The following is a 144,179-nucleotide window of genomic DNA, read 5'->3' on the forward strand; positions in this document are numbered from 1 at the left end:
GGCGGTCCTCCTCGCCACTCCAGTTTGGGTTCCTGTCCGGACGGCGGGAGGCTGCAGGATGATCTTATCCAGGTCCGCCATGCCTCTGTGCGGTATCCATCGGGAACGGCAGAATCGGGGGCCCGGAAGCAGCGTCGGGGGTGTCCTGCGTGCAGACCCCCCCTCGTCTGGCCATACGGAGCACGTTCCAGGAGTCGGGCAGTGCCGTCCTGGTCCGCAGTGCAGGCGCAGGGTTCAGCGTTCTCACCGGCGCCGGTGAACCCGGAAGTAGTTGTTACACTTCCTGGGTAAGCCGGGGGAGGAGTGCGGCTGCTCATATGAAAGACCGGCGGCTATGGAATGTACCGTGCAGCAAGATGTCCTCAGCAGGGGACGCGGAGCACCCTCAGGGAGAGGGATCAGAGCAGTGCAGCAAGAGCGGTAGCGGCCGCTCAGGAAGCAGCAGCAGAGTGGTACGGGGGCAGCGGCATGCAGGTGCCCCGGCGTCACAGAAGGATTCGTCTCCTCCAAAATCGGTATTCACGGGATCAGCTTATGGTGAGTGTTAATAGTACACCTGATGCTGACATGGTCTACTATTCTGTGCTTTGTTTTAGGGGAAAAAGTCATCTAAATCAAAACATAAGCAATGTGCTTTATGCATGACTCCAATGCCTGACAGTTACACTAAGAGGTTTTGCCAGGCTTGCATCTCTCAGACCTTAGAAGAGGAAGCCCCTCTTTGTTCATCAGACCTCAGAGCTGTCATCAGGGAAGAGATAAGTTATTCCCTTAGAGGCAGCCACCATGAAAGGTCGGTCAGGGACATATCTCCTGGATCTAGCCCATCTGTGGAAGGTGAATGTTCCCGCTCCTCATCACCATCATCCTCAGATGAGGAGGGAAGGCCATGTTTTTCGGTAGAGAATATGGATATGTTAGTTAAAGGGGTCCGAGCAACCATGGGCATGGCGGAAAACAGGGAACCGAGGTCTGCGCAAGACATAATGTTTGCGGGCTTGTGCCAGAAGAGTCGTAAGTCATTCCCGGTGGTAGATACGGTTAAGACCCTTATTAAGCGGGAATGGGATAAACAGGAAAAGGGGTTCCTACCGTCGTCAGCAAAAAGAAGGTATCCCTTTGAGGATAATGACTTGACAGAATGGATGAAGGTCCCAAAGGTGGACGCAGCGGTGGCTTCTACATCTAAAGCTGGTACCCTGCCTCTGGAGGATGTAGGTCTGCTAAAAGATCTGTCAGATAGGAAAGCAGATACAGTTAGGTCCATATATATTTGGACACAGACAACATTTTTCTAATTTTGGTTATAAACATTACCACAATGAATTTTAAACAAAACAATTCAGATGCAGTTGAAGTTCAGACTTTCAGCTTTCATTTGAGGGTATCCACATTAAAATTGGATGAAGGGTTTAGGAGTTTCAGCTCCTTAATATGTGCCTCCCTGTTTTTAAAGGGACCAAAAGTAATTGGACAATTGACTCCAAGGCTATTTCATGGACAGGTGTGGGCAATCCCTTCGTTATGTCATTCTAAATTAAGCAGATAAAAGGCCTGCAGATAAAGCAGATAAAAGGTGTGGTGTATTTGGCGGATGCATCGATGGATTCCCTGAAGCTGGCAGCCAGGTCAGCAGGTCTTTCGAACGCCGCCCGCCGAGCCCTATGGCTTAAAACCTGGAAGGGGGATGCCCAGGCAAAAGCTAAACTTTGTACAATTCCGTGTAGGGGTGAGTACGTGTTTGGCCCGGTATTGGACGATATCCTAGCTAAAGCTGAGGATAGGAAAAAAGGTTTTCCTAAAATATTCAATCCTACCTTTAGGAATACCTTCAAGAGACGCTTCCCGTACCGGAGACCTTACCAGAACCGAGAGTGGGAGTCAACAGAGCCGAAAAAGAAAGGTCCGGACTTTAATGCCTCTTCATCCTCCTCAAGACGCAGAAGGAATTACCGTTAATATTCCAGTAGGGGGCAGATTGAAGCACTTCTATACTCAGTGGGCCAGAATAACTTCGAGCAATTGGGTTCTGGGTATAGTTAAGTCAGGGTTAAGATTAGAATTCCGGGAAAGACCTTCGAATTTTTATATTTTGACTGCCCCCGATTCCTTAGTCCAACAGAAGGCCCTGGAAAAAGAGGTTCAGGCGTTAATACTAAAGGAAGTGATAGTTGAGGTTCCGAAACATCAGCAGGGGAAAGGGTTCTATTCCCCTTTTTAATCTCCAAACCAGATGGATCCTTCCGAACCATCATAAATTTACGGAGATTGAACAAATATCTACAATACCATGCCTTTAAAATGGAGTAGATTAAAACGGCAACTAAACTTCTTTTTCCCAGATGCTATATGACAGTCCTGGATTTAAAGGATGCGTATTACCATCTGCCTATTCACAAGGATCATCAACAATTCCTCAGAATGGCGGTGCGCTTAAATGATCAGGTCAGACACTTTCAGTTTACTGCAATGCCATTTGGGTTATCAATGGCACCGAGAGTGTTTACTAAGGTCATTGCGGAAGTAATGGCCTATGTCCGAGAGCAAGATTCATTAATTATACCCTACTTGGATGATTTCCTGATAGTAGGAAATTCGTTTTTTCAGTGTAGGAGTCGACTAAAGCATGTAATGTCTTCCTTACAGGACTTGGGTTGGCTAGTCAATATGGAAAAGTCAAGATTGGAGCCATCAACAACTCAGACTTTCTTGGGTATTCTGCTAAATTCAGAAGACCAACTATGTTTCCTTCCGGAAAAGAAAAAGCAGACGATTGTGCACAAAGTCAGTACTGTGATAGAAACACCAGATCTGACTTTGAGAGACGCTATGTCCCTTCTGGGATCCCTAACATCTTGCATACCGGCCGTCCAGTGGGCTCAATTCCACACTCGAGTATTACAGGCCCAGGTCTTGGATGCAGAGAAGAGTCTTCAAGGTCAATTAGGCAGAAGACTCAGGCTATTCACCTCCACTCTACACAGTCTAAGATGGTGGCTAAATATGGAACATTTAGAGAAAGGGGTGCACTGGAGTATAGTACCAGACAACACGGTGACAACCGACGCCAGTCCGATAGGTTGGGGAGCTCACGTAGGAGATGTTTCGACTCAAGGGCAATGGTCTCTCTTAGAAGCTCAGGAGTCCTCAAATTGGAAAGAGCTTATGGCAGTAAAAAAAGCTCTACTCAGGTTGCTACCATCTCTGCGGGATTCACATGTAAGGATCCAGTCAGACAACACAACAGTAGTAGCATATCTCAACCACCAGGGAGGGACAAGGTCAAGTTCCCTAATGAACACCGCTACAGACATACTCCTCATAGCCGAAGCTCACTTTCGTTCTCTTTCAGCCGTGCACATTTGGGGGGAGCTCAACACAGAGGCAGATTACCTCAGTCGTCATTCTCTTCATCAGGGAGAATGGGTTCTAGATCGTCAGGTATTCAAACAGATAGTAGACCTGTGGGAGTTACCCGATATAGATTTGTTTGCAACAAGGGAGAACAGACAAACCAGGAAGTTTGCTTCGCTTCAGGTAGCAGACAAACCCTGTATAATAGACTCCCTTCAGATTCACTGGAATTTCCCACTGGCATATGCATTTCCCCCAATGTGTCTGATCCCTATAGTCCTCAGAAAGATCAGGGAGGAGGGGGCAAGAGTGATCATGATTGCCCCCTTCTGGCCCAGGAGGGCGTGGTTCTCGGTACTCAGGGCAATGTCGGTGACCGACTCCTGGGTATTGCCGGCCAGTCTGGAACTTCTTTCCCAGGGTCCATTCCGTTACCCCAATGTGGAATCCCTACATCTGACGGCGTGGAATTTGAGAGGGAGTTATTGAGGAGGAAAGGGTTTTCAGAGGCTCTGATATCCACCCTTTTAAATAGCCGGAAAGACGTTACCACTAAAATTTATTCGAAACCTTGGAAAAATTTCCTTGCCTTTTACCAACATCCCTTTTCTGGCAAAGTTCCAATTCCGGCTATTTTGGAATTTTTACAAAAAGGCCGAGAATTGGGCTTGGCGGTAAATACCCTTAGAGTCCAAATATCAGCTTTGGGAGCATTATATAACAGTGATGTGGCAGGGAATAGATGGGTATCCAGATTTATTAAAGCCACTGAATGTAGTAACCCAGTGTATGTTCCTAAATTACCACCATGGGATTTAAATTTGGTATTGGATGCTTTAACAGAGCCTCCCTTTGAGCCTTTAGACTCTGTCTCCTTAAAAAAATTAACTTTAAAAACAGCCTTCCTAGTGGCCCTGACTTCTGCTAGGAGAGTGAGTGATTTACAAGCTTTGTCAATAGACCCTCCTTATTTAATGGTTTTTCAGGATAAAATAGTTTTAAAACCAGATCCAGCGTATCTACCCAAAGTAGCCTCCAAATTTCATAGAAGTCAGGAGATAGTTTTGCCATCATTCTGTGACAATCCCGTTTTAGCCGAAGAGCAGAAATGTCATAGGCTAGATGTCAGAAGAACGCTATTAGAATACCTGCACAAAACAGAACCAGGGAGGCAGAGTAGGGCTCTGTTTGTTTCCTTTCAGAATCCAAGGAAAGGAGCGAGTGTAACAAAAGCATCTATTGCCAGATGGATAAGAGATACGATATTTCTTGCTTATACTGCTAAGGGTCAGATACCTCCAGAAGGCATCAAGGCCCACTCCACTCGAGCCATGGCCTCATCCTGGGCGGAAAGAGTGGACGTCTCCATAGATGTAATATGTAAGGTGGCAACGTGGTCATCTCCTTCCACCTTTTATAGACATTACCGTCTTGATTTATCTTCAGAGGCCAGTTTAGTTTTTGGCCGTACAGTACTTAGTGCTGTAGTCCCATCCAGGTGATGGATCTCTGAAAGTCTCTCGTTGGGGTGCTGTCGTGGCGATAGGAAAACCGGTTTTTACGTACCGGTAATAGGATTTTACAGAGTCCACGACAGCACCCGCACATTCCCCCCCGTAGTTAGTCACTGGATTCCTGCACTCTATTGGAAGGTGTGCCTTTAGTTATCACTCTTTAGAGGTGATGGTATTTAGTAATGTTTAAGTATATATGATTGTGTACTAACTCAATGGCGGTGTCCCTTGTACTCTGAAACACAAACTGGAGTGGCAAGGGGGACCGCCCCTTTAAAATCCTATTACCGGTACGTAAAAACCGGTTTCTAGACTATCCTTTGGCATCTCACCCATGGATAATACGATTTATTCGGGCCACTCAGAGAATACGTCCCACCATTAGACAGTTGTCTCCATCCTGGGACCTTAACCTTGTTCTTAGGGCACTATGTAAAGGTATTTACACTTCGGGGGATGATATGCCTATAGCTATTCGCACTCGGAAAACGGCTTTCTTAGTGGCAATCACCACAGCCAAGAGGGTTGGAGAGATTCAGGCTCTATGTATCAGGGATCCTTATCTACAAATTAGGGAAGATAGTCTAATATTGAAATTAGATCCAGCTTTTATACCAAAGGTAGCCTCTACTAAAAATAGGAATCAAGAAATAACACTTCCTTCCTTTTGTAATAACCCGTCTAATGAGAAAGAAAAGATCCTCCACTCTCTAGATGTTAGACAAGGAGTGTTGGACTATCTACGAGCCACAGACTCTTGGCGTATAGATTCAAACCTTTTTATTCTTTTTGGGGGAAAGAATATGGGTAAGAAGGCCTCTAAGGCCTCTATTGCTCGTTGGATCACTAACGTGATCTCAGATGCTTATCAGTCTGAAGGCTTGTCTCCTCCCTCAGGTTTAAAAGCCCATTCTACCTGTGGGATGTCTGCCTCCTGGGCAGAGCGGGCAGGAGCTTCTGTAGAACAGATTTGTAAGGCCGCAACATGGGCCAGATCTTTCTGCAAACATTATAAGCTTGATGTTATGTCCGGTCAGCACACGGCTTTCGGAAGGAAGGTCCTCCAAGCGGTAGTCCCACCCTAAGGAGATGCTTTAGTACTCTCCAGGGTGCTGTCAGGAGGGACGTCCTGGAAAATAGGTATTAGTCCTACCGGTAATTATGTTTCTAGGAGTCCATACTGACAGCACCGGAAGTTCCCCCCCATATTTGTCATAAAATTCAGATATATTCAGAGTTATGTTTATATACTATTTTTGTAATGTGATTCGAACATTAAATGTTTTTATTTGCATGATTCCATGAGTCGGTTCTTGTTACAACACTGAGGATTGGTGGGAGGTACCGGATGTTTGAACTCTCGTGTGTTTCCTGTCCCAGCAAGGAGGAGAAGGACGTCCTCCAGGGTGCTGTCAGTATGGACTCCTGGAAACATAATTACCGGTAGGACTAATACCTATTTTCTAACATATTAACATACAGATATTAAAACGTAGCCAATAGTGCTTGCAAATAGAGCCAAAAAGTTAGAGTGGCACCACCACAGGGCAAGCAAAACTGTAATAACATCTATATAACATTGATATTATAAATCAGCGCTAGACCAAATTACTGTAACAGATCTAACCATATACAGCAGGGACACTAATAGTACATCACGTTATATTAGAACATTGAAATCATGAAGTGTGCCCGTAGTTGTATCGCAATAATCCCAAGTAATGCACTGATAGTAACAACAAACTGATGTGTAAAACTGAAAACGAGTGTGGATGTAGCTTACCGATGCGCAGGTGGTGATACCACTGCCCCTACGCGCGTTTCGGCAGCGTGCCTTCGTCGGGGGGAGTGGCACGACTGCTGGAGCATCTCAGCAGTGTAGCATCCACATCTTGAGCAGAGCTGTGAGCGGTGGCTCTACTGTACTAGAGCAATGAATGCATCTGACTGTATTACAGCTAAGGGTCCAGACTGCGCTCTCTAGTTTCCTGCATGCCCGCACCATGCTCTCTGGTTTCCTCCCCGCATGGTCCGCACTCTCTGGTATTCTCCTCGCAAGGATGTGTTCTCTGGTATCCTGTCCACCCCGCCTGGTCAGTCTAGCATCCTCCCCACTGGACTGCACTTTCTAGTATCCTCCCCACGTGGAATGCGCTTTCTGGTATCCTACCCACGTGGACTGTGTTCTCTGATATGTTCTCCACCCCTACTGTGCTTTCTGATATCCTCCTGGCCAGACTGCACTCTCTGGTATCCTACCTGCATGGACTGCGCTTTCTGGTATTCTCCCCACCCCACTGAGCTCTATGGTATCCTTCCCGAGTGGACTGCGCACTTTGGTATCCTCCTCAAATGGAATGCGCTCTCTGGTATCCTCCGCTCATGGCCTGTGCTCTCTGGTATCCTCCCCACCCCTACATTGGCAGTGGTCCTTGCAGCCCTGTACACGTGGTTCTTGCTGGCCTCACTTTCTCGGCGGGTTCTCTCACAGGAGGTGGGTTGCTGAATCTGCAGAGTGAACGTTTGTGGATGGCTGTCACGGGTGTGTCAGAGACTGCAGACCTGTGCACTGCGTCTTGCTGCAGAAGATCTCAGTAGTTTGCTTTGCAGACTTCTTCCTGGTCCTTCTGACTCTCGCAGTGGCAACCTTCCCCCCAGCTCTAATGAACACACCTGGACCTGGGTGTTTGACTTCCAACTTGCTGCTGGGAGTTGGCGGCGATATTTCCATTTCCCCCCATTGAGGCTTGGAGCTATAGCAGTCGGCTATCTTCCGCTTCGGTGTTTGGAGGACGTCTTTGTTTTCTCTCTGAGTCTAATCAAGCTAAGGGTACCGTCTCACAAAACGATTTACCAACGATCACGACCAGCGATACGACCTGGCCATGATCGTTGGTAAGTCGTTGTGTGGTCGCTGGGGAGCTGTCACACAGACAGCTCTCCAGCGACCAACGATGCCGAGGTCCCCGGGTAAGCAGGGTAAACATCGGGTTACTAAGCGCAGGGCCGCGCTTAGTAACCCGATGTTTACCCTGGTTACCGTCGTAAATGTAAAAAAAAACAAACAATACATACTCACATTCCGGTGTCCATCAGGTCCCTTGCCGTCTGCTTCCCGCACTGACTGACTCCCGGCCGTAAAGTGAAAGCAGATCACAGCGGTGACGTCACCGCTGTGCTGTGCTTTCACTTTACGGCCGGGAGTCAGTCAGTGCGGGAAGCAGACGGCAAGGGACCTGACGGACACCGGAATGTGAGTATGTACTGTTTTGTTTTTTTTTACATTTACGACGGTAACCAGGGTAAACATCGGGTTACTAAGCGCGGCCCTGCGCTTAGTAACCCGATGTTTACCCTGGTTACAAGCGAACGCATCGTTGGATCGGTGTCACACACACCGATCCAACAATGACAGCGGGAGATCCAGCGACGAAAGAAAGTTCCAAACGATCTGCTACGACGTACGATTCTCAGCAGGGTCCCTGATCGCTGCTGCGTGTCAGACACAGCGATATCGTATGGATATCGCTGGAACGTCATGAATCGAACCGTCGTAGCGACAAAAGTGCCACTGTGAGACGGTACCCTAAGTGTTGTCCTTATTTGTCTATCCCATCTGTCTTTAGTGATAGTGGGGATCGACCAGCAGGGCTTACTGCTAGGGTCAGGCAGGGATTGGGTATCCTGCTCGGCGATAGGTGCTGAACCTATATTGGGATGCTTAGGGCAGACAGGGTGAGGTTAGATCTACCTAGGGGTCTCCACTCCCCGCTTCCCTAGTGTTTGTGCTCCCATCCCCTTATCCCTTTGTGTTGCACTTTGTCTTTCCTACACTATGCGTGACAATGGGCTTTGATTTGAATCTCTTTATAAGTTACAATAGCAGAAAACATTTCTATCATCAGAAGTAAAAAGGCCACAAACATGGAAAATCTAGAGTTCTGCTGGCACCTGGGGGCTCTGAAATGCTCCATCTGCAGCTGGAAGTCCTAGCAGTGAGTACACCATGATATAATGTGGGACCCCACAGCTCACACTGTGCACCAGTCCACACCTGACCAGCAGGTACACAAGCGACACCAATCTCCTGTCCATGGATCCAGTGCTACCATTCATATAAAGTGCGTGTGGTGGGGCGAGGGGGCAGGTGGGACCCGCTGACCCCATCATCCCAGGAGTTTCTTGTGGTCGCTGCTGAGGGGCTGCTCGGCTCGAGGGGAGGCTGGGGTAGCACTCGTACAGTCTGAGGAGTGGGATTGCTTCTTAGCAGAAGATTGCGACAAAGCACAATACCACAGGAGGATGAAGAGACCTGAGGAGAGGAAAAGGCAGAGCGGCCATTACTGAGAGCAAATATCACCTATGGGCATTCACCGTCCATACAGGCAGCTCGGGGGTTGGCACCACACAGTTGATAGGAGGTTATTGCTGCACAGGGGGCTTCACTACATGGGTGTTCAGGAGTTATCACTACACAGGAGCCATTACCACGTGGGGCTGATCACGCACGGAGACTCGGTGGTTACCACACAGGGGCCACCACCGCATGGGGGCTATCACTCCATGGGCTCAGGAGCCATCACCTCATGGGGGCTCGGGGGTTACCACCGCATGGGGGCTCGGGGGTTACCACCGCATGGGGGCTCGGAGGTTACCACCGCATGGGGGCTCGGGGGTTACCACCGCACGGGGGCTCAGGAGTTACCACCGCATGGTAGCCATCACCGCATGAGGGCTCAGGAGTTACCACCACATGTGAGCCATCACCGCATGGGGGCTCTGGGGTTACCACTGCATGGGGCTATCACCACACGGGGGCCATAACTGTACGAGGACTTGGGGGTTACCACACGGGGGCCATCACTGTACGAGGGCTCACAGGTTACACTTATTACTATAACAGATGGAAAGAAACAATTCATAGCTTGGAGTAGCACGGCCCGCACTCCTCCTGGTTATGGGTATTCGGTAATGTCTTTATTGTCTCTACAAGTCTCCTCTAAAATTGTAAAGTGCTGGCGAATATGTCAGCGATATAGAAATTAAAATAATTAATTCAACCGGAGAATTCACGTTTCTCATTAGTCGTCAAAAATTCTGTACACAGGGAAATTCTAAAAAAAAAAAGCCCTGCGGTGACTTATTATATTCAGGATTCACCTTCTGGGCTGACGGCACCAGAGACCATCAGTGATAACATCATCAGACACACAGATGCCTAATAACATTATACAATTGTTCACTAAAGTTTACAAACCCCGGCAGAATGTTTGCTTTCTTGGTAGTTGTGGATGAGGTTCTTTATTTTCTCAGATGGTAAAGCTGCCCACTCTTCTTGGTAAAAAGCCTCCAATTCCTGTAAATTCCTGGGCTGTCTAGCATTAACTGTGCGCTTGAGATCTCCCCAGAGTGGCTCAATGATATTGAGGTCAGGAGACTGAGATGGCCACTCCAGAACCTTCACTTTGTTCTGCTGTAGCCAATGACAGGTCGACTTGGCCTTGTGTTCTGGATCGTTGTCATGTTGGAACATCCAAGTATGTTCCATGCGCGGCTTCCAGGCTGATGATTGCAAATTTGCCTCCAGTATTTGCTGATAATGTGCTGTATTCATCTTTTTTTCATCTTTGACCAAGTTTCCTGTGCCTTTGTAGATCACACATCCCCAAAACATCAGCGATCCACCTCCATGCTTTACAGTAGGAATGGCGTTCCTTTCATCATAGATCTTGTTGACCTCTCTCCAAATGTAACGTTTATGGTTGTGGCCAAAAAGTTCAATTTTGGTCTCATCACTTCAAATTACCTTGTTCCAGAAGTTTTTGAGGCTTGTCTCTGTGCTGTTTTGCATATTGTAGGAGAGATACTTTGTGGCATTTGCGCAGTAATGGTTTTCTTCTGGCGACAAGACCATGCAGTCCATTTTTCTTCAAGTGCCTCCTTATTGTGCATCTTGAAACAGCCACACCACTAGTTTTAAGAGAGTCCTGTATTTTATCTGTTGTTATTTGTGGGTTTTTCTTTGCATCCCGAACAATTTTCCTGGCAGTTGTGGACGGCATTTTTGTTGGTCTACCTGACCGTGGTTTTGTTTTCACAAAGCCCCTGATTTTCCATTTTTTAATCACAGTTTGAACGCTGCTGACTGGCATTATCAATTCCTTGGATACCTTTTTGTATCCCTTTCCTGTTTTATACAGTTCAACTGCCTTTTCCCGTAGATCAGTTGACAATTCTATTCCTTTCCCAATACCTCACAATCCAGAAACTTCAGTGGCTGGATGAAAGATGCAAGAGTCTGTCTGGATCCCAGAAACTCACTCAGCTGTTATGCACACACACTGATTACAAGCAAACAGGTCACAGGTGAGGATGTTACCTGTAGTAGCCATTCACACCCATTTGTGTCAACGTCTGTGCATGTTATCAGGCCAAAATCACCAGGATATGGGAACTTTTGCTCAGGGTCATTTAGATGTTTTGGGTTGTCATTATGATTTAAAAAGAGAAAACACAGTAGTCTGACAACAAATGGCTTCACCCAACCACTAACCATGAGTGGAGAAAAAGTTTTGTTGTCATTCATATTCTCTGATAAAAAGGCCAAGAAAGCAAAAATTCTGCCGGGGTATGTAAACTTTTGAGCCCAACTGTATATACAGCAGACACAGACAGTCTATAATGCCACACAGTATTTAACCCCTTCACGCTGTGGCCCTTTTTCGTTTTTGCGCTTTCGTTTTTCACTCCCCTCCTTCCCAGAGCCATAACTTTATTTTTCGGTCAATATGGCCATGTGAGGGCTTATTTTTTGTGGGACAAGCTGTACTTTTGAACGACACCATTGGTTTTACCATGTCTTGCACTAAAAAACGGGAAACAAATTCCAAGTGCGGTGAAATTGCCAAAAGAAGTGCAATCCCACACTTGTTTTTTGTTTGGCTTTTTTGCTAGGTTCACTAAAAGCTAAAACTGAACTGCCGTTATGATTCTCCAGGTCATTATGAGTTCATAGACACCAAACATGTCTAGGTTCTTTTTTATCTAAGTGGTGAAAAAAAATTCAAAACTTTGCTAAAAAAAAAAAAAAAGCGCCATTTTCCTATACCCGTAGCGTCTCCATTTTTCATGATCTGGGGTCGGTTGAGGGCTTATTTTTTGAATACTATTTCGGTGCAGATACATTCTTTTGATTGCCCGTTATTGCATTTTAATGCAATGTCGCAGCGACCAAAAAAACGTAATTCTGGCATTTCTAATTTTTTTTTCTCGCTACGCCGTTTAGCGATCAGGTTAATGTTTTTTTTTATTGATCGGGCGATTCTGAACGCGGTTATACCAAATATGTGTAGGTTTGATTTTTTATTTTTTTTTTATTTTGGATGGGGCGAAAGGAGGGTGATTTAAACTTTTATATTTTTTTTTATTTTTTTCATATTTTTAAAAACTTTTTATTTTAACTTTTGCCGTGCTTCAATATCCTCCATTTGAGGCTAGAAGCAGGCACCTCTCGATCGGCTCAGCTACATAGCAGAGATCATTAGATCGCTGCTATGCAGCAGAAATGCAGGCTTGCTATGAGCGCCGACCACAGGGTGGCGCTCACAGCAGGCCGGCATCAGTAACCATAGAGGTCTCAAGAACCTCTATGGTTACCATCCTGACACATCGCCGACCCCTGATCATGTGACGGGGGTCGGCGATGCGCTCATTTCCAACCGTGCGGCCGGAAGCGGTAGTTAAATGCCGCTGTCAGCGTTTGACAGCGGCATTTAACTAGTTAATAGCGATGGGTGAATCGCGATTTCACCCGCCGCTATTGCGTGCACATGTCAGCTGTACAAAACAGCTGACATGTCGCGACTTTGATGTGGGCTCACCGCCGGAGCCCACATCAAAGGGGGAGACATGACATGCGCCGTAATAGTACGGTGAATGTTGTGAAGGGGATATACAGCAGAAACGCAGTCGGCCAATAACCCCACACAGTTTATATACAGCAGACACACAGACGGCCGATAGCCCCTCACAGTATATATAGGGCAGACACGTAGACGGACGATAACTCTGCACAGTATATACACAGCTAGGCCCAGAAATCTTTGTCCAGTAATGAATCCTGTGCATGAAAATGAAGGTATCCAGCTCAGGAAATAAAATCAAAAGTCTTTATGTGGACAAGTTAAAAAATAAGCTGCTTGACAAACTGGTGCATACTGAAGGAAGGGATGTCTTGAGTGACTGGACGCGTTTCAAACACGTTACTGAGGATTAAGAACACTATACGTGTTCGAAACGCGTCCAGTCACTCAAGACATCCCTTCCTTCGGTATGCACTAGTTTGTCAAGCAGCTTATTTTTTAACTTGTCCAAATAAAGACTTTTGATTTTATTTCCTGAGCTGGATACCTTCATTTTCATGCACAAGTACCTGGCGTCAAGCAGAGACGTTTCTGTTCTCGGATTAAAATTTTCATGGGCTGTGAGAATACCATCATAAGGGTGAGCTGAATTATTTCCTTTTTTCTGTTCAGTAATGAATCCTAGTGATTGCAGCTCTGCAGGTCAATTATTTTGCAATTGAAATGGAGACTTTCTGTTCAACCCCTCTAATTAACCCTGAAACCTCTTGTGAAACATTTAGGATTGGCAGCCATTTTTCTTCAAATCCTTCTCGTTTCATGGGCTCTGAAGTAATTGGACAAATTCACTTTCCCATTAATATAATGTCCATGTTTAACCCTTTTAGAGAATCTTTTGCACTATGACGGCCTGAAGTCTGGGAGCCATGGACGTCTCCAGCGCTGGTCTCCTCCGGTGTGAGGCTTTGCAGTAATGATGGCCTGAAGTCTGGAGGCCATGGACGTCACCATCGCTGGTCTCCTCCATTGTGAGGCTTTGCAGCAATAATGGGCTGGACTCCAGTTTTTCAATGTATTTTTTAAAATGTGGTGCCCAGAACTGGACACTGTATTCCAGATGAGGCCTGACCAAGGAGGAATAGAGGGAGATAATTTATTCTCATGATCTAGACTCTATGCTTCTCTTAATTCATCCTAGAGCGGTGTTTGCATTTTTTGCTGCTGCATCACACTGTTGACTCATGTGCTTTCTCTGATCTATTAGTATACTCAAGTCTTTTTGCGGTTACTTAGTTCTATTCCTCCCATTCTATAGATGTAATTTTTGTTTTTCTTGACCAGAAGTAGAATTTTGCATTTCTCCCTGATAAATACCATTCTATAACTCGCAGCACAATCATCAAAGAGGGAGATAAATTGAAGACATCATTCAATACCCACGATAGTTACTATGAATTTCTAGTGATGCCTTCTGGGTTATGCAATGAACTGGGCTGAGATCGTTTTGGACTTTGTCACCGATCTTCCCAATGCACAGGGTTTCACTACTGTTTGGGCTGTCTCATTTTGTGCTTCTACCAGGTATTCCATCCATGCCACAGCTGGCTCAAGCATTAGTCAGAGATTTTCCAGTTTCATGGCCCTCCAGCTCATATAGTCTCAGACTGTGGTATACAATTTGTTTCCAGGTTCTTGAGGATGCCCACAAGAACTTAAGTTTCCCTGGAATTCTCAGCCCGTCACCCTAAAGTAATGGACAAAATGAAAGAGTTAATCTGTCTATGGAACAATATTTGCGAATATTCTCCAACTCCCACCAAAATAATTTGTCTGATGTCATGATCCAGACCGGGTTTTGAGTCCTGTCTTCCCCTTTATCCGGTCTGTTCATGCCAGGGCTTAACTTTCTCAGCCTCAGTCTTGTCTCAGGTTTGCTATTTATCACCGCTGTGTCCTGCAGACTGTCAGTTATAGCTTCTGCCTACTGCGTGAGTAGCTGACCCCGTTTCCTTGATTTGTCCTGCTGCTCGCTTACTGAACCCATGTCTTTTTATCCCCTCTTCCCTTTCCGACTGTGTTTCCCTTTTGTGTATTGACCCTCTGGTTTTTTTACTCTACTTGGACCCTGACCTGTTGTTTTGTCTCTTGTTTTTGGCATATCGGCTCCTTAATGGTACTGACCCACTAGGCTTGTTATTGACCCTGTGTTTGCTTATTCCCTTTGTACTGCGCTACGGTCTTATATTGACCTGGCTTGTTTTGACTATTCTGCTGCCACCTGGTGGGGGCTTTGCCGCTGCATTGCAGGTGTGGTTCTGCTGTGTGCAGTTTCCCCTCCACTCTATTGCCACCTAATGGAGCTTGCAATTACCTGTATTGCAGCGACGTGACACCTGACCTGTTTCCCTAGGCCGAATTTGCCCATAATTCGATTTGTCTTCCAGAAGATTTCCATTTGTTACAGTGGTCGGCCGAGAACCTCGTCTCCCTCTACCTATTCCAGCTAAAGGTCCACTTCCAGCGGTGAACATCAGGACATCCATAACAACTGGGAGGTACAAGGTAATTTAGCTGCAGCAGCAAGCGCTAAGAAGAGATAGACACCTTCTAACTGTGCCCAACATCGCCCCTGGAGATAAAGGTATGGCTCTCCACAAAAAACATTCTACTGAAGGTTTCTTAAAAAAAATACAAAAAAAACCTGCCACCTAGGTTCATTGGTGCCATTTAGCATCTTAACCTGGTTACCTTCCATCTAAAACTACCTTCTACTCTGAGAATCTGTAATGCCTTCCATGGTTCTCTTCTATGCCCTCTGGTCTTCAATAGTTTCACTCCTATGATCAAGTCTGTCCCTGCTCCCGCTTATGATTCCAACGCGGAGTGTGAGATCAATCAGATCTTGACTGTAAGAAGGTTTGTCGTAAACTCCTTTACTTGCTTGACTGGAAGGTATCCAGCCCTGAAGAGAGATGTTGGGTACCAAAAATGGACATAAATGCTCCAATGTTGCTCAGCAAATTTCATGTCAAGCATCCGCCTTCTTCCATTATGGATTCATCTGAGAGGGGCCCTAAGAGGGGGGTACTGTTATGCATCTGTCCCAGAGCCATACCTTGCTTCCATCACCTTGGTCCGCTAGACTCTGTTGTACTCCATGTTGGGTTTTTCCACATGATCTCAAGTGAGTATTCACTCGGGCATATATTAAAGGGAACCTGTCACCCCCAAAATGGAAGTTGAGCTAAGCCCACCGGCATCAGGGGCTTATCTACAGCATTCTCTAATGCTGTAGATAGGCCCACAATGTAACCTAAAAGTTGAGAAAAAGAGGTTAGATTATACTCACCCAGGGGCGGTCCCACTGCGGTGGGCGTCGCGGTCCGGTCTGGGGCCTCCCATCTTCTTACAATCACGTCCTCTTCTTATCTTCACGCTGCAGCTCCGGGAAGGGTCAGAGAGGCCCGGCACCTGCACACTGCAGTACTTTGCTCTGCCCTCAACAGGACAGACAAAGTATGCCTGCGCCAGAGCCGCAGCGTGAAGACACGAAGAGGACGTCATCCTATGACGATGGGAGGGCCTGGACTGGACCACGACGCCTATCAGACCAGACCGCAGCGGGAACGCTCCTGGGTGAGTATAATCTAACCTCTTTTTCTCATCTTTCAGGATACATCGGGGGCTTATCTACAGCATTACAGAATGCTGTGGGCTTAGGTCAGCTTCCATTTTGGGGGTGACAGGTTCGCTTTAAGACTTCCGTGTTGCTAGACTCTGTCTTGCGCTGCACTCTTTGACCTGCTCAGCTGCTATCTGCAGTGTCCTGGATGTCTCCCTCCTGTTTGCTTGTGGTCTACTGGACATCTCCCCCCTGCTTGCCTGTGGTCTCTTGGACGTTTCCCACTTGCCAGTGGTTTCCAGTATTCCACCTGCTTGAATGTGGTCTCCTGGTTGTCTCCCACCTGCTAGCAGTTTCCAGCATCCTGCCTGCTTGGCTGTCATATCCTGGCAGTCACTTGTCTGCCTGCAGTTTGCTATTTTTTATATTCTTGGTTGATCACTTTTAAATTCGCTTTGTTTTCATGCATCTTGCTTACACTATGTGATTTGTAGATCCCAGATTTCTTATATATGGTGGTGCCCTCTTATATCTAGCTTTTATATTGTGTGCCTGCAGTTTCCATCATCCCACCTGTCTGCGGTTTCCTAAATGTCTTCCGTCTGCCTGTGGTTTCCTACATCCCACCTACCTGCCTGTGGTTTTCAGTCCCTCAGCTGTCCTTGTGCAGGCATGGCCGTGTGCCCAACCGGACCATCAGCTTGGAAGATGCATCTCAACTGCTGAGACTAACATGGGCTGGCTTCTTTTAGTTCTTTTAGAATTTTTATTTTTTTTTGTAAAGTCTAATCTGGCCTTTCTAAGCTTCCTGCTGATTAATGGTTTGCCCCTTGTGGTGAAACCTCGTTATTTGCTCTCATAACGTCTTCTCTTTATGGTAGACTTGGGTACTGAGACCCCGACTTCCTGGAGAGTGGTCTTCACTTGGGGGGGATGTTGTGAATGGGTTTTTCTTCACTATGGGAAGGATTCTGCAATCATCCACCACTGGTGTCGTCTGTGGACATCCATTCATTTGAGTTCCTGAGCTCAACAGGGTGATCTTTTTTGGCAGAATGTACAAACTGTTGATTTGGCCTCTCTGGTGGATTTCTTATTTTTTTCAGCCTAATGGTGGTCTGTTTCTCCTCTAACCGCATGTTGTGGGTTCACAGCAAGACCTTCCAAATGCAAATTCTGCTCCTGGAATTCGATCCAGACCTTTTACCTACTTAACTGATGATGTATTATGAGGGAAAAGCTCATGCATCTCATTTACGAGTGTTTGAGATAATTGTCCAATTACTTCTGGTCCACTTAACAAGAGGCAGAACCATATTACAGAGCTATACTTCCTAACCCCATCCTCCAATCAGGATGTGAAACCCCTCAGAGTGAAGTGAAAGGTGAAAGGACTGGATCCCGAATGTGTTCTGTTAAACGGCTAAAATGTCAAAACTTGTGACACCATCCAAAGATTTCTAGACCTGTGTGTGTGTGTGTGTGTGTGTATATATATGTATATACAGTATATATATATATATATATATATATATATATATATATATATATATATATATATATATATACACAGTATATATATATATATATATATATATATATATTATCTATCACTCGTCTGACTGGTGGTCTCCGTCACGTGGGGTGGACACACGTTTGACCTGTGTCCTTCACCTGGGGCAGTCACATGTCCGACCTGTGGTTTCCGTTACATGGGGCGGTCACACATCTGACCGGTGGCTTCCATCACATGGAGCGGTAACACTTCTGACCTGTGGCCTCCGTCACGTGGGGCTGTCTCTGCCATGGTATCGTGCTACCAAGCACAAGGTATGCCTGACCTGTGGGGACGGGAATTGATGTCTCACCTTGCAGGGTGTTCAGAATGCTGAACAGATACTGGGCCGCCAGGTACAGGGCTCCGTAGGAGAAGAAGGCCAGAGCCCACGGCAGCCCCAGCATGCAGCTGAGCCCAAGCAGTGTGACACAATGGCGGTTCTTCTCTGCCCGCTTGTGTGCAGACAGTCTCAGGACGCAGCGGGTCATGGCCACCATCATACAGGCATTAAACAGGAGGATGGCGGCACAGAAGCTCAGGTTCAGCACCTGGTGGATGATTGGCTTAGTCAGCCAACAACTACGAGAAAACAGAGCACAAATGTAAGCGAGAGTCGGAGGACGAGTCGGCCATGACGGTGACTGGTGACTGGAAGAACTTACATGGTGGCGGTGGAGTTGGGGGACGATGGTCGCTCCACCTGGAGGTGATAAACACCATAATTCTCCAGATCCATCACCATCAGCATGGCCACAATGAGGAGCGGGACCCCTGCCAAAGATCCCACAAGGCTCAGCATCTCCCCCGAACCAGCACAGACTGCACAACACAAGCCAGGACTCACCCCAGCCCACCAGGGCCAGCCGCATAGTGGTGACCGCGGAGGCCAGGAACACCTTCACCACCAGACGGTAGAGATTGAAGCCTTCAATGGCCATCCAGGAAAAAGTGCAGAGCAGAGCAAGGTGCAGAGCAGCTGCAGAACCAACACAGAGGCTGTGCTGCTGCAGAGCACCCAACACGGCGCTCAGAATGAAGCTCAGATCCAAGAGTAGCACGGCCACCAGCAGGTGCATGTGAATCTGTAATGTGGGGTTCCCCAACACCTTCCTGTCACGAAAAAGAGTGTCATAGTTCTGCACTGCACACATGTAACACGTCAGCGCGCAGCACAAACACGTGTAACACATCAGCGCGCGGAGCACTATACCTGGAGCAGAAGATCCAGATGACTGTGAAGATGCAAGAGAGAGCGGAGACGCTGCATCCGGCAAATGTCAGGACCGACAGCGACACCAGATGGAGCTCAGAGATCAACTCAGGAGGGCACTAAACGACAACACAGCTCAGCGGGGGCTGGGAAGTGTTTGTGACAGTCCGGGTGGTGTAGGGTTTGTGGGGGTCCTGGTCGTGTAGGGTTTGTGGGGATCCTGGTCGTGTAGGGTTTGTGGGGGTCTGGGTCGTGTAGGGTTTGTGGGGGTCCGGGTCGTGTAGGGTTTGTGGGTGCTTATTAGTAATTTCTCAGTGACTTTTCCATAGCTCACCATTAATAATGCAAAGTATGTCAGGTGGTTACATCTACAGTCTGTGCCCCCCGCCACGGGGTCAGAGCGGCAGCCGTCCGTCCTCCACTGTTCTGATAACTCTGTGGGAACGAACATAGGATCATTTGTCATACACTTCATGTTAATAGCCTCTGTGTCTGTACTGCTATATACTTAGGCAGTGAACTGGTTCATGCAGCTTTACATGAACACCCGAGCCTTACACTATGGCTGGTCCAAATAACTAAAGCAATTGTTACCATCCACTTCTCGTGTCTCCCCTTTTCCTCATAGTTTGTAAGCTTGCGAGCAGGGCCCTCACTCCTCTTAGAATCTATTTTGAACTGTGATTTCTGTTATGCTGTAAAGTCTATTGTCTGTACAAGTCCCCTCTATAATTTGTAAAGGGCTGCGGAATATGTTGGCGCTATATAAATAAAATTATTATTATTATTATTTGTCACTACTGAGATATTGGATAATGGCATCCCCAAGAAGTTACCCCAAACGAGCAGGAAGCACCACTCACCGTCCCAAAACACGCAGAGCAGAGACAAGTTCACCTGGGGCGAAAGAATGAGAAATCATGAGTCACATGTCAGTGTATATACAGAAAAAAAGTAAAGTTCCCCCCCCCACATCCCAGAAATATACAGAGAAAAGTATGTGCTCCCCATCCATCCATGATGGAAGCTTAAGGGAATTGGATACTTAGTTACAGTAAACAATGTGTTTGTTGTCACGGTCACCCCCATAGTCCTTAACTTTATACTAACCCCCTAATCCCGACCCCTAGAAATTAGCCATCTGTCCCTCCGTCCTGCCACCTGACATCTCCTGCCCTCTTGTTCCCACCTGCTACCTCCTGTCCTCTTTCTCCCACCTGCCATCTCCTGATTTCTCCCGCTCACACTTGCCACCTCCTGCTCTCACCTGACACTTCCTGCCATCTCACGCTCATCCCTGCCATCTCCTGCCCTCTCCCGCTCCCACCTGCCACCTCCTGCCCTCTCCCACTTCCTGCCCTCTACCCTGCCACCTCCTCTCCTCACGCTCCTACACGCCCCCCTCCTGCTCCCACCTGCCACCTCCTGCCCGCTCCCCCCACCTGCCCTCTCCTGCTCCCACCACCTGCCCTCTCCCACATGCCACCTCTTACCTGCTTCCACCTGCCACCTCCTGCTCTTTCCCGCTCCCACCTACCATCTCCTGCTCCCACCTCCAGCCCTCTCACCTGCTACCTCCTCTACTCATGCTCACAGCTTCCACCTCCTGCCCGCTCCCATCACCTGCCCTCTCCCGCTCCCACCACCTGCTGCCACCTCCCTCCTGCCCTCTTGCTCCCTCCAGCTCCCACCTCTTGCCCTCACCCGTTGCCACCTCCTGCCCTCTCTTGTTCCCACCTGCCATCTCCTGCCCTCTCACGCTCACTCCTGCCCTCTCCGCTCCCACCTGTCACCTCCTGTCCTCTCCTGCTGTCACATTCTGCCCTCTCCCGCTCCCACCTTCCATCTCCTATGCTCGCCTGCTCCCACCTGCCATCTCCTGTGCTCTCCTGCTCCTACCTCCTGCCCTCTCACCTGCCACCTCTCCTTACGCTCCCACCACCTGCCCTGTCCCGCTCCCACCACCTGCCACCTCCTGCCCTCTCGCGCTCCCACATGCCATCTCCTGCCCTCTCACCTGCCACCTCCTGACCTCTCCTGCTCCAAACTATCACCTGCCCTCTCCCACCACCTGCCTTCTCCCGCTCCCACCACCTGTCACCTCCTGTCCTTTCCTGCTCCCACCTACCTCCTGCCCTCTCGCTCCTACCCTCTCCCGCTCCCACCTCCTGCCCGCTCCCACCTGCCACCTCCTTCCCTCCCGCTGCCACCTCCTCCCCTATCCCACTGCCACCTCTTGCTCCAACCTGCCACCTCCTGCTCCAACCTGACCACTCCCACCACCTGCTCCCTCCTGTCCTCTCCTTCTCTGCCACCTCCTGCCCTCTTCCACCTGCCACCTCATGTCCGCTCCCACCCGCCACCTCCTGCTCCCACTTCTGGCCCTCTCCTGCTTTCACCTACCGCCTCCTGTCCTCTCCTGCTCCCACCTGCTATCACTGTCTGCTCCTCCTCACTGCCGGTGACATCTCTTCCAATCCCGTCCTCCTCACCACAACCCTATAGTCACTTCTACCTTCCATCCACACTCTATCACAACTCTCCATAACCTCTCTATCCTTATACTCATCTGCCCAGCTCCCGCTTCCCCAGTCCCACTAACAGGAGCTCTATGGAGCGCTCGCTTCGTCTGCAACAAACTTTCCTACATCCATGATCTTTTCATTACTAACAAACTTTCCTTCCTCGCCATCACCGATACCTGGCTCGCCCCCTCAGACACAGCCTCTGCGGCTGCACTTTCGTATGGTGGATGCCATCTTTCTCACACACCCCTCCCCAGTAGCAAGCATGGTGGAGTTTTTCTCCTGTCAGATAACCGCTCCTTCACCCCAAATCCACTGCCACCTACTGTTACTGTCCCTTCTTTCAAGGTGCACTGTGTGCGCTTCTACTCCCCCTAAAACCTCCAAACGGCTGTCATTTACTGCTCCCCAGGGCCAGTCACCACCTTCTTCGACCACTTCACCACCTGGCTACTTCATTTCCTCTCCAAAACATCCCCACTATCATGGGTGACTTCTACATTCCCATCGACACTTCCCACTTAGCAATCTCTAAGCTACTCTCACTTCCTCCTTCTGCCTCGCTCAGTAGTCCTCCACAGCCACTCACAAAGATGGCCACACACTTGACCTCATCTTCAACCGCCTCTGCTCCCTATTTAACCTTTCTAACTCACCTCACCTCTTTCTGACCACAACCTACTCACATTATCTTCCCTTTCCTCTCCAGGTCCACAATCCCCACTCTACAAACTTGCACACCCTCACAGTAATCTCAATCACCTCGATCTTCACTCATGTCTATAGGGAGAAGTACGTTCCTTACACAGTGCAGACACTGTAGCCACTTTATATAACACAACAGCTGTAGCTCTTGCTTTGGTCGCCCTTCTTGCACATACCAAAGTTGGCACACTGAACAGGCAACCCTGGCACACCAGCCTGACTAAAGAACTGTGACGGGCTTCTAGGCTTGCTTCGCAGAGATGGAAAAGATCACACTCCATCGAGAACTTCATCGCATTCAAACAGTCCCTCATTACTTTCAAGTCCACACTCACTGAAGCAAAATAAACCTTCTCATCTCTCATATCCTCCCTGTCTCGCAACCTTAAAGAGCTATTCAATACTTTCAATTCTCTCCATCGTCTCAGCTGAAGACTTTGATTCGTTCTTCAATCACAAGATTAGCATCAGAGAAAGCCATCCTCAAAAAACCCTCCCTTGATCCATACTTTGTGGGTCACCTGTTATCACTTTTTCCTTTATGCCTCAAAATTACTGGAACAACACGTCCATTTTGAACTGTCCTTCCACCTCTAATCCTGCTCCCTCTTTGACCGCTTACAATCTGGCTTTGGACAGCATCATTCCACTGTTACTTCCCTGACTAAAGTCTCTAATGACCTAACCGCCAAATCCAAGCAACACTACTCTGTCCTCCTCCTCCTGGACCTGTCCTCTGCCTTTGACACAGTAGACCATTCCCTCTTACTACAGACCCTCTCATCTCTTGGCATCACAGACATGGCCCTATCTTGGATCTTGGACCTTCAGCGTCTCCCACTCACACACCACCTCCTCACTTCTCCCCCTATCTGTCGGTGTCCCCCAAGGTTCAGTCCAAAGGCCCCTGATTTCTCCATTTACACCTTCTGCCTGGGACAGCTCATAGAATCTCACGGCTTTCAGTATCACTTCTATGCTGATGACACACAGATCTACATCTCTGGACCAGATATCACCTCCCTACTAACTAGAATCCCACAATGTCTGTCTGGTATTTTATCCTTCTCTGCTAGATTTCTAAAGCAACATGGACAAAACAGAATTCATAATCTTTCCTTCATCTCACTCAACCCCCACAACAGACCCATCCATTAAAGTCAACGGTTTCCCACTCTCCCCAGTTTCACAAGCTTGCTGTTTTGGGGTAACCCTAAACTCTGTTCTCTCCTTCAAACCACATATCCAAGCCCTTTCCGCTTCCTGCTGACTCCAACTCAAAAATATTTCCTGTATCTGCACATTCTTCAATCAAGAACCTGCAAAAACACTGGAACATGCCCTCATCATCTCCCACTTTGACTATTGTAAACTCTTGCTCCGTGGCCTCCCCTCTAACACTCTTGCACCCCTTCAATCTATACTAAACTCTGCTACCCCACTAATCCACCTGTCCCCCCTGCTATTCCCCAGACTCTGCCCTCTGCCAAATCCTTCACTGGCTCCCCATTGCCCAGTCTCCAGTTTAATAACATAAGCATGGCATACAAAGCCATCCACAACCTGTGTCCTCCATACATCTGTGACCTAATTTCCGGATACCTGCACACAACCTCTGATCCTCTACTCCCCTCTTATGTCCTCTTCCCATAATCACACACAAGACTTCTCCCGTAGATCGCCCCTACTCTGGAACTCTCTACCCCAACATATGTCAGGATTCGAACCCAGCAGCTCCTGTGCACCAGGCAGAAGCTATTCAGCTCACTAGACAGTTCCTTACTAAATTAGATACTAGTACCTGTGTTGTTCCTGATGTCTCCACCACAAGTTTTTAAGTTTTTGATTGGCTTACCCTGTGATCTCTTGATTGAGCACTCTACTTAAATCTGGTACTGCACTTCCTTCATTGCAAGATTATTGAGCTCTGCCTCCCTGCAAGATTTATTACAATATTTAATAAATGGGATAACTTCTCTCAGGATGATCGGATCAGTACACGGGCAGTAGCAGCGCATGTGGTTTGTTCTGCCGGTCGTACAGGGATCAAACCTGGACCCATTCGGTCGCTGTGGGAGGCTGATCACTATATCTCGGGTTTCAGAGCTCCCACGGGCCCGGGAGTCGCACTGTCAGATGCGCAATTTCTTTAGGGCGAGGGGGATATTTTTTATGAGCCGGTACCTCGGAGGATGCGTCCATAATTCACGATTCCATGTTGGGGACGGTTCGACTGGACAGCCATAATACCATAATAGATGTGCATCCTGTGGCCACTTGACATGCGTGCTTTAATTAAGCCCCTCAGGCACCTCTATGTCCCCTGCTGGTGTGGCTTCCTCACTCAGGCTTTGAAATGCCAACTGCCTGCTACATGGTACTCAGCCCATTACCATACTAAAAGGAACTTTATTCATTAGAAAAGGTGGGGGCCAGGAGCACTCCTCTCTGCAGACCTGTGACCAGGAGACAAAATGGAGTCACGCCAATCTCTGCTAGTATGCCCATCCAAGATGGCAGCTGTTCCCTTATCACACCTCCCAACTATACTGCTGGTCTATGTACTAACCTCTGGCAATATCCTGACTATGATTCCTGCATATCCTCCCTACTATACTGCTGCTCCATGTACCGACCTCTTGCTATATCCTGACTACGATTCCTGCTTATCCTCCCAACTATACTGCTGCTCCGTGTACCAACCTCTGTCTATATCCTGCCTACATTACCTGCTTAACCTCCCAACTATACTGCTGCTCTGGCTATATCCTGACTACATTACCTGCTTATCCTCCCAACTGTATTGTTGGTCTATGTACTAGCCTCTGGCAATATCCTGACTATGATTCCTGCTTATCCTCCCAACTATACTGCTGCTCCGTGTACCAACCTCTGTCTATATCCTGCCTACATTACCTGCTTAACCTCCCAACTATACTGCTACTCTGGCTATATCCTGACTACATTACCTGCTTATCCTCCCAACTATATTGCTGGTCTATGTACTAACCTCTGGCAATATCCTGACTATGATTCCTGCTTATCCTCCCAACTATACTGCTGCTCCGTGTACCAACCTCTGTCTATATCCTGCCTACATTACCTGCTTAACCTCCCAACTATACTGCTGCTCTGGCTATATTCTGACTACATTACCTGCTTATCCTCCCAACTATATTGCTGGTCTATGTACTAGCCTCTGGCAATATGCTGACTATGATTCCTGCTTATGCTCCCAACTATACTGCTGCTCCATGTACCGACCTCTGGCTATATCCTGACTACGTAAACTGCTTATCCTCCCAACTATACTGCTGCTCCGTGTACCGACCTCTGGCTATATCCTGACTACATTACCTGCTTACCCTACCAACTATACTGCTGCTCAGTGTACCAACCTCTGGCTGTATCCTGAATACATTACCTGCTCTTCCTCCCAACTATACTGCTGGTCTATGTACTAACCTCTGGCAATATCCTGACTATGATTCCTGCATATCCTCCCTACTATACTGCTGCTCCATGTACCGACCTCTTGCTATATCCTGACTACGATTCCTGCTTATCCTCACAACTATACTGCTGCTTCGTGTACCAACCTCTGTCTATATCCTGCCTACATTACCTGCTTAACCTCCCAACTATACTGCTGCTCTGGCTATATCCTGACTACATTACCTGCTTATCCTCCCAACTATATTGTTGGTCTATGTACTAGCCTCTGGCAATATCCTGACTATGATTCCTGCTTATCCTCCCAACTATACTGCTGCTCCGTGTACCAACCTCTGTCTATATCCTGCCTACATTACCTGCTTAACCTCCCAACTATACTGCTACTCTGGCTATATCCTGACTACATTACCTGCTTATCCTCCCAACTATATTGCTGGTCTATGTACTAACCTCTGGCAATATCCTGACTATGATTCCTGCTTATCCTCCCAACTATACTGCTGCTCCGTGTACCAACCTCTGTCTATATCCTGCCTACATTACCTGCTTAACCTCCCAACTATACTGCTGCTCTGGCTATATTCTGACTACATTACCTGCTTATCCTCCCAACTATATTGCTGGTCTATGTACTAGCCTCTGGCAATATCCTGACTATGATTCCTGCTTATGCTCCCAACTATACTGCTGCTCCATGTACCGACCTCTGGCTATATCCTGACTACGTAAACTGCTTATCCTCCCAACTATACTGCTGCTCCGTGTACCGACCTCTGGCTATATCCTGACTACATTACCTGCTTACCCTACCAACTATACTGCTGCTCAGTGTACCAACCTCTGGCTGTATCCTGAATACATTACCTGCTCTTCCTCCCAACTATACTGCTGGTCTATGTACTAACCTCTGGCAATATCCTGACTATGATTCCTGCATATCCTCCCTACTATACTGCTGCTCCATGTACCGACCTCTTGCTATATCCTGACTACGATTTCTGCTTATCCTCCCAACTATACTGCTGCTCCGTGTACCGACTTCTGGCTATATCCTGACTACACTACCTGCCAGTGCTGCCCCTAGTGGTTGCAATATCACTATTGCAACTCAGGTCAGTTCTTCACAATATCAGACTCTCGCCTACCGTGGAAACCTTCAAAACGAATCTGAAGACCTAGATCTCCAGAGAAGCCTACAATCTGAAGTAACCCCCTATCCACCCTACCACGACTGGCTCTGCCCACAACATTATATCCTCACCCATCCCTTGTAGACTGAGCCCTTGCGGGCAGGGTCCTCTGCTCCTGTACCAATCGTGAATAGTATCGTCCATGATTAATTATTGTACTTATGTATACTCCTAATCACATGTAATGCGCTATGGAACAAATGGTGGTATAATAATAATAATCATAATAATACAGTACTGTGCACAAGTTGTAGGCAGGTATAGAAAAAATGTGGCAAAGTAAAAAGATACCACAAATAGAAGCTCTGTAGAAGAAATATCAAGAAAATGCAAACTGAAGAAAATAGAAATGTAAATCCCATCAGTATTTGGTGACCGCCCGTCACTTCCCTCATCATTCTCTGGTGACCGCCCGTTTCCTCCCTCATCAGTCTCCGGTGACCGCCTGACGCCTCCCTCATCTGTAGCTGGTGACTGCCCGTCGCCTCCATCATCAATCTCTGGTCACCGCCCGTCGCTTCCGTCATACGTCTCTGGTACCCGCTGTCGCCTCCCTCATCACTATCTGGTGACTGCTCGTTGCCTCCGTCATCAATCTCTGTTGAATACCCGTCGCCTCCGTCATCCATTGGTTGAATTGATGCATTTTTTCTACATTTGCCTAAAGCTTTTGCACAGAACTGTACTGAGAAGCATATTGTTCCCCCCTCATCCACCTCCAGGGGCTTCTCTTTCCTCCATCTACATCCATAGACATTAATATGGAGGAAAGTATGTGCCCCCCACATCCACCTCCGGGGGCTTCTCTGTCCTCATCTACATCCATAGACATTAATATAGAGAAAGTATGTGCCCCCCAAATCCACCTTAGGGGGCTTCTCTGCCCTCATCTACATCCATAGACATGAATATGGAGAAAAGTATGTGCCCCCCACATAAACCTCCAGAGGCTTCTTTGTCCTCCTTTTATTCAGGACGGACACAACGAGGAGAGGTTTGTGACCAGGTGCAGTGAAGAGTGGGGGGTCCCCAGAAGCTGGGTACAGGATGGGCACACAGAGGCCCACGTCTTCAGATGCATTTTCTATCTCGGTCGATGTCTGACCGCCTCCACCATCTGTGGTTCTTTTTGGTCGCTAGCTGAGGGGTCTCCATTAAGCCCTCTCTTAAGAGTCTAGCTCCGAGCACCGCCTTTACCTGTAAAGGCTGATGGTGAAAGGTGACGACAATATCCTCAGTAAGATTGGAGACCTGTATTCCCTCCAGGGTGACACCGACCACACGATTACCCATGACCGTGCTGTTTGCAGCATCCTGTGTGCACAGATATGACAGTCAGTGATTCTTGGCTCTGTGGACCCCGTTACCGTGCCATGTTGGTATCTCACCTGGAAGAGTGCACTGGCGGCAAGCATCCGCACTACCTGCAGCCTGGTCCCGGGGACCACAGTCTCCATCAACTGTTTAGGAAAAGACAGAGAAATGCCCAGACGATCGGGAAGAGAAGAGAGCTGTAGGGGAGACACATCGGTTACATGACCACAGCGCTGTACCACGTCCCCATGGTCCAATCCAGGGCACAGAGATGCCACTCATTACCCAACTCACCACATTGGCCGAGTGCAGCTTATACACCACCGCTTGCAGAGGACCCTTCCCAAAATGGTGTGTCTCCTCATCAAATGTCACCTGGGAAAGCACTGATTCAATCCAGTCACGGAGCCTGAAAGTGACAGAACAGAGGGGTACGCCATGGGTGAGGGGTACGCCTGGCTCCACGTGCCTCTCCAACTGCAGGGAATGACTTACACACGCCCATTGCCAGAGAAACGCTCCTTGTCCAGATAGTCGGCAACTTGCAAGATCTCGTGATCTACACTCCTCATATCTACAAGACAAGATGTGCCATGATCAATATGGACCCTAGCAGCACAACCCCCATCATCTCAATAACAGACTGAAAAAGTCTAAAATATGATAAGAAGCAATACATATCATCCTGCTGGTGCCATGATCTCTGTTCGGGTCCTCCACACCTCTAACCAGAACATTGTCTACCTTTTCTCTTATGTTCTTGGTCCTGCTGGTGCCAGGATCTCTGCTCGGGTCCTCCACACCTCTAAGTAGAACATTGTCAGCCTTTCCTCTTATGCTCTTGGTCCCTGCCCGGCCTACACATACACTAGGTCCCTTCACTCCTTAGCTCAGTTCCTCCCCTATCTTCACTACTTCCCATTCCTCCTTAACCTCAGTCCCTCATATGCCTACTCTAGATCTCTCCCCTGCCTACACGCTGTCCCTCCTGACTACACTATGTCCTTTCCCTCTGTCATAGAAAATATTAAAATTATATGGCACACTAGAGAGGGTCATTTACCCCCCTCCCTCCTCCTCTGTCACACAGAATTGCAGCAGGAGACAGGATCTTTCAATCTAGCTGACACTCTAAGAAATAGGCTAATAATAAAGAAAAGTGAACCATTAGACATAATGAAGGGATCGGATCCACTCCCTATTAGACATAATGGAGGGATCAGATCCACCCTCTATTAGACATAGAGGAGGGATCGGATCCACCCCCTATTAGCTATAAGGGTCACCTGGCTCCATGGAGACGTTCGGAGAAGCCAGGTTGTGACCCTCCGTATTAGACATAAGAGAGATCGGATCCACCCCATATTAGACATAATGTAGGGATTGGATCCACCCTCTATTAGACATAACGGAGGGATTAGATCCACCCTCTATTACACTGTGTGCAGAATTATTCGTCAAGTTGTATTTTGATCACATGATACTTTTTATACATGTTGTCCTACTCTAAGCTGTTCGGGAGAACTACCAATTAAGTAAATCATGTGATGTGCATCTCTGTAATGAGGAGGGGTGTTGTCTAATGACATCAATACCCTATATTAGGTGTGCTTAATTATTAGACAACTTCCTTTCCTTTGGTAAAATGGGTCAGAAGAGAGATTTGACGCGTTCTGAAAAGTCCAAAATTGTGAGATGTCTTGCGGAGGGATGCAGCAGTCTTGAAATTGCCAAACTTTTGAAGGGTGATCACCGAACAATCAAGTGTTTCATGGCAAATAGCCAACAGGGTCACAAGAAGCAAAAAAGGCGCAAAATAACTGCCCATGAATTGAGGAAAATCAAGAGTGAAGCTGCCAAGATGCCATTTGCCATCAGTTTTGCCATATTTCAGAGCTGCAACGTTACTGGAGTAACAAAAAGCACAAGGTGTGCGATACTCAGGGACATGGCCAAGGTAAGGAAGGCTGAAAAACGACCACCTTTGAACAAGAAACATAAGGTAAAACATCAAGACTGGGCCAAGAAATATCTTAAGACTGACTCTTCAAAGGTTTTATGGACTGATGAAATGAGAATGACTCTTGATGGGCCAGAGGCTGGATTAGTAAAGGGCAGAGAGCTCCACTCTGATTCAGACGCCAGCAAGGTGGAGGTGGGGTACTGGTATGGGCTGGTATCAAAGATGAACTTGTGGGACCTTTTCGGGTTGAGTATGGAGTGAAGCTCAACTCCCAGACCTACTGCCAGTTTCTGGAAGACAACTTCTTCAAGCAGTGGTACAGGAAGAAGTCGGTATCTTTCAAGAAAAACATGATTTTCATGCAGGACAATACTCCATCACATGCCTCCAACTACTCCGCAGCGTGGCTGGCCAGTAAAGGTCTCAAAGAAGATAAAATAATGACATGGCCCCCTTGTTCACCTGATCTGAACCCCATAGAGAACCTGTGGTCCCTCATAAAATGTGAGATCTACAGGGAGGGAAAACAGTCCACCTCTCGGAACAGTGTCTGGGAGGCTGTGGTGGCTGCTGCACGCAATGTTGGTCGTAAACAGATCAAGCAACTGACAGAATCTATGGATGGAAGGCCGCTGAGTGTCATCATAAAGAAAGGGGGCTATATTGGGCACTAAGTTTTGGGGGTTTTGTTTTTGCATGTCAGAAATGTTTATTTCTAAATTTTGTGCAGTTATATTTGTTTTACCTGGTGAAAATAGTGAGATGGGAATATATTTGGTTTTTACTAAGTTGCCTAATAATTCTGCACAGTAATAGTTACCTGCACAAACAGATATCCTCCTAAGATAGCCAAATCTAAAAATAAACCACTCCAACTTCCAAAAATATTAAGCTTTGATATTTATGAGTCTTGGGTTGACTGTGAACATAGTTGTTAATCAATAATAAAAATAATCCTCTAAAATACAACTTGCCTAATAATTCTGCAGACAGTGTATACATAGAGGAGGAATCGGATCCACCCCCTATTAGATATAACGGAGGGATCGGATCCACCCTCTATTAGACATAGAGGAAGGATCCATAGCTCCCAACGTCCCTCATTGTGCGGGACTGTCCCAGTTTTGAGCCTTTGCCCTGCTGTCCAGCACGGGACACTCTGCTTCCCGCAGACAGCAGGAGAAGCAGCCGACACGCACCCTTGTGTTAAGCCATGCCCCTTACCCTTCCGTATGCAGTGCAGTACATATCAGCTGGTCATCCCTGCACCCACAGAGCCTTACACCACATATTGGCTGCTCTGTCCGCACAGGACCTGTGATGAGGTCACAGGGGGAGGAGTCAGGGGTCACATGATCGGGACCTCCGTGGATTGCAGGACTCGGCTGTGCTGGTTGCTGGATGAGGTAAGTATGCTGCCTTGTGTGGGGTCAGGAGGTGTTTACAGTGTGGATGTAGCAGAGCCGTGTGTGTACGAGGTGTATGGAGCGGAGCCATGTCTGTGCAAGGTGTATGGAGTGGAGCCATGTGTGTATGAGGTGTATGGAGCGGAGCCGTGTGTGTGCGAGGTGTACGGAGTGGAGCCGTGTGTGTAGGAGTAGCTATGTGTGGCCATTATACGGTACGAAGTATCATGTGCGGTCATTATACGGTACGGAGCATCATGTGCGGTCATTATACGGTACGGAGCATTATATGCGGTCATTATACGGTACGGAGCATCATCTGCGGTCATTATACGGTACGGAGCATCATGTGCGGCCAATATACAGTATGGAGCATCACGTGCTGTCATTATACAGTATGGAGCATCATGTGCGGCCATTATACAGTATGGAGCATCATGTGCGGTCAGGTCATCATACAGTATGGAGCATCATGTGCGGCCATTATACAGTATGGAGCATCATGTGTGGCCATTATAAAGTATTGAGTATCATGTGTGGCCATTATACAGTATGGAGCATCATGTGTGGCCATTATACAGTATGGAGCATCATGTGTGGCCATTATACAGTATGGAGCACTGTGTGGCCATATTTTTTTTTGTTTATAATTATTCTTTATGAAACAGTGTGCTCAGCAGTGCTAAATGGGTGTGGTTGGGACGTGGATATGGGTGTGACTAATTATGAATGGGTGTGGTCAGAGGCGTGGCCTAAAATTTGCCGCGCCACGCGTTGCGTGCCGCAAACTTTGTCCCTCTTTCCCATCTTCGAAAGTTGGGAGGTATGGGGATCAGATCCACCCCGTATTAGGGCTCATACTCACCTGTGAGAAACTCGGATGAGTCTCGCACGTCAATACCCCGCGCTGCTGCCTGCACTCAGGAGCGGAGCGTGCGGCTGCATGTATTCCTATGTGGCCGCATGCTCCGATCTGAGTGCCGGCAGCAGTGCTGGGTATTAACATGCGAGACTCATCCGAGTTTCTTGCAGGTGAGTGTGAGCCCTTAGACATAGAGGAGAGATCGGATCCACCCTGTATTAGACATAGAGGAGGCCTCATACACATCTGGTCACATTGTCATGTATTGGTCTCCTGGACACATAATGACTATGCACGTCTGAGGGTTATCTACCGAGGAGATGTCCTCCAGACCATGGAATAGGCTATGGGGAGCAGAGCAATATAATACCAATATGGGGATGTGCACACGTGGAGGAACATTTCTGCATCGCCTGACAGGAACAATACGCATTTTCTGTGCGTTCTGAGTGCATTTTTCCCTGATTTGAGTGAAGTGAATGGTGAAAAACACAGGATGCATAAACACCGAGAACTGACATGCAGCAGATTATTTTCAGCACCAAATCTGCATGATAAAAATACTCTATGTGTGCATGACACGGCAGCGTTTTCAGTCACTTTGCTAGCATCAGGTTTTGATTCATGTTTGGTCACAAATCTATGCAGAAAAAAAAGTGACAAAAACGCACCAAATCTGCAACGTGTGCACACATTATAAAAATTTTTGACAGTTTTTTGCGGGTTATATACCAACGAAATGTACCCAAGAACACATAATGCTGTATGGCTAAGGAATGGAACCCTGCAAAATTTTTTAATTATTTTTTTGAGTCTTGTATATCACAAAAATGTACCCCAGAACACAGAATAGTGTATGAGTAAGAAATGTGAAGAAACAAGCAACATTCTCAAATGCTTTTTTCCATGGTTATATACCATAAAAATGTGACATAAAGCACGCAATACTGTATGGATGAGTAATCTGATAATAAAATATTTTTCTACACTTTTTGTAAGTTTTACATACCACCGTAACGTAACAATAACCGTGATAAACTGTATGGATGAGTCACTGAATCTATAATGTTTTGAACTAAAATATTTTAATAGTAGTTGATTTACTCATACAGTCATAAAAGCTTTACAGAAAGTGCAAGGCCAGACAGAAATTATAAGGAGGGCTATCCATGGACCCCTGAAAGACAACAACTGATGGGCCTCCTTCAAATATTGAATATTACAAACACTTTATGCGCTGTCATCATCTGGTGGTGTGGAAAAGTTAGGGCTAATCCAGGCTCATTGTTATCGGAGTGAGCCTATCTGCATTCTGTTGACAGGTGAAAGCGCCTGTCTGTTGTGACCCCCAGCGGCAATAAAAACCCATTCAAACAAGAAGTGTTAGCAGCAGGGCATCACAACACCTCCAAGGCATAGAGCAGTGTTCCCCAAGTCTGGTCCTCAAGAGCCACCAACAGGTCATGTTTTGAGGATTTCCTTAGTATTGCACAGGTGATAATTGCATCACCTGGACAGGCAAGTATTCAATCACCTGTGCAATACTAAGGAAATCCTCAAAACATGACCTGTTGGTGGCTCTTGAGGACCGGACTTGGGGAACACTGGCATAGAGGGACAGCTTATGCCAGGTGTCCAGCTTTGAGACCCAATAGTTGAAAATCGCAGATGAATTAGGGAGTATGCTGGTTTGGTCGGCCAGGTGTTGCTTGACCATCTTTAAAAACTTTCCCTCCTTGTCAAAAGTACCTAGTTATCAGTCCCTGGGCTCTGGGAGGGTGTCACGAAATTGTCCGATGACCTTCGACAGTGTACCACTACCTCTGCTGTGTGTCTCCCTGGCCCCTCGTCAGTTGGGCAAGAAGGAGCTTGCTCCCTACCGATAGCGTTGTCTGATGGGAATTTTTTCAACATATTTTCCACAATGGCCTTCTGGTATAGCACCATTTCACAAGACTTCTCCACCTGAGGCAGAAGAGATGCAAAGTTATCCTTGTTGCATGGGTCTAGCAGGGTGAACCAGTACTCTTTTTTTGGCCAAGATTAAAGTAATGCAAGGGTCATGTGAAAGGCAGCAGTACATAAAGTCGGCCATATGTGCCAAGCTCCCTGTAGTCAACACATCCCTGTCTCCACCATGATGATGACTCTCCATCTCCTCATCCCTCTCTTCCTCCTCATTCACATACTCAGCTCATCCACATAGGAGAGACAGAACAAAGGTTGTGTGGCTACTAGCCACCAGCACCTGTTCCTCCTCTTCCTCAGCGTCCCCCATCTCATTGCTATCCAAACCGCTCTGAGAAGTTGAGATGAGGCTGAGCTGGGTACAATCTCTCTCCGTTATGTCTTCCTTCCTCCATCCCCACCTAGTCCGTATGCAAAGCTTCATGTTTAATTGTGAGAATAAGGCACCATCACCACTCACCAACTTTGTGGAATCCTCAAAGTCTTGGAGAACCACACAAATGTCAGACATCCATACCCACCTTTCAGTTGTTATGTTCCGAGGCTGTCCAGAATAACAAAGGGCATTTTGGAGCTGGTACTTAACCACTGGCCTCTTCTACTCATAAATCCTTTCCAGCAAGTGCAGTGTGGAGTTCCAGCACGTGGCGACGTCACACACCAGTCGGTGAGCTGACACTTGAATGCACTGCTGCAGCACTGCCAGAGTGTCGGCAGCTGTAGCCAACTTGTGGAAATGGGCTCTGATGTAGCGTACCTTGACCAGATGCTCTGGCAAATCTGGACATGTTTTCGGAAACCGCTGAAAGTTGAGCATGTGTGCCAAGCATAGTACATGTGTGAGCATGCCAAGTTTCATAGCCACCACAAGGTTATGGCCATTATCACATACGACCATGACTGGTTGGAGCTTCAGTAGTGAGAACCACAGATCTGTCTGGTCTGTTATTCCTTTCAGTATCTCTGCCGCGGTGTGTAGTTTGTCTCCTAGACAAATTACCTTCAGCAGAGCCTGTTGCCGCTTTGCTAAGGCAATGCTGCAGAGCCTCCGGCTGATGTGGATGATGTGCTTTGAAACAGCACACCTGAGATGTAGGATGGGGAGAGGAGGAGCAGGAGGGGATGCAGGAACTGTGCTAGGTGGTGGAGGAATCCCTGATAGAAGTAGAGCCAGCAATCCTCGGTGTCGGGAGCATATGCGTCATGGCAGGGTGTTGTTCTGCCCTAGCCTCCACCATGTTCACCCAGTGTGCCTTCAGGGAAATACAGCGTCCCTGTTCACAAGCGCTTCCCCAAGTGTCAGTCGTTAAGTGGACAATGCCAGTAACTGTGTTGGTAAGGACATGGGTGATGTTCCTGGACACGTGCTGGAGGAGGGGTCGTCCAGACCAGGAGTAAAAGTGACAGCTGGGGACTGAGTACCAAGGGATGACTGCCGCCATGAGTGGGCAGAAATCCCCCTTGTCTACCAGCCTAAATGGCAACATTTCCACTGCAAGCAACCTGGAAGCGTTCCTGTTTAACATTTAGGCCTGTGGTTGGGTGGGTGGGCGCCAATCGTGGATCCAGGTGTTTGGCCCACCAAGTCGGGTGCTTAGATGACATGTGCCTGATCATGCTGGTAATGGTTAGGTTCTTGGTAGTCAGGCCCCTGCTGATCTTAGCGTGGCACAGGTTGCAAATGGCCATTTTGTTTGTCCCAGAACCCTTTAAAAGCTCCCAGACTGGGAAACACGTAACTCTTTGACAGAGAAATTCAGCAGTGTCAGTGCTCTGTGGAACAGTTGCCCGCCTTGTCCCTCTGGTCAACGCACTGCCTCTTCCTGTCTGTTTCCATGCTGCCAATCTCTCCCCTCTGTGCTGCAGGCCTCTGTTTGCATGCCAGCTTCCCAGGTTGCATTGGTGACTTTATCGACCACCTCATCTTCCACCACCACACTCTGGTCCTCCTGACTTCTTGATTTAACAAGACTTAGCGGCTTCTGTGTCTCATCATCATATTCCTCCTTATCCCAAATTTGTCATTCCCCACCATCATGTTCTTGTGGCCGTGGCTGCTCTAAGTTTTGTTCATCAATAAACACCATGTCTTCCTGTCTCTCTTGGAACATGCAGGTTGAGAGCCCACAACCAAGAAATTATATTGTAAGATCTCCTCAGAATGTCCTAGTGTGGGATCAATGATCTCCTGGAACTCAGCATGGTGGGAGGAAAGAGGATCAGGGTGAGGATTAAGTGATCCAGACTTTAAGCTAATGAGACTGGACCATGTGGAAGACTGACCATGTAGAAGACTGAATGGTGCTACCAAGCCTGCTGGAAGTATTATCCGCAATCCAACTGACCACCTGTTCGCACTGCTCTGGCTCCAGAAGCGGTATACCGAGCCTCCCTGCAAAGTGGGACAAGAACCTACAGTTGTGCTCAAAATTTACATACCTGTGCAGAATGTTTGCTTTCTTGGCCTTTTATGAGATAATATGAATAACACCAAAACATTTTCTCCACTCATGGTTAGTGGTTGGGTGAAGCAGTTTGTCAAACTACTGTGCTTTCTCTGTTTAAATCGTAATGACAACCCAAAACATCCAAATGACCCTGATCAAAAGTTTACATATCCTGGTGATTTTGGCCTGATAACATGCACAGAAGTTGACACAAATGCGTGTGAATGGCTACTAAAGGTAACATCCCCACCTGGGACCTGTTTGCTTGTAATCAGTGTGTGCATAAAAGCAGAATGAGTTTCTGGGATCCAGACAGACTCTTGCATCTTTCATCCAGCAATGACGTTTCTGCATTGTGAGTCATGGGGAAAGCAAAAATATTGTCAATGGAACTACGGGAATAGGTAGTTGAACTGTATAAAACAGGAAAGGGATACAAAAAGATATCCAAGGAATTGATAATGCCAGTCAGCAGCATTCAAACTTTGATTAACAAATGGTAATCAGGGCTCTGTAAAAACAAAACCACGATCAAGTAGACCAACAAAAATGTTGTCCACAACTGCCAGGAAAAGTGTTCGGGATGCAAAGAAAAACCCACAAATAACATCAGCTGAAATACTGGATTATCTGAAATCTAGTTGTGCGGCTGTTTCAAGATGCACAATAAGGAGGCACTTGAAGAAAAATGGGCTGCATGGTGGAGTCGCCAGAAGAAAGCTATTACTGCACAAATGCCACAATGTATCTTGCGTACAATATGCAAAACGGCACAGAGACAAGCCTCAAAATGTCTGGAAAAAGATATTTTGAAGTGATGAGACCAAAATTGAACTTTTTGGCCACAACCATAAACGTCACATTTGGAGAGAGGTCAAAAAGGCCTATGATGAAAGGAACACCATTCCTACTGTAAAGCACGGAGGTGGATCGCTGATGTTTTGGGGATGTGTGAGCTACAAAGACACAGAAAACTTGGTCAAAGTTGAAGGAAAGATGAATGAATCACATTATAAACAAATACTGGATACAAATTTGCAATCATCAGCCCGGAAGCGGCACATGGGATGTACTTGGATGTTCCAACATGACAATGATCCAAAACACAAGGCCAAGTTGACCTGTCATTGGCTACACCAGAACGAAGTGAAGATTCTGGAGTGGCCATCTCAGTCTCCTGACCTCAATATCATTGAGCCACTCTGGGGAGATCTCAAGCGCACAGTTCATGCTAGACATCCCAGAAATTTACATGAACTGGAGGCTTTTTGCCAAGAGTGATCAGCTTTACTGTCTGACAAACTAAAGAACCTCATCCAAAACTACCACAAAAGACTTCAAGCTGTCATTGATGTTAGAGGGAGCAATACACTTCATTAGGAAATGGGGTATGTGGACTTTTGACCAGGGTCATTTGGATGTTTTGGGTTGTCATTATGATTTAAAAAGAGAAAACACAGTAGTTTGACAATAAATGGCTTCACCCAACCACTAACCATGAATAGAGAAAAAAGTTTGGTGTTGTCATTCATATTCTCTGAAAAAAAGACCAAGAAAGCAAAAATTCTGCAGGGGTATGTAAACTTTTGAGCACAACTGTATTTGTTGTGGATGGGCATGTTTCTTGTGCTCCAGCAACAGGCATAGTCGCACCTGCCCCACGTCCTCGGCATCTGCGAGCACCATCATCAGCACTTCCACATCCCCATCCCTTAACGCACGCCTTGTGCATTTTGAAATTGCTAGGTCTCTTGAAATTGTTTTATTTGGAATAATAACAAAAAAAATTTGTCACCTGCAGTAATCAACGCATTTTTGAGAATTTAATGTAATAGAACACATAAGTGATGACAAATATTCAATCCAAAAAAAGTTTCAATGATTTTTCTCACTTTTAGAGATAACAGAAATGTTCACAATCCACGTAACACTATATGGCTGAGAAAATGAGGGCTACAACATTTTTAAAAGCATTTTCTTAGTTTAAGAGATCACAGAAATATACTCCACACTACGGAATAGTGCATGGCTGAGAAATGTAGCCCAGGAAAATATTGCAATGTTTTTTGGGTGTGTTATATAACTCAAAAAAGGGCCTGAAAGCACGTAATACTTGATGGAACAAAATATATTAAATTTTTCCAGCACCACAGAAAAGATGCAGCTATATATAGCAACAGATAGCAACAGATCGCACACGCCTAATCTCCATCTACAGACCGCGTACGCCTAATCCCCGTCTAGAGACCGTGCACGCCTAATCCCCGTCTACAGACCGCGCACGCCTAATCTCCATCTACAGACCGCACACGCCTAATCCCCTTCTACAGACCGCACACGCCTAATCTCCATCTACAGACCGCACACGCCTAATCCCCGTCTACAGACAGCGCACGCCTAATCCCGTCTACAGACCGCGCACGCCTAATCCCCGTCTACAGACCGCGCACGCCTAGTCCCCGTCTACAGACCACGCACGCCTAGTCCCCGTCTACAGACCGCGCACACCTAATCCCCGTCTACAGACCGCGCACGCCTAATCCCCGTCTACAGACCGCGCATGCCTAGTCCCAGTCTACAGACCGCGCACGCCTAGTCCCAGTCTACAGACCGCGCACGCCTAGTCCCCGTCTTCAGACCGTGCACGCCTAATCACCATCTACAGACTGGATTCTGTTACTGTCCCAGCTCCTGTGACTCTCTGCCTCCCTAGGCTACATTCAGATTGTATGTGATACAGACGATTAGCCCTGAGCAGGGCTGTTAGTATGATGGCTCAGCACAAGTATAATCACTACAGGCCTCCGATTTGTTACACTGCACACTGCACTCTCTCCCTCCAATACGGAGTGTCACAGAGCTGTGCAATGGCGTCAGTGTGCCGAGCCTGCACCTGTCCTTTCATGACCTCTGGTGATGTCACAACCAAGATGGCTACGGCCTTTCAGTGACTCACAGGCAATCTCTGCATGCTTATTGGCTGCATAACAAGGGCCAAAGATGTGGGGCGGGGATTAGAGTTTTACATCGAGCGCTGTCCATTACTCGCCGAGAAACGATCACAGCAACACCAGAGCGACGGCCCAGCACCACTGCAACAGAGTGATGGCCGACCACTGCACACGTTTGCTCATCCACACTAGTTACACACATGGACCCCTCTGGTTACAGGTCTCTCCTGAAATACTCTGTGCTGTTGAGGCATGATGAACGTTACCGTGTAGTGCGTGAGGCTCCAGCTCTGCAGAGGCTTCTTATTAGAGTGTATAAGACATACTGATAGGGAATTTAGATTGTGAGCCCCAACGGGGACAGCGACGATAATGTGTGCAAACTGTAAAGCGCTGCGGACTATGTTAGCGCTATATAAAAATAAAGATTATTATTATTAGAGTGTGAGCTCTTGTGCCCCGAGGCTGCAGTGACGGCTGCGGTTCTGTCCCCTCCTCCACTCGTTCCCCCAGTGGTTGGCATCGGGGCCCGGGGGAGGACGCAGCGACTTTGTACTTGGCACATATTTCAGATAAGTGAAATTCCACGAAAACACGGCTGAGTGGAAATAACGGTGAAGTCTGATGGTGTCTGCACATACGCAGACTCCTCCACGCAGGAGGAGGACCTTCGGCAAGGAGCGGGGGGCCGCAATGACAAATCTCCATCTACAGGAAACCAAATCGCTGAAGAATTTACCACAAATCTGCATTAGAAACTTCTCTTATTCCAAATTATGTGTCTCTAGGTAACACAGTTCTGTCCGACTGTCTGCCGAATGTACTATGGCCAAAAAGGAGGCGCACGGGGTGTGTAACCATGGAAACGCATAGTCTGCACAGAGCTGCAGACACAGAGCACAACAGCGCACACCGGGGGGGGGGGGGGGGGGGAAGCGACGGCGCACACAGCCGGGGGGGAAGGAGGGGGCGATGGCGCGCACACCCGGGGAGGAAGGAGAAGGGGTGACGGCGCGCACACCTGAGGGGGAAGGAGAAGGGGTGACGGCAAGCACACCCGGGGGGAAGGAGGGGGGCAACAATGCATATACCCCAAGGGCATGGCCATACAGGCTACACCTTAACACTGTCATCTTAACCATTCTTGTGCCGGTATCTGTGTGGCAGGAATCAGACACCACAACCCTCATCCTCCACCTGAAAGCAGCGAGTGTAGAAGCAGTCACCATGGCTGATGTCACAGAGAGAGACAGACAGGAAACGGAAACCACTGAGGTCTCTGACCCAATGTAGGGAGAAGCGGCAAGCGAGAAAGAGAGAGACAAGCAGCGAGCGAGACAGAGAAAGAGAGACAAGCGGCGAGCAAGACAGAGAGAAAGAGAGAGACAAGTGGCGAGCGATCAGAGAAAAAGAGACAAGCGGCGAGCGAGACAGAGAAAGGGAGAGAAGCGGCGAGCGAGACAGAGAGAAAGAGAGAGACAAGTGGCGAGCGAGACAGAGAAAGAGAGACAAGCGGCGAGCGAGACAGAGAGACAAGCGGTGAGCGAAACAGAGAAAGAGACAAGCGGCAAGCGAGACAGAGAGAGCCAAGCAGCAAGCGAGACAGAGAGAGACGAGCGGCGAGCGAAACAGAGAAAGAGAGACAAGCGGCGAGCAAGACAGAGAGAAAAGGAGAGACAAGCGGCGAGCGAGACAGATAAAGAGACAAGTGGCGAGCGAGACAGAAAGAGAGACAAGCGGCGAGCGAGCGAGACAGAGACAAGCGGCGAGAGAGATGAGCGAGACAGAGAAAGAGACAAGTGGCGAGCGAGACAGAGAGAGACAAGCGGTGAGCGAGACAGAGAGACACCCTCCATGACACCCAGGTGAAATTTCTGCTGTATGCGGATGACCTCGTGCTGTTATCACCAACAGAGAAAGGCCTCCAAGGTCATCTGAAAATCCTAGAGACCTTCAGCAGCACATGGGCACCGCCAATCAACCAGAAGAACACTAATATGGTGTTCCAGAAAAGAAAGCAGAAACCTACTGGCCATCCTACCTTTATGATAGACAACCATCCACTTACAGAAACCAACAAGTACACCTACCTGGGCCTGGAGCTCAGCCAGTCAGGGAGCTTCAACCAAGCAATAGAGTTACTAAAAGACAAGGCATCCAAAGCCTTCTATGCCATCAGAAGACGTCTGTACCATCTCAAGGCACCAATAACCTTCTGGCTAAAAATCTTTGACTCCATCATTGCCCCAATCCTTCTGAATGGCAGTGAGCTCTGGGGCCCAGTCTCATACCCAAACTGGTCAAAGTGGGACGCTGGGCACATCAAACAGCGCCTGCTGAGCAGAGGTGGCAGATTCCCACTACACATCGCAATAAAGAAGAAGGAACTGTCATTCAAGGCTCATCTACAAAGTAGCAGTACCAGCTCCTACCATCACAAAGCCTTCCTACACCAGGAAGCCTCCCAACGAAAAGTACCCAAAGCCAGTCTGACCAAGCCATCAACCTACATGGCCTGACAAAAGGTGAAATCCAGAAGATGATACACAAAGTCAAAGAGGAATATCTCAGCATCTGGAGGAACGACATAAACAAATCCCAGAAACTGACAATATACCAGAACCTACAGAGGGAGTACAAACTGGCCCCATATCTAGAGAAACTAGAAAACCCCAAAGATCGACAGATCCTGAGCCGGTACAGACTGAGCAACCACAGCCTACTCATCGAATCCGGGCGGCACCGACAGAACTATAAGCCCCGGGATAAGCAGACTCTGCCAGCAGTGCCCCCAGGAGGCCGTGGAGGATGAGGCCCACTTCCTGCTGAGGTGCCCCAAATACTCCGCAGTGAGGGACACTCACCTCAAGAGACTGATCTCCTCCCAGACTTCACCTACATGGAGGAGGAAGAGAAACTACCAAATAATACTGGGGGAAGAGTAAAGTGCAGCGGCCATAGCAACGGAATATGTCAGTGCCTGCTACAGACTAAGAGGAGCCTGATATGTCAGGGACTCCTGTACCCCACCCTGGACATGTCACCTATCCCCAGACTAAAGAGCCTGATATGTCATGGACTCCTATCTCCCGACTAAATAGCCTGATATGTCATGGACTCCTATACCCCACCCTGGACATGTTCCTATCCCCCCAACTAAAGAGACTGATATGTCATGGACTCCTATACCCCACCCTGGACATGGCCCTATCCTCTAAAAGGAGCCTGATACATCCTGGACCTCTATATGCCTCCCTACCCCACCCCCTATCCACCTATTTTTACCATATGCTTTGGCAATGCTAACATGTACTTAGTCCTGCCAATAAAGCTCATTTGAATTTGAATTTGACAAGCGGCGAACGAGACAGAGAGAGGAGAGAGAGAGGAGTGTATGAACGTAACCCAGAAGGAGTGCACCTAGCGGTAAAAGACCTTAACGACATTCTCTATGCAGTGGCAGAAATGTCCGACCTGAAAAGAAGCATGAACAAGAGGCCGAGTAAACAAAATCCCAACATCTGGATTGACAATGTAAGACCATACCGAAGGCCCTAAGAATGGCCTCAAATAAAAAACACAGAGACCCCAACAACCCCACTCTGAGAGAAGTGTGACACCCCAGGGTCCTGGTCGTCACAGTGGCATTGCTCTCTTCACGGGGAGAGTGATGTCATGCTTGGAAGCGATGAAGGATATATTTCACCAGGTAATCACATATACACAACACGTTCATACTCCAGGCCAGAAGGGGGAGCTCTAAACCAGGTTTATGGTGAACTCCCTTATAAATACATTCTGGTCTGGAGGGAAAGGGTCAGTGAGTGAGCATTCTGTCAGACTCAGCGGACAGAGATGAGGGCAGACAGATATAGAATGTCAGAAGGTCTGAAGGGGCCATGTAGTCTGAGGTACTACAGCTCCTGGAGAAAAGAAAACTTAGAAAGAACGAACAACTTGTGGAAAGTGTGCAGGAGAGAGAAGGCACAGGAGAGTGATACCAGCGGAGCAGAGCAGTGAATTAGCTACCTCCCTGGCTGGCGCAGATTCCGATAGCCGGAAGACCGTGGCCATGCTGAACTCTAAGTGGTGTAATGACCAGAGGTCCGAATAAGATCCAGTGAGTCACAAACCAAGACTAAGGCAGAAATCTCCAACGGTATTTACTCAAAGGCAAAATAATAAAGGTAATATGGAGAATATTAAAGTAGATGCACCCCAAAGATACAACAGCTCAGCAGAAGCTGAAATCACTGTGCCAGTCCAAGGTCTCCTGAGAACTGTATGCTACAACAGACTAGTAAGAAATTTACTTAACAGGGCAACTAAACAGGAACAAGTGTAAATTGATTGTAGTGTTATAAAGGGAGCCCCTGGAATGGCACACTGAGTATAACTTACACAACTCTAATATAAGATACACCTCTAAGTAACAATTAAACACTCTGAACAGGGATACCCGGGTATCTATAGCTATGGTACCGTATCCTGAGATGGATTTCCTCTCAGGCAGGAATCCGCACAGGCTGCAGCCCAGTCCAAATCTTCAGCGCCAATAAGTTACAACAATCTCCTCTGTATTGTCGGCCGGTGCCGAGCCCAAACGCCGCGGACTTAGTTAGTGGTCTCACGATGTTGTTTCTGCTTCTGTAGCTCCTAGGGATGCTTCCACGACAGCCCGTCCGTCTCTGTATCCGCAGTCTGTCCAGGCTTGTTCCTCCACACGATGCACAGGGGATCCACAGACTTCCAAATACGTACTGGGTTTTTAGTCAAGTCTCAGTCTTTTTAGATAAAGGGTTAGCTCTTCTTCAGAATACGCTAGCAACGAAAGTCTCTCACAGGTTAACAAAAGATTAGCTCTTCTCCAGGGGAACGTTAGCAAGACAAAGTCTCTCAACAGCTTCTTTTCTCCACACACTCGCAGTAAAGTCCACACACTGTCTCTTTGCAATATCACCGCAGCTTCTGTCTTTTCTTCCCGCACTTTTTCTCTCTCACTTCCTTGTTTCACTTTTACACAGAAGACACCAGACCCCACCCACCAGCACAGATTGTCTCCGGGATTCTGGCAGTGTCTGAATCTGTCCCTTGCTGCAGCAGGCAAAAACCACAGGGTCCTAGTGCTCTCTCAGTGGGACTACAGTTCACCCTCTTACATGCCACCCCACTAGAGGTTGGCGTCCTCGACACACCTTCCCACTCAAATTCATCCTGAGCATATCGCTGAGGCGGTATTCCTGCCGTAGATCGTGTAGTTCTCCTGAGTCCTACATCAACAGGTGCAACCCTAGAGGGAGCTAAAGTCTCTTCCGTGATCGTGTTAGTGGGCGCAAGTGGAGTTGCCTCCTTCCGCGGCTCGATGTCCCGCGATACAGTGTCAGGACCAAGCAGTTGACCTGATGCGCTCTCCTCAACAGCATCCGCCACATTCTCAACATTCTCATCACACGAGGCAAGATTGGTCACAGGGGGCAAATAAGCAGGCGCAGGAGTAAGCACACCATCAAACTCAAGATCATTCGGAGTTCCCGCCCCTTGGGACATGGCCTCTGGCTCTGGGGAAATAGGCGCCGAATCTTCAAACCAGCACCGTTGTAGCATGTTACGGTGCAAATTACGGGTTGGCCCCCCTGTCCCCACCGGTTCAACTTCGTAGACTGGAATCTCAGGATTCACCTGTTTTTTTATCAGATACGGTATCGCCTCCCATCGGTCACTCAGTTTTCCTGACCGTCGCTTTGTCCTCACCAACACCCTGTCTCCCGGAGAGAACAATTCTGTTTGCACGGGTCGCGTGTCCCTATGGACCACCTGGCGAAGACGGTCGCCCACCACCTGATGCACCACCCTTAACCGTCGCCGATGTTCTCGTACCCACTCGGATGCAGTCCGAGGGGGGACGGAGGAGGGATCTGGCATGTTCAAATCCTCAATGTCTCGGCCAGGTCTACCAAACATCAACATGTGTGGCGAGTAACCAGTAGTACTGTGCACCCTGTTATTGTAAGCCCACATCAATTCGGGGAGATACTCAGGCCAGCATGTCTGTTGCTGACTCTCTAAGGACCTCAACATTTGCAACAAGGTCCGATTAAAATGCTCACATGCCCCGTTACCCTGAGGGTGGTAAGGCGTTGTTCTCGACTGCTCGATACCATAGAGCTGGTGCAACTCTTTCATCAGCGTCCCCTGAAAGCAGGCCCCTTGATCAGAATGTATTCTCTGCGGACACCCGAACACTTGGAAGAAATGTCGGCACACTGCCTCAGCCGCTGACTTGGCCGTCTGATCTCTTGTCGGCACCGCTACAGCATACTTGGTAAAGTGATCTGTCATCACCAGGCAATAGGAGTACCCTGACGTAGAGTACCCTATCAACACGTAATCAATCATGAGTAGCTCCAGTGGAGCTGAAGTCTTGATAGACTGTGTGGGAGCCCGCTGCTCAGGGCTTTTGTTGAGCCCACAAATTCGGCACTGCCGACACGCGTCGGCCACCATCCCTCCCAACTCAGGGCAGTAGAGAACTCGCTGCAACCACTGAAGTGTCTTTTCACTTCCAAAGTGGGCCCCCTTCTCATGCGCCTCACGAGCGACCACTGGACCCATCCCCACAGGAATTATCAGTTGGTACCGATGCTGCAGCTCCGATGGCAGGTACACCTTACGATACAAAAGACCTTGTTCCACACACAATTTATCCCATTGTCGAAGGAGTTTCATTCCTTCCATGGACAACTGAGCCTTGTCCTCTGCACTGGGCCAGGCCTTGTTTTGTACCCAACGGCGCACAAGTGCAACGTCCGGACACTCATCCTGGACTCTTGTCCAATCTGAGGATGTTTTACCCAGGACACAGGGCATCCCGGTGGCCACCCCACTTGAGTGTACCACACTTTGGAAGATAGGTATCTGCCCCAAAGCTGGAGTTTCAGTGTCCTCAAGTTGTTCGTCAACATCTTCCCCTGATGACCCAAGGGGCACTCTTGACAATGCATCTGCATTGCCGTTTTCACGACCAGAGCGAAATTTAATGCGGTAATTGAACTTGGCTAATCTGGCGACCCACCGCTGCTCTAACGCTCCCAGTTTTGCATTCTCTAAGTGAGCTAGCGGGTTGTTATCTGTCATGACTAGCACCTCAGCTCCTGTTAGATACTCGGCGAAGCGTTCCGTCATTGCCCACACTAGGGCCAGCAATTCCAGCCGGAATGAGCTGTAGTTAGCCGGATTTCACTCGGAGTCTCTTAAAGATCTGCTGCCATAAGAAATCACTCGCTCTCGGCCGTCCTGCACCTGTGCTAGTACTGCCCCCAACCCATGGAGACTACCATCGGTATACAACAAAAAAGGGGTGTCAAACCGGGCGTAGGCCAGCAATGGGGCACTCGTTAGGGCGGTTTTCACTTCATCAAATGCCTTTTTCTGTAGGGGCCCCCATGGCATGATTTCGAGGACCCAGCGCTGTCCCTCTCAAAAGTTCATTCAAGGGACTCACCACTTGTGAGAATTTAGGCACAAACCGCCGATAGTATCCTGCTAGGCCCAAGAAGGCCCGCACTTCTCGCAGGTCACAAGGAGGTGGCCACTCTTGTACCGCCTTGATCTTACTGTCTAAAGGTAGTACCCCGTCCGGGGTCACCAGATGCCCCAAATATTCAATCTGGTTTCGTAACAGTTGACATTTTTTTGGCTTTATTTTCAGGCCGTAGCTCTTGAGCCGCCGGAGAACTTGACGCAGCTTCTCCAGATGATCTTCAAATGAGGTTCCGAACACCACAATGTCGTCTAGATATATCAGGACTGATTCAAAATTTAGATCGCCCAAGCAATGTTCCATCAGGCGTTGGAAGGTTCCCGGGGCGGTGGCGAGGCCAAAGGGCATCCGGTTGAACTCAAAGAGCCCCATTGGCAAGACAAACGCCGTCTTGGCCCGATCTTTTTCAGCCATTGGGACCTGCCAGTACCCGCTTGCCAAATCCAACGTTGAGAAATACTTGGCCCGACCCAGGGCCGACAGGGATTCTTCAATACGGGGTAAAGGATATGCGTCCCGTACGGTGTGGGCGTTCAATTTTCGATAGTCCACACAAAATCGGAGTGTCCCATTCTTCTTGCGGACCAAAACTACAGGAGCCGCCCAGGGACTCCGGCTCTCTCGGATCACTTGGTTCTCCAGCATACTGGCCACCATGCTCTTCACCTCTTGATAAAGTGCTGGAGGAATTTGCCGATATCTTTCTCTAATGGGTGGAGTATCCCCCGTTGGAATCTCATGTTCAATCATCTGGGTACACCCGAAGTCCTCTCCATGTCGGGAAAAGGTCTCTTGATGTTCCCACAAAACTCTCTCCAACTGCTCCAACTGCACGGGGGTCAGCTTCTCCCGATCCACTCCCATCTGCTCCATGATCACATGACCATTCCATTCCTCTGTAGGAGGCTCTGTCCGGCCTACCTCCGCTGCAAAGGTCCAGGATGACTGTTGGTCTGGTCGCAGTTCGAATCCTGCATTTTCCGGCACCTTTTCTGCCGGCACGAACAGTTCAGCCAGTATGGTTCCAGCAGGAATTGCAACAGCTTCATCTAAAACATTGATGCATCGGACCGGCACTCGTCCATTCTTCACAATCGCCAGAGACCGGGCCACATGTACCTTGGCAAATGAGGAACCCTCTCGGACGGGCTCAAGTAGCACTTCAAGCCCATTCAATCTCTGTGCAGCTCCCACAGGCAGCATTAAGAGTTCTTCTTGTCTTGGTCCCAGCAGGATCGGGGCCCTCGATGGCACTCGGACCCGGCCCACCCGGCCGCCTGGGACCGCACTTTTCAGCAAGTCGCAACTCAGCACTAGACGGTGTAGAATTCTCTGTGTGGATCGGTGTCTTGTCGCACGGGCCCAGTATCGGGGTCCTTCACTGGCATACATCTGGTGATTCAAGTCTCGCAGCACGTTCATTCCGAGCGTCACTTCCATCCCTCTTCTAGGGGGGTGATCCACCAGGACTACCCCTTTCTGTCCCAGCTCTTGACCAAACATTTTTAGTTGCATCCACACGATTCCCTTGACTGACAGTTGACCATTATTTGCGGCGGTCAGTCGTATCACTCGGCCATCCTCTGGAATCACTAGTCGACTGAAGTATCTCTCATATACTTCTAGTGGCATTATAGTACATTCGGATCCCGTGTCAACCAAGCACCTCATCTTCCGCCCTTCAAATTCTGCTTCTATCACTGGGCTACATGCAAACAAATCTTGCTCATCCCGTCGAGGGCTTTGAGTGAGTGGGGCCGCTGCTGCTTGCCCTCTCATGGCAGCGGCCGGAAGTTTAAAGCCGGCGACGGGGTTTCTGGGGCTGCAAGCGTCCGGCAGTAACGAGAGATGTGTCCCTGGCGCCCACACTTCCAGCAGGTGATTGCTCCTCGTGGACGAGGGCTTGACTCATTCTGATAGGACGACCTGGCCGTCTGTGGGGTCACCGTTCCAGGGGGTGGGGCAGGAGGCCCCCGTGAGGGGGTAGCGGCGGGCTCAACTGTCAGTTGAGACAATTTCAGCTTCAACTCCTTCACCTCAGCACGCAAAGCTTGTACCACGCTCACCAGCCCCTCTCCCCCTGACCCTGATGACCCACCTTCTTCCAGCTGGGCACTGTTCACTGACCCCTCGGGCACATGGGTAGATTTCTCTTCCCTTTCCACTGCAGCTCAGTAAATCTGCCAGAAGGATAATTCTGGTGCAGCCCGGGCCATTTCCAGCAGTTTGTCCCGGAGAAGTCTATTAGCTAAACCGGTGATGAATTGATCCCGGAGCAAGCGGTCTACCTCCCGGAACGCTCCCATGGCCACCTGGTCTAGTCGCTGCATCTCATTCAGCGTCTCTTGCAAGATATTAGAGTACTGCATCAGGGACTCACATTCTCTCTGAGGACAATTAAAGAATAGGGACCGAAGCTGGGCCACACGCGCTCGGCCCCCCAAACTCCCCTCTAACAGTTCCAAAATCTTTTCTAACGTATCCCTCTCTGCTTCTGGGCGCACCATCACCATACGTCTAATATCGCCCTCCAGTGCATTTAATGCCAGCTCAGCGCGTAACGCGGGGGTCAAATTACACATGCGCAGAATACTCCGGATTCTATCAGCCCAATCTTGCAACGCCATATTGCGCCCGTCGTATTTCGGCATGTGCTGAAGTAAAGCTCCTACAGGCACATACCCTCCCGAAATCGCCGCGGCTGCCAGGGGAACCCCAACCCCCGAGGAGGATGCGGATACAGCGGGGTCATTTCTACCCTCGCCCTCGTCCATGACAAACACTGGATCCTGCCGACTACGCCAAAAATGTAATGACCAGAGGTCCGAATAAGATCCAGTGAGTCACAAACCAAGACTAAGGCAGAAATCTCCAACGGTATTTACTCAAAGGCAAAATAATAAAGGTAATATGGAGAATATTAAAGTAGATGCACCCCAAAGATACAACAGCTCAGCAGAAGCTGAAATCACTGTGCCAGTCCAAGGTCTCCTGAGAACTGTATGCTACAACAGACTAGTAAGAAATTTACTTAACAGGGCAACTAAACAGGAACAAGTGTAAATTGATTGTAGTGTTATAAAGGGAGCCCCTGGAATGGCACACTGAGTATAACTTACACAACTCTAATATAAGATACACCTCTAAGTAACAATTAAACACTCTGAACAGGGATACCCGGGTATCTATAGCTATGGTACCGTATCCTGAGATGGATTTCCTCTCAGGCAGGAATCCGCGCAGGCTGCAGGCCAGTCCAAATCTTCAGCGCCAATAAGTTACAACAATCTCCTCTGTATTGTCGGCCGGTGCCGAGCCCAAACGCCGGGGACTTAGTTAGTGGTCTCACGATGTTGTTTCTGCTTCTGTAGCTCCTAGGGATGCTTCCACGACAGCCCGTCCGTCTCTGTATCCGCAGTCTGTCCAGGCTTGTTCCTCCACACGATGCACAGGGGATCCACAGACTTCCAAATACGTACTGGGTTTTTAGTCAAGTCTCAGTCTTTTTAGATAAAGGGTTAGCTCTTCTTCAGAATACGCTAGCAACGAAAGTCTCTCACAGGTTAACAAAAGATTAGCTCTTCTCCAGGGGAACGTTAGCAAGACAAAGTCTCTCAAAAGCTTCTTTTCTCCACACACTCGCAGTAAAGTCCACACACTGTCTCTTTGCAATATCACCGCCGCTTCTGTCTTTTCTTCCCGCACTTTTTCTCTCTCACTTCCTTGTTTCACTTTTACACAGAAGACACCAGACCCCACCCACCAGCACAGATTGTCTCCGGGATTCTGGCAGTGTCTGAATCTGTCCCTTGCTGCAGCAGGCAAAAACCACAGGGTCCTAGTGCTCTCTCAGTGGGACTACAGTTCACCCTCTTACAGTGGCATAGCTGAAACTTCAAGTTCCCTGTCCGCCTTTATACCCAGGAGACACAGTGATACCTATAGGGCCCGGGTCGTGATAGAGACAATATAAAAAGGCCTGCTTCACCTGTCATACGGGTTGTGTCCTAACTTTTATGGGTGACAGAGAGGAACTGTGAGGACCTTATCAGAAGCCATAGGCAGTAAGGGACTAGAGCACCACTGCGCTAGAGCAAGGCTTATAACTCCACCTTGTAAAGGGGACTTTGGATTCGCTTCCAAGCCGGCTGGACCCTGCCTGCCCTGTGATCTGGTGCCCTGGACTGCAGTTGCCTGAAGCTTCAGTAAACCAGGTAGAGAGACTGCAAACGTGTCCTCGTTCTTTACTACACCATTTACCATCTTCCATCTACACAGCGGGAGCCCTGGGGATATACTTCACCTGTGGGAAGTTATACCATCTAGCTGCCGTACCATCACCTCAGAGGACCCCTTTAAGCAGCGTCGGTCCCTACTGACCGAATACCACAGGTGGCGTCATGAACATAAACTTTAATCAATATCCCTTTTACATGGGCACACAGGGCCACGGACCGGGTCGCCAAGGTGACACATCCCCTTAAGTACTGGACCCGGTACCGAGTGCACCATGGCCCTCGCGGGCGTTTCTGAAGCCTACCACACCATACAACAAAACTACAAAGCCATTCTCAAGAGAGAAAGTAAGAGAAAGATAGAGAGAAGAAAGACAGAGAGATGACAGTGAGAAAGGAAAAGAGAGACAGAAAGAGGGGGGCGCTGACGCTGCGGTGGCGCTCTCACCAGAGTCTGCGGGCTGGAGGGGGGCACTGATTCTGCGCTGGCGCTCTCACCTGTGTCTGCGGCTGGAGGGGGGCACTGACGCTGCAGTGGCGCTCACCTGTGTCCGCGGGCTGAAGGGGGCGCTAACGCTGCAGTGGTGCTCTCACCTGTGTCCGCGGGCTGGAGGGGGCGCTGACGCTGCGGTGGCGCTCTCACCTGTGTCCGCGGGCTGGAGGGGGGCGCTGATGCTGCGGTGGCGCTCTCACCTGTGTCCGCGGGCTGGAGGGGGCGCTGACGCTGCGGTGGCGCTCTTACCAGAGTCTGCGGGCTGGAGGGGGGCACTGATTCTGCACTGGCGCTCTCACCTGTGTCCGCGGCTGGAGGGGGGCACTGACGCTGCAGTGGCGCTCACCTGTGTCCACGGGCTGGAGGGGGCGCTGACGCTATGGTGGCGCTCTCACCTGTGTCCGCGGGCTGGAGGGGGCACTGACGCTGCGGTGGCACTCTCACCTGTGTTCGTAGGCTGGAGGGGGGCGCTGATGCTGCAGTGGTTTCCTGCTGGCTGCCCGTTGAGGGTGAGGTTGATGAGCAGCTGCTCAGGGTGACAGAGTGCCGGGCTGTATGATGGGCGACTCTTGTTGGAGGCGATGGCCGGCACGGTCCAGGACTTGGTGCCACCATACGTGAAGTTGAAGATGTGCAGGGCAGGAATCCAGTGCACGCAGAAGGTGTAGGGCCCGGGCAGAGGCTGCAGTAGGACGCTCCCCACAGGCAGCACCGGAGACCGCACCAGTAGCGCCTTCTCCGTGTTCACCACAATCAGCACGTCTTCTCCAAGACCGTCAGCGTACTGCAGGCTGTTACCTCCACTCTGCTGGATCCGCCATCCACACAGTGACAGCCCGCGGGCGCCCGGAGCCAGCGCTGAGGACAGAGCACCAGGCACAGCAGTCAGATTATAGCAATGGGATCCCATCATCTCAAGTATCAGTCTGCGGCTATTCACTGGACACATTGTAACGGACCCTCAGCTATGTCCAGGACTACAGACGTCAAATACCTGTGCCCTGTTACTGACAGCAAATACAAGTTCATGGACACCCCGGAACACCCGCCATATATCAGGGACGCCCCGCGAGATTCGTCATATACCGGGATTGCCCCGTGAGATCCGCCATATACCGGGAACGCCCCGCGAGACCCACCATGTACCAGGATCGCCCCGCCATGTATCGGAGATGCCCCGCCGTATACCAGGTATACCCCGAAAGACCCACCATATACGGAGAATACCCCGTAACACCCACCGTTTACCAGGGACACCCGTAACACCTGCCATATACCAGGGACGCGCAGCAAGCCCTGCCGTGTACTGTGACACCCCACTATGTACTGGGGACGCTCCGCCGTGTACTGGGGACACCCCGTAACACCCGCTGTATACCAGGGACGCCCTGCTGTGAACGTGATGCCCTGCAAGCCCTGCCGTTTACCAGGGACACCCCGTAACACCTGCTGTATACCAGGGATGCGCTGCAAGCCCCGCCGTGTACCGTGACGCCCTGCAAGCCCCGCCATATACCGGGGACACCCCGCCGTGTACTGAGGACACCCCGTAACACCCCCGTATAGCAGGGATGCCCCGCCGTGTACCGAGGACACCCCGTAACACCCGCCGTATACCAGGTATGCCCCGCCATGTACCGGGGACGCACCGCAAGCCCCACCATTTACCGGGGATCCCCCGCAAGCCCCGCCATGTACCTGGGATGCCCCGCAAGCCCCACCGTATACCGGGGACACCCCGCAAGACCCACCATATACCGGGGACACCTCCCAAGACCCGCCATATACCGGGGACATCCCGTAACACCCGCCGTATATCAGGGATGCCCCGCTGTATACCGGGAGCGCCTCGCCATTTACCAGGGATGTCCCGCAAACCCCGCTGTGTCCTGGGGACACACTGCAAGACCCACCATATACTGGGGACACCCCGCAAGACCCGCCATATACCAGGGACATCCCGTAACACCCACCGTAAACCAGGGATGCCCCGCAAGCTCCACCATATACCGAGGATGCCCCACAAGCCCCACCGTATATCAGGGATGCCCCGCAAGCCCTCCATGTACCGGATATGCCCCACAAGCCCCGCTATGTACTGAGGATGCCCCACAAGCCCCGCCGTATACCTGTTATGATCTGGTGGCCTAGGAGCAGCATGGACGAGCTCTGGAGTAGGTGGCCTCTATACTGACCGCAGACCCTGAACTTAACACCGCAACTATAAGTAGCCGTGGGATGTTCCTGTCACTCCCTCGACACCTCGTCACAACCGGAGGACTAATTACCCCTAAAGAAAGAAACAGGAAAACTATCTTGCCTCAGAGAAAATCCCCAAAGGAAAGACAGCCCCCCACAAATATTGACTGTGAGAGGAGAGGGAAATTACAAACGCAGACAGAAAACAGAATTTAGCAAAGGAGGCCACGCTACCTAGAAAGAAAAGACAGGACAGAGTACTGTGCGGTCAGTATTAAAATACTACAAAAATCCACCACAGAGAATACAAAAATCTCCACACCTAACTAAAGGCATGGAGGGTAACTCTGCGACTCCAGAGCTTCCAGCTTGGCTGAATAAATCCTTACACAGACAAAGCTGGACAAGAAAAAACATAGCAATTCACTGAACTATAAAGTCCACCGCATGTGGACTGCAAAAACCAAACCAGGACTTATCTTTGATGATTTGGACAATCCAGCAGGAGAAACCAAGCAGAGATGTGAATCCTCCAGAAAACAATGGACAACTGGCACTCACTAAAGGGTGAAGCCAGACTAAATAGCCCCGTCCAAAGTGGAAGCACCTGATGACTGCTGTGAAGGACAAACAGCAGCACTACCACTTATAACCACCGGAGGGAGCCCAGGAGCAGAACCCACAACAGAATTCACAACAGTACCCCCCCCCCTTGAGGAGGGGTCACCGAACCCTCACCAGAGCCCCCAGGCCGATCCGGACGAGCCAAATGGAAGGCACGAACCAAATCATCAGCATGAACATCGGAGGCAACAACCCAAGAATTATCCTCCTGGCCATAACCCTTCCACTTGACAAGATACTGAAGCATCCGTCTTGAAAAACGAGAATCCAAGATCTTCTCCACAACATACTCCAACTCCCCATCAATCAACACCGGGGCAGGAGGATCAACAGAGGGAACCACGGGCACCACATTTTTCCGCAACAAAGATCTATGAAAAACATTATGGATGGAAAAAGAGGCTGGAAGGGCCAAACGAAAAGACACTGGATTGATAATCTCAGAAATCCTATAAGGACCAATAAACCGAGGCTTGAACTTCGGGGAAGAAACCTTCATAGGAACATGATGAGAAGACAACCAGACCAAATCCCCAACCAGAAGCCGGGAACCCACACGCCGACGACGGTTGGCAAAATGCTGAGCCTCCTCCTGAGACAACATCAAATTGTCCACAACATGAGCCCAAATCTGCTGCAACCTGTCAACCACAGAGTCCACCCCAGGACAATCAGAAGACTCAACCTGCCCTGAAGAAAAACGAGGATGAAACCCAGAATTACAAAAGAATGGTGAAACCAAGGTAGCAGAACTAGCCCGATTATTAAGGGCAAACTCGGCCAATGGCAAGAAAGCCACCCAATCATCCTGATCGGCAGACACAAAGCATCTCAAATAAGTTTCCAAAGTCTGGTTAGTTCGCTCGGTTTGGCCGTTTGTCTGAGGATGAAATGCGGAAGAAAAAGACAAATCAATGCCCAGCTTAGCACAAAAGGACCGCCAAAACCTAGAAACAAACTGGGAACCTCTATCGGACACAATATTCTCCGGAATGCAATGCAAACGAACCACATGCTGAAAAAACAACGGAACCAACTCAGAAGAGGAAGGCAATTTAGGCAAAGGTACCAAATGAGCCATCTTAGAAAACTGGTCACAGACCACCCAGATAACAGATATCCTCTGGGAAACAGGAAGATCCGAAATAAAATCCATAGAAATATGCGTCCAAGGCCTCTCAGGGACCGGCAAAGGCAAAAGCAACCCACTGGCGCGGGAGCAGCAAGGTTTGGCCCGCGCACAAGTCCCACAGGACTGCACAAAAGAACGCACATTCCGTGACAAAGAAGGCCACTAAAAGGACCTACTAACCAAATCTCTGGTACCAAAAATCCCAGGATGGCCAGCCAACACAGAACAATGAACCTCAGAAATCACTTTACTAGTCCATCTGTCAGGAACAAACAGTTTCCCCGCTGGACAGCGATCAGGTTTATCTGCCTGAAACTCCTGAAGAACCCGTCGCAAATCAGGAGAGATGGCAGAAAGAATCACCCCCTCCTTCAGAATACCAACCGGCTCAAGAATCTCAGGGGAATCAGGCAAAAAACTCCTTGAGAGGGCATCAGCCTTAACATTCTTAGAACCCGGAAGATACGAGACAACAAAATCAAAATGGGAGAAAAACAGGGACCATCGGGCCTGTCTAGGATTCAGCCGTTTGGCAGACTCGAGGTAAATCAGATTCTTATGATCGGTCAAGACCACAATACGGTGCTTTGCCCCCTCAAGCCACTCCTCAAATGCCCACTTCATAGCCAACAACTCACGATTTCCGACATCATAATTGCGTTCCGCAGGCGAAAACTTTCGAGAAAAGAAGGCACACGGTTTCATCAAGGAACCATCAGAATTCCTCTGAGACAAAACGGCCCCTGCCCCAATCTCAGAAGCGTCAACCTCAACCTGAAAAGGAAGAGAAACATCCGGCTGATGCAACACAGGGGCAGAAGTAAATCGGCGCTTAAGCTCCTGAAAGGCAGAAACAGCCTCAGAGGACCAATTAGCTACATCAGCGCCCTTCCTCGTCAAATCGGTCAGGGGTTTAACCACACTGGAGAAGTTGGCAATGAAACGGCGATAAAAATTAGCAAAGCCCAAACATTTCTGAAGGCTCTTCACGGATGATGGCTGGATCCAATCATGAATGGCCTGAACCTTAACCAGATCCATTTCTACAGATGATGGAGAAAAAAATGAAGCCCAAAAAAGAAACCTTCTGTACTCCAAAGAGGCACTTAGACCCCTTCACAAACAAGGCATTATCACGAAGGACCTGAAATACCATCCTGACTTGTTTCACATGAGACTCCCAATCATCTGAAAAAATCAAAATATCATCCAAATATACAATCATGAATTTATCAAGATAATTCCGAAAAATATAATTCATGAAGGACTGAAACACAGATGGGGCATTAGAGAGTCCGAATGGCATCACAAGATATTCAAAATGGCCCTCGGGCGTATTAAACGCAGTTTTCCATTCGTCACCCTGCTTAATACGAACAAGATTATATGCCCCTCGAAGGTCAATCTTAGTAAACCAACTAGCCCCCTTAATCCTGGCAAACAAATCAGAAAGCAAAGGCAAAGGGTATTGGAATTTGACCGTGATCTTATTCAAGAGGCGATAATCAATACAGGGTCTCAAGGAGCCATCCTTCTTGGCAACAAAAAAAAAACCTGCTCCCACTGGAGAAGAAGATGGCCGAATATGCCCCTTCTCCAAAGACTCCTTTACATAGCTCCGCATGGCGGCATGTTCAGGCACAGACAGGTTGAAAAGTCGTCCCTTAGGAAACTTAGAGCCTGGAATCAAGTCAATAGCACAATCACAGTCCCTATGCAGTGGAAGGGAACTGGACTTGGGCTCATCGAAAACATCCACGAAATCTGACAGAAACTCAGGAATTTCAGAAGAGGGGGAGGAGGAAATTGACATCAGAGGAACGTCATCATGAACCCCCTGACAACCCCAACTAGTCACAGACATAGATTTCCAATCCAACACCGGATTATGTACCTGTAACCATGGAAACCCCAGCACAATAGCATCATGCAAATTATGCAACACCAGGAAACGACAATCTTCCTGATGGGCTGGCGCCATGCACATAGTTAACTGTGTCCAAAACTGAGGTTTATTTTTAGCCAATGGTGTAGCATCAATACCCCTCAAAGGGATAGGACTCCGCAAAGGCTGTAAGGGAAAACCACAACGTCTGGCAAATTCTAAGTCCATCAAATTTAAAGCGGCGCCTGAATCCACAAATGCCATGACAGAGAATGACGATAATGAGCAGATCAGGGTCACAGATAACAGAAATTTAGGTTGTACAGTACTGATGGTAACGGAATTAGTGATTCTCTTGGCACACTTAGGGCAATCAGAAATAACATGAGCAGAATCGCCGCAGTAAAAGCACAACCTATTCTGACGTCTGAATCCTTGTCGTTCAGCTCTAGACACAATCCTATCACACTGCATTGGCTCAGGACTCCGCTCGGAAGACAATGCCATAGTGTGCACAACTCTGTGCTCACGCAAGCGCCAATCAATTTGAATGGCCAGAGACATAGAATCACTCAGACCTGCAGGCGTGGGGAAGCCCACCATAACATCTTTAACAGATTCAGAAAGACCCTTTCTGAAAATTGCCGCCAAAGCATCCTCATTCCATTTAGTCAGCACAGACCATTTTCTAAATTTCTGGCAATATGATTCTGCCGCTTCTTGACCCTGAGACAGGGCCAACAAGGTTTTCTCAGCATGATCCACAGACGTAGGTTCATCATACAATAACCCAAGCGCCTGAAAAAAGGTGTCTACATTAAGCAAGGCCGGATTCCCAGATTCCAGGGAAAATGCCCAATCCTGCGGGTCGCCACGCAACAGAGAAATGACAATTTTTACCTGCTGGATGGGATCACCAGAGGAAAGGGGTTTCAGAGCAAAAAACAGTTTACAGTTATTTTTAAAGCTCAAAAATTTGGACCTGTCCCCAAAAAACAGATCGGGGGTAGGAATTCTAGGCTCTAAAACAGGAGTCTGCACGATATAATCAGAAATACCCTGTACTCTAGCAGCAAGTTGATCCACCCGAGAAGCAAGTCCCTGAACATCCATGTCAGCGCCTAACTCATGAGCCACCCAGAGGTGAAGAGGGAAAAAAACCAGAGTACAGAAAAAAAAATGGCTCAGCACTTTCTTTCCCTTCTTTTGAGATGCGGTTAACTCATTGTTGGCCAGTTGTACTGTTATGATCTGGTGGCCTAGGAGCAGCATGGACGAGCTCTGGAGTAGGTGGCCTCTATACTGACCGCAGACCCTGAACTTAACACCGCAACTATAAGTAGCTGTGGGATGTTCCTGTCACTCCCTCGACACCTCGTCACAGCCGGAGGACTAATTACCACTAAAGAAAGAAACAGGAAAACTATCTTGCCTCAGAGAAAATCCCCAAAGGAAAGACAGCCCCCCACAATTATTGACTGTGAGAGGAGAGGGAAATTACAAACGCAGACAGAAAACAGAATTTAGCAAAGGAGGCCATGCTACCTAGAAAGAAAAGACAGGACAGAGTACTGTGCGGTCAGTATTAAAATACTACAAAAATCCACCACAGAGAATACAAAAATCTCCACACCTAACTAAAGGCATGGAGGGTAACTCTGCGACTCCAGAGCTTCCAGCTTGGCTGAATAAATCCTTACACAGACAAAGCTAGACAAGAAAAAACATAGCAATTCACTGAACTATAAAGTCCACCGCATGTGGACTGCAAAAACCAAGCCAGGACTTATCTTTGATGATTTGGACAATCCAGCAGGAGAAACCAAGCAGAGATGTGAATCCTCCAGAAAACAATGGACAACTGGCACTCACTAAAGGGTGAAGCCAGACTAAATAGCCCCGTCCAAAGTGGAAGCACCTGATGACTGCTGTGAAGGACAAACAGCAGCAGTACCACTTATAACCACCGGAGGGAGCCCAAGAGCAGAACCCACAACAGAATTCACAATACCGGGGACACTTCGCAAGCCACGCCATATACCGGGGATGCCTAGCAAGCTCGACTGTATACCGATGATGCTCTGCAAGCCTCGCCGTATACCGGGGAAACCATCAAATGCCACCATATTCTAAAGACATCCTGCAAGCCCTGCCATATACTGAGAACACCCTGCAAGTGCCGCCATATACCGGTGACGCCCCGCAAGACCCGCTGTATACCGGGGATGCCCCGCAACAGCCACCGTATACTGGGGATGCCCCGCAAGACCCACAGCATACCGGGGATGCCTCGCAAGACCCACCGTATACCGGTGACACCTCGCAAGACCCGCCGTATACTGGGGACACCCCGCAAGACCCCTCGTATACCAGGGGCATAGGAGTGTGGAAGAGGAGGACGATGACACAGGAGTGCCGAAGAGGAGGAGGAGGAGTTCGACGACACAGGAGTACCGAAGAGGTTGTGGAGGATGACGACACAGGAGTGGCAAAGAGGAGGAGGACAATGACAGACACAGCATTACCGAAGAGGAGGAGGATGACGACACAGGAGTGCCAAAGAGGAGGTGGAGGACGACGACACAGGAGTGCCAAAGAGGAGGAGGACAATGACAGGCACAGCAGTACCGAAGAGGAGGAGGATGACGACACAGGAGTGCCCAAGAGGAGGTGGAGGACGACGACACAGGAGTGCCAAAGAGGAGGAGGACAATGACACAGCAGTACAAAAAGGAGGAGGATGACGACACAGGAGTGCCAAAGAGGAGGAGAACGACGACAACACTGGAGTGCCGAAGAGAAGGACGATGACACAGAAGTCCTGAAGAGGAGGAGGACACAGCAGTCTGGAGGTGTTTCTGAGTGTTCTCCACAGCACAGCAGTGCAGTGCAGGGGAACAGTCAGAGCGAGAAGTTTCAGGTAAAGGTTTCATATAAAAAATGATCACAGAATTCACCGCAGTCACCAAATATCTACAGCAAGAGGTGGTGGTATTAGATTCACGGCTCAGCAGACACCGTCACACAGGATAGGATTAGATACACGGCTCAGCAGACAGTATCACACAGGATAGGATTAGATACACGGCTCAGCAGACAGTATCACACAGGATAGGATTAGATACACGGCTCAGCAGACAGTATCACATAGGATAGGTTTAGATACACAGCTCAGCAGACAGTATCACACAGGATAGGATTAGATACACGGCTCAGCAGACAGTATCACACAGGATAGGATTAGATACACGGCTCAGCAGACAGTATCACACAGGATAGGATTAGATATACGGCCCAGCAGTCAGTATCACACAGGATAGGATTAGATACACAGCTCAGCAGACAGTGTCACACAGGATAGGATTAGATACACGGCTCAGCAGACAGTATCACACAGGATAGGATTAGATACACGGATCAGCTGATAGTATCACACAGGAGAGGATTAGATACACGACTCAGCAGTCAGTATCACACAGGATAGGATTAGATACACGGCTCAGCACACAGTATCACACAGGAGAGGATTAGATACACAGCTCAGCAAACAGTATCACACAGGATAGGATTAGATACACAGCTCAGCAGGGTCACACAGGATAGGATTAGATACATGGCTCAGCAATCGGTATCACACAGGATAGGATTAGATACATGGCTCAGCAGACAGTATCAAACAGGAGAGGATTAGATACACAGCTCAGCAGTCAGTATCACACAGGATAGGATTAGATACACAGCTCAGCAGATAGTGTCACACAGGATAGGATTAGATACACGGCTCAGCAATCGGTATCACACAGTATAGGATTAGATACATGGCTCAGCAGACAGTATCAAACAGGAGAGGATTAGATACACAGCTCAGCAGTCAGTATCACACAGGATAGGATTAGATACACAGCTCAGCAGACAGTGTCACACAGGATAGGATTAGATACATGGCTGAGCAATCGGTATCACACAGGATAGGATTAGATACATGGCTCAGCAGACAGTATCAAACAGGCGAGGATTAGATACACAGCTCAGCAGACAGTATCACACAGGATAGGATTAGATACACGGCTCAGCAGACAGTATCACACAGGATAGGATTAGATACACAGCTCAGCAGACAGTATCACATGATGGGATTAGATACACGGCTCAGCAGACAGTGTCACACAGAAGAGGATTAGATACACAGCTCAGCAGACAGTGTCACACAGGAGAGGATTAGATACACAGCTCAGCAGTCAGTATCAAACAGGAGAGGATTAGATACATGGCTCAGCAATCGGTATCACACAGGATAGGATTAGATACATGGCTCAGCAGACAGTATCAAACAGGAGAGGATTAGATACACGGCTCAGCAGTCAGTATCACACAGGATAGGATTAGATACACAGCTCAGCACACAGTATCACACAGGATAGGATTAGATACACGGATCAGCTGATAGTATCACACAGGAGAGGATTAGATACACGACTCAGCAGTCAGTATCACACAGGATAGGATTAGATACACGGCTCAGCACACAGTATCACACAGGAGAGGATTAGATACACAGCTCAGCAGACAGTATCACACAGGATAGGATTAGATACACAGCTCAGCAGACAGTGTCACACAGGATAGGATTAGATACATGGCTCAGCAATCGGTATCACACAGGATAGGATTAGATACATGGCTCAGCAGACAGTATCACACAGGAGAGGATTAGATACACAGCTCAGCAGACAGTATCACACAGGATAGGATTAGATACACAGCTCAGCAGACAGTATCACACAGGATAGGATTAGATACACAGCTCAGCAGACAGTATTACACAGGAGAGGATTAGATACACAGCTCAGCAGTCAGTATCACACAGGATGGGATTAGATACACGGCTCAGCAGACAGTATCACACAGGATAGGGTTAGATACACGGCTCAGCAGTCAGTATCACACAGGATGGGATTAGATACACAGCTCAGCAGACGGTATCACACAGGATAGGATTAGATACACAGCTCAGCAGACAGTATCACACAGGATAGGATTAGATACACGGCTCAGCAGACAGTGTCCACAGGATAGGATTAGATACACGGCTCAACAGTCAGTATCACACAGAACAGGATTAGATACACGGCTCAGCAGTCAGTATCACACAGAACAGGATTAGATACACGGCTCAGCAGTCAGTATCACACTGAACAGGATTAGATACATGGCTCAGCAGTCAGTATCACACAGAACAGGATTAGATACACGGCTCAGCAGTCAGTATCACACAGGATAGGATTAGATACACAGCTCAGCACACAGTATCACACAGGATAGGATTAGATACACGGATCAGCTGATAGTATCACACAGGAGAGGATTAGATACACGACTCAGCAGTCAGTATCACACAGGATAGGATTAGATACACGGCTCAGCACACAGTATCACACAGGAGAGGATTAGATACACAGCTCAGCAGACAGTATCACACAGGATAGGATTAGATACACAGCTCAGCAGACAGTGTCACACAGGATAGGATTAGATACATGACTCAGCAATCGGTATCACACAGGATAGGATTAGATACATGGCTCAGCAGACAGTATCACACAGGAGAGGATTAGATACACAGCTCAGCAGACAGTATCACACAGGATAGGATTAGATACACGGCTCAGCAGACAGTATTACACAGGAGAGGATTAGATACACAGCTCAGCAGTCAGTATCACACAGGATGGGATTAGATACACGGCTCAGCAGACAGTATCACACAGGATAGGGTTAGATACACGGCTCAGCAGTCAGTATCACACAGGATGGGATTAGATACACAGCTCAGCAGACGGTATCACACAGGATAGGATTAGATACACAGCTAAGCAGACAGTATCACACAGGATAGGATTAGATACACGGCTCAGCAGACAGTGTCCACAGGATAGGATTAGATACACGGCTCAACAGTCAGTATCACACAGAACAGGATTAGATACACGGCTCAGCAGTCAGTATCACACAGAACAGGATTAGATACACGGCTCAGCAGTCAGTATCACACAGAACAGGATTAGATACATGGCTCAGCAGTCAGTATCACACAGAACAGGATTAGATACACGGATCAGCAGGCAGTATCACAAAGAGCAGGATTAGATACACGGATCAGCAGTCAGTATCACACAGAACAGGATTAGATACACGGATCAGCAGTCAGTATCACACAGAACAGGATTAGATGCACGGATCAGCAGTCAGTATCACATAGAACAGGATTAGATACACGGATCAGCAGACAGTATCACACAGGATAGGATTAGATACACGGCTCAGCAGATAATATCACACAAGAGAGGATTAGATACACGGCTCAGCAGACAGTATCACACAGGAGAGGATTAGATACACGGCTCAGCAGTCAGTATCACACAGGATAGGATTAGATACACGGCTCAGCAGACAGTATCACACAGGATAGGATTAGATACAAGGCTCAGCAGACAGTATCACACAGGAGAGGATTAGATACACGGCTCAGCAGTCAGTATCACACAGGATAGGATTAGATACACGGCTCAGCAGTCAGTATCACATGGAGGAGGATTAGATACATGGCTCAGCAGTCAGTATGACACAGGATAGGATTAGATACACAGCTCAGCAGACAGTATCACACAGGAGGGGATTAGATACACGGCTCAGCAGACAGTATCACACAGGAGAGGATTAGATACACGGCTCAGCAGTCAGTATCACACAGGATAGGATTAGATACACGGCTCAGCAGTCAGTATCACACAGAACAGGATTAGATACACGGCTCAGCAGTCAGTATCACACAGAACAGGATTAGATACACGGTCAGGGCACATACCCGGCAGTAGCAGGAGGAGGAGGGCGGCCATGGCGGTGTCTTCTCCCCTGGGATCCCTTGCACACTGGAGCCTTTGTTAATGTTTGCTGAGGAGGAGGTGACAAGTGACAGCGGCGTCAGCCGGAGGAGCACGAAGGGTTAACAGTGCTGGCACGGAGCACAGTCTGCGCCTGCCCTCACTGGAAAATGCTTGTCCTTGGTTAGATGTGAACCAATAACCTGAGCAATGGAAACCTGCGATGCTAACCTGTGGGAATAATGTTTATTACTGCATATATTACAACTACTATGTGCTACTGTTTATTGGTGCCTGAGCCTCTGTCTCCAACAATAGTTATATTGTCAATAATACATTGTCTAAAATAAAAGAGTCCCAGGACGATCCCGCTCACTGCTCACACTGTGTGTAGCTGGAGCACATTCTGCTTTCACTTTACAATCTGGCAGACGAGATGCTAAGATCCCGAGCTGTAAGGCCGGCGTCACACATGCGTGTTTTACGGACGTAAGAGCGCAGAAACTACGTCCGTAAAACTCGCATTATTAATTGACGCCTCTCCATTATTAATCTGGCTTAATGTCACCTTCCAATAGCAAGGTGGCATTACCCTTCATTACCCCATATCCCACCGCTACACGGGAGTGGGAAGAGAGAGGCCAAGTGCCAGAATAGGCGCATCTTCCAGATGTGCCTTTTCTGGGGTGGCTGGGGGCAGATGTTTTTAGCCACGGGGGGGGCCAATAACCATGGACCCTCTCTAGGCTATTAATATCTGCCCTCAGTCACTGGCTTTACCACTCTGGCGGAGAAAATTGCGCGGGAGCCCACGCCAATTTTTTCCGCCATTTAACCCTTTATTTTAGCAGCTACAGCGCTGAAAATTTGCACATACACACTACTAACATTAGTAGTGTGGAATATGCAAAAAAAAGGGGGATATGAGATGGTTTACTGTATGTAAACCATGTCTCATATCCTGTCAGGTTTGTGCAGGAGAAATGAGAAGCCGGCAATTGAATTACCGGCTGTTCACAGATATCGCGCTGAATGAAATCTAAATACAGAATATATATATATGTGTTTCAATGACATATATATATATATACATATATATATATATACTGTATATATGTTTTCCCGAACATTTGAGCACATAAATCCATTAGATGTCGGTTTTGCAAGCCTGCGCGAAAATCTCACAGTACGGATGCCATACGGATTACATACGGAGGATGCCATGCGCAAAATACGCTGACACACCCTGACTACGGATCAATATTTTGGGAACATTTCTCCGTATTACGGCCATAGTACGGACGTACAATACGTGGCGTATTGTCTTACGCCAAGTGTGACGCCGGCCTAAGAAATACCAGTTGTAAGCTGCGTTATCTTTGCTTACGAATAAATCTATTTTCACTGTTGAACAGCTGGACTGAACACAGATTAATCCACTGACAACATAACCACCCAGCCACCGTGCTGTCCAAGAGCTGTTTACTGGCTAAGTCATGAAAATTATTTCCATCACCTATGAGAAGGTTGTGAAAAGAGAAACTAGTTCCCATTGCAGCCACTCACTTCAATTTGTAAAGTGTGCCTGAGAGGTGGAATCTCAGCATGCTCTGTCCAAGTTGAACCCATGACTTCAATAACATTACTAACCACTAAGCCAAGACACCTATCCATTATTAATCCAATAGTAGTAAAGGGTTAATAATACACACATACAGTAATAATTAAGTATTTTAATGAAATAAATACACATGGTGTTTTAATATATTGTACGCTTAATCCACCTGAAGACCCTCTTTCTGTAAAATAAAAAACATAAAAAAGCAACAATATCCCATACCTCTCTGGCGTTCAGTCATGTCCCACGCTGTAAATCTATCTGAAGAGGTTAAATAATTTTACAACCAGGAGCACTGCTAATGCAGCTGTTGCTCCTGGTTGTAAAAACTTGGGAATGAATGGAAAGCAGGGGAACGTAGCATCGTAGACTTGTGGTGATGCGCTCCCTGGTGGCATAACCTCATATGAACTGTAGCGTGGGAAAATATTCAGAAAAATTCCCACGCTAGAGTTCATATGAGTTTATGCCACCAGGGGGCACATCACCGCAAGTCTATGATGCTACGTTCCCCTGCATTCTATTCATTTCTCAGTTTTTACAACCAGGAGCAACAGCTGCATTAGCAGCGCTCCTGGTTGTAAAATTATTTAACCTCTTCAGATGGCTTTACAGCGTGGGACATGACTGAACACCGGAGAGGTATGGGATATTGTTGCTTTTTCATGTTTTTTATTTTACAGAACGAGGGTCTTCAGGTGGATTAAGCGTACAATAAAGATTTTAAAACACCATGTGTATTTATTTCATTAAAATACTTAATTATTACTGTGTGTGTGTATTATTAACCCTTATCCAAATTTTGCACACACAAACTACTAACATTATTAGTGAGAAATATGTAAAAAAATAAGGGAAATGAAATGGTTTACTGTATGTAAACCATGTCTCATATCCTGTCGCAATTGAATTACCGGCTTTTAAGCTATCCAGCTCTGTATGATCTATATATATATATATATATATATATATATATATATATATATATATATAGACTGTATATATGTTTTCACGAATATTTGAGCCCATGGATACATTCTATGTCCATTTTGCAAGCCGACGAGAAAATCTCGCCATACGGATGACACACGGATAATTTTTAGAGAAAAAATCGCATCCTCACGTTGAATACGGATCACTGTTCAGGAACTTTTCTGCGTATTATGCCATTAAAAAATGGACCGTATTTCCCTATGCTAAGTGTGATGCCGGCCTATGATATACAAAGCCATCCACAACCTGTCTCCTCCATACATCAGTGACCTGATCTCCCGGTACTTACCTACATGCAACCTCCAATCCTCTCAAGATCTCCTTCTCTACTCCTCTCTTATCTCTTCTTCCCACAACCGCATCCAAGACTTCTCCCGCGCATCACCCCCTACTCTGGAACTCTCTACCCCAACACATCAGACTCACGGCTACCATAGAAACCTTCAAAAAGAACCTGAAGACCCACCTCTTCCAACAAGCCTACAGTGATCCTCAACCTACTGAACTGCTGCACAACCTGTTCTACCCTCTCCTAGTGTATTCTCACCCGTCCCCTGCAGGGTCCTCTCTCCTTCTGTACCTGTTATTGCGTTTGTTTTTTGCTCATATTTAATGTATTTGTCTATATTTGCCCACTCCTCACATGTAAAGCGCTATGGAATAAATGGTGCTATAATAATAATATCAATGACCTAGCCATCAGGTAATCCTCAGGTAGCACGGTGGCTCAGTGGTTAGCTTGAATTTCTTTTAGCGCTTTGGTTCTTAGTTCAATTCTGACTGAGGTCGGAGTAATTCTACCTCTCAGTTGTACTTTAGAAATTGCAAATGGACCTTCTCTAGTTTTTCCTGATCTTCCCATTGGTGCTGGTAGTAATAGCAATGACTTTGCCAAAGTGTACCTCTCCAGCAGCATGGTGGCCCAGTGGAAAGCGCTAGTGCTTTGCAGCATGGGAGTCCAGGGTTCCAATCCCGCCATGCCAAATTGCAAAATGGACCTCCTCTAGCTTTTCCTGATCTTCCCATTGGTGCGGGCAGTAATATCAATTACTTTGCCAAATGGTGCTTGATAAGCAGCATGGTAGCGCAGTGGACAGCACTCATGCTTTGCAGCATGGGAGTCCAGGGTTCACATCCCACCATGAGACATTGCAAATGGACCCGCTATATAATTTCTTGACCTGTCGGTGGGCACTAATAGACACTTTGATGTCCTAGCCATCAGGAAATTCCCAGGTAGCACGGTGGCTCAGTGGTTAGCTCGATTACTTTTCAACACTTGGGTCCTTAGTTTAATTCTGAATGAGGTCTGAGTAATTCAACATCTCAGTTGTGATTCAGAAATTGCAAATGGACCTGCTCTAGTTTTTCCTGATCTTCCCATAGGTGCTGGTAGTAATATCAATGACTGTGCCTAAGGTTGTTTCCCGTGTAGCATGGTAGCCCAGTGTAAAGGACTCGTTCTTTGCAGCATGGGAGTCCAGGGTTCTACTCCCACCATGGGAAGTGCAAATATACCTGCTCTAGTTTTTCCTGATAGGTGCTGGTAGTAATATCACTGATTTCTGCAAAGTTTGTCTTCTTTTTTTTTTGGAAATTCTTTATTTAAGTTTTTCAATAAACAGAAAACGAGTTATAATAAACATTAGCTCACATGTCAAATTCAGATAATTTTTAGACAACAAGTCTCAAAATAATCAGGAGATCTATATAATCAATATAAACCTATTAGGAGAAAAAGGACAATTGAGCATTAAACATAAAACAGTGATTCAGGTCCAGGGTGGATAGCCTTAGATACTATTATGGTCAATAAAGAAAATTATAAGGCTAGAAGATGAGACAGGAAGGACTATGATACAGCAAATTAATTTATTGACAATTGAGGAGGAGTGGATGGCATAAAAAATGACTGGAATAGGCTAGTATTGGGTATAGATGTGGAGGCAAGGTCGGTCGTCATGTCTACTTGAAAAATTTGAGTTAGGGGGAATGTAGAAAACTCATGTTCCAGAGCTAGAGGGAGAAGATAAAAATTCAACCCAAGGAAGCCACGAAGCACAGAATTTCTCATGGGTATGTGTTTCCCAGCTAGACAGTTCCTCTAAGCGATATAAATCTTGGACCTTAAGAGTCCATTCTTTTAGCGTTGGGGAGGCAGTTTTCATCCAATGCATTGAAATCAGGTGCTTTGCAGCTGCTAGTAAAATAGGTAGTAAGTCGTGTCTCCTTGGGTTAAAGGAGGAAGAAGGGATAGTCCATGAGCCAAGAACCAAATTTGACGATATCGGTACCAAGCGGAGTGACAAATTCTCTTTGGTATTTTTAGGTAGATGCATGTCTGTAGTTTATTTTTTGATATGATAGCCCTTACATATACGTAGCTTATTAACCCCTTCAGCCCTAGGCCTATTTGTACCCAAGTGCCTAAGCCAATCTGACCTGTGCCACTTCATGGGCTAATAACTTTGGAACGCTTTCACCTATCCAAGCCATTCTGAGATTGTTTTCTCGTGACATATTGTACTTCACGTCAGTGCTAAATGGGAGTCAATATATTTTACCTTTCTATATAAAAAAATGCTAAATATTCGGAAATTTTGGAAAAATCGGCAATTTTTTAACTTTGAAATTCTCTGCTTTTTACAAAAATACTGATACCCCCCATAATAGTTATTAATTTACACTCCCCACATGTTTACTTCATATTGGCATCATTTTGAAAATGAAACCTTATTGTTTTACGACGTAATAGGGCTTATAGTTTTATGCGCAATTTTTCACATTTACAGCAAAACCCACTTTTCAAAGGACCAAGTCACTTCTGAAGTCACTTTAAGGGGCTTACATAACAGAAACCACCCATAAATTACCCCATTTTGCAAACTACACCCCTCAAGCTGTTCAAAACTCATTTTTAAAAACTGTTAACCCTTTAGGTGTTCCACAGGAATTTTAGCATGAGCCAAGAACCAAATATGACGATATCGGTACCACCCGGAGTGACTAGATGTAGTATTTGTAACAAAATTTAATCCAAGTTATGTAAATACACACTGAACATGTCATGTGCATATATATATATATATATATATATATATATATATATATATATATGTTACTCCATAATATCTTCAACATCGGACTCTGAATCTGACTGTTGTTCTACTGGCTCGTCTTCAGTACCCTTGTTCTGGCATGTCTGTAATCTGCACATGTCTGTGCACTTCAGGCCATTGCTGAGGCAAGTACACTGAGGAAGTTCACATGACCGCACACACTTGCAGGACAGTAGCTGTATAATAGCTTCTGGTGCTGGTGCCCCTTGCATCCACTTGACAACAAGCTTTCCGTCGTTATCTATCATCCAACCGCAGTCTGTTGGGTTTGCAACCCATGGCTGGCTCTGCAGACTTCTCCTCCAGATCGCAGCCTGGTAGTTTGCACGCAGTGCATGCATGAAAAGGCAGTCCTGGCAAGGAGGGAGTTGACTTGACTCTACCACTCCACGTCTGGCACAGAACAGCTGATAACGGAGCCTGTTTACCTCAGTTGTTTGGGTAGTTGGCAGGTACATGTGGCAGGTGATTTCCTGTAACTTCTCAAAAAGTTCGGTAGACACTTCCCATGAACGACCAACTTCCTGAAAGGCATCCTGGTATGTCTTGTTCATCTTCAACTGCTTGAGTGTCGTCATCTTCCCACGGCCAGCGAATGCACTGACGGTGTCACAGCCTGTAAATGCATGCATACCAATCAATGAATCACATACGCTGCCTCCCAATGTTCGGCTCAGAGTGGTGATATCCAGGAATCTTGTCCGGTTCTGTGTACCGCATTTCTGGAACAGGTGGGATGGGATTTTGTGGCACATGCCCAGACACAGGACCATGACATCAGTATCCTCCGAAGTGATGATGACCGACTTGTAACCAGATTCTGCTGCATGAAGAGCATGGAGAAGGAGGCGTGTGTCTGCTTCTTCTTGATTTGACTTAAGGTCAGCAGCCTCTTCCCACTGTTCTTTGGTGATCTTAAAGCAGAGCTGCTCACATGTGACATACAGCTCCTTCTCCTCAAGCTTCTCCCTGTGGTGTTTCGCCTTCCATTCTTCTACCAGAAACTTTATGAGACTTGCCTTGTTGGAGGAACTACTTAGAAGCTTTTTCCACTGCTGGATGTTGTGCCCATGTTGAATGTTCTTGAAATGGATCCCTGTGCCTTCATATCTGTTGACTCTTTCTGTATCTTTGATGGATGTCTCCTTGTAGACGTCAAAGACAATATCAATGCGCTTGCTCTTAGCACCCTCATGGATAGCGCGACTCATTGCTGTGCCTGCTAGCTGGCCAAATGTTGCATTGTTTCCCTTCAGTTTCTGAACCAGGCTCATCCCATCAATGATGGTTGCAGAGGGCTCGGGGATCACTTCTGCAGGACGAGCATTCCTCTCCAACTCCCTTGCGAGGGCAGCCTTGTTGGTCTTGCGGATAGACCCATCACCATTGGCAAGTGCCCATGGCAATGGACCCAGGGGATGAGTCAAGACATCACTCATTTGTAGCTTTCTGTTCTCAGCTACAAGTATCATCTGGCCAAATAGGTTTCTGTCAGCCTTCAAAATTACCTCCTTGCCAAGACCTTGTCTGCGTGTCTTCATTTGGATGTTAGAGAACGTTTTAAGTTTGTTCTTCGTCATCTTGTCATGAAACAATGTAGTTGGCTTATCGGTACCCAAACGCTCATCCTTGAATGTTTGATATGCATCCTCTCCTATACTGTATGCCCCTTGAAGGTCTTTGGCTACATCTGGTGGTGCTACAGTCGCTGTTGACAAACTGATAAGTTCACCATTATGCTCTTTGTTGAAGGGGTTCACCCAACCTGTCTCCAGCAGTTGAACGAAAGATTGGACATCGGCTTCATCTCTTCTAATCCTAGACACCTGTAGGTCTGAATGGCTGAAGTCAGTATATTGTTGGCCTACCAGGGCCCTCAGCTGCCTCAAGTACATACTGCGGTACTCTGATGTCAGGTAGAACCTGGAAACAGCTCCAACTTTGAGGCTGAAGCCTTTTGTGCCCCCTGGTGTCTGGGTGTCTTTGTTGATTGTCTCTTCAATGGTCTGGTCCACAGGAATTCGTCCAAAAGGATTCTTGCTACCGATCTGGACCGAAAAGCCACCTTGCATGAAGTATTCATGGACCTCTGGGTGTTCTATGGGCAGCCGAGACATTGTGGCATAGTAATAGGTTAGGTATCGGGCATAGTTGACCTTGTCATAGGCAAAACACCATGGTATCATCTGTCGGATTGCTCCTAGGTGAAGCATCCAGTTGCCTTCTCTTGAAGCTCGAACCAGGGCCAGCATGGTCTCGACCATGTCCAAGTATGACATCCAGAATGCTGAGAGTTGTTCATTTCTGAGGGTCTCAAGATAAACTTGAAAGAGCTTCAGGGTAAGTGTGCAAGATTCATTATCCAAGAGCTTTTCGAAGGATCCCTGCGACACACTGATGTTCAGCACAGAACGTGTATGTGTCAGTGTGTGTGCGTGTGTTGGGGCACCTCAGGGTGTCTTCAAATGTGACATAGCCCCCTAGATTTCTTCCAGTAAAATTTGCACTCCAAAAGTCATTTGGCGCTCCTTCCCTTCCGAGGCCTGCCGTTCTCCAATACTGCAGTGTACGACAACATATCGGGTGTTGTTGTGTTCGGGAGAGATTGGTGAACAAATAGTGGGGTGCATTTTTTGCTGGTACACCTCTTAAAAATAAAAAAATGAGCCTAAAATGACACCTTCATGTAAAAAATGCACTTTTTCCATTTTCTCAACCAAGTGTTTCCAACTACTGTGAAACACTGGTTGGGTCAAAGTGGTCACTATACCCCCTAAAAGATTCCTTGGGGGTGTAGTTTCCAAAATAGGGTCACTTTTTGGGGTTTCCACTGTGGGGGTACCTCAGGCAGCCTTCAAATGTGACATGGCCCCCTAGATTTCTTCCAGTGAATCCGCCACCCAAAAACCACATAGCGCTCCTTCCGTGTTGAGCTGTGCTGTGTGCCCATACTTTAGTTTACGAGTACATGTGGGGTGTTTCTATAAACTGCAGAATTAGGGTAACCAAGTTTGGGTTTGCCGTTAACCCTTGCTAGGTTGCAGGTAAAATTGGATTACAATGTAATATCTGGAAAAAAAATGAAATTTTGAAATTTCGCCTTCATTCTGCTAAAATTCCTGTGGAACACCTAAAGGGTTAACAGTTTTTAAAAATGAGTTTTGAACAGCTTGAGGGGTGTAGTTTGCAAAATGGGGTAATTTATGGGTGGTTTCTGTTATGTAAGCCCCTTAAAGTGACTTCAGAAGTGACTTGGTCCTTTGAAAAGTGGGTTTTGCTGTAAATGTGAAAAATTGCGCATAAAACTATAAGCCCTATTACGTCGTAAAACAATAAGGTTTCATTTTCAAAATGATGCCAATATGAAGTAAACATGTGGGGAGTGTAAATTAATAACTATTATGGGGGGTATCAGTATTTTTGTAAAAAGCAGAGAATTTCAAAGTTAAAAAATTGCCGATTTTTCCAAAATTTCCGAATATTTAGCATTTTTTTATATAGAAAGGTAAAATATATTGACTCCCATTTAGCACTGACGTGAAGTACAATATGTCACGAGAAAACAATCTCAGAATGGCTTGGATAGGTGAAAGCGTTCCAAAGTTATTAGCCCATGAAGTGGCACAGGTCAGATTGGCTTAGGCACTTGGGTACAAATAGGCCTAGGGCTGAAGGGGTTAATAAGCTACGTATATGTAAGGGCTATCATATCAAAAAATAAACTACAGACATGCATCTACCTAAAAATACCAAAGAAAATTAGTCACTCCGGGTGGTACCGATATCTGGCCCGGCTCATGGACTAGGAGGGAAAGCAGAACATCCTGGGGAGCAAGGTCTCGATCCATTAGGTTCATACTGTGGAGAGATTTGTTTATGTCTGACCAAAATTGCACCATTTCCTGGCAAAACCCAAAAATATGTGCTAAGGAACCAACGGAGCGAGAGCATCTCCAACACAGCGGGGAGTCTGTTAATCCTAAATTAAACAACTTTTCTGGGGTCCGGTACCACCGAGAGAGAATTTTAAATGCGTTTTCTTGTAATAAGATACATCTGGAGAACCCGTGAGAGTTGGCAAGTACCTGTTGGGTTTCTTGGGAGGACAATGATATCTTTAACTCTGCTTCCCAGGAGGAGAGATATAAGGGTTTAAATTGAGTTGTGAGGTTCGCGTATAATTTAGAAACCAGTCTAGTGATTGGTGATTTTAGCCTCACTAGCAGATCGAGCCAGAGCCATTCTGAAGAGTGACCCACCCCAGATCTGAATTTCGTCATTATGCGGTTTATGTGGTATTTTTGGAGAAAATTTATATGTTGTTTTGTGGCATTAATCGGCCAATTATCATTACAAGGGACTTGGTTTGATAGGAATTGAGAAATTGAAGCGTTTGGTAGGGATGTCCAAAGGCCATAGACATCCTCGTATGTAGGGTCCACCAACCATGGGATGATCTTAATCTGTATATTGTCGAGAAAATGGTAATACAGAAGTTGGTTTGGTATAAGGGAGCGTCTTATAGATAATGTGTTATGTAGGATCTCATCAAATTTTCTATGTGGGCACTTGAAGGACGACCAAAGATAAAGATCAGCCTCATCACCCAGTAGAGCAAGTTCTAAAGTTTGTGTTGACATTTTCTGGGTTAGGTTTTAACAGATTCATCCATCTGGCGAGATGTATAGCTTTGTAGTAAGTTTTGATATCAGGAAGGCCAAGGCCACCCCTACCTCTGGGAAGGGAGAGAATTTTAAAAGGAAGTCTAGCTTTTTTGTATTTCCATACGAATTGAGAGATCAATTGGTTAGCTGAATGGAAGAATGAGTTCGGGAGGGGTATGGGAACCATGTTCATGATATAAAATATTTTTGGGAAAATATAGGATTTAATAACATTTATTCTTCCCATCCAAGATAAGTAAGGGAGATCATAATTTTTTAGATCTGTTTGAAGTCGTGCCAAGAGGGGAGTGTAATTGCATTTGTAGAGGGAGGAGGGATCAGCCGTTAAATATATACCAAGATATTTTAGTTTCTCTGTGGGCCAGTTAAAGGGGGTGTTTTCTCTCAACTCCAGGATGTCTGAAATCTTTGCCAAGACATTTAGTGCTTCAGATTTATTTGCGTTTATCTTGAAGTTAGAGATCTCGCCAAAATCAGCAAACAGAGACATTAACTTCGAAAAAGATGTTTTGGGGTTGGAGGTCAAGATCAAAAGGTCATCGGCAAAAGCAGCTACTTTGACCTCTGACTTGCCCATCCTAAGGCCCTTAATCTCATTGTCCTGTCTTATCTTTTCCACCAGGGTTTCCATGACCATGATAAATAGGGTGGGTGAGAGAGGACAGCCCTGCCTGGTGCCGTTGGTTATGTTAAAGGGTTCAGAAAAAATACCATTCACCCCGACTTTAGCAGATGGATCGACGTAAAGGGACATTACAGCGTCTATAAAAGCGGATGGGAAGGCAAATTTTTGTAATGTACAGACCATATATCGCCAACTAATTCTGTCAAATGCTTTCTCAGCATCTGTTGACAGAATGGTTAATGGAGTCTGAGTCCTCTTTGCATAAGAAATGGCATGGAGAATTTTAGTAGAGTTGTCTTTGCCTTCACGACCCTTCACGAAGCCCACCTGGTCAGGGCGAATAATTCCACCCAATACACCATTGATCCTTGAAGCCAACACCTTAAGGCCCCGTCACACATAGCGATTTACCAACGATCACGACCAGCGATACGACCTGGCCGTGATCGTTGGTAAGTCGCTGTGTGGTCGCTGGGGAGCTGTCACACAGACAGCTCTCTCCAGCGACCAACGATCAGGGGAACGACTTCGGCATCGTTGAAACTGTCTTCAACGATGCCGAAGTCCCCCTGCAGCACCCGGGTAACCAGGGTAAACATCGGGTTACTAAGCGCAGGGCCGCGCTTAGTAACCCGATGTTTACCCTGGTTACCAAAAAAAACAAACAGTACATACTCACCATCTGATGTCCGTCAGGTCCCTTGCCGTCTGCTTCCTGCTCTGACTGAGCCGCCGTACAGTGAGAGCAGAGCGCAGCGGTGACGTCACTGCTGTGCTGCGCTCTCACTGTACGGCGGCACTCAGAGCAGGAAGCAGACGGCTAGGGACCTGACGGACATCAGATGGTGAGTATGTAGTGTTTGTTTTTTTTTACATTTACGCTGGTAACCAGGGTAAACATCGGGTTACTAAGCGCGGCCCTGCAGTCCAGTGAAGACATCGCTGGATCGGTGTCACACACACCGATTCAGCGATGTCAGCGGGACCTCAATGACCAAAAAACGGCCCAGGCCATTCTGACATGAGCAGCGATCTCACAGCAGGGGCCTGATCGCTGGTACATGTCACACATAGCGAGATCGCTACTGAGGTCGCTGTTGCGTCACAAAACTTGTGACTCAGCAGCGATCTCGCTAGCGATCTCGCTATGTGTGACGGGGCCTTTAGCCCACGGTTTCAGGTCAGTGTTGAGTAGTGATATAGGGCGATAATTGCTGCACAAGCTGTCATCCCTCCCCTCCTTTGGTATGATGGCAATGTAAGCCTCTAGTGCTTGGCGAGGTGGGAGCTTCCCTTCTAAAAAGGAATTGAAGAGATTTACTAGGTGGGGGAGAAGAATATCAGAAAACTTTTTATAATAGCCCACCGGGAAACAGTCTGGGCCAGGTGCTTTCCCGCTGGGGGTGATTTTTAAGATATCTTCCAGTTCTTTAAGTGTGATTTTAGCCGTAAGAGCGTTACAGTCCTCAGTGGAAATTGTCGGAAGGGAGAGAGGGGCTAGAAAAGATTGAAATTTTGCTGCAGCTGTTGAACAATTTTGCATGTCATCAGAGAGAGGCAGATTGTATAGGGATTCGTAATATTGACGGAAAGTCTCAGCGATCTCTTTGGAGTCTACTACTCTCTTGTTTGCCTTTGTGAGAATGCTTTTTATGTATTTTTTCTCTTTTTGTTTCTTTAGCAATTGTGTGGTGAGTTTCCCACTTTTATTACCATGCAAATAAAAGCGGTGTCTGCAATACATAAACAATTTAGCCGATTTTACATTTAGTAGGTCTTTGAGTTTGTTACGAAGGGAACTAAGTTCTTGGTAAGACTCTGGTGATTTAGTGCTTTTATGTGCGCGTTCTGAAATAGTTATTTGATGGAGAAGAGATTGGATTTCTTTTTCTCTTTGTTTTTTAATGTACGAGCTAAGTGAAATTAGTTCACCTCTGAGGACAGCCTTATGCGTTTCCCATATAATTGGAGTAAGGTGTCCCTCATTGATGTTCTCACTGAAAAATTGAGAGATGGTAGTTTTGAGCTTGTTCACGTTTTTTGGGCTGTCAAGCAGAGATTCATTAAGCCTCCAAGTCATAATAGGTCTAGGCAGGGTGGTAATGACAATTTCAATAAAAACAGGTGCATGATCTGATACTGTGATTGCGCCTATACTAGAAGACTTGATTAAGTGTAAGGTTCGGGATTGTACCAGAAAATAATCAATACGGTGATAGGAGTTATGTGGGGGCGAGAAGAAGGTATAATCTTTCGTAGTGGGGTAGAAACTGCGCCAAGGATCTGTTAATTGTAAAGAGTTTAATTTATTTAAGAGTTTTTGTCTCGATTTTTGAGGTAAAGAGGAAGAGCCACTAGAGGTGTCTAGATCGGGTTGTAATGTCAGATTTAAGTCTCCACCCACAATTAGTAAACCTTCCTTAAAAAGCTGTAAAGTGTCTAGTGATTTGAGGATCCATTGTGTCTGGTTAATGTTAGGGGCATATAAATTGGCTAAAGTTATTTTCGTATTGGCCAGTAGACCTTTTATAAAGATTAATCTACCTTCTGAGTCTGTAAGACTATCTTCAAACGTGAAGGGGAGTCCCTTTTTAAAGGGAACCTATCACCTGAATTTGGCGGGACCAGTTTTGGGTCATATGGGCGGGGTTTTCGGGTGTTTGATGCACCCTTTCCTTACCCGCTGGCTGCATGCTGGCCGCAATATTGGATTGAAGTTCATTCTCTGTCCTCCATAGTACATGCCTGCACAAGGCAATCTTTCCTAACGCTGGCGTGTACTATGGAGGACAGAGAATGAACTTCAATCCAATATTGCGGCCAGCATGCAGCCAGCGGGTAAGGAAAGGGTGAATCAAACTCCCGAAAACCCCGCCCATATGACCCAAAACTGGTCCCGCCAAATTCAGGTGATAGGTTCCCTTTAAGCACTATACTAACACTCTTAGAAGTGGAAGAAGAACAGCTATTATACCAAATGGGGAAGGAAGAGAAAGACATATTTGGGACTCTACCCAATTTAAAATGAGTTCCTTGAAAGAAAGCTATTTGTGTTGCTTGTTTTTTTAGCAATGTGAGAATCTGACTACGTTTTGCAGGGGAGTTTAAACCTTTCACATTAAAAGACGCTACCGTGACCGTGCCCACACCAACCCGGTTAGCTGCCATCAATTCCTTCCTCAAGGTCCTCTGTCACATCATGGAGCCTGAAAAAACAACAAAACAGGGTGGTTAACCAACTATATACAAAATAGAGCTCGCTTAGGCTACGTTCACATTTGCGTTGTGCGCCGCAGCGTCGGCGACGCAACGCACAACGCAAACAAAAACGCAGCAAAACGCATGCACAACGCTGCGTTTTGCGCCGCATGCGTCCTTTTTTTGATTGATTTTGGACGCAGCAAAAATGCAACTTGCTGCGTCCTCTGCGCCCGGACGCGTGCGCCGCAGTGACGCATGCGGCGCAAAACGCAAGTGCGACACATGTCCATGCGCCCCCATGTTAAATATAGGGGCGCATGATGCATGCGACGACGCTGCGGCGCCCGACGCTGCGGCGCAGACCGCAAATGTGAACGTAGACTTATCGCAGGGGGGGATGTAGAAGCCCAAACATAAGCGAGGAAATCCAAGTGGTGACATCTTATCTATAGATTAACAAGAAAGAGAAGACTGTGGAGACCTGGGTGTCGTAACCAGTGCCTTCCCCCCCTCCCATCAATTCCGTAATGAAACACACACAGTCCTAGGTGGGTTGAACAGGTCGGTCACAGTTTATTAATTAAATAAGCTGAGAAGGGCAATTACATATCGTAACGGCCGCTCGCGCCGAGCTCCTGTCCGTGATCGACAGGGGAATTGGACCAACGAGCGACTACGACCTTTGCCCTCCTCCGCTTCTTCCGCTGTGACTTAATAAAGGTTACTAGGGTTAGTTATATCACGTATGTATATACATTTTTTTTTTGTAAAATATTACAATAGCATTTACAAATTTACATCATCCCGACGGTTAGTATCATCTTTAGCCTTTAAAAAGGGAGGGAGGGTGGGACAATGCTTCCAGGTGTCCGCCGGGAGGAAAAGAGAAAGTTCCCGGCCGGACACCTGGATTTAACCCCTGTAGGAGTGGCCGTAGGACCCCTCCCCTCCAGTGACCACTGGCCGGCTGGGGGTCTTCTAATTAGTGCATCACTAAGGGGGAGTGATGCTAGGGGGGGAACTGGCACTGACAACCTTTCCGTGCTGCTCTATCTAGGTGCTCCCCAGTCAGAGTCGCGCACCTTATACAGTACCGCGTCTGCCAGACTGTGGAGACCTGGGTGTCGTAACCAGTGCCTTCCCCCCTCCCATCAATCCCGTAATGAAACACACACAGTCCTAGGTGGGTTGAACAGGTCGGTCACAGTTTATTAATTAAATAAGCTGAGAAGGGCAATTACATATCGTAACGGCCGCTCGCGCCGAGCTCCTGTCCGTGATCGACAGGGGAAATGGACCAACGAGCGACTACGACCTTTGCCCTCCTCCGCTTCTTCCGCCACGGAGGATCCCGTGTATTACCTACGCGGGACTCCGACCCCACCCATCACTTTTAGGGCCTGTTCAACCCCGTCCTGTAAACCAGACAGAAAAATATCGAGGCCAATGTCCGTTAGGTGAACTCCGTCCGGTCTTAATTGTGGCGTGTTTTTCTTTTGTAGGTATTGGTGATGAATCACGATACCGCCTCTTCCTCTCACATATCTTCCGATCCGAGCATTGAATTTCACCCTTGTCCACTCTATGGCTTTTTTATCTCTTGCACCTTGCCATACGGCCCGTGGTGTTATCTCCGACCACACCAGTATCATGTTCCTGAACAGACTGCTGAACCGTTCCGTATCCGTTATCACCCATTTGTACAATTCGGCCACCTTTTGTTTGCCCAGGTCATTGCCACCCGTGTGTAACACCAATATCACCGGGCGTTCCGCCATCCTTGCTATGCCCACCATCTCCTTGAACACCTGTTTCCACCGGAGGCCTCTGATACCCCTCCAGTTAACTTTTATTCCCGGGATGTAGAGATTTGTTCCTCCTGGCCGCAGTTTGGCCCTCTTTTCGGCCCAGTGTACGTAGGAATCTCCTACCACCCAAACTTCAACCCATGTAAGAGACAACACATGTTAATTAAGCAAGTCGGGTCTTATGTATCTGGCGAAGCATGCGGACTTCCACCGACCCATTCTCTGCACTTCGGCCTCTGACACTCCTGCCCTAGCTGCCTCTGTGGCCGCCCCTATCCGGAACGAATGTGTTCCGTACTCCTTTGGATTTGCGCCGTTTTTTTCCAAGCATAGCTTGAACATTGCCTGGAATTGGTACTTGGTCAGAGGGGACCCGTCTGTATGAGTGAAGAAAAATCTACCAGTGTGTCTTATTACGGCGTATGTTTTAACCATTTTTAGTGGGCAAGCTGGGCCCTCTGTAGAGTTAACCAGGACCCATGTGCCCCTACCGGTGGGATCGCATTTGGATTTTCTAACCCTGATGCGCAGGGCGTTGCTGCATATAACTATGTCCTCGTTAATTAGGCCTCCTTCCGACGCGTTTTTTGACTGCGGTAGCAATTCGCTAATACGCAGTGCTCCGAAAAAGACGGCCGCAAAAGCTGCCGATATGAGGGCCACCTCATATTGCGATGAGCAGACTGACGGGGATATCGCAATCAGGTCCTGCAATAGTTTCAGAGAAATAGGGCGGCGACATTCTTGGCTTGGCTGAAGCCTTTTCCAACCTTTTATGGCTTGTCTTATGCAGAAGGATTTAGTTACGTCTACCCATCCCAATAATTGAAAGAAAAATGCTAGCCCCGATAATTTCCGTTGTGCAGAGGTACCCGACGCCCCGCCTTCCCTCATCCGTAATAGGAAATCAGTTGTCACTGCGCTTCGCGCTCCGTCGCTTTTGTCGACTGGCCTACCCTGAATTAGTGAGCACCACTCCTCCCAAGCCTTACCATACACCTGCCAGGTAGCTGGCGAAACGGAGGCCCGGATTAAAGGCATCAATGATTGGCCACTGTGTCCCACAGGGACAGTGGACACAGAATACCCTGGTGTTGCGCGTTGGGCTGCTGGATTCTGAAAGCCTGCCAATTGGAAAATAACAGTGGGTTAATGTTATTATCATCTACTTCCGCCACCACGGTGGCTCTACACCAAATATTGTTTTCAAGGCAAATTAGCGCTAGCCGGCGCAAGAGAGCGAGTATGGGCAAGGATGAGGAAGACATGTGATTTAAACTCTTCGCCGTTTTCTTATTTTTTGTTTGGAAACGAATGTTCGTGTTTCTCAACTGAACGGCCCATATCTCCATCGCTGCTACTACCGCAAACAATTCCCATAGGGCCGGGTCTTGCCCCCATTTTGTTGTCGTCCATCTCTCTGGCCAACCCGATTTGCACCATTGGTTTTTATAAATTGCTGCAAAACCCTTTTTTGTTCCACCCTACTGTCAGCCCTAAATCCTTGCTTGCGACCTCTCTCGCCATAACACACGTGTGACCGTTGTACGATGGCAGGAACGTTTGCCATACTAGCAGATCTGCTTTTAGCGAACGGGTGAGCCTTATTCTATGGCCTGGTTGAGAAGCGCCTTTTGTTGCCAAGGATAGTCTGCGCGAGAATGCTCTACCGACCGGCATTACGCGGCAAGTGAACGTCAGTAGGCCCAGTAATGCCTGCATTTGCTGGAGGGTTACCTTGTTAACTACGCGGAAGCCTTTCAACATTTGCAGGGTTTTTTATATTTTATTCTTTGGTAAGCGGAAAACCATTGAAGTGGTATCTATTTCGATGCCCAAGAAAGGCAATACATTACATGGTCCCTCCGTTTTTTCCCGTGACAATGGCACGCTGAATTCGAGTGCGATAGATTTGAATTTTTCTAGTAGCTCGGAGCAGAGTTTAGAGTTTCTGGAGCCGACGAACAGGAAATCATCGAGGTAGTGAATTAGGGATTTACTGCCCGTTTCGTACCGAACTACCCAATCTAGGAATGTGCTGAATAGCTCAAAATAGTGACATGAAATGGAACATCCCATCGGGAGGCACATGTCGAAGTAATATAGCTGGTCCACTTTGCAGCCCAGAAGGTGGAAACATTCGGGGTGCACGGGTAGTAAGCGGAATGCCGATTCTATGTCGGATTTGGCTAGCAGGGCGCCGGGTCCGGCTGCCCGGACTAATTCTACCGCTTTATCGAAAGACGCGTATGAGACGGAAGCTTCTTCTGGGGAAATTGCGTCGTTAACCGAATCGCCCTTTGGGTGAGATAAATGATGGATTAGGCGGTATTTACCGGGTTCCTTTTTTGGTATAATGCCTAGTGGTGATATTTTCATGTTTGTGAAAGGGAGCGACTGGAAGGGGCCTGCTATTCTACCCAACTCGACCTCCTTTTCAATTTTTTGTCTAAATATTTCGGGGAATTCGCGAGCCGATTTTAGGTTATCGGATAGGGTTGGCGTTCTTGTTAGCCTAAAGGGAATAAAAAACCCGTCGGAGAATCCTGCTTGCAGCTGCTGAGCCGCTTCCTTATTGGGGTAGAGCTTTAGGCAGGGGGCCATCGCGGTTACGCTCACTGGGGTTCTGCCGCGTAGGCGCTTTGTAAGGCTGACGAGTGCACCTTGACGCTGGGTGCCCCCCCCCCCCCGCAAGCGGAGCAATCATGTCTGAATTTGCATAATGCGTGGAAACGGCAGTTTCCCTCGTTGAACAGCCAGCAGGCCCCGGGTCTTCGCACGACCACTGAGTTTTGACCTGCGGCTGTGGAGTAATTAGTGGTCGAGGCCGAAAAGGGGGGCTGCTTTTGGGACAGCATCAAACGCAACCACACGTCTGTTGCTTTAACCCCCCAGCCTAGATCGGGCTGTAGGGCCAGACGCCTGCGGAACTCCTCATCATACCACCGCCAGGCTGAACCGCCGTGCGACTTGTATGAACTATATATCATGTCCTGATATATAAATAATTCGGAGCAGCGTTCCGGATGTTTCTGGCCCATAATACAGCCCAATACTGCGAAGGCCTGGAGCCAATTATTCATGGCTAATGCAATTCTTGATCTCCCCCTATCGAAACCCCTCTCATTAGGTTTATCCACCGTTTGCTCGTCCGCTGATAACAGCGACCATATGTCAATATAATCGTTGCTCCAGATTTTTAGTCTAGTTTCCTGATCTATATGAGCGCCTAGCGGGCTAATCCCGCAGAAGAATGCGTCTTTGTGTAGATTAGCGGATTGTGGTGCTGCATTGTTCACCACCTTTCCGCTCGAGTGTGATAGCTGTAGGATTAATTCCTTAACCGCTGAGGTTAGCTCCATTTCTTGTAACATTTCCTTGCCACCCTTGGAACACTCACTGCTGTGTGACTCTGGACGAGTGTACTCCGATCCTGGCGGAACCCCCGCAGATGTTGACGGGGTGATGTCGCAGGACGGAGAAACTCTGGCTCCCGCTACAGCGAGGGACTGGCCGAAGTGCTGGCCGATGGTCTGAGTATCGTGCGTTGGAGCCCGATTACAACCACATCGTGGCGGATTACTGGCTCTGTCTTCGGCGACTAAGTGGTGGTTGTTGTGGCTGGAAGCCGCGGGGGATTGTTCTCCCCGGCTGAAAGCCCTAGAGGGTGCCCGTGATTTAGAGGATTTGTCACGTGGACGATGACTCCTATCCGGGCTCTGCGATGCCTCGGATGTTTCTGATGACATCCATCCTGAGGCCCGAGATCTGCGGCGGCTCCTATGGGAGCTGCGTCTGCGTCGGTGACGGGAGGGTCGTTTAGAGGGGTAGCGCGAATGGCGACGGGAGTTATCGGAGGAAGATTGGGAGGACGTTTGGCGTCTACGCCTTCGTCCGCCGTTATTTAGCGGTGTAATGGGGGGGATTCTAACATTATTACTAGGGGGATTACTGACAGTGTACGGTCCCGCAGTGCAACGTAGAAGGGGGGGGGTTAGTAGGTAACTGAATTCGGTCCCATTGCTGGGATTTGGCGGGGCGGAGGTTACCGGAAAATTTTTATTAAGAATTTGGTCCGTGGGGGGAGGTGTAACTGTGTCTGTGTTAGGTGCGTTTAATGGTGTTACGCGGTGATTCCCGTTGTGCAGCTGTTGAGCGCACTGATCGGTCCTATTGGACCGAACAGTGCGCTCCTCAGCTGACCTGTCACATCTGCGGCCTGACCCCTGATACCCCCGAGCAGGCATCAGTGCTGCGTCTGCCAGGGGTATGCTGGAGGTCAGGCATGGTGAGAGATCCGCGCGCTGATCGGTCTCGTTTGCCCGATCAGCGCGCTCTGGGGACCTTATGACGTTAACGCCGGCTTCCAGGTTACCCTCTGCGGGCGGCATATCTGTGCCCGCAGGGAAGGTAACCGAGGACCGGCCGGCGCTGCTCCCAGCGCTGTATTGCGGGGACCGGATGTGGGAGGGCGGGGACCGGAAGTCGGTGGGCGGAGCTACCTCTGAGCCCCGGACCGAGCTCGAGGAGGGAGCCGGAAGACGCCGGCAGCTGCGAGGCCGCCCCCTCCCCAACCTGGAGCCGCTCCGGGGCGCGGGGCAAGCGGGCAGAACGCCTGCCCCCCCACGCGGCTGGGAGATCCGCCGGAGCCCCCAGGGAAGGGGGGGGGACGCCTCGCGCCGCCTGCCTGCTCGCCGCCAGCCACCGCAGCCGCTGGGATAGGAGGCGACGCTGCACACTGCTCGGCGCGGCCCGGTGCCTCGTCGACAAGGGGGCCCACTATGTTTTTTTGGCGTGTGCGGTGCCCGGCCCTTCCCCGCCGCCTCCGAGAGGCCATCCTAGCGTCTGCGGCCGGGAGACCCTCGGACTGCTGCGTTGAAGATAGGGGCAACACCGATCCATCCTCCGGACCGCAGAGACGCTGCACAGGACGCCCCCCAGCTGGCGAGCAGGCCGAAGGTGAGCTAACCAGAAGGGGCCCCGGGGCCGTGAGGGAGGACGAGTTTGACCCAACCGGACCAGATAAGGGGGGTGTGAGCAGGGGGTCGGGAGAGGGCACAGAAAGCTGAGCCCTGATGTCGGCGACAATGGCCTGAAGCCAGTTCTCACCTTTCTGTGCCGCTCTCCTCTGCAAGGCCTCAACCAGGGGGTCCGACATCACTACTGCAGGGACAATGCTTCCAGGTGTCCGCCGGGAGGAAAAGAGAAAGTTCCCGGCCGGACACCTGGATTTAACCCCTGGAGTGGCCGTAGGACCCCTCCCCTCCAGTGACCACTGGCCGGCTGGGGGTCTTCTAATTAGTGCATCACTAAGGGGGAGTGATGCTAGGGGGGGAACTGGCACTGACAACCTTTCCGTGCTGCTCTATCTAGGTGCTCCCCAGTCAGAGACGCGCCCCTTATACAGTACCGCGTCTGCCAAGAAGAAACGAGAGAACATAGAAATGGAATTGTTTTCAAGGTAGTAGAGGGGTATTAGTAATGAGAAGACTCAGGATGGAGACCTGCGGAAGTAACAAGTATCATGGTACATCTAACAGTGTGGAGGTTTCTCCAAGTCCAGAGAAATCAAAACTTCATCGTCTCTATCTCAGGGGTCAATCGATGACCAATGCCCTAGTCAAGAGACATCCAGACCAACATTTTTGACCCAATTCAAGTTGGGAGAAATTTAGAAGCGGCTTTCTTCTGCTTAGGAGAAGCGTGTTTTTTCCTGACTGTCCATTCCTGTGGTATCGTCAGTTTAGGGAAGTTCCATCCTGTATCAATTGGCATCCAGGAGGGAATGTCCATTGGTGGAATGTCAAGAGTCGGCCAGGCTCTTTCTAAGTCTGCCGGGGATCATATTGTAATCTGGCGGTTGCCCATTGTAATGGCCAAACCAAAGGGATAAAGCCACTTATACATCAGGTTGCGTGATCTCAACTCCGTTAGGAGTGGTTTAAGTACTCTCCGTTTAGCCAGAGTAGATGGGGCGAGGTCCTGGAAAAGTTGTAGTTGGGCACCCTCATACAAGGGGTTGTCTTTCTCCCTTGCGCTGGTTAGAATCGCTGCGGTGTCAACGAAGCTCAGGAGGCCGCAAATGACGTCTCTTGGCGGTTCACCTTGTTTAGGTTTGGGTTTAAGAGCACGATGAATTCTTTCAATAACAATGGAGTCCGCTCTCTCTTTGCCCAGGAGGTTAGAGAAGATTTCTCTGGCAACCTTATCCAATGATTCGCGAGCAAAAGATTCAGGAACACCTCTCAGCCTGATATTCTTTCTTCTGCTGCGGTTTTCCTGATCTTCCGCAGCAAGGAGGGCAGTGTTAAGTTGATGTTGTTGTTGTAGGAGTTGGTCGCGCAAGGTCAGTATTGCATCGGTCGCCTCCATGTTGGCGGACTCTAGGGTTTCCACTCTCTGGCCCATATGTTGTAGGTCTGCATGTAGGCCAGATATTTCTTCTAAGAGTGGTTGCATACTTTGTGCTAGTAACTTTTTCATGAAGGCTCTAGCGATTGGGGCTGAATCTTCCAATGTGGATTCACAGTCCGAGCCTTCACCACTAGAGTCGGAGTCCTCCAAGATGTCCGGAGAGATGGTTCTTTTAAATGATTTCTTTGAGGGAGTCTGAGACATTTCGGGTCCTTTTTTGAGATATTTTTCCAGATTTCCGTGTGTTTTACGACTCTGATTGTCAGCAAGAGGTTTAGCTGAGTGTTTATCACGCTCTTTATTCGTTTTACCCATATTGAGGCGTCTGATGGCGTGATACGCAATGGTCACCACTTGAACATTCAAACGGGAGGTGTTAGTCCATTGTTGTGTATAAAGCGATTACCTACTGTTCGAACATAAATTGGTGTTCTGTGTCAATCCGGCTTCTTTCCGGTTTTAAGCAACAGTTCCTGTATATCACCAGTAGATGTCAGTAGAATACTGTGTATTAAACCCACTCGCTTTCCTGGGTGCAGCTGTAAGTGGATTGCAGGAGAGTTATAGTCAAGATATGAATCGCCTCCTGTCCAATTTGCATTTAGTCTTGGTGGCGATCTAAAAAAAAATAAATATAAGTGTGCAAAGAAAAGAGAAAAACAAAAAAGAACCAAAATAAAAGTGGATTGAAGATTCTTGGGCTCCGAAAAGATAAAGCCGCAGTTCTTTTATGTCGCCATTAGGTGTCAGTAGAGTACTGTAGAGAAATTTCTTTAAGGGTCCTGGGTCCTGTGGGACCTGTTGTAGATATGGCTGCAGAAGCCTTGGTACAGCAGTCACAGAAGGTCAGATTGTCCTTTCCTCCTTCTCTTTTAACCCCCTCCTTCCTTATCTGGGCCTTCTCCTCCCCTCCTTCCCCCAGACGGCGATCAGTGGCTCAGTTTAACCCTTCACCAAGGGGTTACCTAGTATGTTGTGCAGGTCAACAAGGGGGAGGGGATGCGCGGCTGCAGGGGTTCAAACCAGCGTACCACAAGTCCCAGAAGTGAGCACTGGAGCGCGGCTGCTCCTCTTCGCCTCAGGTGACAGGAAGGCTATTTTGCCCGGTGATCAGTTTTTCTATGGGGCCCGCAGCGGTGGCTCAGGCGACCAGATCCCAGCTGGGGATGGAGCGCGGCAGCTCCGATTCACCCCGCAAGCAGGTGAGTGAGCGTTTGGTGGGGAGCGATAATGTACGGCCTCGGTGGTGAATGCAGCAGGGCCGCAGTGGGCTCGGCGGCTGGAGGGGTTGGCGGGAGCGTCGCTGGTGAGGCCGCAGGATGCGCGCCTCCCTCAGGTCTTCTTACCTCCTCCCGGCGCCTCAGTACAGCCCTCCAGGCACCGCAGAACGCTCTAGGCGGTCAATCAGGACCCCGGGTGTAGATGGTGGTGGGGGATTCCCACTGCAGGGTAGTCCGATGCGGTCTCCACACTGGGCTCAGCACTCAGCCCACAACTGGCGGGAAAAGGAATCCTCCAGCAGGCTTCAGGCCCACGTGTAGGCCTCGGGATTAAAGTGTGGTTAGATGCCAATTTGTGGGTCAGATGAGGCGAAAAAAGACCTCTGGGCCAACAGGGAGATGAATAACGTCCTCCAGCCTGGTGGATGGGTTAGCAAGGCTGCGGATAAAGTTAGATAATTACAGCCAACAGAGGAGCTCAATGGAGACACGTCCTGCTCCTTCAGCTGCTGGCCACGCCCCCCGCAAAGTTTGTCTTCTGAGCAGCACGGTAGCCCAGTGGAAAAGACTGGTGTTCTGCAGCATGGGAGTCCAGGGTTCTAATCCCACCATGGATGACATCTGCAAGGAGTTTGTACAGTATGTTCTCCCTGTGCTCAGGTCGGAGGCTCTAAAGACATACAGGTATGGACAAGTGCTATGGCTAATGATGTGTCACCTGAGCAGCATCCAGGAGAGCTGCTTGCCTGTCCACCCCTTGGGCAAGTATCCTGAGTGGATAAATGTTCTGATACATAGCTGCGAAAAGTCCTTTTTGGACTTAGCACCTCCATTCTTTAAATCCTAATGTTCCTCCTGTCTTCAGAAACACAGGATAGTTGCTTGACACAGGTAACACTTTCATCACTGTATGTTTTTTTAGACCATAGGTGGCACACCACCTGAGCACGGTGAGAAAATGCAAACTCCTTGCAGATGTCATCCCATGCCTTGCAGATGGACTCCCATGCCACAAAGCACCAGTCCTTTCCACTGGGCTACCGTGCTGCTCAGAAGATAATATTAGCAGAAGATAATATTAGCAGAAGTCATTGATATTACTACCAGCACCAGGAGGATCAGGAAAACTAAAGAAGATCCGATTGCAAATTCCCATGGTGGTACTAGAACTACAGACTCCTTTGCTGCAAATCACCAATCTAATCCACTGGGCTACCATGTTGCTAAGGAGACAACCTTTGGCAAAATCATTGATATGACTTGCAGCACCAAAGGGAAGATCAAAAAAAACTAGAGCAGGTACATTAGCAATTTCTGAAGCACAACTGAGAGATTGAATTACTCAGACCTCATTCAGAATTGAACTAATGACCCAAGTATTTAAAGGTAATCAAGCTAACCACTGTGCTGCCTGAGAGTTAACTGATGGCTAGGTCATCAAAATATCCATCAGTGCACACAGACAGGTCAAGAAAAGCTAGTGCATGTCCATCTGCAATTTCTCATGGTGGGATTAGAATCGTGGACTCCCATGCTGCAAAGCACCAGTCCTTTCCACTTGGCTACCGTGCTGCTCACAGAGTAACCTTTTCCGAAGTCATTGATATTACTACCAGCACCAGGAAGATCAGGAAAAACTATAGAAATTCCATTTACAATTTCCTATTGTGGTTAGCACAGCAGCCTTGTAGCGCTGGAGTCCTGGGTTCTAATCCCACCTTGGACAACATCTGCAAAGAGTTTGTATGTTCTCTCCGTGTTTGCGTGGGTTTCCTCTGGGCACTCCGGTTTCCTCCCACATTCCAAAGACATACTGATAGGGAATTTAGATTGTGAGCCCCATCGGGGACAGCGATGATAATGTGTACAAACTGTAAAGCGCTGCGTAATATGTTAGCGCTATATAAAAATAAAGAGTATTATAGATTATTATGGGATTTGAACCATGGACTCACATGCTGCAAAGCGCGAGTACTTTCCACTGGGCCATCATGCTGCTCAGAGAACAGTCTTTGGCAAAGTCAGTGATATTACTACCAGCACCTATGGGAAGATTAGGAAAAAACTAGAGCAGGTCCATTTGCAATTTCCTATGGTGAGATTTGAACCATTTACTCACATGCTCCAAAGAACCAGTCTTTTCCACTGGCCAACCAACAGGTCATGAAAAGGAAGAGCAGGTTTCATTTGAGGTCTCTGATTTCATTTTCTAAGATGTGTCTGAGAGGAGGAATCTCATTGACCTCATTCAGAGAACTCAAATAAAACCTGCTCTTCCTTTTCATGACCTGTTTGGTGGGCACTGATAGACATATTGATGACCTTGCCATCAGGTAGTTCCCAGGTAGCACGGTGGCTCACTTACCTTTTAACGCTTGAGTCCTTAGTTCAATTCTGAATGAGGTCTGAGTAATTTGGCCTCTCAGTTGTACTTTAGAAATTGCAAATGGACCTGTTCTAGTTTTTCCTGATCTTCCCATTGGTGCTGGAAGTAATATCTATGACTTCGCCAAAGGTTATTTTCTGTGCTGCATGATAGCCCAGTGGAAAGGACTGGTGCTTTACAGCAATGAAGTTCAGAGTTCTAATCCCACCATGGGATATACCAAATGGACCTGCTCTAGAGTTTCCTGATGCTGGTAGTAATATCTATGACTTTGGAAAAGGTTATTCCCTGAGCAGCACTGTAGCCCAGTGAAGAGGACTGGTGCTTTGTGGCATGGGAGTCCAGGGTTCTAATCCCACCATGGGAAGTACCAAATGGACCTGCTCAAGCTTTTCCTGGTGCTGGTATTAGTCAATCAATCAGTCAATTAATCAATGACTTTGGAAAATGTTACTTTGTGAGCAGCAGGGTGGCCCAGTAGAAAGTACTGCTGCTTTGCAACATGGGTGACCAGGGTTCTAATCCCACCATGGGAAATTGCAAATAGATCTGTTCTAGTTTTTCTTGATCTTCCTGGTGCTGATAGTAATATCAATGATGCCGGCAGGGGTTACTCTGTGAGCTGCATGGTAGCCCAGTGGAAAGTACTGGTGCTTTGTGGCATGTGAGTCCAGGGTTCTAATCCCACCATGGATGACATGACATCTGCAAGGAGCTTGTATGTTCTCCCCGTGCTCAGGTGGTGTGCCACCCATCCTCTAAAGACATACAAGTGCTGTGGCAATGATGTGTCACCTGAGCAGTATCCAAGAGGGCTGCTTGCCTGTCTCCCCTTTGGGCAAGTATCCTGAGTGGATAAATGTTCTGATACATAGCTACGAAAAGTCCTTTTTGGACTTAGCAGCACCTCCATTCTTTAAATCCTAATACTCCTCCTGTCTTCAGAAACACAGGATAGCTGCTTTACACAGGTAACACTTCCATCACTGTATGTTTTTAGACCATGGGTGGCACACCACCTGAGCATGGGGAGAACATACAAACTCCTTGCAGATGTCATCCATGATGGGATTAGAACCCTGGACTCCCATGCTGCAAAGCACCAGTCCTTTCCACTGGGCTACAGTGCTGCTCTGAAGATAAATTTTGCCGAAGTCGTTGATATTACTACCAGCACTAGGAAGATCAGGAAAAACTAGAGAAGGTAATTTGCACTTCCCATGGTGGGATTAGAACCCTTAACTCACATGCTACAAAGCACCAGTCCTTTCCACTGGGCTGCTCAGAACATAACCTTAGCAGAAGTCATTGATATTACTACCAGCTCCAGAAGGCTCAGGAAAACTAAAGAAGATCCATTTGCAACTTCCCATGGTGGGACTAGAACCCCAGACTCCCATGTTGCAAAGCACCAGTCATTTCCAATGGGCCACCGTGCTGCTTAGAAGGTATCTTTAGCCGAAGTCATTGATATTTCTATCAGCACCAGGAGGATCAGGAAAACTAGAGAAGGTCCATTTGCAACTTCTCATGGTGGTACTAGAACTCCAGACTCCCTTGCTGCAAATCACCAATCCTTTCCACTGAGCCACCGTGCTGCTAAGGAGCCAGCCTTTGGCAAAATCATTGATATGACTTGCAGCACCAAAGGGAAGATCAGGTGCATTTGCAATTTCTGAAGCACAACTGAGAGATTGAATTACTCAGACCTCCTTCAGATTTGAACTAAGGACCCAAGTGTTTAACGGTAATCAAGCTAACCACTGAGCCACCATGCTGCCTAAGAGTTAAGTGATGGCTAGGTCATCAAAATATTCATCAGTGCACACAGACAGGTCAAGAAAAGCTAGTGCAAGTACATCTGCAATTTCTCATGGTGGGATTTGAACCCTGGACTCACATGCTGCAAAGCTTGAGTGCTGTCCACTAGTCCACTGTGCTGCTTAGTAAATACCCTTTGGCAAAGTCATTGATATTACTGCCAGCACCAATGGGCAGCTCAGGAAAAACAAGAGGAGGTACACTAGCAATTTTGCATGGTGGGCTTTGAACCCTCAACTCTCATGCTGAAAAGCACCAGTGTTTTCCACTGGGCCACCGTGCTGCTTGGAAGATACCCTTTGGCAAAATCATTGCTATTAATACCAACACCAACGGGACGATCAGAAAAACTAGTGGTCCAGTTGCAATTTCTCATGGTGGGATTTGAACCCTTGTTTTCCATGCTGCAAAGCACCATTGCTTTCCACTGGGGCACCATGCTACTTGGAAGTGATTATTTGGCAATAGTCATTGATATGACTTGCAGCACCAAAGGGAAGATCAGGAAAAGCTAGAACGAGTCCATTTGCAATTTCTAAAGTACAACTGAGAGGGCGAACTACTCAGACCTCAAGCAGAATTGAACTTAGTTACCCAAGCGTTGCAAGGTAATCAAGCTATCCACTGAGCTATTGCGCTGCCTGAGTATTGCTCGATGGCTAGGTCATTAATATGTTTATCAGTGCCCAACGAGAGGTCATGAAAAACTAGAGCAGGTCCATTTGCAATTTCTAAAGTACGACTGAGAGGTAGAATTACTCCAACCTTAGCCAGAATTGAACTAAGGACCCAAGAATTGAAAGGTAATTGAGCTAACCACTGAGCCACCACAGCATTACCTGATAATTAGGTCATCAATTTGTCCATCAGTATTCACTGACAGGTCATGAAAAGGAAGAGCAGGTTTCATTTGAGGTCTCTGATTTCATTTTCTAAGATGTGTCTGAGAGGAGGAATCTCATTGACCTCATTCAGAGTTAAACTAAGGACCGAAGTGTAGGAAGGCAATGGAGATAACCACTGAGCCAATGTGCTGCCTGAGAGTGTATTTCTGGCCAGATCATCACTAAGACTCTCAGCATTTATGGAAGGTGAAAAAAACTAGAGCAGGTCCCACTACAATCATGACTACAATTTCTAAAATACACGTGAGAGGATTAATCTCATTGCCCTCAGTCAGAGTTGAACCCAGAACACCAGCATTGGACAGCAACAGTGCTAACAACTGGGCCATCATGCTGGGGGAGGACTAACCTCTCGGTAAGTCATCTATATGACTCCCGGCACCTATCGGAAGGTCAGGAAAAACTAGAGCAGGCCCCATTACAATCACCGATTACAATTTCTAAAATACACCTGAGAGGAGGAATCTCATAGTCCTCAGCCAGAGCTGAACCCAGGACACCAGCATTGCTAACCACTGCACCACCATGCTTCCCGAGTGCTAACCTCTGGGTAAGTCATCTATATGACTCCTGGCACCTATCGGAAGGTCAGATGACTCCCGGCACCGATGGGAAGGTCAGGAAAAATAGACATAGCTGCCCAACATATCTAACCAATATGTTCATTGATTTTAATTTCTAAATTGAGTTGGCGCAGGGGGTGTGTCCAGGTGTGTTCCTCCCCCCAGGGGGTTGTCCAGGTGTGCTCTTCACCTTGGGGTGAACAGGTGTGCTCGTCCTCTCATGGCTGTGTGTACAGGTGTGCTTCTGCCCTCAGGGGGTGTGTCCAGGTGTGTTCCTCTCTTTAGGGTGTGTCCAGGTATGCTCCTCTCCTCAGGTGTGCTTCTGCCCTCAGGGTGTGTGTTCAGGTGTGCTCCTCCCATTAGGGGTGCGTTCAGCTGTGCTCCTTCCACGGGGGGGTGTCCAGCTGTGCTCTTCTCCTCAGAAATTGTCCAGGTGTGCTTGCTCCACTCCTCAGGGGGTTTCCAGGTGTGCTTCTCCCCCATGGTGTGTGTCCAGGTGTGCTCTTCACCTCAGGAAGTGTACAGGTGTGCTTGTCTTCTCATGGCTTTATCCTAGTGTGCTCCTCCTCTCAGGGGGTGTCCAGGAGAGCTCCTCTCTTTAGGGTGTGTCCAGGTATGCTCCTCTCCTCAGGTGTGCTCCTGCCCTCAGGGTGTGTGTCCAAGTGTGCTTCTCCCCTCAGGGGTTTTCAGGTGTGCTTTCCTCTTCAGGGGTGTTTCCAGGTGTGTTCTTCCCATCAGGGGGGTACAAGTGAACTTCTTCCCTTAGGCAGTATACAGGTGTACAGGGGGCTGTCCAGTTGCACTCCTTCCCTCAGTGGATGTACAGCTGTGCTCCTGCCCTTAGGGGCTCTCTAGGTGTGCTCTTCCAATTAGGGGGTGTATAGGTGTGCTCCTTCACCAGGATGTGTGCCCAGGTGTGCTCCTGCCCTCAGGGGGGTGTCCAGGTTTTCTCCTTCCATCAGAGGGTGTACAGGTAAGTTTCTCCTTTCAGAGGTGTATTCAGGTGAGCTCCTCCCTTCAGTGAGTGTACAGGTAAGCTCCTCCCCTCGGAGGTGTGGCAAGGTGAGCTCCTCCATCAGGTTGTGTGTCTAGGTGAGCACCTCCTCTCAGGTGTGTCTAGGTAAGCTCCTTCATCACAATAGAGTGTCTAGGTATGCTACTCTCCTGTGGTGTGCTCCTCCCCTCAGGGTATGTGTCCAGGTATGCTCCTCTCCTCAGGGGTTGTCAAGGTGTGCTCTTCCTCTCAGAGTATGTGTCCAGGTGTGCTCTTGTCTCCAGTGCGTGTCCCAATGTGTGCTCCTCTGCTCAGGCTCTGTGTCCAGGTGTGCTCCTTGCAGCGCCCCAGAGTCCTGGTCGTTGCAGTACTGACGCTCTGCCGCTAAGGGGAGTGATGGTACGTCTGATGGCACTTAAGGACTTCCCCTGACCAGGTATCACAGTCACACTTTACACTTCATATTCTGGCCACCAGGGGGAGCAAAGGGTTCTATGTATTAGGCCACTCCTCACAATCTGGTAAAACTGGGGGCTGGATAGGAAGTTAGTCAGAAGCTGACTGGGTTGGATCCAGGCAACATCCTGTGGCAGAGGGTGTTGCAGGGGAAGATTCAGGGGGGTCTCTGTCAGGGGTGGGATCCTGACAGTGGCCTAGCGAACAGAATGTTACGGAGCCGCGCCTGCACCCGTTGCGGCGGCATCCAAAGAAAGGAAACGCGAGGTTTATTGTGGAGAAGTGAGAAACGAGATCGCAGCGAAAAGGAGATAAAGCCAGTAGGAGTCGTGCCGTAAGATCGAGGCAACATCCTACTGAGGCGCGTAGCCGGCGGCCGGAACGCCGAGGAAGTATTAGGCTCCAAGCAGTACTTCAAACAGCGGCAGGACAGTTAATTTTAGGTTGGCTGTCTCACCTAAATCACCTAAGCAGACATAGGGGGCAATTGTGGGAGAGGGGCGACGCTAGGGTCCCGGAAGAACTCTAGGCCTACCCGTCATACGGTTGCGTCCTATCCATATAATCTGGGGGACGAAGAAAGAACATCAGAACAGATACGAGTTGTGAGAGAAGAACATCAGAAACAGACACAACAGTTGTGAGGACTATCCCGCGGTGCTCAGCAGGGAGGTACTACAACACACAGGCGCTAGAAGGTAGGCACTGATTTCCACCTGCAAAGGAAACTCTGGATGTGCCTTCGGACCAGCCGGTCTTAGCCAACCCTGTTAGCAGTACTCTGAATTGCGGATCCTGAAGCCTTCAGTAAAGAGGTAAAGAGACTGCAACCCTGTGTCCTCGTTATTCATCGCGCCTTGCAGCACGCACCACCATCACCCCTTTCATTGGACGCCCCTTAGCAGGGTCATGGGTCGGGTCTAGCCACCGTGACAAGCCCAGAACAGAGAGAGAAAGGCCCGGTACCGAGTACCCCGCGGCCCTGCGTCTGGGGGCGCTTCACTCCTCCCCCAGGGGGTGTGTCCAGTTCTGCTCTTCTCACAGAGGGGTCCAGGTGTGCTCCTCTCTTCAGGGGTTATCCAGGTGTGCTCCTCCCCTCAGGGTGCGTGTCCAGGTGTGCTTCTCTCCTAAGGTGTTGTCCAGTTGTGCTCCTCTCCTTAAGGGGTGTCTAGGTGTGCTTTTCCCCTCAGAGTGTGTCCAGGTGTGCTCCTTTCCTCAGGGGGTGTCCAGGTATGCCCCTCTCCTTGGGGTGTCCAGGTGAGCTCCTCGGGGTTCCTAGGTGTGCTTCTCTCCCCAGCCGGTGTCCCGATGTGCTCCTCCGCTCAGATGCTGTGTCCAGGTGTGCTGCTCTCGCCAGGGGGTGTCCTGTTCTACTCCTCTCCTCACAGCTGTGTCCAAGTGTGCTCCTCTCCTCAGGGTGTGTGTCCAGGTGTGCTCCTCTCCTCAGGGGGTGTCCAGATGTGCTTTTCTAATCAGTGGGTGTTCCGGTGTGCTCCTTTCTTCAGGGGGTGTCCAGGTGTGAGGTGTGCTCCTTTCCTCATTGGATGTCCAGGTGTGCTCCTCCCCTCAGGGGGGTGTCCTAGTTTTCTCCTTCCATTGGAGGGTGTACAAGTAAGTTTCCCCTTTCAGAGGTGTATTCAGGTGAGCTCCTCCCTTCAGTGAGTGTACAGGTAAGCTCCTCCCCTCTGAGGTGTGGCAAGGTGAGCGCCTCCTTCCAAGGGAGTGTTTCCAGGTGAGCTCCTCCATCAGGTTGTGTGCCTAGGTATGCTACTCTCCTCAGGATGTGTGTCCAGGTGTGCTCCTCTCCTCAGAGGTTGTCCAGTTGTGCTCTTCCCTTCAGTGTGTGTGTCCAGGTGTGCTCTTCTCCCCAGTGGGTGTCCCAATGTGTGCTCCTCCCCCAGGGGGTGTGTCCAGTTCTGCTCCTCTCCTTACAGCCATGTCCAGGGGTGATCCTCTCCTCAGGGGGTGTGTCCAGTTCTGCTCCTCTCCTCACAGCCATGTCCAGGGGTGCTCCTCTCAGAGGATGTGTCCAGTTCTGCTCCTCTCATCATAGCCATGCCAGGGGTGTTCCTCTCCTCAGGGGTTGTCCAGGTGTGCTCCTCCCCTCAGGGTGTGTCCAGGTGTCCTCCTTCTCAGCGGGTGTCCCAGTGTGCTCCTCCGCTCAGGTGCTGTGCCCAGGTGTGCTTCTCTCCCCAGGAGGTTCCAGTTCTGCTCCTCTCCTCACAGCCATGTCCAGGTGTGCTCCTCTCTTCAGGGGTTATCCAGGTGTGCTCTTCCCCTCAGGGTGTGTGTCCAGGTGTGCTCCTCTCCTAAGGGGTTGTCCAGGTGTGCTCCTCTCCTCATAGGGTGTCCAGGTGTGAGGTGTGCTCCTCTCCTCAGGGGGTGTCCAGGTGTGCTCCTTCCCCAGCGGGTGTCCCTGTGTGCTCCTTCGCTAAGGTGCTGTGTCCAGGTGTGCTGCTCTCCCCAGGGGGTGTCTAGTTCTGCTCCTCTCCCCACAACTGTGTCCAGGTGTGCTTCTCCCTTCAGGGTGTGTGCCCAGGTGTGCTCCTTTCAGCAGGGGGTTCAGGTGAACTCCGTTCCTCAGGGAGTGTAAAGGTGAACTACTTCCCTCAGGGTGTGTGTCCATGTGTGCTTCTTCTCTCAGGGGTGTTCAGCTTTGCTCCCCTTTTCATCAGGCATGTGTCCAGGTAAGCTCTTCCCTCGGGGAAGTGTGTCCAGGTGAGCTCCTCCCTTCATTCACGATTCCTCTGCTCAGAGTGTCTGGGACTCAGTGATGGACAGCTCTGTCATCCTATTCTTTGCTGGGACGTGCCGAGTTGTTGGTGCTTTGATTGACAACTTGGTTGACCTATCTGAGACTGGTATTTCCAGAGATTTCCACAGGAGTTTCCTGTTCTTGGTAATTGCCCTGCTATTTAGGTGAGCTGTCTGGCCCAGATCATTGCCAGTCAAAAACTTGTTCTAAGCCTGTACTCCCTGGTGTGTGGTTGCCTGATCCCTGTGCTGTAAGTTCTGATCTAATGCTGCTGAACTGTGGATCGTGTTCAGACTAACCGTTTATTATGGCCCCTGTGAGACAATGACTGGTGTTATATGTGAGGGTCCCCCAGGATGTGCAAAGAAGCATATGGAGGCTGTGGGAGTGCATTGCAGTCACAGGCATAGCTGTAGTTGCAATGAAGAATAAAAGTGAGTGTTGGTCTTGGGCAAGCTATTTATTCAAGGCAGATTTAGGAAAACCTGCCATGGGCTTTTATTTTTTAAATGGACTACAGGATGGTATTTGGGCAGTCCGTTTACTCCAATGGGCCTTGTTTTCCATGTGGCCTACGGCCACAGGTTATTGTAAAAAACCAGGGGGTTGGGTGTGTCAGTTTTGGTCTTGCAAGCAGTGAGAGCAGTCGGCTCTCCAGAACACTACCTGTGTGAGGCAACACAGGGCCAAGCAAAGCTAAAAAGCCTGGCACTCTCAGCGTATATGGAGGTGCAGTCACCCACGGCAACCGGTCACGGACTATCTTGTTTTCCCAGCTGCGAACGATCCGGAGGATCTGAGTTATGTTCTGTTTGTGAGTAGGCTGGATATTAAAAGAGACTTTGAATCTTCCTGGGTCACTGCCTCATTACTGCATAGTGTGGATACCACTGCACTACACCCCTTTGCATCTGATATTCTGCTGCTGATCTTTAGACCGCTCTGATGAGGCGGTTCTGTCTGGTGAAATATGGGGCTATAGCTCGCTCTGATGAGGCAGCTCTGGTGAAATATGGGGCTATAGCTCGCCCTGATGAGGCGGCTTTGTCTGGTGAAATATGGGGCTATAGCTCGCTCTGGTGAGGCGGATCTGTCTGGTGAAATATGGGGCTATATTCGCTCTGATGAGGCGGCTTTGTCTGGTTAAATATGGGGCTATAGCTCGCACTGGTGAGGTGGCTTTGTCTGGTGAAATATGGGGCTATAGCTCGCTCTGGTGAGGCGGATCTGTCTGGTGAAATATGGGGCTATAGCTCGCTCTGATGAGGCAGCTCTGGTGAAATATGGGGCTATAGTTCGCTCTGGTGAGGTGGCTTTGTCTGGTGAAATATGGGGCTATAGCTCGCTCTGGTGAGGTGGATATGTCTGGTGAAATATGGGGCTATAACTCGCTCTGATGAGGCAGCTCTGGTGAAATATGGGGCTATAGCTTGCTCTGATGAGGCGGCTTTGTCTGGTGAAATATGGGGCTATAGCTCGCTCTGATGAGGCGGCTTTGTCTGGTGAAATATGGGGCAATAGCTCGCTCTGATGAGGCGGCTGTCTGGTGAAATATGGGGCTATAGCTCGCTCTGATGAGGTGGCTTTGTCTGGTGAAATATGGGGCTATAGCTCGCTTTGGTGAGGCGGATCTGTCTGGTGAAATATGGGGCAATAGCTCGCTCTGATAAGGCGGCTATGTCTGGTTAAATATGGGGCAATAGCTCGCTCTGATGAGGCAGCTGTCTGGTGAAATATGGGGCTATAGCTTGCTCTGGTGAAGCGGCTTTGTCTGGTGAAATATGGGGCTATAGCTCGCTCTGATGAGGTGGCTCTGGTGAAATATGGGGCTATAGCTCACTCTGATGAGGCGACTCTGGTGAAACATGGGGCTATAGCTCGCTCTGATGAGGCGGATCTGCCTTGAGAAATATGGGGCTATAGCTCGCTCTGATGAGGCGGATCTGCCTTGAGAAATATGGGGCTATAGCTCGCTCTGGTGAGGCGGATGTGTCTGGTGAAATATGGGGCAATAGCTCGCTCTGACGAGGTGGCTCTGTCTGGTGAAATATGGGGCAATAGCTCGTTCTGATGAGGTGGCTCTGTCTGGTGAAATATGGGGCAATAGCTCGCTCTGATGAGGCAGCTCTGTCTGGTGAAATATGGGGCAATAGCTCGCTCTGATGAGGCGGCTTTGGTGAAATATGGGGCAATAGCTCGCTCTGATAAGGTGGCTCTGTCTGGTGAAATATGGGGCTATAGCTCGCTCTGATGAGGTGGCTCTGTCTGGTGAAATATGGGGCAATAGCTCGCTCTGATGAGGCGGCTCTGGTGAAATATGGGGCAATAGCTCGCTCTGATGAGGCGGCTTTGGTGAAATATGGGGCTATAGCTCGCTCTGAGGTGGCCCTGGTGAAATATGGGGCTATAGCTCGCTCTGATGAGGCGGCTTTGTCTGGTGAAATATGGAGCAATAGCTCGCTCTGATGAGGTGGCTCTGTCTGGTGAAATATGGGGCAATAGCTCGCTCTGATGAGGCGGCTCTGTCTGGTGAAATATGGGGCTATAGCTCGCTCTGATGAGGCGGCTTTGTCTGGTGAAATATGGGGCAATAGCTCGCTCTGATGAGGCGGCTCTGTCTGGTGAAATATGGGGCTATAGCTCGCTCTGATGAGGCGGATCTGTCTGGTGAAATATGGGGCTATAGCTCGCTCTGATGAGGCGGCTTTGTCTGGTGAAATATGGGGCAATAGCTCGCTCTGATGAGGTGGCTTTGTCTGGGGAAATATGGGGCTATAACTGCTCTGATGAGGACTGGAGAACAGGTACCGTTATATCATTGGTCCTGCGGCAGTAGGATAGAGGACGGGAGAACTGGTACGGTACGGTTATATCATTGGTCCTGTGGCGGTAGGATAGAGGACAGGAGAACAGGTACTGTTATATCATTGGTCCTGCGGCGGTAGGATAGACAGGAGAACAGGTACTGTTATATCATTGGTCCTGCGGCGGTAGGATAGAGGACAGGAGAACAGGTACTGTTATATAATTGGTCCTGCGGCAGTAGGATAGAGGACAAGAGAACAGGTACTGTTATATCATTGGTCCTGCGGCAGTAGGATAGAGGACAGGAGAACAGGTACTGTTATATAATTGGTCCTGCGGCAGTAGGATAGAGGACAGGAGAACAGGTACTGTTAGTTCATTGGACCTGCGGCAGTAGGATAGAGGACAGGAGAACAGGTATTGTTATATCATTGGTCCTGCGGCAGTAGGATAGAGGACAGGAGAACAGGTACTGTTATATCATTGGTCCTGCGGCAGTAGGATAGAGGACAGGAGAACAGGTACTGTTAATTCAATGGTCCTGCATCAATAGGATAGAGGACAGGTACTGTTATATCATTGGTCCTGCGGCAGTAGGATAGAGGACAGGTACTGTTATATCATTGGTCCTGCAGCAGTAGGATAGAGGACAGGAGAACAGGTACTGTTAATTCAATGGTCCTGCGGCAGTAGGATAGAGGACGGGAACAGGTACTGTTATATCATTGGCCCTGCGGCAGTAGAATAGAGGACGGGAACAGGTATTGTTATATCATTGGTCCTGCGGCAGTAGAATAGAGGACAGGAGAACAGGTACTGTTATATCATTGGTCCTGCGGTAGTAGGATAGAGGACAGGAGAACAGGTATTGTTATATCATTGGTCCAGCGGCAGTAGGATAGAGGACAGGTACTGTTATATCATTGGTCTTGCGGCAGTAGGATAGAGGACGGGAACAGGTACTGTTATATCATTGGTCCTGCGGCAGTAGAATAGAGGACGGGAACAGGTATTGTTTTATCATTGGTCCTGCGGCAGTAGGATAGAGGACAGGAGAACAGGTACTGTTAATTCAATGGTCCTGCGGCAGTAGGATAGAGGACAGGTACTGTTATATCATTGGTCCTGTGGCGGTAGGATAGAGGTCAGGAGAACAGGTACTGTTAATTCAATGGTCCTGCGGCAGCAGGATAGAGGACAGGATAACAGGTACTGTTAATTCAGTGGTCCTGCAGCAGTAGGATAGAGGACAGGTACTGTTATATCATTGGTCCTGCGGCGGTAGGATAGAGGACAGGAGAACAGGTACTGTTATATCATTGGTCCTGCGGCAATAGGATAGAGGACAGGAGAACAGGTTCTGTTAATTCAATGGTCCTGCGGCAGTAGGATAAAGGACAGAAGAACAGGTACTGTTAATTCAATGGTCCTGCGGCGGTAGGATAGAGGACAGGTACGGTTATATCATTGGTCCTGCGGCAGTAGGATAGAGGATAGGAGGACAGGTGCTTTGACTTGTTCACATTAATGTATACAGTATAATAATTTGAACACGATCTCCATGACTCCTCCTCATTGTGTAAATGCTGACATATTCTCATCAGTGTCTTGGTATCACTCAGGTGCCACATTTTCACACCCATATTGTTTACTACACATACACAGATAGGAAAACCACACCAGGCACATACCAGGGGCCGACGGATATCTTCAGTGTGAAGGAGAGTGAAATATACAGAACCAACCCAATCCACAGTCTACACAGTCCTGTTTCAGCCCTGACATTTCTCGACCATAACATCTCTCAGGCCCGTATCTAGGCCTGCACCTGGTGATCTCTCGGCCCTGACATCTCTCGGCTTGCTCCTGGTGATCTCTCAGCCCTGACATCTCTCGGGCCCGTATCTAAGCCTGCTCCTGGTCATCTCTCGGCCCTGACTTCTCTCAGCCCCGTATCTAAGCCTGCTCCTGTTCATCTCTCAGCCCTGACCTCTCTCAGCCCTATATCTAGGCCTACTCCCGGCGATCTCTCGGCCCCGTATCTAGGCCTACTCCCAGTGATTTCTTGGCCCTGACATCTCTATACCTCGCATCTAGGCCTGCTCCTGGTCATCTTTCAGCCCTGGCCTCTCTCAGCCCCATATCTAGGCTTATTCCTGTTAATTTCTCAGCCCTAACATCTCTCAGCCCTATATCTAGGCCTACTCCCGGTGATCTCTCGGCCCCGTATCTAGGTCTACTCCCAGTGATTTCTTGGCCCTGACATCTCTATACCTCGTATCTAGGCCTGCTCCTGGTCATCTTTCAGCCCCATATCTAGGCTTATTCCTGTTAATTTCTCGGCCCTAACATCTCTCAGCCCTATATCTAGGCCTACTCCCGGTGATATCTCGGCCCCCCTATCTAGGCCTACTCCCAGTGATTTCTTGGCCCTGACATCTCTATACCTCGTATCTAGGCCTGCTCCCGGTGATTTCTTGGCAATGACATCTCTCAGCCCCACATCTTGCCCAGCTCCTGGTGATCTCTCGGCCCCATATATAGGCCTGCTCCAGGTGAACTCCTCCTCTTGGTGATCCTTAGGTCCAGATATCTTTCAGTCTTTTGTATGGCAGTGCTGGTTGATCTCTTGTTTTCAGTTTGGAATATCCTCACACTCGGGAATTGTTTACGGCCACTATGACTGCAGATGAGTAACACAAAAATGTCTCTGCAAGGCCCACACCTGCCCAATCCTCCATGACAGCTGCTAGGAGACCCTCAGCTCGTCATGTGCCCACATGTGTCAGCACCATACTCAAGGAAGTAGATGGGATTAGATACACAGCAGAAATCACAGTCCCCTACTTGACTTTTTAATTTTTCTGTACAATTTATAAAAAAAAAACAGGCAGAGAATGTGCTTTAAGGACATGGTAATCGAGAATTTAATCTTTTTATCAATGAGCGGCATCTACTGCCCAAATTTCTGATCTGGGACATCGGTTGCTGTCACTGGGAACTGAGGAGAATAGACCAAAAAAGATAATGATGTGGGAACCTCAATCAACAGAAAAAGCAAAAAAAAATTCCTATCCTTTGGAAGAGAGACCGTAGTTCATTTCATGATTTCATGAAGTATCTTAGCACCAATGTTGCTGGCATTGTCTTTATCAACGAGATTGGTGGTGATCAGATCACTTTTTTCAGTCTCCCCACCTAGGATGACTAATGGCTCCCTCAAAACCTCAATTTATCGCAACCCCACAGCCATCCTCCTTTCCTGTTGAAGAGGGGAATCCAGAAAAGACAATTCCTGAGATTGCAAAGTAATTGCTCCTCATAGGCAGACTTCAAATCTCAGTCCATAGATCTTAAGCACAGGTATTTGGACAGAGGTTATCGGAGCGTATTATCAATTCAGCTCGGGATATTGCCCTTAAAGGGAACCTGTCACCTGAATTTGGCGGGACCAGTTTTGGGTCATATGGGAGGGGTTTTCGGGTGTTTGATTCACCCTTTCCTTACCCGCTGGCTGCATGCTTGCCGCAATATTGGATTGAAGTTCATTCTCTGTCCTCCGGAGTACACGCCAGCGCAAGGCAATATTGCCTTGTCACGGTGGCCTGACCCAGTCCGTGGCCCTTTAGAGGGGTGTCCAATATAAAGGTGTAGTTAGTCTAGTGTTCGTGACGCCACCTGTGGTATTCGATCAGGGTGACCGACGCTGCTAGGGGTCCGCTGGGGTGATGGAATGGCAGCTAGATGGTATACCTTCCCACAGGTGAAGTATGTCCCCAGGGCTTCCCAGATGTGTAGGTGGTGATGGTGGACGATGTAAGGCACAGTGAATAACGAGGACACAAGGTTACAGTCTCTTTACCTTTTACTGAAGACTTCATCATCCACAGCCCAGAGTACCGATCACAGGGCAGGCAGGGTCCGGCCGGTCTGAAGGCAAATCCAGATTCTCTTATCCAGGTGGAAATCAGTAGCCTTCCTACTAGCGCCTGTGTGTTGTAGTACTTCCCTGCTGAGCACCACGGGATAGTCCTCACAACCTTTGTAGATATTCTAGAAGTTATTTCTTCCTCTCGGTCCCCCAGATGGTATGGATAGGACAAACCCGTTTGACTGATGGCCTGAGGCTTGTTTATAGGGACCCTAGAGACGCCCCGACCTCCACAATTTGCCACTGTGTCTTCATAGGTATTTAGGTCAGGAAGCCAACTTGGAATCGACTGTCCTGCCGGTCTCTGAAGTAATGAGTAGAGTCAATTACTCCCTCGGTGTTCCGGCCACGCGCCTCGGAAGGAGGCAGCCTTTACAGGGCAGAACTCCTCCCGGTGTTTTCTCCTTGTGCTGTGACTTCGTTTCTCACTCTCTACAATTCCTTTCTTGTCCTTTCTTAGGATGCTGCCGCACGTGGGGCAGGCGCAGCTCCGTGTCTTTCTGTCTCGTGCTAGGCCTCTGCCAGGATCCCACCCCTGACAGGGACCCTCTGTCTGCAGCTACAATGTTCCTCCTTTCCCCCTGGGGTCTGCCTGACAGGTGTTGCCTGGGCAAAGCCCAGCCAGCGTCTCTCTAACTTTCTATCCAACCCACCAGTTTTACCCTTCTGTGAGGAGTGCCCTACTAGATAGGAGCATAGCTCCCCCTGGTGGTCTGGAGTGTGAAGTGTGTTGTGATGCTGTGATACCTGGAGAGATGAGCTCCTTTATTACCTTCAGATGTAATATCACTCCCCCTGGTGGAAGAATAATATTACTGCAGCAACCAGGACTCTGGGGCGCTGCACGTCCATACCGCCTGTCATCCTGCAGAGCGGACCCGAACTCCATTCACTTGAATGGGGGATCCGACAATACAGTGTTTGCCATGCTGTCATATGCATGACAGCACGGCAAACACTACTTCTGATCAGTGGGGTAATTCTCCCCGCCGGTCAGAGAGCCATGGCTCCCTGCTCTCAGAAGATAGCAGGGAGCGCTCAGAGGTCATCAGAGGTGTAAACTTCACCTCCGATCACTGGTGTCAGATGATGGGACTACTGCTCCCATCATCTGACACCTATTGCCACTAATTACAGTGAGAGCTGGAGCAGCGGATGGGAGTTTTCATCTGCCGCTCCTGCGCTATAAATAATAAAAAAAAAAAAAACCCGGCATGAGTTCCCCACTATTTTTGATAACCAGCCAGAAAAAAACTCACAGCTGGGGGCTGCAACCCCTAGCTGTCAGCTTCAGCAGGGCTAGTTATCAAGAATATAGGGGTCCTCACGCTTTTTTTTTATTTTAATTATTTAAATAAACAGCATGGGGTCCCCCCAGTTTTGACAACCAGCCTTGCTAAAGCTCACAGCTGGGGGCTGGTATTCTCAGGCTGGTGAGGGGCCATTGATATAGGCCCCCATCCTAAAAATAGCAGCTCGCAGCTGCTCAGAAAAGGTTTTTGACATCTTAAAGAGGCATTGGCAAATTTTGTGATCGGATCTAGATATCTGTGATTTTATCCCCATGATTCCATTTGTCACCTATAGGAAGGGGAAATCAATAAGGGACTGTGTAGTACATAGTCACTTTACCCCACCCAAAAGGGAAAATATATGTGTGGCTAATGGATCACAGAGCACTTTCAAGTGCGTCCATTGTACATTTTTGTTGTTACAACTGCCCCTCAAATTCCTTTAAGAGTTCAGCGACAAACAGGAAATATGACATGAGGTTCTATGCAAATTGCAGAACCATGGGAGTGATGCATCTCCGCACGTGCGCATGTCCCAAGGAAAAGCTATGAGCGAATTGCGTGTGCGCATTGGATTACACATGGAGGACATGAGACACCGCACGGATACAGCACTGGCATGTCCACTCTGTACATAAGGGCGATACGGTGTCCATCTCATTCCATGTAATAGATTCACCTTCTGTTAGACAGCAAATCATCTAACGTGAAACTAGATGGATATATTGGCTGGAGTCCATGAGCCCTAAAGGTCTTAATGAACAAGTCCCTTACAATAACCTAACTAGACCCTGACAAGACTCCAACAGTACCCTTACAGTTCCCCAACAAGACGCTTGCAGTACAAAAACAGTACTCTTATAGAACCCAAACAAGACCCTAAGAGTACTCCTACAAGACCCCAACAGGACCCTTACAGTACCCCAACAAGTCCATAACAGTACCCTAACAGTACCCCAACAAGACCCTTACAGTGCCCTAACAAGACTCTTATATTACCCTAACAGTACCCTTACAAGTACAATGGCTTGTGAAATCTATGAAAAAACACATGAGATGCTTAGCACATGTTACCATGTTATTAGCCATAGGTAAGTGTTCACACTAGGCAGAGAGGTCAGGTACCCATCCGATCTGAGATTACCTTGACGTTTGGTGGATGGGCTCACTATTTTTGGCCAGATCTTGTGCTAAGCATCTCATGTGTTTTTTTCATAGATTTCACAAGCCATTATGCTATTCACATTTCATGCATCGCACATTTCCTTGCTTTAGTACAGTAAAATTGAGTGCAGCCATTGATCTATTTACTATATAAGTCTTTTTTTTGGTTATGCACCAGTTCAGACTAGATTGCTGTTCAGTCAGTTTTCCTATATTTACTAAGTACCCTTACAAGACCCTAGCAAGACCCCAACAAGACCCTTACTGTTATGACCCCAATGGCGAGGGTCTCAGAGGAACGTGGAAGTCTGCAGAATACAAAAATCCAGCTCATAGGGCAGTGGTAACTGGGTTGACCATATATCTACTCCTAACGCCAACACTAGAAGTAGCCGGGGATCATTCCTACGTTGATTCTAGATGACACGCGCCAGCCGGAGAATCTAGCTACCCCTAGTAGAGGAAAACAAAGACCTTTCTTGCCTCCAGAGAAGGGGACCCCAAAGCTGGATAGAAGCCCCCCACAAATAATGACGGTGAGGTAAGAGGAAATGACAAACACAGAAATGAACCAGGTTTAGCACAGAGAGGCCCGCTTACTGATAGCAGAATAAAGAAAGGTAACTTATATGGTCAACAAAAACCCTATCAAAATCCACACTGGAAATTCAAGAACCCCCGAACCGTCTAACGGTCCGGGGGGAGAACACCAGCCCCCCTAGAGCTTCCAGCAAAGGTCAGGATATAGATTTGGAACAAGCTGGACAAAAATACAAAACCAAAACAAATAACAAAAAGCAAAAGGCAGACTTAGCTGATATAACTGGAACCAGGATCAGTAGACAAGAGCACAGCAGACTAGCTCTGATAACTACGTTGCCAGGCATTGAACTGAAGGTCCAGGGAGCTTATATAGCAACACCCCTAACTAGGGGTGCGGATAAAAGGAATGACAGAAAAACCAGAGTCAAAAAACTAGTAACCACTAGAGGGAGCAAAAAGCAAATTCACAACAGTACCCCCCCCTTAGTGAGGGGTCACCGAACCCTCACCACGACCACCAGGGCGATCAGGATGAGCGGCATGAAAGGCACGAACTAAATCGGCCGCATGAACATCAGAGGCGACCACCCAGGAATTATCCTCCTGACCATAGCCCTTCCACTTGACCAGGTACTGAAGCCTCCGCCTGGAGAGGCGAGAATCCAAGATCTTCTCCACCACGTACTCCAACTCGCCCTCAACCAACACCGGAGCAGGAGGCTCAGCAGAAGGAACTACAGGCACAATGTACCGCCGCAACAAGGACCTATGAAATACATTGTGAATAGCAAACGACACAGGAAGATCCAGACGAAAAGATACAGGATTAAGGATTTCCAATATCTTGTAAGGCCCAATAAAACGAGGTTTAAATTTGGGAGAGGAGACCTTCATAGGAACAAAGCGGGAAGAAAGCCATACCAAATCCCCAACGCGTAGTCGGGGACCCACACCGCGGCGGCGGTTGGCAAAGCGCTGAGCCTTCTCCTGTGACAACTTCAAGTTGTCCACCACATGATTCCAGATCTGCTGCAACCTATCCACCACAGAATCCACCCCAGGACAGTCAGAAGGCTCCACATGACCCGAAGAAAAGCGAGGATGGAAACCAGAGTTGCAGAAAAAAGGCGAAACCAAGGTGGCGGAACTAGCCCGATTATTAAGGGCAAACTCAGCCAACGGCAAGAATGTCACCCAATCGTCCTGATCAGCAGAGACAAAACACCTCAAATAAGCCTCCAAAGTCTGATTGGTTCGCTCCGTCTGTCCATTAGTCTGAGGATGGAAAGCAGACGAAAACGACAAATCAATGCCCATCCTACTACAAAAGGATCGCCAGAACCTGGAAACGAACTGGGATCCTCTGTCTGACACAATATTCTCAGGGATGCCGTGCAACCGAACCACGTTCTGGAAAAACACAGGAACCAGATCGGAAGAGGAAGGCAGCTTAGGCAAAGGAACCAAATGGACCATCTTAGAGAAGCGATCACATATCACCCAGATAACGGACATGCCCTGAGATAGCGGAAGATCAGAAATGAAATCCATGGAGATATGTGTCCAAGGTCTCTTCGGGACAGGCAAGGGCAAGAGCAAACCGCTGGCACGAGAACAGCAAGGCTTAGCTCGAGCACAAGTCCCACAGGACTGCACAAATGACCGCACATCCCTTGACAAGGAAGGCCACCAAAAGGACCTGGCCACCAGATCTCTGGTGCCAAAAATTCCCGGGTGACCTGCCAACACCGAGGAATGAACCTCGGAAATGACTCTGCTGGTCCACTTATCCGGGACAAACAGTCTGTCAGGTGGACAAGACTCAGGCCTATCAGCCTGAAATCTCTGCAACACACGTCGCAGATCCGGAGAAATAGCTGACAAGATAACTCCATCTTTAAGAATACCAACAGGATCCGCGACTCCAGGAGCATCAGGCACAAAGCTCCTAGAAAGAGCATCGGCCTTCACATTCTTTGAACCTGGTAAATACGAGACAACAAAATCAAAGCGGGAGAAAAACAATGACCAGCGGGCCTGTCTCGGATTAAGGCGTTTAGCAGACTCGAGATACATCAGATTTTTGTGATCAGTCAAGACCACCACACGATGCTTAGCACCCTCGAGCCAATGACGCCACTCCTCAAATGCCCATTTCATGGCCAACAACTCCCGATTGCCCACATCATAATTTCGCTCGGCAGGCGAAAACTTCCTAGAGAAAAAGGCACAAGGTTTCATAACAGAGCAACCAGGGCCTCTCTGCGACAAAACGGCCCCTGCCCCAATCTCCGAAGCATCCACCTCAACCTGAAAGGGAAGTGAGACGTCAGGCTGGCACAAAACAGGCGCCGAAGTAAACCGGCGTTTCAACTCCTGGAAAGCCTCCACGGCAGCAGGAGCCCAGTTAGCTACATCGGAGCCCTTCTTGGTCATATCCGTCAAAGGTTTCACAATGCTAGAAAAATTAGCGATAAAACGACGGTAGAAGTTAGCGAAGCCCAAGAACTTCTGAAGACTCTTAACTGACGAGGGCTGAGTCCAATCAAGAATAGCTCGGACCTTGACTGGGTCCATCTCCACAGCAGAAGGGGAAAAAATGAACCCCAAAAAGGGAACCTTCTGTACACCAAAGAGACACTTTGAGCCCTTGACAAACAAAGAATTTTCACGCAAAATTTTAAAGACCAACCTGACCTGCTCCACATGCGAATCCCAATTATCAGAAAAAAACAAAATATCATCCAGATAAACAATCAAAAATTTATCCAGATACTTCCGGAAAATGTCATGCATAAAGGACTGAAAAACTGAAGGCGCATTGGAGAGCCCAAAAGGCATCACCAAGTACTCAAAATGACCTTCGGGCGTATTGAATGCGGTTTTCCATTCATCACCTTGCTTAATGCGCACAAGGTTGTACGCACCACGAAGGTCTATCTTGGTGAACCACTTGGCACCCTTAATCCGGGCAAACAAGTCAGACAACAGCGGTAAAGGATACTGAAATTTGACAGTGATCTTATTTAAAAGCCGATAATCAATACAAGGTCTCAAAGATCCGTCCTTTTTTGCCACAAAAAAGAATCCCGCACCAAGAGGGGAAGAAGACGGACGAATATGTCCTTTCTCCAGAGACTCCTTGATATATGAACGCATAGCGGTATGTTCAGGTACCGACAGATTAAACAGTCTTCCCTTAGGAAATTTACTGCCTGGGATCAAATCTATAGCACAGTCACAGTCCCTATGAGGAGGCAGTGCACTGGACTCAGACTCACTGAAGACATCCTGATAATCAGACAAATACTCCGGAACTTCCGAAGGCGTAGAAGAAGCAATAGACACAGGCAGGGAATCCCCATGAATACCACGACAGCCCCAACTTGAGACTGACATAGCCTTCCAGTCCAGGACTGGACTATGGGTCTGTAACCATGGCAGCCCTAAAACAACCAAATCATGCATTTTATGTAAAACCAGGAAACGTATCACCTCGCGGTGTTCAGGAGTCATGCACATGGTAACCTGTGTCCAATACTGCGGTTTATTTGCTGCCAATGGCGTAGCATCAATACCCCTAAGAGGAATAGGATTTTCTAATGGTTCAAGAGTAAAACCACAGCGTTTAGCAAATGAGAGATCCATGAGACTCAGAGCAGCACCTGAATCTACAAACGCCATGACAGGATAAGATGACAGTGAGCAAATCAAAGTTACAGACAGAATAAATTTAGGTTGCAAATTACCAACGGTGACAGGACTAACAACCTTAGCTATACGTTTAGAGCATGCTGAGATAACATGTGTAGAATCACCACAGTAGTAGCACAAGCCATTCCGGCGTCTATGAATTTTCCGCTTATTTCTAGTCAGGATTCTATCACATTGCATTAAATCAGGTGTCTGTTCAGACAACACCATGAGGGAATTTGCGGTTTTTCTATCACATTGCACCGAATTAGGTGTCTGTTCAGACAACACCATGAGGGAATTTGCGGTTTTGCGCTCCCGCAACCGCCGGTCAATTTGAATAGCCAGTGCCATAGTATCATTCAGACCTGTGGGAATGGGAAAACCCACCATAACATTCTTAATGGCTTCAGAAAGGCCATTTCTAAAATTAGCGGCCAGTGCACACTCGTTCCAATGTGTCAGCACGGACCATTTCCGAAATTTTTGGCAATACACTTCAGCCTCGTCCTGCCCCTGAGACATAGCCAGCAAGGCCTTTTCTGCCTGAATCTCAAGATTGGGTTCCTCATAAAGTAAACCGAGCGCCAGAAAAAACGCATCAAGATCAGCCAATGCCGGATCTCCTGGCGCCAGCGAAAAAGCCCAATCCTGAGGGTCGCCCCGTAAGAACGAAATAACAATTTTTACTTGCTGAGCAGAATCTCCAGATGAACAGGGTCTCAGGGACAAAAACAATTTACAATTATTCACGAAATTCCTAAACTTAAACCTGTCTCCGGAAAACAGTTCGGGAATCGGTATTTTAGGTTCTGACATAGGATTTCTGATAACATAGTCTTGTATGCCCTGCACACGAGTAGCCAGCTGGTCCACACTTGTAATCAAGGTCTGGACATTCATGTCTGCAGCAAGCATAGCCACTCTGAGGTAAAGGGGAAGAAGAAAAAAAAAAAAAAAAAACTCAGAATCTTCTTTCTTATAATCCCTCTTCTGCAATGCATTAAACATTTAATACTGGCCTGGCAAACTGTTATGACCCCAATGGCGAGGGTCTCAGAGGAACGTGGAAGTCTGCAGAATACAAAAATCCAGCTCATAGGGCAGTGGTAACTGGGTTGACCATATATCTACTCCTAATGCCAACACTAGAAGTAGCCGGGGATCATTCCTACGTTGATTCTAGATGACACGCGCCAGCCGGAGAATCTAGCTACCCCTAGTAGAGGAAAACAAAGACCTTTCTTGCCTCCAGAGAAGGGGACCCCAAAGCTGGATAGAAGCCCCCCACAAATAATGACGGTGAGGTAAGAGGAAATGACAAACACAGAAATGAACCAGGTTTAGCACAGAGAGGCCCGCTTACTGATAGCAGAATAAAGAAAGGTAACTTATATGGTCAACAAAAACCCTATCAAAATCCACACTGGAAATTCAAGAACCCCCGAACCGTCTAACGGTCCGGGGGGAGAACACCAGCCCCCCTAGAGCTTCCAGCAAAGGTCAGGATATAGATTTGGAACAAGCTGGACAAAAATACAAAACCAAAACAAATAACAAAAAGCAAAAGGCAGACTTAGCTGATATAACTGGAACCAGGATCAGTAGACAAGAGCACAGCAGACTAGCTCTGATAACTACGTTGCCAGGCATTGAACTGAAGGTCCAGGGAGCTTATATAGCAACACCCCTAACTAGGGGTGCGGATAAAAGGAATGACAGAAAAACCAGAGTCAAAAAACTAGTAACCACTAGAGGGAGCAAAAAGCAAATTCACAACACCTTACAGTGCCCCAACAGTACCCGTACAGTGTCACAAGACCCTTACAGTGCTGCAACAGTACGCTTACAGTGCCCCAACAAGACCCTTACAGTGCCCCACAGTACCCTTAGTGCCATAACAGTACCCTTACAGTACCCGTACAGTGCCACAAGACCCTTACAGTACCTGTACAGTGCCACAAGACACTTATTGCCCCAACAATACATTTACAATACCCCAACAAGACCAACAGTACCCTTTAATACCCTAACAAAACCCCAACAAGACCGTTACAAGACCCTTACAGTACCTCAACAAGACCCTTACAGTACCTCAACAAGACCCTTACATTAACCCAACAAGACCCTTACAGTACCCTTACAAGACCCCAACAAGACCCTTACAGTGCCCCAACAAGACCCTTACAGTACCCCAACAAGGCCAACAGTACCCTTTAATACCCTTACAAAACCCCAAGACCCTTACAGTACCCCAACAAGACCAACAGTACCCTTTAATATCCTAACAAAACCCTAACAAGACCTTTACAGTACTCTTACAAGACCCTTACAGTACCCCAACAAGACCCTTACAGTGCCCTTATAAGACCCTTACAGTGCCCCAACAGTACCCTTATAGTGCCACAAGACCCTTACAGTACCCCAACAGTACCTGTACAGTGCCACAGGACACTTAGTGCCCCAACAGTAACCCCAACAAAACCCTTACAGTACCTCAACAAGACCCTTACAGTAACCCAACAAGATCCTTACAGTACCCTTACAAGACCCTAACAGGACCCTTACAGTACTCCAACTAGACCCTTACAGTACTCCAACTAGACCCTTACAGGACCCCAACAAGACCCTTACAGGACCCCAACAAGACCCTTACAGTGCCCCAACAGTACCCTTACAGTGCACCAACAGGACCCTTACAGTACCCCAACAATATCATTACAGTGCCACAAGACTTTCATTTATTAATTTTCATAGTTTTTTTTTATTTATTATTACTTTTGTCAGATTCAAGTTATATCTGTGACCATTGTAGGTTTTTGTCATTAAACGAGGGGTACCGACAATTTTGACCACGTGTAGATACGCCATTCCCATATATAAGATTATACATAACACCATTGAATGCTCCCATTAAGTGTGTCCCTTTTTCTTACACTTTCCTGATGATGAGTAACGTCTTTGGTGTGCTGTACCCTTTTTACAACCAGAACTAGAACCATACAACTTAAAATTAAACTTAAACCTCCCATTCAGTGAAAGGTAGAGTTGTTAGGTATCCTGAGATTGAAAAGCATACCTGTTACCATTTTCCTCAAAACATAACAATCCGAACAGTCAAGTGCATCCCACAGAACTTAGATCCCTCCAACTTCGAGGGATCCATACATCAGACCAGAGTTGGACTAGCTGACTCTCTTAAATGTTGGAAACCAAAGAGAACAAACAGTGGCATGAGCACGAGACCAGTGTCCCTCTTTTCACGAAACATCTCCCTGTCCCTTATCATGGCGCAGGAACCTTTTGTTAATGTCCATCCAAGCCATCGACTCTTTGAGATTGTCAAACGTCTGGCAGATGCGGTACTGTATAAGGTGCGCGTCTCTGACTGGGGAGCATGTTAAATATTAATTAATTGACTTATTCTTGGTCTTGATGCAGTACAGAGCATATCGCTTCATGCTGACGTTACAAAAGCTATTTATGTATATAGGAGCTCAGAGCATAAGTCCACTCCATATACAGGGAACACGTGATCCGTAGAGAAGATATATAAGTGTCTCTTAGGAGGGTGGGGGGGCCTTTTGTCACGTGGGACTGTCACCTCCCATCTTCATCCTCGTTCTCTCCATGGATGTCTGACGAGGAAGCAACAGCTGGTAGCTGCAGCCATGATGACCTTCAAACTCCAGACACACAGACAGATGGCTTCCATTCAGGACTTGGGAAAGAGGGGTAACTAATGCTAATCTCTACACATGGACAATCCGTTCGTAACTATTTTGATCTGTTTTATGTTTTTGCTGCAACCTGATTTTTCTATGGACAATCAATAAACCACTATACTTTTTATGTGAATATGACGACATTTTTCTTTTAAGAATAACGCACCTGGTTAAGTCCTGATTTAAATGAATGTGCAGAATAAGCATATTTAACATTGCCGAAGCCAGCCAGTTTTGATTTTTGTGCTATTTTTTTTTTTTCGTGAATTTCCTTCATTTTTGCACACGGGGGAAGACAGAACAGTTTGCAAGATTTTGTGCAAGTATTCAGAAATTTCACTTCAAAACTTCAAGTCACAAAGATCTCAGAAGAACCTATGACTTTGTAAACGTAACAGAGACTAACAGGTGTTAGTTGAATTGACAAGTAGTAGGAGTACTACAAGTGCCGGATGTGCTGAAAATAGACGTGCTAAAAATAGCCGTGGTCAAGTGAAGTTTGGAGCCCAGCAAAAGATCTACAAGCTGAGATTTCAAGGTAGGACAAATGGATTTGATTAATTCATTTGCTAAATCAAGTCAGATAGAATTTGTAAGTTTGTATAGATCTAGTGTAGAAATATTTTGGCTTTGTTTATATGCGGAATGCAGAATAGCAAACTTGAAGTTAGATTCTAAGCTAGTATCTAGGAAAAAAGAAAAAGAGCAACTGAAAAATATATTACATATGGTTAATGTATTTCATGAGTTTGTTACAGAGAAGTCCAAAAAAGATTGTGTAGAAAGAATTTCTAAGGAAAAGGAAATTAATGATGTCCCCAAGATTGAGTGTAAAGTAATGAGTGAGGAAGATGAAGAGGTGAAACACGTGTCTGTAGTGACCACCCAAGGTGACCTTGACTTTGTGCCTCATGATGAAAAACAAAATGGAGGACACGTAGGAGACATGACAACTGACAAAGATGATGTGGTAGGGCCAACGACTCAGAGGCCCAACTTCAAACTAAATCTAGGAAGACCTTGTTGAAATTATGTAAAATCATTCCTGCATATGATGACAAAATCGATGTGTGCAGAAATTCAGAGATATTTGAAAGTTTTGCCGATAAGTATGATCTGACTAATCAGGAGAAAAATAAATTTAAAATTTGGCTACCAGTAAGTTTCTCCAGAAAATTCTCATTAAAAATGCAGAATGAAGAATTCCATGAAGAAATGACTGATGTAGAGAGATTACAAATTTTGATATTTTGTGGACTAAAAGAAAATTATCCAGATCTTGATATTCTTCTAAAATTGAGGATTGGCCGGAAAGAATGTACTTTTACATTCATGTCCATTTTTGAAAGGGTTTACAGGATGATCAGTACAAATTCCAGTTGAAAATCAATGATAAATTGTTTTGTAAACAAATTCAGATTCCTAAATCCTGTATCTCGTGCTATTGCGTCACCACAGAAAGGTTCTTTATATGAATGTGCGCAGTCCATTTAATTTTTTAGAAAACATGAGAATCTTGAAAGGAAAACAAATCATACTAAGGTTTTTAAACCAGACAGAATTATATCTTATCAGAAGCCAAAATCAAAATCTCCAAAACTGACCCAAAATCAAATCTATGAAGAACGAAGAAAATTACATATTTGCTACAAACCCTATGAGTCTTCCACTGAAGCTGCACTGAAAGGGTTAAAAGCTGCAGGGTCAGATCTGTCTGTAAAAATGGCGGAAATTGACAGACAGAAACAAGTGGTGAGTATCCCCGGGCCTGCTCAACTGAACACTCCATTATCTCAGTTCATAAGTTTAAAGATGATTTTATTAAATAGTGCTGTCCAACAAATTATCAACAGAGAGGTAAATTTTGGGTTAGGAATTGGCTAAAAATGTAATCAATTATATGAGGTGTAGGGGAGTTATACAATGTATTATTTATTAATATGTAATTATTTTATACAATATATTTCTGCAGTTATATATATGTTAATATAGTATACAGTAAGTACTGTAGCATATTTATAAAAGTAGAGATTATAGTAACTGTATTTATGTGTATGTGTATGTATATGTATATATATATGTAGGTATATATGTATAGTGAAATAATTAGAATTTATTCCAGTAATACTTAGAATTACATTAATTACATATATTAAATATATGCATATGTATAACATATTTAAATTATTTTGTTTTCAAATAAATATGAAATTAACCTTTATCTTTTATTTTTCCTTAGAGCTTTCATTACAAAACAGGAATTGAACAAAAAACCCTCTTTCATGAATTTGTTTTATTCACAGGAAGCTATAATAACTGCATGAATATATATATATTTAACACTTAATAAAAAGAATAATACATAACTAATAAACTAAAAACTTGTTTTTTTCCCTTTGCATGGTAATAATGTAGTTTTCTCCCTCCGCTGCACGGTGCATGATATGTGTCAAGCTGTAAGTTAAAAATGAAATATCATATATCCTTGTTTTAGTGTAAGGAGAATTTGAAGCTCCTCAGCCTTTACATTCAAACGGATTCAGTTGCAGACTTGTACTAAATATAACTGTACAACAAATGCACACATTTCATATGGAAGAGTCCTATCTATAGGTTAGAACATAGTGTTAAGTTAGATAGTGTTAGAGAATAATATTTGGGGAATATTCAAATAAATATTAGAATACTAAATTTAATAGATTACAAATGCGCATTGATTGATAATTAGGATACAATATTTTGGGTTAATATATGTGTATTCTTTTTTGTATGTAATATATGTAGTGTCAACTTTTATGTGAGTGACAGATAAGCAGCTGCTAAGAATGAAGTGTAACGTAAGGAGCGTGGAATGTGGAACGTGCAGTATGTAAGAGGCCTCATGATTTATGGTATGTTGAGAGAAAGAAAGAAAATAACAAAAAACTTGTGTGTATGAAAATAAGAGTCAGTTAAATTACAATGTTAAGATATATATTTAAATATTATTTACTCAACATATATTTACATATATTTCTTTAATTATTATTTCTTGATTTAGTAATAGTGAATAAGTGCAATCACACATCAATATGGTTTATCAAGTCTACATTTAGAATAATTTTCCCAAATTATAATTTTTTCATATTCAATGTTTTTATTGATTACATAAATGGATACCCATTTTCAAACAAATATATGGCACAAGCTGATCTGACAGTTCTAAAATTAATTATTTTTAATTTTGGTTTTTACAAATTTATTTTTTTCATAAAATAATATTTTTTGACATTAAAGGGGGAAATGTGTTTTTGATCCAGATTACATCATCACATTTCATCAATACCTATTTTTCACACATTTTAATAAAAAAAAGAGAAATATTAATAAGGTATTATTGGGTACAATACAATAAGTATTATAAAAGTCATTTTTTTCTCTAATGAAGGTTATTATATGCAAAGTTGCATAATTTCAATATTTTGGTAATCCAAGGTTATGACAACATCTAGATAATGGAAATATTAAAGGGAATGTGTTATTGAGACATAACCTTTGCATTTATCATCAATATATAAAGGCCTTATTTTTATTTTTTATTTTATTCTCATTTTTCATTTTTCACTATTTCTTATTTTTATTTTTATTTTCATTTTTATTTTCCACTTTTCATTTTTTACTTTTTCTTCAATTTTTATTCTCAATTTTTATTTTTATCTCAAAAAGAAAAATCAATAAAGTAATGTCTAATACAAGTATATTGCTATTGCTTTATCAAATATAATGATCATATGGTTTCATTATATAAGAAATGTTTAAATTCTGAGTTAAATACAACAATTCTTTCACTCATTCATTCATTCATTCATATTTATATATATATATATCCTTATTTTGGTTCATGGCTACACATTCTTACATATTATTGGTTATAGTTTATTAATAAAGTTTTAGTAAATCAGCACTTGTTACATAAAAGACACACTGACATCTATGGGTTCATAAAGAAATTACACCCATGACATAAAAATGTCCTATCACATGAAGAATATGGCTAATTATATATTATAATTATTATTATTGTTTTATTTTTCCAAATATGAGTTCCATATTAATATTCTGATAATAATTATATGGATATTATTGATTGCTATGGTAAGCTATGATATTATAGGTTAGGAAAATTACCAGATTTGGTATAGAATAGGGAATGAAGACTTCAATCAAGATATTAAAGTTATGTTAATAAAGACTTTTCATATTTTTAAATTCAATTAAAAGTTGCAAGAAGAAAAATCCGTTATCCAGAAGATTCACAAGGTAACAATGCAATGATTTCTGAGTAATAATAGACTGTGTCGAATACAATTCATGTCACCACTCACCACTACAGCATCCATCACTGACAAGTATGAGTATAATATCCTACCTGCCAACCACGGAGAGGACGATGATCCTATGACGCTAAGATGAACTGTGTTATTATGTTCCAGTGGTTTCCTATCACCTATAAGACTTCCATGAAAGCTGGTGATTGGTGAACAATTCAGGTGATTGTCAGGATGCTACAACCCTGACATGTGTCCAGTACACTAAAGACTGGTTATGGTGCTATATCTAGCAGGGAAGAGTGAATTTAACCCTTGCTGTGCTGACCAAAAACACCTGTTCCAAGACCACTACGGATGATATGGAGATTCCAGATGATTTCCAAGGCGAGCCAATGTAAGTCCAGGTTTTTAAAGGTGACACTGCACAGATATTAAAGCTACATCACATCTATGAACTTTGTTTTCTTATCAACATTTGAATTTATGGACTTTGATTGACACATGACACACAGTCTCTACAATATCGACATGTTATCATCTATTTCATAAGAATTATAATAAAGATTGTTTAAAAAGAACCAAGGAGAAGACATCAAGATGAAGACCAGATGACATCAGATGACATCAGACCTGAGATGCTTCAAGTAGATATGGGGAAGTATAATCACATATATTATATGAATATTGGTCACGGCTTACCATAACATGAATTTACATAACATTATATTATTAAGTACGTATAACAATATTATTATTATTATTGATATTATAAACACTAAATTATTTTGCTAAAGAAGAAGAAAAGAAGAAAGAAGATTTTATTAATATATTTAATTTGAGGGTTCCAATCAATAAATGTCTGTCACCCTCAAAAGGGGGAATTGTTAAATATTAATTAATTGACTTATTCTTGGTCTTGATGCAGTACAGAGCATATCGCTTCATGCTGACGTTACAAAAGCTATTTATGTATATAGGAGCTCAGAGCATAAGTCCACTCCATATACAGGGAACACGTGATCCGTAGAGAAGATATATAAGTGTCTCTTAGGAGGGTGGGGGGGCCTTTTGTCACGTGGGACTGTCACCTCCCATCTTCATCCTCGTTCTCTCCATGGATGTCTGACGAGGAAGCAACAGCTGGTAGCTGCAGCCATGATGACCTTCAAACTCCAGACACACAGACAGATGGCTTCCATTCAGGACTTGGGAAAGAGGGGTAACTAATGCTAATCTCTACACATGGACAATCCATTCGTAACTATTTTGATCTGTTTTATGTTTTTGCTGCAACCTGATTTTTCTATGGACAATCAATAAACCACTATACTTTTTATGTGAATATGACGACATTTTTCTTTTAAGAATAACGCACCTGGTTAAGTCCTGATTTAAATGAATGTGCAGAATAAGCATATTTAACAGAGCACCTAGACAGAGCAGCACGGAAAGGTTGTCAGTGCCAGTTCCCCCCTGGCATCACACCCCCTTAGTGATGCACTAATTGGAAGACCCCCAGCCGGCCAGTGGTCACTGGAGGGGAGGGGTCCTACGGCCACTCCTACAGGGGTTAAATCCAGGTGTCCGGCCGGGAACTTTCTCTTTTCCTCCCGGCGGACACCTGGAAGCTTTGTCCCACCCTCCCTCCCTTTTTAAAGTCTAAAGATGATACTAACCTGCGGGATGAGGTAAATTTGTAAATGCTATTGTAATATTTTACGTAAAAAAAAAAAAAAATGTATATACGTACGTGATATAACTAACCCTAGTAACATTTATTAAGTCACAGCGGAAGAAGCGGAGGAGGGCAAAGGTCGTAGCCGCTCGTTGGGCCAATTCCCCTGTCGATCACGGACAGGAGCTCGGCGCGAGCGCCCGTTACGATATGTAATTGCCTTTCTCTGCTTATTTAATTAATAAAACTGTGACCGACCTGTTCAACACACCTAGGACTGTGTGTGTTTCATTACGGGATGGATGGGAGGGGGGAAGGCACTGGTTACGACACCCAGGTCTCCACAGTCTGGACTTTTCCTGCTACAGCCACTCGGAGACATGCTGGATATAGCATGGAATATTGGATTTGGTTTTCACACAGTCTCCTTTTTATGTCCAGAAATTGTCCCCTCTTCCTCTTCACCTCCGCCAAAAAATCCAGATATTTGAACACATTGGATCCATTGATGGTTAAAGACTTATGGTCCCTTGCTTTGTGTAGAACAATATCTCCATCCCAAAAATGAAGGAGTTTCATTATAATGGGACGAGGGGCGCCAGGTGGCCCTGGTCATGTGGGGACTCCGTGTGCATTCTATGGCAAAGAAGGGGGACGTGGCCTCCCTGCCAAACATATCCAGAAGCCATGCTTCAAAATAGATGACTGGGTCTTGGCCCTCTATCCTTTCTGGCACCCCCACAATACCCAGGTTATTACACCTTGACCAATTTTCAAGGTCATCCACTTTATTAAGAAGCATATTAATATTTTGCTTATGAATTTTAACCTCCTTCTGTAAACCAGGAACAATGTCCTCCATTTCTCCATTCTTTCATTAAATTTATGCATGTCTTGTCTGAAGTGATTATGTCACGGTGTGACCCGACCCAACGGGTGTTCGGTCAACAGACGGCACAACTCACAAACAGCGGGATGGAAAAGGTGAGAGGAAGGCCCTACCCGTAAGGAATGGTCACCACCTGAGCCTATCCCTGCACTCCCCTAACACCTTATGCGCAGGGCCGGCTCCAGGTTTTTGAGGGCCCCGGGCGAAAGAGTCTCAGTGGGCCCTCCCCTTTAACACATACCCCGATTCATGATGCCCAGATACAGCAGAGAAATATAGGTATAGTACAATGCCAGATTTCACTTCTTACATGAGTGATAGCTATTGAAAATTCTGCAGTGTATATATACAGGACAGGAGAAGTGGTACTGTGCAGTGTATATATACAGGACAGGAGGAGCGGTACTGTGTAGTGTATATATACAGGACAGGAGTAGGGGTACTGTGCAGTGTGTATATACAGGACAGGAGAAGTGGTACTGTGCAGTGTATATATACAGGAGGAGAGGTACTGTGCGGTGTATATATACAGGAGTACACCGTGTATATATACAGGAGGAGTGGTACTGTGCAGTGTATATATACAGGACACAAGGAGCGGTACTGTGCAGTGTATATATTACAGGGGAGTGATGGTACTGTGCGGAGTATATATAGAGGGGAGTGGTACTGTGCAGTGTGTATATACAGGACAGGAGGAGCGGTGCTGTGCAGTGTATATATACAGGACAGGAGGAGTGATATTGTGCAGTGTATATATACAGGACAGGAGGAGCGGTGCTGTGCAGTGTATATATACAGGACAGGAGGAGTGGTACTGTGCAGTGTATATATACAGGACAGGAGGAGTGGTACTGTGCAGTGTATATATACAGGGCAGTGGTACTGTGCGGTGTATATATACAGGAGGAGCGGTAGTGTGCAGTGTATATATACAGGACACGAGGAGCGGTACTGTGCAGTGTATATATACAGGACAGGAGGAGTGGTACTGTGCAGTGTATATATACAGGGCAGTGGTACTGTGCGGTGTATATATACAGGAGGAGCGGTAGTGTGCAGTGTATATATACAGGACACGAGGAGCGGTACTGTGCAGTGTATATATACAGGGCAGTGATGGTACTGTGCAGTGTATATATACAGGGGAGTGATGGTACTGTGCAGTGTATATATACAGGGCAGTGATGTTACTGTGCAGTGTATATATATTTCAACAGCCGCGCAGCCCAGGCCACCAGCACCTGTCCTGTATATATATTATATATACTGTCATACAGGCTGTATAGATACAGTATATACATATACAGGACAGGTGCTGGGGGCCTGGGTGGCTGCTGAAGTATATAATATACAGTATATCGGTTGTGGCCGCCCCAGGTCACCCAGACTGTCAGACTACAGCGATACATGATAACGGAATGTCTCATGTGCCAGTGCTGCCCCTCATAGACTGTTCTAAGTACCTGGGTACAAAAGTCAGGAATTGCTAGAAATAAGTCCCCTTCTCAGGGCAATGGGAGCAGCGCCCTGAGGACTGACCCTGCCAGCAGATTCCCCCTGCTGTACCCAGGAAAGGTGGGCAGCACAGGGGCAGGGAGGGACATGTGCTGTACCAGGGCAGAATGAGTGGAGCCCCTGTGCCCTCAGGGCCCGGAGGGTGGCATCAGCAGTGGGCACAAGGGCTCTCAGGCTGGCCTCCTGCACTCACAGGGGAATAAGTGCCCCCTGCAGCCAACTATTCAGGAGTAAGGTGGAAAGTTGCGCCCCCATACTTGCTGACATAGCCGTCGCCATCCCCATGATCGCACTCACTCAGGGCGGGTACTGGGTAGCAGCTCCTCCAGAATCTGCGGCTGCCTGAATCTGATAAGTTCAGCAGTCACCAGTCAGTCAGTGAGTGCAGCCAGCGAGGGGCGGGCGGGAGAGCACAGCAGGAGAACGTGCTCTCTCCGCCCACAAACTATGTCACGCTGGCTGCCTTCTTAACCCCTATGTGCCTGGCCCTGCACTGACAGTGAAAAGATGCTTGTGCCAGCACAAAATGAACGGCCAGATGGATCTCTGACAGCGTGAGTGGGCCCCCCGTCTCGCCAGGGCCCCGGCACTTGCCCGGGTGCGCCGGGTGCTGACGCCGGCCCTGCTTATGCGGGTCTTTCCCCCCGCCGCTGTCAGAATACCTTATCCCTAGCAGTCACCTATTACTGCCCTGGCTAGTGCACTGGTCGGCAAGGAGCACTAGCCTCACCACTGCAGATAATACACACAGGGGAAGTGACAAACACAGTACCTCAACAAGAGGTACCTCAACAAGACCCTTACAGTAACCCAACAAGATCCTTACAGTACCCTTACAAGACCCTAACAGGACCCTTACAGTACTCCAACTAGACCCTTACAGTACTCCAACTAGACCCTTACAGGACCCCAACAAGACCCTTACAGTGCCCCAACAGTACCCTTACAGTGCACCAACAGGACCCTTACAGTACCCCAACAATATCATTACAGTGCCACAAGACTTTCATTTATTCATTTTCATAGGTTTTTTTTATTTATTATTACTTTTGTCAGATTCAAGTTATATCTGTGACCATTGTAGGTTTTTGTCATTAAACGAGGGGTACCGACAATTTTGACCACGTGTAGATACGCCATTCCCATATATAAGATTATACATAACACCATTGAATGCTCCCATTAAGTGTGTCCCTTTTTCTTACACTTTCCTGATGATGAGTAACGTCTTTGGTGTGCTGTACCCTTTTTACAACCAGAACTAGAACCATACAACTTAAAATTAAACTTAAACCTCCCATTCAGTGAAAGGTAGAGTTGTTAGGTATCCTGAGATTGAAAAGCATACCTGTTACCATTTTCCTCAAAACATAACAATCCGAACAGTCAAGTGCATCCCACAGAACTTAGATCCCTCCAACTTCGAGGGATCCATACATCAGACCAGAGTTGGACTAGCTGACTCTCTTAAATGTTGGAAACCAAAGAGAACAAACAGTGGCATGAGCACGAGACCAGTGTCCCTCTTTTCACGAAACATCTCCCTGTCCCTTATCATGGCGCAGGAACCTTTTGTTAATGTCCATCCAAGCCATCGCCTCTTTGGGATTGTCAAACGTCTGGCAGATGCGGTACTGTATAAGGTGCGCGTCTCTGACTGGGGAGCACCTAGACAGAGCAGCACGGAAAGGTTGTCAGTGCCAGTTCCCCCCTGGCATCACACCCCCTTAGTGATGCACTAATTGGAAGACCCCCAGCCGGCCAGTGGTCACTGGAGGGGAGGGGTCCTACGGCCACTCCTACAGGGGTTAAATCCAGGTGTCCGGCCGGGAACTTTCTCTTTTCCTCCCGGCGGACACCTGGAAGCTTTATCCCACCCTCCCTCCCTTTTTAAAGTCTAAAGATGATACTAACCTGCGGGATGAGGTAAATTTGTAAATGCTATTGTAATATTTTACGTTAAAAAAAAATAAAAATGTATATACGTACATGATATAACTAACCCTAGTAACATTTATTAAGTCACAGCGGAAGAAGCGGAGGAGGGCAAAGGTCGTAGCCGCTCGTTGGGCCAATTCCCCTGTCGATCACGGACAGGAGCTCGGCGCAAGCGCCCGTTACGATATGTAATTGCCTTTCTCTGCTTATTTAATTAATAAAACTGTGACCGACCTGTTCAACCCACCAAGGACTGTGTGTGTTTCATTACGGGATGGATGGGAGGGGGGAAGGCACTGGTTACGACACCCAGGTCTCCACAGTCTGGACTTTTCCTGCTACAGCCACTCGGAGACATGCTGGATATAGCATGGAATATTGGATTTGGTTTTCACACAGTCTCCTTTTTATGTCCAGAAATTGTCCCCTCTTCCTCTTCACCTCCGCCAAAAAATCCAGATATTTAAACACATTGGATCCATTGATGGTTAAAGACTTATGGTCCCTTGCTTTGTGTAGAACAATATCTCCATCCCAAAAATGAAGGAGTTTCATTATAATGGGACGAGGGGCACCAGGTGGCCCTGGTCATGTGGGGACTCCGTGTGCATTCTATGGCAAAGAAGGGGGACGTGGCCTCCCTGCCAAACATATCCAGAAGCCATGCTTCAAAATAGATGACTGGGTCTTGGCCCTCTATCCTTTCTGGCACCCCCACAATACCCAGGTTATTACACCTTGACCAATTTTCAAGGTCATCCACTTTATTAAGAAGCATATTAATATTTTGCTTATGAATTTTAACCTCCTTCTGTAAACCAGGAACAATGTCCTCCATTTCTCCATTCTTTCATTAAATTTATGCATGTCTTGTCTGAAGTGATTATGTCACGGTGTGACCCGACCCAACGGGTGTTCGGTCAACAGACGGCACAACTCACAAACAGCGGGATGGAAAAGGTGAGAGGAAGGCCCTACCCGTAAGGAATGGTCACCACCTGAGCCTAACACCTTATGCGCAGGGCCGGCTCCAGGTTTTTGAGGGCCCCGGGCGAAAGAGTCTCAGTGGGCCCTCCCCTTTAACACATACCCCGATTCATGATGCCCAGATACAGCAGAGAAATATAGGTATAGTACAATGCCAGATTTCACTTCTTACATGAGTGATAGCTATTGAAAATTATGCAGTGTATATATACAGGACAGGAGAAGTGGTACTGTGCAGTGTATATATACAGGACAGGAGGAGAGGTACTGTGCGGTGTATATGGAGCGCCCCCACACCGCCGCAGGGCCGAGGGGTACCCGGAGCCGGGCCTCTGGGTCTCAGTCCTGGGGTTGTCACGGTGGCTAGACCCGGCCCGTGGCCCTGTCTGTCAGTGGGGGACGTCCGGTGCAATAAGTGGTGTTGTAACGGTGCAGTTGTGAGGTGCAGGTCGCGGTAAATAACGAGGACACCAGGTTGCAGTCTCTTTACCTCTTTACTGAAGATCTCTGAGTCCTCAATCCAGAATACGGCTCACCAGGCTACGCAAGTCCGGCCGGTCCAATGACACTTCCAGAGTTCTCTTCACAGTAGGAAATCTGTGCCTTCCCCCTAGCACTATGTGTTGTAGTCCTTCCCTGCTGTGCTTACGGAAAGTACCCCACAACTGTTGTGTCTGTTTCTGATGTTCCCTCACAACTCGACTAGATGATGTTCTGCTAATCCTCCGTCCCTCCCTGAGGTTCGGGTAGGAACGGCACCCGTTTGACGGGTAGGCCTGGAGTTCTTCCGGGACCCTAGAGACGCCCCTCTCCCGCAATTGCCTCCCAAGACTTCATAGGTGATTTGAGTTAGACAGCCCGCCTGAGACTGACTGCCCTGCCGCTGTTTGGAGTATTGCTTGAAGCTGAATGTTATTCTACTCCCTCGGCGTTCCGGCCACCGGTAGTGCGCCTCAGTAGGATGTTGCTTCGGTCTTACAGCACGACTCCTACTGGTATTTCTCCTTTGCGTGATCCCGTTTCTCACTCAGCACAATCTATCTCGCTTCTAATCCTTTCTTGGGTCCCGCCGCTTCCCGGAGCTCACGCGGACCCGTTACGTTCTTTCAGATGCCAAGCCTCTGTCAGGATCCCACCTGTTATGGTTTCCAATGGCAAGGAAACATCAGAAGCATAGAATAAACGGACAAGCTCTCGGGTGATGGAAACTAGAGCTGACCGCGATGCTAAACCTACACACCACACTAGAAGTAGCCAGGGGGCATTCCTGCGTTGTCTCTAGATGCCGCGCGCCAGCCGGAGAACTAACTACCCCTGGTAGAAGAAAACACAGTCCTGGCTTGCCTCCAGAGAATGTCCCCACAGGAGATAGCAGCCCCCCACATATAATAACGGTGAGAGCAGATGAAAAGACACACGTAGTATGAAAGCAGATTTAGCACAGAGAGGCCCGCTAACTAAATAGCAGAAAGATACAACAGAGGACTTCGCAGTCAGCTGCAAAACCCTTCAAAACACCATCCTGAAATTACCTTGACTCATGTGACAACTCATGCCACTGGAGTGGTAATTTCAGCCCAACAAGAGCTTCCAGCTGCAGAGATTCACATAAGTGCAAACTGGACAAAACATACAAAAATAGACTTAAGGACAAAAGTGTCCAACTTAGCTGAGCAGAAAACTGGGAGCAGGAACATGCAACAGAATCACTCTGGATACATTGATGGCCAGCATTAGAATGACTGAGGAGCAAGGTTAAATAGGATACTCCCACATCCTGATAGGAACAGGTGAACTGAAGGCAAAGCTTGCAGGACACCAGTACCACAAGAGACCACCGGGGGAGCCCACGAACCGAATCACAACAGTACCCCCCCCTTAAGGAGGGGGCACCGAACCCTCACAAGAACCACCAGGGCGATCTGGATGAGCCCTATGAAAGGCACGGACCAAATCAGAAGCATGAACATCAGAAGCTGTAACCCAAGAATTATCCTCTTGACCGTAGCCCTTCCATTTCACCAGATATTGAAGTCTCCGTCTGGAAACACGGGAGTCCAAGATTTTCTCCACCACGTACTCCAATTCACCCTCAACCAGCACAGGAGCAGGAGGCTCAACAGAAGGCACAAGTGGTACCTCATACCTCCGCAATAATGACCGATGGAAGACATTATGGATAGCAAAGGATGCTGGGAGGTCCAAACGAAAAGACACAGGGTTAAGAATTTCCAAAATCTTATAAGGACCGATGAACCGAGGCTTAAACTTAGGAGAAGAGACCCTCATAGGGACAAAACGGGAGGACAACCACACCAAGTCCCCAACACGAAGACGAGGACCAACACGACGATGGCGATTAGCAAAACGTTGAGTCTTCTCCTGGGACAACTCCAAATTGTCCACCACCTGCCCCCAAATACGATGCAACCTATCCACCATGGTATCCACTCCAGGACAATCCGAAGACTCCACCTGACCAGATGAAAAACGAGGATGGAACCCTGAATTGCAAAAGAAAGGGGAGACCAAAGTGGCAGAACTGGCCCGATTATTAAGGGCAAACTCAGCCAACGGCAAAAAGGAGACCCAGTCATCCTGATCAGCAGACACGAAACACCTCAAATAAGTCTCCAAGGTCTGATTAGTACGTTCCGTCTGGCCATTTGTCTGGGGATGAAATGCAGACGAAAAAGACAAATCAATGCCCATCCTGGCACAAAACGCCCGCCAAAATCTGGACACAAACTGGGATCCCCTGTCGGAAACGATATTCTCCGGAATACCATGCAGCCGAACCACATTCTGAAAAAACAGGGGCACCAACTCAGATGAGGAAGGCAGCTTGGGCAAGGGCACCAAATGAACCATCTTAGAAAAGCGGTCACACACCACCCAAATGACGGACATCTTCTGAGAAACAGGGAGATCAGAAATAAAATCCATAGAGATGTGTGTCCAAGGCCTCTTAGGAACAGGCAAGGGCAACAACAACCCACTAGCCCGAGAACAACAAGGCTTGGCCCGAGCACAAACATCGCAAGACTGCACAAAAGTACGCACGTCCCGAGACAGGGAAGGCCACCAGAAGGACCTAGCCACCAAATCTCTGGTACCAAAAATTCCCGGATGACCTGCCAACGCAGAAGAATGAACCTCCGAGATGACTCTATTGGTCCACTCATCCGCCACAAACAATCTACCAGGCGGACAACGATCAGGCCGATCCGCCTGAAACTCTTGTAAAGCACGTCGCAGGTCTGGGAAGACAGCAGACAATATCACCCCATCCTTAAGTATACCCGTAGGTTTAGAATCACCAGGGGAATCAGGTTCAAAACTCCTAGAAAGGGCATCCGCCTTCACATTCTTAGTACCTGGCAGATACGAAACCACAAAATTAAACCGGGAGAAAAACAACGACCAGCGCGCCTGTCTAGGATTCAGACGTCTGGCCGACTGAAGATGAATCAAATTTTTGTGATCAGTCAAGACCACCACCTGATGTTTAGCACCCTCAAGCCAATGACGCCACTCCTCGAATGCCCACTTCATCGCCAAAAGCTCCCGATTACCGACGTCATAATTTCGCTCGGCGGGCGAAAATTTTCGAGAAAAGAAAGCACAAGGTCTCATCACTGAACAATCTGAACTTTTCTGCGACAAAACCGCCCCCGCTCCGATCTCGGAAGCATCAACTTCCACCTGAAAAGGAAGAGAAACATCAGGCTGGCACAAAACCGGAGCAGAAGAAAAACGGCGCTTAAGCTCCCGAAAGGCCTCCACAGCAGCAGGAGACCAATCTGCAACATCAGCACCCTTTTTAGTCAAATCAGTCAAAGGCCTGACAACGCTAGAAAAACCAGTTATGAATCGACGATAAAAGTTAGCAAAGCCCAAAAATTTCTGAAGGCCCTTAAGAGAAGTCGGTTGCGTCCAGTCACAAATAGCCCGGACCTTCACAGGATCCATCTCAATAGAAGAGGGGGAACAAATGTACCCCAAAAAAGAAATCTTCTGAACCCCAAAAACACACTTTGAACCTTTAACAAACAGAGAATTGGTCCGCAAAACCTGAAAAACCCTCCTAACTTGTTGAACATGAGATTCCCAGTCATCCGAAAAAATCAAGATATCGTCCAAATACACAATCATAAATTTATCCAGATATTCACGGAAAATATTGTGCATAAAAGACTGAAAGACCGAAGGGGCATTTGACAGACCAAAAGGCATCACCAAATACTCAAAATGGCCCTCGGGCGTATTAAATGCGGTTTTCCACTCATCCCCCTGCTTAATTCGCACCAAATTATACGCACCGCGAAGATCAATCTTAGAGAACCACTTCGCCCCCTCAATGCGAGCAAATAAATCTGTCAGCAATGGCAAAGGATATTGATACTTGACTGTGATCTTATTCAAGAGTCTATAATCAATACAAGGTCTCAAAGAACCATCACTTTTAGCTACGAAAAAGAACCCCGCTCCAAGAGGAGACGAAGAAGGACGAATATGTCCCTTTTTCAAGGACTCCCTAATATACTCTCGCATGGCAGCATGTTCAGGTACAGACAGATTGAATAGACGACCCTTAGGAAATTTACTGCCAGGGATCAAATCTATGGCGCAATCGCAATCTCTGTGAGGAGGAAGAGAATTAAGAGTAGATTCCTCAAAAACCTCACGATAATCAGACAAAAACTCAGGAATTTCAGAGGGAATAGATGAAGCAATGGAGACCAAAGGTGTGTCCCCATGATTTCCCTGACATCCCCAGCTTAGTACAGACATTGCTTTCCAGTCAAGGACTGGGTTATGAGTTTGCAACCATGGCAATCCCAGCACCAACACATCATGTAGATTATACAGTACAAGGAAGCGAATCACCTCTTGATGGTCTGGAGTCATACGCATAGTCACTTGTGTCCAGTATTGTGGTTTATTACTAGCCAATGGTGTAGAATCAATACCCTTTAAAGGTATAGGAACTTCCAGAGGCTCTAGATCAAACCCACAGCGCCTGGCAAAGGACCAATCCATAAGACTCAAAGCGGCGCCAGAATCCACATACGCATCCGCAACAATAGAAGATAACGAACAAATTAGAGTTACAGACAAAATAAACTTGGACTGCAAAGTGCCAATAGCAGAGGATTTATCAACTTTCTTTGTTCGTTTAGAGCATGCTGATATAACATGAGTAGAATTTCCACAATAGAAGCACAAATGATTTTTGCGCCTGTAAATCTGTCGTTCGCTTCTGGACAGAAAGCTATCACATTGCATACTCTGTGGTGCCTCTTCAGAAGACACCGCCAACTGGTGCACAGGTTTGCGTTCCCGTAAACGCCGATCAATCTGAATTGCCATTGTCATGGACTCATTCAGACCAGTAGGCGCAGGAAACCCCACCATGACGTCTTTTACAGCATCAGAGAGACCTTCTCTGAAAATTGCCGCCAGAGCGCACTCATTCCACTGAGTAAGCACAGACCATTTTCGAAATTTTTGGCAATATATTTCGGCTTCATCTTGCCCCTGAGAGAGGGCTATTAGGGCTTTCTCAGCCTGAATCTCCAAATTTGGTTCCTCATAAAGCAACCCCAAAGCCAGAAAAAACGCATCCACATTGAGCAACGCAGGATCCCCTGGTGCCAATGAAAATGCCCAATTTTGGGGGTCACCCCGCAGTAAAGAAATAACAATTTTTACTTGCTGGGCAGGATCTCCAGCAGAACGAGATCTCAGCGAAAGAAACAATTTACAATTGTATTTAAAATTTAGAAAACAAGATCGATCTCCAGAAAAAAACTCCGGTATAGGAATTTTAGGTTCAGACCGAGGAGCATGTAACAAAAAATCTTGTATATTCTGAACTTTAGAGGCAAGATTATTCAAATTGGTAGCCAGACTCTGGAGATCCATATTTCAACAGATAAAGTCTGAGCCATTCAGGGGTTAAGAGGAGAGGAAAACAGGAGACTGCAATTAGAGCTGGAGTGCAACTTCAGAGGAAGGAAAAAAAAAAAAAAAAAGATTTCACACAGTTCCTTTTCTCTCCTGCTTCAGCCTATAGATTAAACATTTTGGCTGGCCATACTGTTATGGTTTCCAATGGCAAGGAAACATCAGAAGCATAGAATAAACGGACAAGCTCTCGGGTGATGGAAACTAGAGCTGACCGCGATGCTAAACCTACACACCACACTAGAAGTAGCCAGGGGGCATTCCTGCGTTGTCTCTAGATGCCGCGCGCCAGCCGGAGAACTAACTACCCCTGGTAGAAGAAAACACAGTCCTGGCTTGCCTCCAGAGAATGTCCCCACAGGAGATAGCAGCCCCCCACATATAATAACGGTGAGAGCAGATGAAAAGACACACGTAGTATGAAAGCAGATTTAGCACAGAGAGGCCCGCTAACTAAATAGCAGAAAGATACAACAGAGGACTTCGCGGTCAGCTGCAAAACCCTTCAAAACACCATCCTGAAATTACCTTGACTCATGTGACAACTCATGCCACTGGAGTGGTAATTTCAGCCCAACAAGAGCTTCCAGCTGCAGAGATTCACATAAGTGCAAACTGGACAAAACATACAAAAATAGACTTAAGGACAAAAGTGTCCAACTTAGCTGAGCAGAAAACTGGGAGCAGGAACATGCAACAGAATCACTCTGGATACATTGATGGCCAGCATTAGAATGACTGAGGAGCAAGGTTAAATAGGATACTCCCACATCCTGATAGGAACAGGTGAACTGAAGGCAAAGCTTGCAGGACACCAGTACCACAAGAGACCACCGGGGGAGCCCACGAACCGAATCACAACACCCACCCCTGACAGAGACCCTACTGTCTCTTCCTCCACAACACCCTCTGCCACCAGGTGTTGCTTCGTCCAATCCAGTCAGCTTTCTGATCTAACTTCCTGCCTGACCCCCAGTTTACCCACTATGGTGGGGAGTGGCCTAATGAATAGCACCCTTAGCTCCCCCCGGAGGCCCAGCTGTGAAATGTATTGGTGTCTGTGATACCTGATCAGATGAACTCCTTCAGTGCCATCGGACGCACCGCAGCTCCCCATAGTGGCGGAGCCACAGTACTGCAACGACCAGGACTCTGGGGCGCTGCATATATATACAGGAGTACACCGTGTATATATACAGGAGGAGTGGTACTGTGCAGTGTATATATACAGGACACAAGGAGCGGTACTGTGCAGTGTATATATTACAGGGGAGTGATGGTACTGTGCGGAGTATATATAGAGGGGAGTGGTACTGTGCAGTGTGTATATACAGGACAGGAGGAGCGGTGCTGTGCAGTGTATATATACAGGACAGGAGGAGTGATATTGTGCAGTGTATATATACAGGACAGGAGGAGCGGTGCTGTGCAGTGTATATATACAGGACAGGAGGAGTGGTACTGTGCAGTGTATATATACAGGACAGGAGGAGTGGTACTGTGCAGTGTATATATACAGGGCAGTGGTACTGTGCGGTGTATATATACAGGAGGAGCGGTAGTGTGCAGTGTATATATACAGGACACGAGGAGCGGTACTGTGCAGTGTATATATACAGGACAGGAGGAGTGGTACTGTGCAGTGTATATATACAGGGCAGTGGTACTGTGCGGTGTATATATACAGGAGGAGCGGTAGTGTGCAGTGTATATATACAGGACACGAGGAGCGGTACTGTGCAGTGTATATATACAGGGCAGTGATGGTACTGTGCAGTGTATATATACAGGGGAGTGATGGTACTGTGCAGTGTATATATACAGGGCAGTGATGTTACTGTGCAGTGTATATATATTTCAACAGCCGCGCAGCCCAGGCCACCAGCACCTGTCCTGTATATATATTATATATACTGTCATACAGGCTGTATAGATACAGTATATACATATACAGGACAGGTGCTGGGGGCCTGGGTGGCTGCTGAAGTATATAATATACAGTATATCGGTTGTGGCCGCCCCAGGTCACCCAGACTGTCAGACTACAGCGATACATGATAACGGAATGTCTCATGTGCCAGTGCTGCCCCTCATAGACTGTTCTAAGTACCTGGGTACAAAAGTCAGGAATTGCTAGAAATAAGTCCCCTTCTCAGGGCAATGGGAGCAGCGCCCTGAGGACTGACCCTGCCAGCAGATTCCCCCTGCTGTACCCAGGAAAGGTGGGCAGCACAGGGGCAGGGAGGGACATGTGCTGTACCAGGGCAGAATGAGTGGAGCCCCTGTGCCCCCAGGGCCCGGAGGGTGGCATCAGCAGTGGGCACAAGGGCTCTCAGGTTGGCCTCCTGCACTCACAGGGGAATAAGTGCCCCCTGCAGCCAACTATTCAGGAGTAAGGTGGAAAGTTGCGCCCCCATACTTGCTGACATAGCCGTCGCCATCCCCATGATCGCACTCACTCAGGGCGGGTACTGGGTAGCAGCTCCTCCAGAATCTGCGGCTGCCTGAATCTGATAAGTTCAGCAGTCACCAGTCAGTCAGTGAGTGCAGCCAGCGAGGGGCGGGCGGGAGAGCACAGCAGGAGAACGTGCTCTCTCCGCCCACAAACAATGTCACGCTGGCTGCCTTCTTAACCCCTATGTGCCTGGCCCTGCACTGACAGTGAAAAGATGCTTGTGCCAGCACAAAATGAACGGCCAGATGGATCTCTGACAGCGTGAGTGGGCCCCCCGTCTCGCCAGGGCCCCGGCACTTGCCCGGGTGCGCCGGGTGCTGACGCCGGCCCTGCTTATGCGGGTCTTTCCCCCCGCCGCTGTCAGAATACCTTATCCCTAGCAGTCACCTATTACTGCCCTGGCTAGTGCACTGGTCGGCAAGGAGCACTAGCCTCACCACTGCAGATAATACACACAGGGGAAGTGACAAACACCAAAGGGACAAGGATAAAAGACACCACACTTAGTGGTGTGGAGCTTAGCAGCGGTGTTCATAAGCTGATAACAACAACAACTGGACTCCAATAACCAGACGTAGCTGACACCAGAGTGTTGCTCCTGCTAGGCTGGTCTCCAGAAAGGAACTGTATCACCAACAGTCAGCTGATGCATCAGGTGACCTTTTAAAGGATGGTGGGAGAGGTCAACACCTGCATCAGCTGACCCAGCAACTCTGCAGTAAGGGTACCGTCACATTAAGCGACGCTGCAGCGATAGCGACAGCGATGCCGATCGCTGCAGCGTCGCTGTTTGGTCGCTGGAGAGCTGTCACACAGACCGCTCTCCAGCGACCAACGATGCCGAGGTCCCCGGGTAACCAGGGTAAGCATCGGGTTGCTAAGCGCAGGGCCGCGCTTAGTAACCCGATGTTTACCCTGGTTACCAGCGTAAAAGTTAAAAAAACAAACAGCACATACTCACCAGCGCGTCCCCCAGCCTCTGCTTCCTGACACTGACTGAGCTCCGGCCCTAACAGCACAGCGGTGACGTCACCGCTGTGCTTTCACTTTCAGTTTAGGGCCGGCGCTCAGTCAGTGTCAGGAAGCAGAGGCTGGGGGACGCGCTGGTGAGTATGTACTGTTTGTTTTTTTAACTTTTACGCTGGTAACCAGGGTAAACATCGGGTTACTAAGCGCGGCCCTGCGCTTAGTAACCCGATGTTTACCCTGGTTACCAGTGTAAAATATCGCTGGTATGGTTGCTTTTGCTGTCAAACACGGCGATACACGGCGACCTAGCGACCAAATAATGTGCAGACCTTCTAGCAGCGACCAGCAATTTCACAGCGGGATTCTGATCGCTGCTGCGTGTCAAATACAGCGATATCGCTCCCTAGGACGCTGCAACGTCACAGATCGCTGGCGACGTTGCTTAGTGTGACGGTACCTTAACATCAGATAGCCAAGGGGGGGGGACTGACATTAACTTGATTAAGGGAGCTTAGTCTCCAGAAACGCATTGAGATTCTTACCCATATGGTTCGTGCTGAAGTCTGTATCCTCCATGTTTAAAGTTTGTGAATAAAGAAAACTCTTTTTTTTGGATTCGGTGAAGCTGGACATTCTCTTCTTTTTGGGACTGACATTAACCCCCGATAGTCCAAAAGGAACAAAGTTTTAAATTGAGTGGAACCAGAGCTGCTACAAATCTAAAAATGGATTGTGACAGATTAGTGTCCACTTTAACGTCATCCACTTGCAGCCTGAGAGAATCTATAGAAGAGCTACAAACACTTACAGCTGTATATATGTCCCAGAGAGAAGGCTCCTTTTCTCCTCCCTCCTGAGTTAGACCGGTTTCACATTTGCGGTTGTGTCCACAGCGTTTTGGACGTATACATCCGCATGTGTCTTGATTTCATATCTTTTACATTGTGGATGCAGGTTCATGCGTTTGCATGCATTTGCGGTTTTCACTGTGTGCGGCGGGGCTAATGCACCATGTTGCAATTTTTGAGGCAGCAAATTTCCGTGAAATATGCGCAGGCATGCCCATGTGGATGAGTGAGTTAAAAAAACCTGCGTTACTGTCTATGGGAACGCATACCTCCCAACTTTTGAGGAGAGGAAAGAGGGACAAAGTCAGCGGCGCGTGCAGCGCGCCGCGGCAAATTTTAGGCCACACCTCTGACCACACCCATTTCACAACTAGTCACGCTCCAACCACACCCATTTAGCACTTCTGATCACAATGTTTCGTAAACAATAATTATAAAGAAAAAAAATATGGCCACACATGACGCTCCATACTGTTTAATGGCCACACATGACGCTCCATACTGTATAATGGCCACACATGATGCTCCATACTGTATAATGGCCACACATGACGCTCCATACTATATAATGGCCCCAAATGATGCTGCATACAGTGTACTGGCCCCACGTGATGCTCCATACAGTATAATGGGCCCACATGATGCTGCATACTGTATAATAGCCACACATGATGCTCCATACTGTATAATGGCTCCACATGATACTCCATACTGTATATTGGCCACACAGTGCTCCATACTGTATAATGGCCACACATGATGCTCCATACTGTATAATGGCCACATGATGCTCCATACTGTATAATGGCTACACATGATGCTCCATACTGTATAATGGCCACATTGTGCTCCATACTGTATAATGGCTCCACATGATGCCCCATACTGTATAATGGCCACACATGATGCTCCTTACTGTATAATGGCTCCACATGATGCTCCATACTGTATATTGGCCACACAGGGCTCCATACTGTATAATGGCCACACAGTGCTCCATACTGTATAATGGCCACACATGATGCTCCATACTGTATAAGGCCACACATGATGCTCCATACTGTATAATGGCCACACATGACGCTCCATACTGTTTAATGGCCTTTGCCCACATTATGCTCCATACTGTATAATAGCCCCACATGATCCTTCGTACTGTATAATGGCCACACATGATGCTGCATACTGTATAATGGCCACACATGATGCTCCATACTGTATAATGGCCACACATGATGCTCCTTACTGTATAATGGCTCCACATGATACTCCATACTGTATATTGGCCACACAGTGCCCCATACTGTATAATGGCCACACATAATGCTCCATACTGTATAATGGCCATACATGATGCTCCATACTGTATAATGGCTCCACATGATGCTCCATACTGTATATTGGCCACACAGTGCCCCATACTGTATAATGGCCACATTATGCTCCATACTGTATAATGGCCACACATGATGCTCCATACTGTATATTGGCCACACAGTGCCCCATACTGTATAATGGCCACACATGATGCTCCATACTGTATAATGGCTCCACATGATGCTCCATACTGTATAATGGCCACACAGTGCCCCATACTGTATAATGGCCACACATAATGCTCCATACTGTATAATGGCCATACATGATGCTCCATACTGTATAATGGCCACACATGATGCTCCATACTGTATAATGGCTCCACATGATGCTCCATACTGTATATTGGCCACACAGTGCCCCATACTGTATAATGGCCACATTATGCTCCATACTGTATAATGGCCACACATGATGCTCCATACTGTATATTGGCCACACAGTGCCCCATACTGTATAATGGCCACACATGATGCTCCATACTGTATAATGGCTCCACATGATGCCCCATACTGTATATTGGCCACACAGTGCTCCATACTGTATAATGGCCACACAGTGCTCCATACTGTATAATGGTCACACATGATGCTCCATACTGTATAGTGGCCATTGGCCACATTATGCTCCATACTGTATAATAGCCCCACATGATGCTTCGTACTGTATAATGGCCACACATGATGCTGCGTACTGTATAATGGCCACACATGATGCTCCTTACTGTATAATGGCTCCACATGATGCTCTATACTGTATAATGGCCACACAGTGCCCCATAATGTATAATGGCCACACATAATGCTCCATACTGTATAATGGTGACATTATGCTCCATACTTTATAATGGCCCCACATGATGCTGCGTACAGAATACTTGCCCCACGTGATGGTCGATACAGTATAATGGCCCCACATGATGCTTTGTACAGTATAATGGCCCCACACAATGCTGGGTACAGTATAATGGCCACACATAATGCTGGGTACAGTATAATGGCCCCTCACGATGCTCCATACAGTATAATGGCCCCACACAATGGTGGGTGCAGTATAATGGCCACACATGGTTACCCCACCCCATCATTGCCTTCTCCATCACTACACACACACACACACACACACACCTTTCACCGCGCTCCCTCGCAGCAGCCGGCAGCTTCCACTCCCACGGCGCTGAATGGTGTCATCCAGCTGCGCCGCTGACTGCTCACATCGCTGCAGCTGTGATACGCCACTGATAAAGACCTCCGTGTCTCCTGTGCCTGTCAGTATCAGAGCGAGGAGCAATATCTGCTCCGATCCGACACAGCCAGCGTCCACTCCGTACACCTTGTACACATGCGACTCCACTCCATACACCTCGTACACACACGACTCCGCTCCATACACCTCGTACACACACGACTCCGCTCCATACACCTTGCACATGCGGCTCCGCTACATACACCTCGTACACACATGGCTCCGCTGCGTACACCTCATACACACACAGATCCTCCCCGTACACCTCGTACACACACGGCTCCACTCCATACACTTCGTACACACACGGCTCCACTCCATACACCTTATACACACACGGCTCCGCTCCGTACACCTCATACACACACGGCTCCTCTCCATGCATGTCTTACACACACGGCTCCACTCCGTACACCTCGTACACACATGGCTCCGCTCCATACACCTCGTACACACACGACTGCGCTCCATACACCTTGCACATGCGGCTCCGCTCCGTACACCTCATACACACACGGCTCCACTCCGTACACCTCGCACACACACGGCTCCACTCCATACACCTCGTACACACACGGCTCTGCTCCGTACACATTGCACACGCTGCTCCGCTCCGTATACCTTGCACACATGGCTCCGCTCCGTACACCTCATACACACATGGCTCCGCTCCATACATCTTGTACACACACGGCACCACTCCGTACACCTCGTACACTCACGGCTCCGCTCCATACACATTGCACACGCTGCTCCGCTCCGTATACCTTGCACACACACGGCTATGCTCTGTACTCCTCATACACACATGGCTCCTATCCATACATCTCGTACACACACTGCTCCACTCCATACACCTCATACACACACAGCTCCGCTCCGTACACATTGCACACGCTGCTCCGCTCTGTATACTTTGCACACACGGCTCCGCTCCGTACACCTCATACACATACGGCTCCTCTCCATACACCTCGTACACACACGGCTCCACTCCGTACACACACGGCTCCGCTCCATACACCTTATACACACACGGCTCCGCTCCGTACACCTCATACACACGGCTCCGCTCCGTACACCTCATAGACACACGGCTCCGCTCCATACACCTCATACACACACGGCTCCTCTCCATACATCTCGTACACACACGGCTCCACTCCGTACACTTTGTACACACACGGCTCCGCTCCATACACCTTATACACACACGGCTCCGCTCCGTACACCTCATACACACACGGCTCCACTCCGTACACTTCATACACACACGGCTCCTCTCCATACACCTTGTACACACACGGCTCCGCTCCATACACATTGCACATGCTGCTCCACTCCGTATACCTTGTACACACATGGCTCTGCTCCGCACACCTCGTACACACGTGGCTGTGCTCCGTATACCTCTTACACACACGACTCCGCTCCATACACCTTTCACACGCTGCTCCGATCCATACACCTCGTACACACACGGCTCTGCTACATCCACACTGTAAACACCTCCTGACCTCACACATACGCTTACCTTCTTCCAGCACCATGACAACCAGCAGAGTCCTGTACACGGAGGTCCTCCTGATCATGTGACCCCCTGACTCCTCCCATCCTGTGACTTCATCACAGGTCCTGTGCGCACAGCAGTCAATATGCTGCTCTGCGGGTGCAGGGGCTCAGGGAGCTGACCGGGTGATATACACACCTCCCAACCAGTGCAGGACAACTAATGTCCCGCCCGGGATCGTGGGGCTGACTGTCAAAATCGGGACAGTCCCGCTGTATCCGGGATGGTTGGGAGGTATGGGAACGCATGCTATGCATGTCTTTGCGTACGCATGCATTCGATGCGCTTGCGTACTTCAGACTGCGCATGTTCAGAAACTGATTTAGACACGCCCATTGAGACATCCTCCTGGAAATATCAAATGCTTGCGCATAAAAAGTGCAAACGCATGCAAAAATGCATGCAAGCGCTGCATTTTTTTTGCTGTCATGCGTAAGCTGATGCGGATAAAAAACGCTGCGTTATCATGCGTTTGCGTACAAGACGCAGCGGACTCAACTGCAAATGTGAAACTAGCCTTAGACACAGCTGCATTCCTCTGACTTTTCTTTGGATCATGCTCTCTCTTGCCTCTGAGGAAGGGAAGCCATTATCAGCCCCTGCAGCCCCACGCTGACCTGTTCCTCCTCTGATCCCATCTGCCCCTGGGCCAGCATGCCCTGTGTGGAATGAGCAGGGAGCCATCCACCAGCCTGGCAGATCTCTTTAGTTTAGCTGCTGGGATCTCTGACATCCTGACTCTCTCAGGGCTGCTGTGAGGAGGTGCCATCTTATGGACCTTCTCCTTCTGTGCTTTACTGAGCTTTATCTGTCACATATATTTCCACACGATCTGTCACTGATTACTCCTAACACCTTTCTATAGCTGTGGTCTTTGTTATGTATGTGGTCTGACCATGATAAGAACAGGATTCCTTGTTGGAGATGAGCTTCACATATCCTTCTTAGACCTGGTTCACATTAACGTTTCTGTGCGCAGCGTATGATCAGCATAGATCCACATGTGTCAGGCGGACATATCTTTAAGGCTACGTTCACATTAGCGTTAAGCTAATGTGCGTCGGGTTTGCGTCGGCGACGCAGCGGCGACGCATGCGTCATGCGCCCCTATACTTAACATGGGGGACGCATGCGTTTTTTTTGTTGCGTTGTGCGACACATGCGTCTTTTTTGCCGCAAGCGTCGGACCAAGAAAACGCAACAAGTTGCATTTTTCTTGCGTCCGATTTTCGGCAAAAACCGACGCATGCGTCGCAAAACGCAGCGTTTTTGCGTGCGTTTTGACGCGTTTTTGCGTGCGTTGTGCGTTGCGTCGACGACGCAACGGCGCACAACGCTAGTGTGAACGTAGCCTAACATGGTGTACACAGGGACATGAGTTTGCATGTGGATGAGTACACATTCGTCGTTTCGCGGTGTGCGGTGAACGCAACATGTTGCATTTTTTGAGGCGTCAAATATTGCGCAATCATGCGCATGCGGATGATTGCGTAAAAAATGCATTACTGTCTATGGGAACGCATTGGTATGCAAGGACATGTGTACGCATGCGTTCTATACGCATGCGGACTTCAGACTGAACATGTCCAGGAACTGGTTTCAGACGCTCCTTAAACAAAGTGGTATAAAAGGGGGTGAGGACACAGCAATCTCATTACTGTCAAGACCATGGATGTAAGTACAGAAGCTTTGAAAATGTCTGTTTGTCTTTGCAGTCTGTACTCTGTACTAATTTTTTTTTTTGTTCCTTGTAGCCCGTTTGCTGCTACGGTCCTGGTGCTGCCTGACTGCTGTGCTGCAGGACTATTGCCTGTAATGTAAGTATTGGTGCCCATTGCTTTTTGGGGGGCTACATTGTGTTTGGCTCTTAACAAGTTAAATTTTTCTTTACAAGTTAAATTTATTTACTATGTATTGCTTTTTCTGACTTGAACGCCCCGCCCTTCACCATGCTGTGATTTTAATTACATCCAAACACAGTTGGTTCTAACCTCCTCTATAAATACAGGCTTTACCATTTTATTAGCCAGAGGTAAGTGTTCACACTAGGCAGACAGGTTAGTTACCCATTCGATCTGAGATTACCTTGACGTTTGGTGAATGGGCTCACAATATTTGGCCAAATTTTGTGCTAAAAATCTCATGTGTTTTTTCATAAATTTCACAAGCCATTATGCTGCTCACATTTCATGTATTGCACATTTCCTTGCTTTAGCACAATAAACTTGAGTGCAGCCATTATCTATTTGCTATGTAAGACTTTTTGGTTATGCACCAGTTCAGACTAGATGGCTGTTCAGTCAGTTTTTCTATATTTACTATGTATTGTGTAGCGCCCCCACTGCCGCAGGGCCGAGGGGTACCCGGTACCGGGCCTCTGAGTCTCTGCTGTGGGGTTGTCACGGTGGCTAGGCCCGGTCCGTGACCCTGCTGGTGTGGAGGCGACGTACAGTGAACGTTATGATGGATGTGGATAGTGGTAGTGGTGCGGTGTAATGCCGGTCGCAGCAAATAACGAGGACACCAGTTTGCAGTCTCTTTACCTCTTTACTGAAGGTCTCTGGGTCCTCAGTCCGGATTCCGGTTAACCAGGCTGCGCAAGTCCGGCCAGTCCAATGGCACCTCCAGAGTTCTCTTTGCAGGTGGAAATCTGTGCCTTCCTGCTAGCGCTATGTGTTGCGGTCCTTCCCTGCTGTGCTTACGGAAAGTCCCCACAACTGTTGTGTCTGTTTCTTAAGTTCCCTCACAACTCGATTAGATGATGTTCTGCTAATCCTCCGTCCCTCCCTGATGTTGCGGTTAGGACGGCACCCGTT

The 144,179-nt window shown here is 47.6% G+C and overlaps 1 protein-coding gene across 2 annotated transcripts; it reads right to left on the reverse strand.

The window, feature by feature from the left end:
• Window positions 1-8,722: 8,722 nt before the first annotated feature.
• Window positions 8,723-64,980, reverse strand: LOC143807452 (adhesion G-protein coupled receptor G1-like). 2 transcript variants are annotated; one of them, XM_077289013.1, is made up of 13 exons: window positions 64,881-64,980; window positions 52,620-53,033; window positions 28,806-28,884; window positions 28,605-28,719; window positions 28,385-28,507; window positions 28,194-28,310; window positions 19,984-20,017; window positions 19,455-19,555; window positions 19,121-19,239; window positions 18,755-19,020; window positions 18,573-18,681; window positions 18,221-18,489; window positions 8,723-9,180 (listed from the first exon to the last, which is right to left on the reverse strand). In XM_077289013.1, exons 1-13 carry the CDS (start codon window positions 64,909-64,911, stop codon window positions 9,035-9,037), a joined length of 1,923 nt encoding a protein of 640 aa, XP_077145128.1. In that variant the 5' UTR covers window positions 64,912-64,980; the 3' UTR covers window positions 8,723-9,034. The 2 variants fall into 2 exon arrangements, with proteins under 2 accessions (XP_077145128.1, XP_077145129.1); XM_077289014.1 differs by lacking the exon at window positions 52,620-53,033 and having other exon boundaries at window positions 64,881-64,949.
• Window positions 64,981-144,179: the final 79,199 nt, after the last annotated feature.

Source organism: Ranitomeya variabilis, chromosome 2 (genome assembly GCF_051348905.1).
Source record: "Ranitomeya variabilis isolate aRanVar5 chromosome 2, aRanVar5.hap1, whole genome shotgun sequence".
Lineage (NCBI taxonomy): Eukaryota > Metazoa > Chordata > Amphibia > Anura > Dendrobatidae > Ranitomeya > Ranitomeya variabilis.

Bases quoted from the DNA above. Each gene is read 5' to 3' on its own strand.
- LOC143807452 (XM_077289013.1), bottom strand. From the start codon at position 64,911: ATGGCCGCCCTCCTCCTCCTGCTACTGCCGG. The intron at 28,885-52,619 runs GTGAGAGTGCCA...CTTGTCTTGTAG, and splicing joins CCTCCAGCCTACGAACACAG to ATATGAGGAGTGTAGATCAC. The intron at 9,181-18,220 runs GTGAGACATCAA...TCCTCTCCTCAG, and splicing joins CATTCTGAACACCCTGCAAG to GTCTCTTCATCCTCCTGTGG.